Raw genomic sequence first — 144,179 nt, 5'->3', positions numbered from 1 at the left:
TACCCTATCAAGAGATTAGCTGTGCTTTACAAATTCTGACTGATTTATTGACGGAATGCACAACTTTGGATTAGTCATGCACTACATACAAAGGATATTGCTGACCTTAACATCTGATTCAGATCTGCACTGCAAAATGTCTGTTTCACCACATCATGAAGATTGCCAACTCTTAGCAAGTGTTAGTCTTAAAAATACCTTTTCACAGTAGAATCTTGCAAATTCAAACGTTAGGGCCACTTGTAGAGACCCATTTCTGATGTCAGCTTTTATAACTGCAACCAGTCAAATTTTGGCAGTCGGAAAATACTTTCTGACTCGCAAAATGGGTTTGATATCCATTCAGAAGAGCAATTAGGAGAGTACTTAAAAGGGGAGACCACTCATGAAAATGTGCAATGGAATGTATCAATGGCTTCAGTTTGAAACCATTGATCAGTTGTCGACTCCTCAAAGGAGGTGGTAATTGATGTACAAAGGGTCAGGAGGCCTCAAGGGAGCTGGCAGACCTGTTGAACCACTATTTGTTCCTCCTGGCATATTCCCAAATAGGAAACTATTTAACCCTTCAATTGCTAAGGCTTTTTCACCTCAATGCTAAACCATTTTTTGGCTATTTGGGGTACTTCAAGCATAGACCCCCATTACTTTTTTCACACGTAAGTTATCCATGACAAATTTAAGTCCTTTTTCCTAACACCCCTGGGATTCTACGGTTACCCAGGGTTAGTAGATTCCCCTCGTGAGGGCAGAGAAAACAGCCTAAATACAGTTATATTTTTAGTTTTTTGGAAAAAAAGAGGGAAGAGTGCTCCACCAAACAGTGTCCTTTTTCTTACAAATGGCATTGATAAAAGGTTTGCTGTGCTAAAGTCACCATATTTCCAGATTTTAGGAACATCTAGAGCTAAATCAAATAACCTAGTTTTTTAACCACAGCTATTTCAAAGAGAAATACTAATGTTCCTACTCCTACTTTTTGTCTTTACTTCCAGTTTGTGGTGGAAACTGGTGTGAAACCCATGAGTGATCAGCATAAGCTATAGCTTTCTGAATAGTATACACAATTCTGATGTTAACAAGGGGTAATATATGTCGATCCATCAAGGCTTTGCCAAAGAAACTAACTATTGAAATGAGGAAACATTGAAAATGAGTAGGAAAAAACAGCCATTTGTGACAATGTTTTATCATGATGGCTGAATTATAAAAGCAATATCCCATTCTGCCTGCTTGACAATTCTGTTTGTGAGAATATATTGGGTATATAGGTTATTCAAGAACCCGAGGTACCCAAAGCCAACAACTGAGCTGTACCTTACTATGGTGCTTCATTGTGTATCATTTATGAGGCATTTCATATGTTAAAATATATAGTGTGAAAAAGAGGGAGCAAGAAAAGGTACATATTTGAAAGGGGCAACACATATTGAGTTTAGGAGGAGTGAATTTGTGGATAGCAATACTAGCATGTGATTCAAAAAGCATTTTCCAAAAAAGTCTTCTTTCTTACACTCTCGCTCATATTTGAAGGTACAAATGTTCTACTATTCTATGCTACCACATGTCTTCCCATTAAAATGATACCTCACTTGTGTGGATAGCCCTAGAGTCCGAGACAGGAAATATCCCAAAACACAAGATGAACCTATCACATTTTTCCACTGAAAATTGACTTTTTTTTGCAGTGTGTGTAGCTGTGGATTTTGGGCCCTAATTCACTCGGCACCTACAGAAACCAAGAAAACTATACATTACTAAAGACTAGACACCTAGAGGACTTCTGGGTGGGGTGACCTGCATGACTCTCACCGAGTTTCCTTACCCATAAGTGTCTGTACACCTTTGGCTAACAACCTATATTTTCCTCACAGTTGGGTGAGGAAAACGTTTGGAATCTCTGGAGACCCAATATTTTCTATTGCCTAGCATTCTATCATGTCTTCTGATAAAATGGTACCTCACTTGTGTGGCTCGGCCTACTGCCTGTTAAGGAAACTGACTAAACCGCAACATGGATGCATCACATTTTTCCACAGAAAACTGACCCTTTTTTTACAGTGACAGAAGCTGTGAACTTTGGGTCACAGCTCAGGAGACACCTACGAAAAACTAGCAACCTGCATGTTTTTGACAACTAGACAACTGGGGGAATCCAGGGTGGCTTTCAAAAAGTAGTTTTACCCTGAAGCCCTTGCAAACCTCAATCTTTGGGAACAATACACATTTTCCTCATATTTTTGTGACAGAAAGTTCTGGAATTTGTGGGGAGCCACAAAGTTCCTACCAGCCTGAGTTCCTAAATCCCTCCCAATGAGATTGGTACCCTTTGTGTGGGGATGGTTCAAGAGACTTCCACACAACAGGCCCAGCACTCCATTCAGAGATAAACAATAGGGGTAGCTGCATTATTTTGGGCCTGTGCTGTTATACTACCTATGCAAACCTACCAACCAAATACATTTTTGAAAACTAGACAACTAAAGGAATCCAGGGTAATATGCCTTGTGTGGATACCACATGTTTTCTTACCCGCAATACTCTGAAACCACAAACTTTGACTAAAATCATTAATTTTTCTTAATATTCTTTGACGGAAACATCCAAAATCAGCAAGAATCCACAGAATTCCTACCACCCAAGGTTATCTCACTTGTGCTGAAAAAAATGCTACCCCGCCTGTGCGGATGGGGTCACTGGTGCCTGCAACAGGAACAGATCAAACCAAGGTCAATCAGAGTCCTATCACTTGACTGTCTAAAACTTTCCTCCTAAAACACTGCCCTACATAGAAGGTAGAAGGATGGCTGTAAATTAGTTGGTATGTGTGTGTATCTGTGAGATGCTTGCAGCAGTAAATAAACAAAAAAAGCACTTTGCTTATTCGATGCAGCTGCAGGCTCTCCAAAGACAATGAAAATGGCAAAAAAGACAGAGTATTTCTTCACTCTGCCACATACCCAATACCTCAGCATACTTTTGTCATGGCTTATGCAAAACACTATGGTTGGGGAGCTGCTCCAGCATTGCCATTATAAAAGTATTTCTCTGAAGTAAAAATTCTACGTTTGATCACAAAAAGCCCACATTTACATAGTAACCTCTGAACCTTTGTGCAAAGGTGTGCTATGTATAGAAAACCACAGTGATATTACCAGGGACACTGGAATTGTGTGGCAAAAGAGCACCAAATTATGCAAGAGGGTTGACTAAATTATGTGGTAAGAAAAGGCAACTTACGTGGACTAATACAGCACTTTTGTGCTATTACTTCATTATTTTGTGATTTTTAAACATAGTAATATTGTCTGGGCAAAGATTTTACCTCATTATTACAAGTTTAGTAACTAAATACAGAAATAAGCAACCGAATGGTGACCAGTCAACCTTTACGCAGGGGCATCCACTGCGTGAAAATATGTTGCTACGTTTTCAGTAACTTTTCATCTGTTTAAGCTAGAAACATTTTTTTTGTTAAACTCTGTAGATTATGTAGCAGATGATGGATTATCCAGTGGGCCTGGCTATCACTCAAAGTAATGTTAGCCAACAACAGAAGAAGACACACCTATTGACCCATGCTGCACTGCGTGGAAAAATAAAGCGATTGACAGAGCAGATCAATACATGAAGAGGGCTCTGCACAAACCCTCTAGTTATATACTTTTTAAATGTGTGTTTCTCCTAGGGTGGGCACAATTGGCTCCTGTAGGAAGTCGGATTCTGGTTGCAGTGGTACCTCTAGTACCTAGGGCCTAAGTGCTACAGAGGATTCCTAAGCACTACAAGACCACTTGGCCCACTCTGAGGGACCCAGCAACAAACGCATGCTGACTGCCATTGCAGCCTGCATAACAAGGTGCTCCCTAAAAGGGAACACATGACATGTCACACAGTCTGTGTACCATGTTCCCTAAACACTACATGTAATATTTATAGGTCATCCTCACATCAGGCCTTATAGCTTTAAGGCAGGGTGCATTATATTCCATGTGTGGGCATATCTGCCAGAGCAGGTATGCCCCTGCTACATCTTTGTCGATTCTTGGACATGGTAAGTGCACAGGGAAGTGATTCTAAGTACAAGTGCTGGATACTGGTCAATGCAAGTTCCTCAGCTTCATGATGGCCTCACAGAAAATAGGGATATTTGGTTTCAAACATCTTGTATTAAAAAAAACCTTACTGATTCCAGTGATGAGTTTATCCCTTAGGTCACCTTAGAGGTTCCCCTGATAACCTATGAACTGCTAGTGAGCTCATGGACTACTTCTAACCAGTCTGCTACCAACAGATGAGAATCTGACCCCCAAGGGAGATAGCCTTTGCTCTCCTGGGGTCAGAAATAGAGCCTGCTCGGGCAGGGGGGCTACACATCCCTCCCCACAGGATGACCTGTGATCCAAGGAAGAAGCTTCAAAGAAGCTCATCACCTTTGGTATGCAGAACTGGCCTTCCTCAGAGGGAGATGCTGAACCCCCTGCCCCAGGACTCATTTGCCACCTGGGCATGAAGGAAAATGAGCTATGCAGAAGGCATGTCACATTTATAGATTGGACACACCCCTAGGGTGACCGGCCTGAAGTGGACACAGTCTAGAAATTTCCACCATCTTATGTGTGGTGAAATTTAGGACCTTTGGACAGGGTGATTCACACTCCCCACAGGATGTGGTCATCTAGGGGGTGTAGTGACCCCAAGGATAAGTAGTCTACTACTCTTCACTCCCCTTAATGCCCCCTATTTAGGGGGCCCCTGATACCAGATCATCATATCTTCACTGGACACAAAGGAAGGAGTGGGCAAGAAGCCTGTTGAACCAGATAATGGTGAGGCATGATCAACTTGGAACTAACCTTGCTAGCCTGCCTGCTGCACCTGACCTTAAAGGGGCAACTGACCTACAGGCATCCAAGAAAGAACTGTGAGAACTGGGACTGCCAAAAATCTGATGCTGAACATCACCACTGCACTTTAGCTGCCTAGCCTGACCTGAAGTGGGCCACTAGTGTCAGAATGGTCCCCAGGCCCTCCAGAGACAAAGCCTCCCCTTAAGTTCACCAACTGGGGACTTCACAACGGCATCTGCAGCCTGTTTCTGCAGACTCCCTAGCCATCCCAAGTGACCTAAAGACAAAGACACAATGCCTCAGGACACCTCTGCATCTGTCCGCCTCGGACTGAGGAGAGGAGGACCCAAGGTGTCCCCAAATCTCCCCGCCTCATGAGACCTGAGCACACTTGTTGGCTTTGTCAGACTGGAGCCCCACTCTACGCCTACAGACTGTTTCTGCAACCCCCTGCACCCTTGAGGAACTACAGCACTGGACTTGATGCCAGAAAACACCACTGCCCCACACCCCACAGCCCAAGGTGAAGTGGACTGACAGTGTCCCCATGTGCCCAAGGACCTCAAGGGTCGAGTCCCCCCACCCCGGTAGGTTCTTCTGGAGTGATGTTCCAGTCTATCCCTGTAGTAACTTTGCAACCAGACCAATCCCATTAAACTCACACAGGGCACTCAATGCTAAACTGCACACCTGCACCCAGCTGCCCCATTGTTGATCAAGCTGACCTGCTTATGGGGCCTTGTACCTTGCCCCATACTTCCCCCAAGTCCAGGAGATTGGTCCCATAAGTCACTGTACTATACCTGGAAGCAGTACTTGTTCTGCCTCCATAGTTTAACATTACTGCATCTATAAAATGCACTTTCAACTTTTCCAAACTCTAAAAATCCATAACTTGAAAAGTACTTACCTGATGCCGGTGATCTTGGTATCAAAGTTTATCTAAAAGTATGTGGTTTTTATAAATTGGTACCCGATTTCATTATTGAGGATGTATCTCACTTAGGGCCAGATGTAGGTACAAAGCAAATTGTGACTTGCAATTTGCGAGTCCGAGCGACTCGCAAATTGCAAATCGCAATTTGCTATGCAGAACTGTGTCTCAGACACCGTCTGCGAGTCACTATGGGGTCGCAAAGACCCACCTCATTAATATTAATGAGGTGGGTCGCAAATTGTGGCCCCATAGCAACTAGGGGCATTTACTGACATGGAGGCCTGCTGTAGTCAGCAGACCTTCATGTCCGTGACTGCTTGCTAATAAAGAAGTTTTTTTTTTTCAAGTGTAGCCCGTTTTCCTTAAAGGAAAACGAGCTGCACTTAAAAAAAAAATCCGAACCCTTTTGTTTCGGTATTTTTTCAGGGCAGGTAGTGGTCCCTTGGACCACTACCTGCCCTGAAAAAATATTTTGGGGTCCATTCACAAAGGGGAAGGGGTCCCATGGGGACCCCTTCCAATTTGCGAGTGGGTTACCATCCACTTCAAGTGGATGGTAACTGCGACTCCATTTGCGACCGCATACGCGGTCGCAAATGGAATTGCATACCACTGCGAGTCGCAAATAGGAAGGGAACACCCCTTCCTATTTGCGAGTCGGAAATGCATTTTGCGAGTCGTTCCCGACTCGCCCCCAAAAAATTTCTGCATAGGAAACTCGGGTTTGCGACTCGCAAACGGCAACTTTTGCTGTTTGCGAGTTGCAAACTGGTTCCTACATCTGGCCCTAACTGTATAAGTGTGTTCCTTACATGCGTAGCACTACCCTGCGATATGTCTAACTGCTCGATCACACTTCCAAAAATGACAGCATTTGGGATGTAATTTGTGTCTCTTTGATACCTCTGAGGATTGCTTGGACACTTTGCACAGTGTACCTCATGTTGGACCAATATATAAAGGGCCAGCTTCCTACAGCCCTCTCATGGGAAAACACATTTCTAAAGCAATATAACTGGCCCCCAACGGGGGTCGACACATGTGGTAAGAGGGCAAAACCCAATACTGACATTTGTTTTACTTGTTTGTTGAATGTGTGTTTCCACTGGGGTCTGTGATTGTCCCCCCCGCCGGAAACACACATTTTAAACAAAATTTGGGGCCAAAGGGGATCAGCCCATATACTAGGAGGTACGACCACCTGACTATTTCTTCAATTTTTTTTTAAATAAATATTTTTCAAAGTCCCATAGGAGTGCAATCACAACCCCAGGGAAGAAAATACTTACCATTTTTTACATTTTTGCCTCACAGGGGTGAGACCTTCCACCACAGGAACATACACCCCAAATACACTAATGCCTGGTGGCCTAGTGGCTTCTTTTAAATGTGCATCACAGCACAAAAGCAATCCACAATCAGGAAAACCTTTCAGGGAGGCATTATTGGAATAGGGAGATGCTACTGTTTCCAACAATGCCTTCCTGAAATGTGTGAAGGAAGCAGGAATATAAAATATCCCAATAGAGTGGAAGAGGGCTCTCACCTCCTTGCTTCATCACCTCTGGTGGTGAAACTGTGAAGTCAAAGTGCCTTGAGGTGCGCTGATGTCACTGATGGACGGGGGCTGAAGGGGAAGTGGTTCAACTTCACATCCACTCCTTTTTTTAAAAAAATGAATCCTCTGGTGCTTGTCTCTCCAATGTTGACCAATAGCCAACTGACGCACTTGGGGAGGTAGTGCGGTGTCGACTATTGGCCAATGCCAGTACTTACAGGGTTAACAGCAACACCTGTTTCTTTAGAGAAAACAGCAGTTTTGAACACAGGCATGGTGATCTCTTCTTTCTTAAAGACCACTATCTCTAGTTTTGTAACTGAATAAAAGGGGTCACAAATAGCAAACTCCCTAATTTATCTTCATTAGGCAGGTTGGTAAGTGATTCCTTGCAACTGCTTAATTTGCGTTGTGATTATCAGTACATCGTTGGCATTGCAAAATCTGAGAAAGGTCGCAAAAAGTGACTGCACAATTTGCAACCACGTTTTGCAACCTGCCTCTTAATACATTGGCCCCTTAATGCAAAACAGGTATAAAAGTATAAAACAGTTTTTGCTTTATTTTTTTGTCAGATATTGCCACGCATGTTTAGATTCACTGTTTTCAGCAATTATCTAAGAGTTGGTAGGCACAAATTGAAATATGAATTATTAACATTTGTCAGAAAGCAACTGTCATGTAACCCATGTCTTCTTCTGCATGTACATGGAATCTTACTCAACCAGGTACAGCATGCCCTAAACCCAATATTCGGCAGTGCATGATAGACACCCCTGGCCCCCTGCAATCAATAGCCAAAGTGATAATAAGAAAATGATTAACTAAAATATTTCTAAGCCTGTTTGCCATCTGTATGATTCCTGAGGTATTCGTTATTAAAGTTTTGTTTTTGTATTTTCAACAAAAAATCTCCGTCACCAGTCCAAGTCATAAATCACCTAAACACAAGTCCTCATGAAATCATTTTAAAACATTACAAACATATTCTCCTATAGATTCTTAAAAAAATAGTCGTTGCTATTCATCAGATTAAATATTCTCTTACAATGACTCATTTAAAATGCTACCAAATGCTCCCACAAGGTTTAGACGCAATTATGTGAATTCCAATAACTTAAAATGTTTCATTTTATAATATGTAGCTGTTTACAAACATAATCATGTCTATGTTATTATCCCTGCGAAAACTTAAATCCAATTTAAACTGCAAAATCGTTTGAAGTCGCTTAGAGAATGTTTTTTTTTACTTCAGTGCAAAGAGATTTTGAAGTAGAATTAGAGAAAAAAAGAAACAAATTCTATCTTAATTTATACATAATACACAACATCTGAATCAGCTTCAAGATGCGGTATTCGTATAAGCTTCATGATCAAAGTTATAACCTTCAGGGAACTCTATTGTCATTATTTCCCCTTACAAAGCAATGCATCGCCCCAAAGAAAGAAATCACACCGAAATGTTCCCTTTAGAAAAACGAAAATCGAATATGAATTTGTAAAATATCTTTCACTGAAATAAAATCATTGTTGTGCCAATGTGCATAAATTCACGATAAGCATGACATGTCATCAATATGAAGACTGGGATTTATAGCATAACTGTGAGGCATCGCTGCTGTGGCGGCAGCATCAATCCCGCAGAACAGCATTACTCTCTTACTGCCAGCTTGGTTGTGCAACGGACAAAAGACTTACATGAAAGGGGGAGACAGATATGCCACTTAAATTAAACAGGAAATGAATTGGTGAACAAGCTGGCATGTCTACTGAGACAAATCATGGGCAACATGTCTCTCAACAACAGGGGCTTATTTGTTTTCTTTTGCCAACAGATTCATCACTGCCCAGGCAAAACAGGCAAAATACATTAGTGTCATGGTAAACTGATAAAGAGAAGTGGCTCCATCCACCATCCTCAATAGCTAAAGTCTCAGGGCCATATTGATCGGTGTTGTATAAATCTTGTTTTCTGTCTGCAGAAGTGAATCAACAGTGACCTCGAAGGTTAACAAACATTTTAATGTCTTTCAGCTGGAGCAGAAGCTTGTGAGCTCTGTTCAATATATTTGGCTGAGTCCCATGCCGTTGCGTTACCGCCAAGAAGCTTAACTAATTGCTGGCAATCATAAAACAGTTTGTCGGAGGACTGGAATTTCTTCAGGGTGTCTATGCTTTTTTGAGGTTTTAACGAGCTCTCAACTCCATGTAGCTTGCAAACAATCGACACCGAATTAGTCAGCGGCAGTCCTTGGCTGAGTTGCTGTAACTTTTTGTAGTTGTCATGGCATGCCCTTGCAAAAAGCACTGAATGGGATTAATCAATGTGATATCCTTCACAACACGTTTATTAAGGGGTTTGGCCCTTCACATGCTGTAAATATTGTTATTTAACAGGATTATGCTCATGGAGCTAAAATGAGGCTTCAAAAGTGAATATGATTTTCTGCAAACAGGCTGGAAGTTATAAATTCTATCATGAAGAGAAACATGTTTGGTGTAAACGAGAACTGTTTAAAAGATCTGACAGAAAAATATTTTTGGTCAGCTTCTCAACAGTTAGATCACCCTCTGGGAAGTAGCCTCCATGACAGAATAACAGAAACGCTTTTGTCTTTAACATTGTGTTTTCCATGATTCAGTGGTTGCTCCATAGTGCATGGCGGACTTTCTGCTTCACCATCTAACTCTGCCTTTCTGTTTGGCACAGTTAGCCCGAGGGAAAGTGTCATGGACTTTCACAGTATGTTCAGTACTCTGGCCCAGATTTACAAGAAAATGATGGTGGGGGATGCTGCGCCAACTTTAGCATCGCTGCGTTCCGTCATTTTCAAAACTCAGGGATGTGCCGTATTTAATAGAATACGGTGCACCCCTGTGTTGCCCCCTGCACCAGCACTAAATTTGCTGCTGAGTGCCAACTCAGCCATCCTTGCGCCATGGTGCAAGGATGGCTGTGCTGCAGGCGAGATTGTTTTTGTGTAGGAAGGGACACCTTCTTGCAAAAAAACAATCTCCAATGTCCTTTTGCTCTTTTATATGTGCTGCCAAATGCAGCACACATAGAAAGAGCAGAAAACGAGGAGAAATTGAAGAATTTCTCCTTGTTACATCATGCTAACAGCACCCCTAGGGTGGCGCTAGATTTTGGCGCTGCCTCAGGTTAACGAAAACTCGTAAATCTAGGGCAGCCTCAGAAAGCAATGGGTGTTGCTGTGGAATGCCAGAGCAACACACATTGCGTGCCCCTAACACGCAAAGTGCTATGTGGGAAGGGGCCATATTTAAAAGGTTGCGTTAAGCCACAAAAAGTAGCTTAACACCACTTTGTAAATACATCATAATGCAAAGCGCCGCCGGACCGTCACTAAAAATGATGCTCTGGTGGCAATATGACCACGTAAATCTGTCCCTCTGTTCTTGACATGCTGAGAATCATGCACACAGCATGTAAGGGTGACAAGATCTGTGGGTGTTGATAATGCACGTTCTCTGTAGGGGTAGAGCTCCAGGGCTCAGTTTCGTGTGGGCAATTGCCTTTTTAACTAGGATGGTGTGACCACCTTACTTCAGGTCAGTACAGAGGCTGTCTCCACTCCTGAATGTTTCACCTACCAATTATTGATTTTTATGTGTTAGTCTAATTCGTTCAAGAAAAAAGGACAAGACTACTATACCCAGAATACAATAGGATATCTATTAAAAGTCTGTGACTGCAAAGAGTTATTGTAAGGACCAGGCAGGAGGTGGTCACCCTCCATTTATCAAATTTATTGTCAGAATTCCTGCCAGAAGTTTAGCTCCTCAAAATAGTTCTCCCATGGCAGAGAAAGCCACTTTCAAACAGAAGCCTCCACATCAACTTAAAATGTGGCGGAATTTCCATCGCTTATATGGCTGACATAATACATCCACCACATTCATGGATGGCTATTCACTTACAAATCCTGTAAATCAGGCGAAATATGGCAATGCTCAATTCAGTTAAAGTCACAGAATAGTCAAAATGTACGTTTATTACATGTGTAAATACTGCTTATATTCATACCATATAATATCTAGACATTCAAGCACAGGTTAGGTTAACTTCCTGAATGATGCTTTTGTGCATTAAAGTGCTATTTAATGCCATGTTACAAATGTAATATTTTCCAGGTGTACTGCACTGCTCGATTTACTCTTACTGAGGCAAGGACCTTGTGTAGTTAACAAAATCCATATGCATATTTTATCTATGGTATAGCACACCTTGGATCCATATAGAAGTCATTGGGTCAGTGTCAGCTCCACTGACAGTGCTTTGAGTTCTGTGAGCTCAGCAAAATCTTCAACAATTCTCATTGGTTTAATCTTTCAGTGTCACTTGTATTTTAATGTTTTTGTCGTCTTACCATTCGTGAACTAAGGAATATCACATAAACCCCTCATTTTGAGTTCCCCTTTTAATTTCAGCTTGTATGGTAATTCTTACTACTGCACATACTGGAATTCTGAGTCTTTGGGCAAACACTGCAGTTAGCTCCAGAATATTCTGCAGATAAATGTCAGTAGGTGAAACATGTTGAAGTTTACCACAGGAAAATTGACCGTCAATACCATAGAACGTCAATTTTGCTGGGGAAATTACCAAAATTTGCAAGTTATGGCACATTTGTGAGGGCAAAACTTGTGACAGACAATAATCAGCGATTCTGATTTCTATCATCTGAGTGTCAGATATTATTGTTCCGTAAAGTTCACATCTGATAATGAGCCACTGTTAATGAGAGCCTCAAAAAACTATAAGCTCAAAAGTAGATTATATAAATAAATCACATTACAGGAATAAGACAAGCATTTGGTATGAAGAATACAATTGAACAAGAAATGTGAATATTTCATACACTTGCTAATGATCCTGAGCAACTAGAAAGATCAGGTGAACAAGACTTATATGTCATAAGTCACAGCGTGCATTTATGACTCCTTGTGTTGGATAAGTGACAATGTATTCCTGACTTTCCTTTAAGAAGACCACCCAAACAAGAGGGCAAAGTCATTTTTATGACCATGTCTAGCACTTGTATTGACAAAAGTCTGCCTGTGTTAGATGGAATAGGCTAGTGTTTCCTTTTTGCAGCTTTATATAGTGCAAACATCGCCTATGGGTTTTGGTGCGCTTCACATGAGCACAAGATACTTTCATGTCTTGTAGCAGCACACAATAAGGGGTCATGTTTCAATTTCTTCCCAAAAGGAAAGCCTCAAATATCTCATCAAAAAAGAGCTGTTGGAGTCTAAACACATTTGTTTCCAAAAGCTTCAACTTTGATATCATAAGAAAGACTCCTACCTACATTTTTATGCAATCATGATTCTTTTACTGACAACTGTCTTCGTCCTAGTACTCCCTTCCTAACAGGAGTTCCTAGCTCTTTTGTCTGTGATTGTCCTTCCTTAATTAGAAATCTATATTTCCTCTATAAAAAATCACCCTTATCTCAATAGATAGAGTGTATTTTTGAATTTTTGTTTTCCAAATACCATTATTTTGGACTTCTCATTTTTTAACATAGCTTATTTTTTTAAAAACATTTCCATAGCATTAAGCCTTATTGGTAATGTATTGTGTGCAAATGTAATCAGAGTGTTTAGCCACCTATAATAATAGTGTGGCAGTAGTTGTTGAATCTTTGGACAATCTCTTGGCACATTCCTTATTTCATGAGCTCTTTGCTGAAACAGTGTCTCATCTTCTTGCCAACACCTCACAATTAGCATTTCACTAAGAGGGATGTCCCATTGGATTGGACTCATCCTCTGCTGGTACAGGAAGCTTCAATGGAAGGCAACCCTGGGACACTCATTTGTACCTAGCCACTTCTGTCAGACTGTCCTCTTCAAAATGTGTGGATAGTTACAGCACCTTGATGTGTAGGTAAGAGACAGAGGATGCTAATGCTAATAAGGCACTATCGTGCGGTTGGATAGGTGTTTAAATTCAGTATGGTCTTTGTGGGAAGTGTTTTAGTTTTGTTCATGAGTGACAGAGGTTGCTCGTTGTTGGAAATTGGGTTAATGGCTGATAACTTGAAACTCTACTCAAGCAGCAACCACAATCCATGTCAGTGTGCAACACAAGCAAACCTCAAATTAACCTGTGCTTAACACTGTGATAGCTTCACACAAAAGCAGTCAGGCTTAACTTAGAGGCCATGTGTAAAGTATTTATGCAGTGTGTCAAGCAGTAATAAAGTGAAAGCCACACCAAGTTAGAAAAATTGAGTAAAATGTAATATATTTTACAAAAAAATACAAAAATCCAATCAGTAGAAAGAAAGATATGCAAGTTTAAAGATTTCAGGTACATGAAGCTCGTAAAAGCACAGAGCCCCCTCAAGGCAATCTGGTAGTGCATGACCATATAAAAGTCACAAGTTCAGGCCGACTGTGCTGGAGTAGGAGCTGGATTCTGGGATCTGGTTAGTTCCATTGAAAGGATTACCTTCTAAGTCCAGTGCAAAGAGTTCCGTTCACGGTGAAAGGAGCTGCAAGGAGCAGGAAAAGAAGTGTGGATGGTTGTCAATGTAGCACAAAGGTAAAATGAGGCATCGGGATGGTCATGCTGGAGCTTTGCTTTGGTGGTCACTGTGAGCTGTTGATGCTGTAGCGCAAAGTGCAGATCTTGCACTGTTGTGCGTCACCTGTGGTGCGAAGAGTTACATTTTCCTGGAGATTTGCATTGGTAGGTGATGCAGGCACTGATGGCCGGAACATTTTGGCATGAATGGGTCCATTCACAAAGAGCCTAAAACTTCAGGAGAGCTCAACTACGGCCACACCAGAGGCCCATGACTTGAGAGGCACCACTTGTGGGGCAGGGTCTTACTCCATTAGAGTCTAGTAGGGCTGAGGCAGGACCAGGCAACAGGCCATCCGGGCAGTTGCAGGGAATCTCTAGAGCTTGTTATGTCCCTTTAGCTTAAAACAGGTGGTCAGCTGGCTGACCTTTAGTGTTACTTCAGCCTGAAATGAAAGGTGGTGTTCCTACTTTCCTTCTTCACAAGAAGGTTAGCGGGCAGCAGAACAGCAGAGTAGCAGTACATCTAGCAGCAAAGCAGCACCGGAGCCCTTCTTCTGCTTTATCCATAGCTCCAGGAGTATAATGAAGAATTGGGCCTGGAGGTCCATGTAACCCAAGAGCAGGTTGCAGACACCAAATAGAGCAGGAAAATGCCAACTTTCTAAAAGCTGCATTTGTGAAATTGTAACTTAAAATTGGACTTCACCATTAAAGAGGAGTTTTTATTACAATTTCTCAGACACCAAACATGAAATGTTTAAATGTTTCCAGTCACAATCTAGCACCTAAAAAATGTGATAAGGCAATCCAATGTTATCCTATGGAAGAGGTAGGCCTCACAGTAGTAGAAAACACATTTAGGGGTTTTTCACTACCAGGACATGTGAAACGTACAAGTGCATGTGCAACTATTTGACCAAACTACACCCTACCCTCTGCATTTTCTAGGACCTACCCTAGAGGTGAGAAATGCAGTAAACTTGAGGTTTAGGTGAGGCAAAGGTTTTTTTGCCAGGTCGAAATGGCAGTTTAAAACTGAACACACAGGCTGAAATGGCAGGCCTGAGACAAAGGCTATTTAAGTGGGTGGCACAATCATTGCTGCAGGCCAATTATAGCATTAATTTTACATGTGGTGCCACCTTCTAGGGACTTACAAATAAATTAAATGAGACAAATGGGTGTATGCTAATTTTACCATGTTTAAAGGAGAGAGCACTAGCACCTTAGCTCTGGTTAGCAGTGGTGAAGTGCACAGAGCCCTAAGGCCAACAAAAACAAGATTAGCAAAAATAGGGAAGGAAGGTAAAATGATCACATAAGGCTGACAGGTCTAGTACCTATATTGTGTCATTGCGAATGAGTATGTGCAATTGGGCACCGAGTGACTTGAAAAAAGTGAGAGAAAGCTGTGGATGTGTGTGTGCCTACCTTTCTTGGTGACAATTTGATCCATTTTTGTGTCAGTATGATTATGAGATCTCTGTCCCCGTGCCCTTCTTTGGATAATAAGTGGTTCTATGTGCTGGTTCTGTAGCACTTTATTAGTTGTTTAGGAAAAGCAAATATTACATGCCTTCTTAAATTCCAGGTGGTCTTGGATGCTTCTTGTCTTTGCCGAGAAAGTGTGTACATGTTATGCTGCCTATTCGGAGACTGAGGTTTGGCCGATGTGTGTTTTATTTGTAGGGAGGTCTGAGCAGAAGAAGAGACATGCAAGTACATGTTTATTTTAGGTTATATCCATATCAAATGGCCTTTGGAAAAGGAATACAATGATGATTCGGAAACCAGGTCTCAACTGTAAAGACACGTTCCTTGTCAGAAGTGCTCTAATAAATGCTAACTATAAAAGGAAATGATCATTTAAATGGCCCAACTCAATTGTGATTATATTTTCTTGATACATTTTTTATCAAAATTTTTAAAGCTTATTATAGCAATTGAATTCTTCAATGAAACAATGTCAGATGTATTGCTCAGTTGTGATCACTGACAGTCATGGCAACCAGATAATTTTAATTTCAGAAGATAACCTCTGTTTTTAAAAATTGGTGAGTTTTAAACCACAAATTGACAAACAGGTATTACGCAACAGATAGACTATGCAGTGAAGTATTGATAGAAAGTGTACCTTTTCTTAGTTATAAATATTTCTTTTACATTGAAGGTGATCTTAATCCTGAAAATCTAACTCCTTGGAATAATTCCACTTTACAGCTAATGGATATGTATATGGTGCTATGACAGTGAGAGTAAGTGAAAGATTTGCTAGACAGTTGTTCTCACTTTGCTTTGTATAGAAACAACGTAGTTGTGGCTAGCAATACTGTCCCTGATATTTATACTTGATTTTATTTGTAGAGTGCATTACATATATTAGAGAATGTCTATTATACTTCAATTGTGACACATTAACAAAATTCAAGTAATGGGGGTCATTAGGAGTTTGATCTGTGGTCTGAAATCAGTGGAGGCCCTGCCTATTTCCACTCAGGGCAACTCAGCTTTCCCAATTAGGACATCAGCCTGATGGATAATTGTTGATAGTGATCCCATGGATGATGAGATCTGGGAAAACGTAAATTATATTGGTGTAATACCTGTAATTTCAGGAATTTTGCCGGATGCCATTACTCTGCTTTATGCAATTACCCACCATTCATGGTAAAAATGTACTGAGCAATTTATCATTTGCTGTAATAATTTACTGAAAATTCATGATAACAACAGAAAATGAGTTGCTCTTATTCGTGGTTGCAGGAAATGACTATCTTTTTGTGTGATGGGTGCCCACATTTTTGCCATATCTGTGTTTGCTGGCTGTAGAACTCTGTACACTGAACACCTCCTGGCCTGTACTAAAGTGCCTGTGCTCCCCCTTCAAACATAGTTAAATTGGAATAACCCTAATTGGCATGTTCAACGTACTTATAAGTTCCAAGTGCATTGTACAAGGTGTAGCCAGTACCGTTACGATAAATGCCACCAGTGGACTTCAGGACCTATTGTGCATAAAAGAGGCTATTTTTAAACTGGAACCCAACCTGTAAAAATACACCTTTTTGACTAGTCTAAATTTTCCTTTTGGGTGCATGGAATTTTATTGGACCCTGAATTGGACAGAGAACCCTCTGAAAACGGAGAACATATCATTGTGTTAGTCATCAACATTAATCCTTCAGATCAAATGATCAATAATTTAACTAAAGGTGATAGGCAAGGTGCCATGCCAGCCAAGGCACTGGTTCAGTCAACAATATGGAAACTGGCCCAAAACTAAATTTTGTATTTGGATACAACTGCTCATAATAAAGGTAGGATTCCCAATCCTCATTGAGAAGGACAGTAAAACCTAACAAAGAACAGAGAGTATTTGCAGCAGATGGAAAAACAGCAACACACAAATAAAAGTTGCACAAGATACTGCTATAAAATCCAGCAAAAATATGGATCAATTCTGTTGACTTGAAGTGCTATTGAAAACAGCACTAGAACTGCAATATGAACAATTACTGCATTAAGAGACATAGCTATATGACTAGGAATACATCAAAACGGTATGCCCAGAAAATCACTACAAATGATGTGCTGTGTAATGCAAGTGAAGTACAATTATATTTAACTGAAATTATTAACAAGATATGGTCATGCATACACAGAAAAACATTGTTCAGGTACTAACCTACCATCCAATTGAATACATAATGGTAAACAATGGCATATATAATGTGATCATGCATAGTGTAATCATTGACCTAACATACAACACAAAGACAAATAGCACTGGTTTGACCATAGTTACACATTCTCTATCAATTATCAGAAGAAAAGGCAATGAGAGTAGGTCATGGAGCTCCAGTGAGTAGCTCAGGAGCTACTGATAGCTCCCCTCACCCTTCAAGTAGCCCTCCATTGTAAATCCAAACCTATTACATCATTTAGAGGGTTTATGCACATTGAAGAAAATTGCTAATCTCAAGTCCCTTTGAGTGATAGCCAGCCAAACCAATAACAGGGCCTCATACTAACAAATAAACATCACTGTGATGACCTGCAAGGCCTGCAATGTGACTATTTGTATCCACACTGAATCTAGCAAAGTCACAACAAGATTGAACGGGGTGTAGGCCCTACTCTATCAGTAGCACTGTGTGTGTAAGCACTGGGCTAGAAAGAAGAGTGCCAGCAGTAGCCTGAGCAGGAACCCGAGCAAAGTCACCTAAGTGTGGGCTGGCAGGAGCCAGAGATAAATGTGTGAGTTGGTTGCATGCTCATTCCAGGAGCTGAAGAGATAAGGAGCCTGGATACCAAGTTGAAATCCACTTTCTCACAGTCCATGCATGTTGGTGTGAGTATACATGTGTGCACATTTAAGCACACATCTTTGTGTATGTGTTTTGGGACTGAGTGTCTCCCTGATAAACATGGTTGATCCCTGGAAGCTATGCCTGGTGCCAAGGAGTAGCAAAACAATATATGGCTCCGCATCACAATGGGTTCACCTCTGGCACAATTGTGTCCATTTCTTGCATTGTAGTGGCTTAATAATTGCCATCATTAATATATTGTGGAGATTCTTGGTTTAGTTGTGCATGGTGCCAGCCAGTATTGACATATTGTGAATGTGACTAAACCAATTTTGGCCATAACTGATGTTGATAGTATCCTGGCTATTCTGATGGCCAGCCTTTGCCCAGTGGTTATTCTGTACAATGGTTGCATTATTGCAATATTGGAGACATACTTGACCTAAGATGGACAGCCCCTTTTAATGCCTTTCCTATCAGAGTATGTGTTGAGTAATGTCTAGAGGTCCGTATGTACTTAAAACACCTAGATAAAATAAAAAAGACTAAGGCCCTCATTCTGACCTTGGCGGGCGGCGGAGGCCGCCCGCCAAAGTCCCGCCGTCAGGTTACCGTTCCGCGGTCGAAAGACCGCGGCGGTAATTCTGACTTTCCCGCTGGGCTGGCGGGCGGTCTCCTTCAGACCGCCAGCCAGCCCAGCGGGAAAGAGGCTTCCACGATGAAGCCGGCTCGGAATCGAGCCGGCGGAGTGGAAGCTGTGCGACGGGTGCAGTTGCACCCGTCGCGTATTTCACTGTCTGCGCAGCAGACAGTGAAATACATGTAGGGGCCCTCTTACGGGGGCCCCTGCAATGCCCATGCCAGTGGCATGGGCACTGCAGGGGCCCCCAGGGGCCCCGCGACCCCCCCTACCGCCATCCGGATCTCGGCGGTCCGACCGCCGGGATCTGGATGGCGGTAGGGGGGGTCAGAATCCCCGCGGCGGTGCAGCAAGCTGCGCCGCCGCGGAGGATTCAATGGGGCCGCGGTACACTGGCGGGACCCCGCCAGTGGTGCCGGTCCGACCGCGGCTTTACCGCCGCGGTCGGAATCCCCATTGGAGCACCGCCGGCTTGTCGGCGGTGCTCCCGCGGTCCTCCGCCCTGGCGGTCAAAGACCGCCAGGGTCAGAATGAGGGCCTAAATCTTTCTGAGACAAAGGGGCTGATTTATTTATCAATGGGAAACATGTTCCTCCACCAGGGTGATGGAGTAAATTACTCTGTAGCCCTGAGAGAGGTGCCGCCCACCCAATTTATAAATGACCTCCAAACTGGAGATAATTTCTTAAGCATTGCCAGGAACTGCTGTAATTTCTGTTCCTGTCAATTCGTTTTACAGTTTGGTGCAGGGCTCTGTCAACATGATGGAAGTTTGCAGCAAACTGGTCTTATTTATTTTCAAAAATGAAAATCTCAACTTAGGAGTTTCTTTTTGAAAATAAAAAAGATAATGCCCTCTACACCATGGGAGTCATCTCTCATGGGGAGGGGGTAATTTTTGTTTTTTTACAGTCCCTTACTGCGGGGGATTGACCAGCGGGGATGGACAGTAAAAATTACTATGGTGTGTCATTATGAACACGGTGGTAACAACCGCCGTGTTCATGCTGGCGTTCAAAACACTGACCGCCAGCGACCCCGGAACCCCACCGGCCAAATAATGAACATTTCTGTGGGGCGGCTCGCAGAAAGGCCCAGCCGGGACATTGACGGCATGCCTCTGTACGGCAGGTGCAGTTGCACCCGTCGCACAGATCACTGCCTGAAAATCAGGCAGTGACCTGCACGACGGGGCACCGCACCGGGGCCCCTGCACTGCCCATGCAGGCTGCATGGGCAGTGCAGGGGCACCCCCTCCGCCAGCCTTTCCCTGGCGGGATAACCCACCAGGGAAAGGCTTGTGGAAATGGAAACATTATCCGAAGGGTAGCACAGCTACCCTGTCGGATTGTGTTTCCACTCACTGCCAGGCTGCTGGACGGCTGAAGCCTAGCGGTGAGTGAGGCACCCTGTTCAGTATGTGGCAGGTTGGCCCGCCATACTGGCTGGCGGTTACAGCCGCCAATGCCGGCATGGCAGGCCAACCCACCATGTTCGTACTGAGGGCCTATATGTTCACCCATCCAAATTGTGCGGATGGACATATAGCCATTTCTCTGAAGGCCCTTACTCTGCCGGGCCATCAGAGAAGTTTGGCTATGGAAGTGATTAAGTAGTCAACACCATAGCCAAACCTATGTTCCACTTGCATATAAATCAGGTGGCTGGAAAACTGTGTTTTTAGAGAGGGAACTCCGTCACTGTTGGGATGCAGTTCCCTCTCTACTAACAATTATATCAGTCCCAAAGTTTTCACTGTAGTAGCTCCCATAGAATGGGAAATGCTCCCCCATTGAATCCAGTGGCTCCTTCATTATTACCCTTTCACAAGTTTTTAAAAACTTAACTGTTGAGCCTATAACTTTTTCTCCTTTTTTTGTTTTTTTAGCACCATGATGCTTCAGCTTATGTGTGCCGTACAAATGATAATATGCGTGTCTTGAAAATAATAAATGCAATGAAACAATGTATAAATGAATAAAAGCAGTGGTACAGTTTCAGTAAATTAAAGAAACATAAATCTAGATAGAGGAGTCTAATAGAGAATTGCAACTATTTTTCTGTACCTTGGGCACTAGTTTTGGTTAAGCTGATTAGGCTTCAAGTGGAAAATTCTGATCTGTATTTCAAGGAAAATGCCATCCCTTAATAAATGTATCACCTATATCATCTGGTGAAAAAGAGGAACATATGCAGGGCTCCAGGTTTTAAGGTATTAAGTTATTTCAACACTTCCGTCTGTATTTATCCATATTTATTTTTTGCTTCTTATTTCTGTATTTATCCATTTGTATTTTTTGTTCACTGTATAAAGGAAGCTGCAGGTATTTTTTCCACATTTATTTAACTGATAAATGTATACTCACATTTAAATATCCAAAAGGTTTCAGCAGTATACAGTGCAGTAGGGGTATCTGAAAACACTTGTATTTAAAATAGCATAGATAACTGTAGACCTGCACTTACTTAAGCTCAATTAGAAAATCTGCTGTCCTTTTTTTATCTCCCAACTCTCAATCTGTACACCTACAGACCTGGCACTTGTGATTGACAGTAGAAAAAAATCATTAAACGAAGGCCTATTTTCCATATTTTTTTGTATGTAAAAATAAATACATACAGGAACAGAAATATTTTTCTGTCTGTATCTGTAAACATCAGTAGAAACTGAAAACTGGGAGCCCTAATCATATGCTACACATGATATGTGCCACTGAATTCTTTGTCTGCTATAATACTACATGGAATTATTTGACCATCAAAACGTCATGCTATGTTGTTTTGTTCTTATGCAAACAGGTTGTACATTTTGACACATAATAAACATGTATCATCTTCTGCTTAGAGACCGAATTCACACCCTTATTTGCATCCACTAATTCAAATTTAAAACAAAATCCTAAATTCGCACTGCTGCAGATCCATTGCTTTACGGTTTGTGCAAATTAAGCACATATCTATTGGCAAAATGATCTTTGCTATCAACTGACAGTCGGTTGCAAAAATCATCACACTTCTGGGATAAATATTCGGCATGCATGATTTCTGCCAGTTTTAGAGTAGCAAAGCTAGTTATATACATCATAACGTTTCCAAGAGCACTGCCAGGGTACTATTATGGTTAAAGATAGGCGAAGAATAGAACAAGGTGTAGTAATTATGTAACCTTATGTGAACAATAGCTAAATTGCTCTGTAGACTAGTGGTTATCAACCTGTGGTCTGGGGACCCCTAGGGGTCCATCAAGCCTCCTCAGGCGTGTTCGCAAATGCTTAGAAAATGTAATATTTTAAAAGATTAGTCCCTAGCTTTGAGTAATGACTCAGTGGGGGAGGTCCCAGATTCTAATAATGATTCAGTGGGGGTTCAGGGGTTCCAGTATTGATAAAGTGAGATCCACTGAAGACAAAAGATTGGGAACCACTTCTGTAGACCATATTTCACAATGCAATGACATTTGAGGTTTTGCAAAACATCCAGGAGGAAAGGAAAACATCTATGGAATTTACAAAATAAAAATAAACATTTTATTGTTCAACATTATTGCTTCAGAAAGAAATCCTATTTTTTTAATAAGAAAAATGCTTAAATGTGAGAGCATAATCAGTGAATCTTGATCCGAATTCTAGCAAACAAAAAGGCAGGCCCATATTTCTCAAGGTGTTGTATTGCCCTTGTGACACAAAAAGGGGATGCAAGGGTGACACAAATCCTAAATGAGAATTATCAAGCCATGCATGATCACCTTGCATTGTCCTGAGTGGCTTGATAAATCTAGAGTAATGCAAGGCAGTGCAAATCACTGTCTTGTGTTACTCTATGACAGGTGTTGAGACCTGGCTGGCTGGGAAAACCTGGCCTCAGTTCAGGCCTAACCCCCTATACATATGTATGCTCACAGTAAAATAATACACAGCCAGGCGCAGTGATGTAAAAACATTGGGTCCAGGCCTCGCCTCTATTTATTATCCTCCCCCTGCATCTGACGGTCCAAACCATGACCATGTCCATGCTGAGGGGTTTATAGATAAGCACCGCCTATGCTAATAAAGGAATGGGACCAACCTGAGCCCAACATAACTTTCCTTCGTAACCGGACGAAACAAAACACCAACACCAACGAAACACACATCCCAAATAATACAAATATAGAACACAACAAACATAACAGGAATGCCAGTCCTGTCAGAATGGCAAAACACAGTCAGAGGATCTTAACTCAGCTAGGGAGGCTGATCAGCGAGATGCTGCTCAGGATCAGTTCAGTACAGCATTTTTGAATCTGGATGCGATCTAAGCTGATGTCTAGCTACCCCGTTTCAGCAAACCAATGGACTGTTCTCACTACACTAAGCTCTACCTGTAGTCACATGTCTCCTCCACTTGCAACCTCATTTACATCAACTCCAGTGCTATTCTCCAGAAGGCCAGGTGATCCTATTCAAGCATAACATCCCAGGGCTTACTCTTCTTGGGGCATGTGGTAAGAGTCTATACTTTTGGAGGAACAAGTACAGGGCATTCCAGTTTCTGGTTGTCAGTTAATGCAATCGTTCTCACCTTGTTTAGTGTCCTCATGAATTGCTCAGCCTTTCCATTTGCCTGAGGCCACCTGGGAATGACATTCTGATTGGAATGCCTCTTGACTTCAAATAATCTGGGATGTTCACTCTGCAATCCATGAGTAGCCATGACTCAAGTCATGGTAGGGTGGTGGTCAGAGAATCAAGGATTTCCACCCCGGGATATTTTAAAAGGGCATTGATTACAACCAGCATGTGCCATCTGTCAGGTAAACTTGCAAAATCAGCACTTGGTGCCAGGGAAAAGGAGCAATGTCTTCTGTAATAACGGGTGGAGGTAGATCTGCGGGCCTTGTTGCCTGGCACAGCGGGCAGTGGCACACAATCTGCTCAACTCAAACATCGAGTCGAGGGAACTAAACTTTGCACGTCAGTTGGGATTTTGTTTCAACAATCCATTGGGGAGCAGTATGAGCTAGATCCACCACCTATGATCATTCAGGAATCACCAACCTTGGCCCTCTCAACAGACAGCCTTCAGGAGAGGTTGCTAATTTATGGTGGACATGATGCAGTGACAGCAAAGTCTGCCATGCTTCAGCAGTTCTGTGGGACAAATCCTGCATCAAGGTCTGCCAACTCCCTGCTGCCACAGTTGACAAGGCCAACTGGAGATATTCATTCAGGATCTCCTCTAGGGAAATTGGTAACAGATGGGACCATTCTACTATGTTTTTTACGTATTCTTTGATTTCTTCAGCTTCCTGCTCCTCACCACTTGTGGCTGGCCTCACATGTCTGGATAAATAGTCCATCCAGTCTGTGTCCCTAGTCAATATTCCATGGCAAAACTGCATTCTCGCAACTTGAGAATACTGTTTTTGATTCTTGAAGGTGGCTTGAAAGAAGATCCGGAGAGCAGGGGAATAAAGGATTGTAGTCAGTGTGAACTAAGAATGGGTGGCCACAAAGATATCTATTAAAATGGCAGTACCCCCCATAGATATCTGTGGCCTCCTTTTCAAGGTGTGAATAGTGCTGCTCTGTGCTTGTCAAGGCACGCTGGCATAGACTATGGTGGCCGATTCTCCTTTATCTTCTTATTGCGACAGCACTGCCACAAGTCCAATGGGGCTGGCATCCACTGACAGTTCAGATTTGTGGCAAGGATCAAAATAGGCCAAAGCTGTGTGTTCTGAAAGTTACTTGAAAAGCCCTTTCTTGGTAAGTGCCCCCTACCCAGATGGCATTTGCCTTGGTCAACTCCCTAAGCGGGCCAGTGAGGGTGATGAGATTCTGAATAAAACAACCACAGTAGGTCACCCTCTTGGAAAACTGTGTATTTTCACGACACTGGTGTGAGCAGGGGCTGACTGGATGTCTTTGATCAGGCATGACCCCATTCTCAGAGGAACAGTATCCAACAAAAAGATTTCTCTCCGAAGGTATACATACCTCTTGTGATTGAGAGTGAGGACATTCTCTGACAGCTGCTGAAACGCTGCCTTCATCCTGTTGAGGTGTCCTGCTAGCACTCTCTGGATTGTGTTCTGGAATACTTCAGCAGCACTAGACACCCCAAAACTGAGGGGGAGCTGACATTCACAAGATTGCGAGTACAATTGTGGTAGCTAGCCCAACCTTCACGTACAATACCCGGAAACAATCCCTAACAGAACATTTTGGATCTCTCACGAATTCTGAGTACGAGCATTTTCTCTTACACCAGGCAAGGCAACAGTGGGAGGAGTCAGTGGTCTCAATTTAAGCATGGTTAAAAGACTTGGCTAGCACGTGCACCCTGGTAAACACAGATAAGATCAGGGCTCAATTCATTCAGGGCTGTTTGTCCACTAAACTATGGGAGCACATCCTCCAAGTTCCAGGAATGATCATGGCCAACATGTTCAGGCTGGGACGCTCTAAATAACTCTAATAAACATGTGCCACACACATGGAGGCTGCACGGGGCCCACTACAAAAAGCAAAAGGCACTCTGCAGTGGATGCTTGGAGTCACAGTGTGTCACTGCAACATGGCAAAAAAGCAAGCAACTACTCGAGGCAGGAAGGTTGAGACAAGCAGATGAGAGAAGCTTGCAGTGCTCAAACACACACCCTAATTGTCAATATGTTGTGACTTAGCTGGCCTCAGTGGTGGACTAACCGCTCTATGCAGATGTGTAGGCTTGGTAAAATAAGACACAGGACATAGGCAAATGTAGTGATGAACTGAAAAATGAGGTCCGGTCCTCACCACTATTTATTATATGCCCCCTGCACATGACTGTTCAAACAATGGCTTTGTCCATTCTGAGGGGTTTATAGGCATAATCCCCCTATACTAAAAGGAATGGGACCAACCCGGTCCCAACAAAATAGGAGGAAGCCATGCCATGGGTGGGGCGTGGGTGTTCTCATGCATCCACCCTTGCATTCTGACTAATTCCAAGATTTACCAACACTGGCAGACCAGTGAATGCATCAGAATTGTATGGCTCCCCACCAGAGGTTCAACAAAGAGAAATATCTTGATTTCTCCACTTGTTAATCTTTCAAAGTGTTCTGCATTCTTCACATTTAGAAAGAGGAAAATGCCGCTGTGGACTGTTTTTGAGCAGGAAGGTGCCACTTTCTGCATAAAGCAATCCTGACTACAATGCAAGCACCCTTGCACCATGGTGCAAGGGTACCTGCGTTGCTGTTCGGCAGCGGTTTGTTTGCCAGTGCAGGCAGACAGCAGGAATGCATCATATAATGTTAAGTACAGTGCATTCCTGCCCTTTCACACATTGAAGTGCATCAAGGTGACTGGCTGCCTTGCATTGAGTAAAACATTATAAATATGGATCACAATTTGTAGCTGCGAACTTACTCTCATTTTTTGAAGGACAACATTAAAAGTATGAATTCCAACAAGTCAACCAAGCAATATGTATTTTGCTCAAGTTTTCGGTTGAGACAGGTATGGCAATCTAAGTATGATCGGAATTGCATATGTAATGGTTCTCTGTGTCTAGAAACACGATTATACTAAATTATCACACAGACTTCCCCACACCGATGAACCAGTGATTACATGAATTCAGTAGCCCATAAGGACGCATAGATAAATGATTAGATGGTCCCTAAACTTTGCTAAACAAAAATTGAGTACATCCACATTTTGGATCGTATAGCTTTTGGAAAAATGAATTGTTACACTGATAATTATTTCTCCCTTGCTTCCACCTATATAAATCTATGTTGGTTCCAATTTTGGTCACTATGACAGCTCGGTCATCATACACTTAGGGGCATATTTATACTCTGTTTGCGCCGAATTTGCGTCGTTTTTTTCGACGCAAATTCGACGCAAAACTAACTCCATATTTATACTTTGGCGTTAGACGCGTCTAGCGCCAAAGTTCATGGAGTTAGCGTCATTTTTTTGCGTGAACACCTTCCTTGCGTTAATGATATGCAAGGTAGGCGTTCCCGTCTTAAAAAATGACTCCGATGCATATGCGTCGGATTTATACTCCCGGGCAAAAATGATGCCCGGGAGTGGGCGGGTCTAAAAAACCCGTATTAGCGCCGGATTTTAGCGCCTGGGTCAGGGCAGGCGTTAAGGGACCTGTGGGCTCAGGCGTTAAGGGACCTGTGGGCTCAGAATGAGCCCAGAGGTGCCCTCCCCTGCCCCCCTTGCCCACCCCAGGAGGACACCCAAGGATGGAGGGACCCACCCCAGGGACATTAAGGTAAGTCCAGGTAGGTATTTTTTTAAATTTTTTTTTGTGGCATAGGGGGGCCTGATTTGTGCCCCCCTACATGCCACTATGCCCAATGACCATGCCCAGGGGACAGAAGTCCCCTGGGCATGGCCATAGGGCAAGGGGGCATGACTCCTGTCTTTGCTAAGACAGGAGTCATTTCAATGGGGAATGGGCGTCGTAAAAAAATGGCGCAAATCGGGTGGTGTCGATTTCTTTGCCTCAGCCTGACTTGCACCATTTGTGGACGCCCATACGCCATTTTCCCCCTACGCCGGCGCTGCCTGTTGTACGTCGTTTTTTTTAACGCACACCAGACAGCGCCGGCGGCTAACGCCGGCTAACGTCATTCAATAAATACGGCGCCCGCATGGCGCTTCAGAATGGCGTTAGCCGGCGCTAATTTTTTGGACGCAAAACTGCGTTGGCGCAGTTTTGCGTCAAAAAGTATAAATATGGGCCTTAATGTTGCACGGGCTCGCATAATACAATGCAATTTAGCCCTGCACTCCGCCTTTAAAATGGTTAGTAAATTAATGCTGCCTTTTGCGTCACATTTTTTCATATAAGCGCCTGCAGGAAATCTGTAGTAAATAAGGGCTTTAATCTCTGACATGAGGTAAATTCAAACATGATCAAGAGGATGTAGTTATCATCCACTCTATAGCAGTTTGTGGTTTTATCTCTTCTGAATTGCCTTTGCTGCATACAATATGCCCAATATTTCAAACATCAGCTGTAACAGAGAACACTAAAAGGCATTATTTAACAATAAAGGCAGACCCTGTCAATTCATGACTGAAAATTATTTTTTTCCACTGGTGTCCCTCTTGTCATAACCTTAAATCAAGTAATAGGGTTGAATTTGCCATAGATTAGTAGAGCTAAAAGACTACAGCTGCTCAGGGATTACTCTTTGCTTCCCTTACGTCACATTTGACAACATAAAGACATGATTGCAGCGACTAATGGAACTTTTTCCTCTTTTGTCGTAAAAAGGTCAGCCTTGTGTTCAGTATTTGATATGGATGCCATTCTCAATCGAGCTGCAGCATAGCTTATATGAAACAATGTAAGGAAATGTCTTAAGATGCCACTAGTTACCTGATCAGAAGACAGTGTTGAAAAACACCTCTAATGACTGTCTCTTATGCATCAGTGCTCCTACTAATGAGCTGCCGAAAAAAACTCCGCACTGCTTTGCAAGACAGAGAAGGAATATGAGAAGCCCCCGATGCTACTTCCCTGCTGTGATCCCTGCCTTTCTACCAACGGAGCTTGGACTTTTAGCTGCTAATGAGCAGGTTGGATAGAATGTCCAAACTATTGCTGGCTGTATACAATCCACCTGTCTACCATTAGATATTGAAAGAACCCCTGTGGTTTCTTATCATGAATAAGAAAATAATGCGCACAAAGACACATTCACACGCACAAAAACACATACAGAAATACACACACACACATATATGTATGCTATTTATTACAATTGTGGAGGGTACCATAATTTACGAGTGGCAAAGCCTCGAGTGAGTCATGATTCCCGCCCCTTCCCCTCGCTCAACAATGGTAAGAAATAGTATATTATATTCTGCATATTTGCCTGCGAATACAGTTTATGCCACAGTACCACTTCATGTGTACTTGTTTAAAAATTTTTTTTTTTTACCAAAAACACGATGCATGAGGCTAAATTTTTGCAGTATGGTAAAATCATACCCAAGAGATAGCGTGATTGTAAGGAGAGTTGTTCCTGTGTAAAGTAATTGTTACATGCTATCTCTGAGGGAGATTAGCGTGTTTTTCTGGTGAATTTGTGTGTACTGGGATAACAAACTCCAATTCGAGCATTGCACAGTAGTAATAAATGTATGAATGTGTGTTGATTGGTATAGCTCTGAACAACGTTATATTATTTTCCCACAATTACTTTCCCAGATACATATATGTATATATAATAATATATATATATATATATATATATACACACACACACACACACAAATGTGGAGATGCCTAACTAGATAGTTGAACCCAACCATACAGATATACAAATATTTTTTCACCTTAATTTCTCAAAAACTAATGAACAGATTTTTACCAAATCACAAAAGAACAATCTGAGGAACAAGTTCTAGCTTCCTGCAAAATGTGGTGTAATTCCATTCTACAGCTGTAACCATACAGATACACAAATATTTTTTCATCTTAATTTCTCAAAAACTAATGAACAGATTTATACCAAATCGCATTCTACAGCTGTATTGCAGTTCAATTTTCCTATTGAGACATGAATAGGGAAAACTTTTTGGAACTCCCATTTTTTTCTCACCCCCTGCTTTACTGTTCATCCTGAAACATTCCAGGAAGAAGCTGAGGTTGATGAAACTTACTTTTGGAAAATTTCATAAAGATTCACCAAGTGCCGCTAATGATATAAGCAAACCAAAAAAAAAATGCTTTTCCTTTGTGGAAACGATCATAAGCATAGCTACCTTTGTTTTTTAAGTGACTATATATATATATATATATATATACATAGTTAGACATATACATAGATAGATACATAGATGTGAATCCGTTCAGTAGATTTTGAATAATGACAAGCTTGTGCAGGGAAGTGCAGAGATCTGATGGTCTGCCAACATTTCAACCAGAAAGTGTTGGCAGCCATCTTGGGGCTAAGCTTCAGTTGAATCCCACCAAACAAAAACAAAAAGGAAAAGGGGCCAGCGTAGAGTCACCCTGACACCATAGCTCTGGTACACGGGTCCGAAAGGGACCCCGCCAAAGCAAAAAAAAACACTTAAAAAATATATTTTTAATAATATATTATCTTTTTTTTAAAGGGCAGACTTCTGTGCTTATTTTTGAATAAGCCTCTGGGTGGCCAGGTCCTGGGAGCATGATAAATATAAGGAAGTGGGCACACTGGCCCCACTTCAGGGCTTATATTTGCCCCAGGGACCGCGTCTTCCCCAGGGCTTTGTACATATTGTATGCGGAGGAACAGCACGTCATCCCCATGACCCTGGGACCACCACCTCCCAGAGCAATATGTCTTAACTATCTAACTGCCATTGCCCTGGGGATTTACATAAATACAGTGCTGGAGGCCAGATTACTGCAAGAGGTATCTCAAATATCTATAACTCATGCCTGAAAGTCACTATAACTCACCGTTGCCGTGCACTGCTAATTACCCCACAAGTTACTGCACTAATGACATCTTTGATAACACCTTTGATAATATCAATTTAGTATTTGCAGTAAAATGTTTGACTAAAAAGCTGTGCATGCAGGGGTGCGAGCTATAGTTACCTCAGGGCATCAGTTATAGTTACTTTAGATATAGTTACTTTAGATAACTATAACTATAATAGGTACATTTCTATGGTTTTGTACATTTAAAATGTGAGTCTTACTATAACCTCCCTATAATTTTTTGTGTTTTAAGTGAATTTCTATGCTTTTTTATGGGCAAGCGCAAAGTGGTCCGTCCATAAAGTAATCTCTCTTTGGGCTTCAAACCACGGCCAGGTCACGTCAGACTCTTTCATTGGTTCCTGGGCTTACTTAAAAATCTGCTTGCTTTCAGTTGTGAAAGGCATGCATACGTCCTGCCTTTTCCAGTGTTTAGCCCACCTACACAGCACCGGTAAACTACTAGAAACATATGAGGCTCGATGTTTTGAGCCTGGTTTCTGGACTAATTTATCTGTTAATTTTCCCCGCAGCGAGATTGCGCTGGGGTTTACATAGCACAATCGCGCTCCGTTTTTTCATTTTCAATTTCAGCGCTGCATTTTACATAGTGCGATCGCGCTGTGTTTTTTTTCTTTTAATTTGTGCGGCAAGAAAAGTTAGGTTAGGAGTTTACAACGCAAATAGCTCCAACTCGAGCAAATGCGAGCCCCAGTGCATTGAAAATGCTTGTTTTATTTCTATTTCCTAACTATGATGTCCCTGTAACCTTTGTTTTTTCAGTGTATATATATATATATATATATATATATATATATATACATATATATATATATATATATATATATATATATATATATATATATATATATATATGTAGATAGATAGATAGATAGATAGATAGATAGATAGATAGATAAAAATAGTGTGTTTCACATTATAATTCCCATATGGATTTTAGACATGACTACAGCCCGAACCACTAGACGGAATTGCACCAAATTTGGCAGAATGGTAGCTCTTGCTCCAGAAAGAGTGTTTTTTGGTATTTGATGTTCTTTTTGAGATATTAAAGGAAAAATAAATATAGCTATCTAGAGGCGTGAAGAGTTTGAAAATAATAACAAGCTTGTGCAGGGAATTGCAGAGCTCTAAATTGCTCCCAACACTTTAACCAGGATGTTTTGGCAGTCATCTAGGTACTCTGCTTCAGCCGAGTCCCACAAATAAAGATTAAAAAAAAAGAAAAAGGGCTAGGGTGGGGACTCCCTGACCAATTAGCTCTGGTGCAGGGTCCCACCAGAGAAAAACAATCATTTAAAAAAAATAATTGTAGCAAATCTACAGTGGATCAGTGAATCCGCAGCAAAAATTAAAAATGACTTCTGCGCTTATTTTTCTAAAGCCCCTGGGTGGGCCCAGTCCTGGAGGCAGGTAAAAATGTAGGAGGGGGAATGGAGCCCCCTCTTAGGGTATTTTTATGGCCCCCTCAGCCCAGGGGACCACCTCCTCCTCAGGGCTGACATAAAGGAATGAAGAGGGTCCCTAGCAAACCCTTGGCCCCTCGGTGACCACCACCTTCCTAGGGCTACATGAAATGTTGAAGGGGGGATGTGTGACCCCTCTAGGAGCCAATAATAGCCCTCAGGACCACCACCCTCCAGTGCCAGGTCCTACTATGTCCCAGGGTGCCTACCCATGGGACATAACTGTTTACTGTGACTTGGTAGGAACTTTGACAGTTCCTGCCAACTCACAGCAAACTCTCTGTGATGGAAAGTGTGCTATAGATAAGGGCAGGTAAATACCTACACTTAGAAAATTGCTACTAACCCCCACTAGGTCCAGTTAGGTCTTGTGGAAGAATTCTACCTTCAGACTTAGACAATTTTTAATGACGGAAATCTTCGTCCGAGGCCAGAGCTGAATGTTGACCTAACGTCCCTGGAGTACTCCTTGAATACGATGTGCGGGAAGTCCCTGTCAACTTTTTACTTTCAGAGCTTTTTCCTTCTGACAGTGGCAGACCCTCCACAGCAAGCTGATTTCGATCCGAGGTCTCCGGATCACCTTTCCAGGAGCCCCTGGTGAAATTCTGGAAGTCTGGGACTACAGAGCTTTTTAGTGGGGGGAACCTGCAAGTCAGGTCAGGTTGAGGTTGAGTTAAACTCGCTTGACTCACCAGGGAGGGTCGGTCCCTTTATGGAGCTTTTTTCCCAAAAGTTCTCCATACTTCTCCAAACTTCTGGATCTTCTTCCAGAAGGTCTTAAAAGGTTCTTTAGGAGTCCATGACTCAACCCAAGTTTCCAGAAGCTTTGAGTTGCTCTTTGAGTATTAGGACTCCAACTCCCAGAATGCATCTTGTTCAAATCCAAAAATGACGACTAGCCACAGGTCAGCTGGTCAGTTCCTTCAGATTTTGATGCAGGGGACTCTGGTTAGCTACTTTTTACCTGGAGCTTACAGGAAGTCCCTTCTTGAACCACTTAAAGACACACAGGGCCATATTTATACTTTTCGACGCACAACTGCGCCAACGCAGTTGTGCGTCAAAATATCTAACGCCGGCTAACGCCATTCTGAAGCGCCATGCGGGCGCCGTATTTATTCAATGATGTTAGCCGGCGTTAGCCGGCGGCGCTGCCTGGTGTGCGTCAAAAAAAATGACGTACACCAGGCAGCGCCGGCGTAGGGGAATATGGATCTTGGGCGCCAAAAATGGGGCAAGTCAGGCTGAGGCAAAATTATCGCCTCAACCCGATTTGCGCCATTTTTTTCGACTCCCAACCCCCATTGAAATGACTCCTGTCTTAGCAAAGACAGGAGTCATGCCCCCTTGCCCAATGGCCATGCCCAGGGGACTTCTGTCCCCTGGGCATGGTCATTGGGCATAGTGGCATGTAGGGGGGCACAAATCAGGCCCCCCTATGCCACAAAAAATAATAATAATAATACTTACCTGAACTTACCTTATGTTCCCTGGGATGGGTCCCTCCATCCTTAGGCGTCCTCCTGGGGTGGGCAAGGGTGACAGGGGGGGGTCCCTGGGGGAATGGGAGGGCACCTCTGGGCTCCTTCCGAGCCCACAGGTCCCTTAACGCCTGCCCTGACCAGGCGCTAAAAAACGACGCAAAAGCGGCTGGAGATCTTTTTTTTTGACCCGCCCACTCCTGGGCGACATTTTTGCCCGGGATTGTAAATACGGCGCACATGCCTCGGAGTCACTTTTTTAGACGGGAACCCCTACCTTGCATATCATTAACGCAAAGTAGGTGTCCACGCAAAAAAATGACGCAAACTCCATGGACTTTGGCGCTAGACGCGTCTAACGCCAAAGTATAAATATGGAGTTAGTTTTGCGTCGGAATTGCGTAAAAAAAAACTACGCAATTACGGCACAAACATAGTATAAATATGCCCCACAGAGTCCATTTAGTTGTGAAGCCCAAATGTGCAGCTGGTGCAGTCCTCTAGAGTGCAGTGTCCAGGTGCAGGTCAGGGGTCCAGCAGGGCTGTCCTTCTTCTTCTGATGTTGCTCCTTGTAGGGATCTGAGGTGTAGGTGCATCTCTGCCAAATTTATCCTTGCTCCTGGGTTGAAAAGCTGGGGGGGGGCAACTGTCCAATTACAGGCAGGCCACCACCCTCTTGGATGGCAGCTTCCTAGGAAGAGTGGTAAAAATCAAACCCAGGGAGCAACATTCCTTGAAAATCCAAAATGTCAGAAACTGAATTTTGGAGGTTAGGCCTGGCCAAGTCTACCCACTCGTGTGGATAAACATTCTTAACACACCCCTATCCTGCCCTCTCCTAATCTAATCAAGAGGGCACCTGGTTGTCTGGGTTTGCAGGAAATGAGGGAGCTTCCCCAAATGCCCTTCACTACTTTGAAGACCAGTTTGGCTGCACTCCCCCATCCTGTTTCACCATCTGCAGAGGCAGATATTATCTCCCAGGCACTTCCTTTGTCCTCAGCCCAGGCCACTTCACACCTCATCAAGGCAGCCTGGCCAGGCTGCCAGAGTCTGGCCAATCAGAGAAGGTCACTACAGTGCTGAAGTTGTCAACTTTCAGGTAGAGTTCTACAACTCTTTCCCTGAGCTACTTATATTAAATTCAAGAATGGCAAATTGCTGGATTCATTATAACAATAAATTTGATACCCAATGTGACATATCTAGCTCCTTTGGAGACTTTATTAATTAAAATAAAGTACCCCCAGTTTAGCCTATGGAGCCTATTCACTATAGTGAGAGTAAAACAAATTTGGCTATTTTACCTCACCAGAGTTTATAAAACAATGTTATAAGGTCCCTGCTTAAAGTTACATAGCACCAATCCCTAGGGCCAGTTAGGGCACCCCTTAGTGGTAACGTATATGTAAAAATAAGGTAGTTTAATACTTTGGAAGTACTTCTGATTCCAAAGTCGAATTTGGATATAACTTTACTTTAAAAGCAGCCAGCAACGCAGGCCTGCCTTTAAAATGACACTGGGCACCTCAGCAGTGCACCTATGGGTGCATCACCGATGCTGGGGTCTCTAAACCTACATGCCTTACCATATACTAGGAACTTGTAGGTAGGTTGACATAGCCAATTATAATTAGCCTAATTTGCATACTCATTTTACACAGAGCACAGGCCCTGGCACGCAGTGCCTAGGGCACCATAAGAGTCAGGTAAACACCAGCAAAAAGTGAAAAATGTGGGCAAACTGTTAGAGAGCTTCAGCAATCAGTTTTGTCACACTCCGGTTCCAGCTAGTGAGAGCTGTCAAACGTCTCTCGCTTGCTGGAAGCAGAGGTTTCCTCTGTTTCCCTGCCCGCGGGTGGAGAAACAGAGGAAACAATGCTGGCTCCTGTAGGAGACGGGTATCTGTTTATGACTGAGGGGCTTTGAGGCTTTCCCAGCGGTCCCAAACAAACACTTGCTACCCTGCAGGGCACCCAGTATTGATGGCCTATCCCTGGAGGATGGGGTCCCCATGGTCAAAATCAGCTGGGGGCAGTGCAGCCCCCCCAAAAATAGGTAATGGTGAGTCATGGGGATGGGGTCCTTGGGTCAAAAAATTGACCGGGTGAGGGGGACCTTGCAGCCCCCTCCCCAAGAGATTAAATACATTATAAAAGGCAAGGCCTTGGGGATGGGGACCCTGGGGCAAAAACTAGCCAGGTGTCGCCCCCTCTCTCAAATAAAGTAAGATAATGGTGAGTCTGGGCCCCGGGAGATGTAGTCTTTGGGGCTGAAATTGGCAGGGGGAGGGGAGCTGCACCCCCCTCATGGAATTGCAGTGGGCCTTGGGGGATGGGCCCCCTTGGCCAAAATGAACAGGGGAAGTTGGGCCACACAGACCCCCTACCATAAAATGCACATTGAACCAATGAGGTAGCACTTACTACCTAACCAGTAGAAAGTGCTCCAGTTGGGTAGGCATTTGTGCAAAATTGTGGACTCTTGCTGGATAAAGGAGCAGGTGAGCTTCTGTTCTGGCCACGATGCTCAATTCACATAAATTAAACCTCAAAAGGAAGCACTTACAAATATAAATGTAGCATGTGCAACAGTTGAAGCTCCAGTTCCGGAAAGGACAAATTATGCTAACTCTTGGGCTTGGCAAAGGCAAAGCAAGTGAGCTCACTCAGTGTACCCGTATTGAAAATTGATATGAAATTCTTTGTTTAGGTGAATGCATCTTTCATCTATTGGAATACATCAGACACACCCACTCCCACCCACATAGACCCTCTCACACCCACTCTCACACCCAGACACTTTGACAGCCACTCTTACACCTAGAGACACCCTCTCACACCCATAGAGACAGGCCCTGTGACCAACTCCCTCTGAGCATTGGCAAAGGAGGTATGCAGCATGGGGTTCAGTGGTTACGGGGGTTGGCCACAGGGAGTGGCCACAGACCAGGCCCTGTGGCCAACCCCTGCCATGCCCGGCCGAAGGCCATGCGTGTGGTAATTTGATTGATGTATAGTAAAGAGAATGACTTAACATTAAAAAAAATATAGAAATTCACTGAAAAAACAAAAGGTTACAGGGACGTTATGGTTAGGAAATAGATTAAATAAAACATAGAAATTCACTTAAAAAAACCCAAAGGTTAAAAGTATGTTATACTCATACAAGACCTTAGAAATATAGGTTTTTCAAGTAACTATAACTCGGTCCTTAAGGTAACTACAACTCGCGCCCTCGCCATGCGATGCTGATTACCCCAGATATTACAGCAGTCATGACCTCTTTCATAACATCATTGATAATATCACTGTAACATTTGTTGTAAGCTTATTCATAAAAAACTGTGCATGGTGGAGCAAGAGTTATAGTTCACCGAATTTCTACTTTTTTTTAAGGTAAAGGTATTTTCACAACTTTTGGGGTAATCAAACCACTGCTGCGCCACAAATACCTATAACTGATGAATTTCTATGGCTTTATATATATATATGTTGGGAAGTGGATTATTGGTAATGGCAGGTAGGTACCTACACTTAGCAATAGGCCACAAATCCCCACAAGGTCCAGTGAAGGTCTCAGTAAATGAATGCTTGGTCAGCCCTTGGTAGCTCGGCCATGAGCAGTTAGGCTTAACTTAGGAGAGAGATGTGTAAAGCATTTAATATCAACAAAACAGTAAATAAGTAAAACAAAAAACACAGTAAAAATACAACACCTATGTATAAAAAGAGACTATATTTTTGTCTTTAAAAGTATACCAAACAGGAGATATGAATTTTTAAAGATTAAATATTTTTTGCGCTTAGAAACAAAAAGCGTCACTTGGGACATCTGGTCAGACTCGACCAGAGGAGAGTCAAAATATGAGGCTGATTGTGATAGAGCCCTGCTTAGCTACACTGAGCAGGAGGCCTGAGTTAAAGTTTTACCTTCACACTTAGAAAAATTCTTGAAAATATCTCACTGACCCGGACAAAGTCACAAGTTCAGGCCAACTTCGCTGGAGCCCTCTTTGGATACACTGTGCGGGAGGTCAAAACTTCTACTTTCAGACTTAAAAACTTTTTCAAGAAGAACTCCTCCACCCGGGGAAAAGTCAAAAATTGAGGTTGAACACAATGGAGCCCTACTCATTTTCAATTCCCGAGAGGCCTTGGTCAAACATTTACCTTCGAACTTTGAAACGTTTCTGGAGCTTTTCTTCCCTGACTTCGGATGGTCCTCCTCAGCAAGCCAATTTTGATGCAACATCATCGGATTGCCTTCCCATGAGTCTGGGCCCTGGAGCTTTTCAGCAGGATGAACCTGCAAGTTAGGCTGGTTTGCAGTTGTCGGTGGCTGGCTAAACTCTTGCCGTCAGGTTGGTCCACTTATGGAGCTTTTTTTTCAAAGTTGCTCCAAACTTCTCCAAACATCTGGATCATCTTCCAGACATACGTTTAAGGTCCTTCAAGTGTCCACAACTCACCCCAAGGTTCTCAAAGCTCTGAGTTTCTCCTTGGGGTTTAGGACTTCAACTCCCAGAATGGACCTGGTTCAAATACTTAAACGGCCACTGGTCAGCTGGGCTATTTTTGTAGGACTTGATGCAGGGGACTCTGGTTAGCTCCTTTCTACCTGTAGCTTATAGGAAGTCCCTTCCTGAAATTGTAGCAGTAAGGAAAAGTCCAAAGTGTGCAGCTGGTGCAGTCCTTCGAGTGCAGTGTCCAGGTGCAGGTCACGGGTCCAGCAGGGCAGTCTTTCTTCTTCTTGCCCTTTTCCAGCAGGGATCCTAAGTGTGGGGAAGCTCTGCCATATTTATCCTTACTCTTGGAGTGACAAGCAGGGGGGTGCTCCTGTACAATCACATGCAGGCTACCACCCTCTTGAGTGACTACTTCCTGAGAAGTGTGGTAAAAATCAATCCCACCAAAATCCAAGATGGCAACAATTAAATCTTAGAGTTTAGATCTGGCTGAATCCACCCACTGGTGTGGCTAAGTTTCCCCTAACACACCAGTTTCCAGCCCTCTACTAATCTTATCAGGGGACACATGGTTGTCTGGGGCTGCAGGAAGTGGGAGAGGTCCAGTTGTTGTCCCAAATGTCCGTCCCTCCTTTGAAGTCCTGTTCTATCATCTGCTGAGGCAGATCTCGTTTAACCAGATGCTTCCTTTGTTTCAGCCCGGGCCACTTCACACCTCATCAATGCAGCTTGGCTCAGGGTGAACAATCAGAGAAGGGCACTGCAGGGCTGAAGTTGGTAACTTTTAGTAAGAGTTCTAAAACACTTTCCCTGTCCAAGTTATATTACATTCAACAGTGGCAAGTTGTTGGATTTATTAAAAATTTAATTTTGGGACCAAACGTGCTATATTTAGCTCCTTCCTATGAAAAATAAGACTTAGGGCCAGATGTACGAAGCCTTTTGCATGTCGCAAACTGCGAAAAACGCAGTTTGCGGCATGCAAAAGGCTGAACGCGATGCTCATCCCCAAATTGCGAGTCGGCACCGACTCGCAATTTGGGGATGCGACTCGCAAATAGGAAGTGGTGTTCCCTTCCTATTTGCGACCGCATCGCCATGAAGAGTTGCTTTGTGACTGCGAATGCGGTCACAAACCAACTCGCAGTTACCACCAGTGTCACACTGGTGGCAACTCATTCGCAAAAGGGAAGGGGACCCCATGGGATCCCTCCCCCTTTGTGAATGCCGAAAAAAACGAAACCAAATGGTTTCGGTTTAGTTTTCATTTTGCAGCTCGTTTTCCTTTAAGGAAAACGGGCTGCAAAATGAAAAAAAAAACACTGCTTTATTTACAAAGCAGTCACAGACGTGGAGGTCTGCTGACTACAGCAGGCCACCATCCCTGTGAGTGCAGGGACGTGCTATGGGGTCGCAATCTGCGACCCACCTCATGAATATTGATGAGGTGGGTCTTTGCGACCCCACAGCGAGTCGCAGAAGGTGTCTGAGTCACCTTTCTGCTTACAATTTCGCGAGTAGCAAATTGCAAGTCGGTCAGACTAGCAATTTGCAAGTAGCAAAATTGTAGTTTCCTACATCTGGCCCTTAGTTCTTTTAAAATAAAGTCTTTCCATGTTAGCCTATAGAGCACATTCACTACAATGGAAAATAAATGTGGCTATTTTTCCCTCACCAGGGCTTATAAAACATAGTTTATAAAGTCCCTGCTTATAGTTACACTGCACCTAACCCTGGGGGCATATAGGGCACACATTAGGGGTGACTTATGTGTAAAAATAAAGGTAGCTTTGGACTTTGGATGTAATTAAAATTCCAAAGTCGAATTTGGAGTTAACTTTAACTTTAACATAAAAGCAGCCAGCAAGATAGTCTGACACTGGGCACCACAGCAATGCACCAATGGGTGTGCTACCTATGCTGGGGTCCCTAAACCTACATACTTTACCATATACTAGGGACTTATAGGTAGGCTGGTACAGCCAGTTACAAAAACCTAAGTTGCATTAACCATTTTAATCAGATCACAGGCCCTGGTACTGTTTAGCAGTGTCCAGGGCACCATCAAAGTCAGGAAAACACCAATTTGAGTGAAAAATGTGGAACAAAAAGTGACGGGGCTTCCGCAATCAGTCCTGTTTTATATATCTATATATTTATATACATATATATGTATATATATATATATATATATATATATATATATATATATATGAAACCTACTGGCGATAGCCAATAAGTAGTTATAAGTAGTTATTAAGACCAACTTTTCCTGTAGATGAAGTGTTTTTTGTTTTGCTAATAACTGTGGCGTCATTGACTAATCTTCTTCACATTTTTTTTAAAAAGTACCCTTCTTTGCCTAGTTGTGCATGTAAAAAATTGCCGTCATCTGCCAAAAAAAGGCATGGCCCAAAAACACTTTTTTATCAATCTATGGGGGTCATTACGACCCTGGCGGTCAGAGACCGCCAGGGGTAATGTGGCATCCGTACCGCCAACAGGCTGGCGGTACGGAGACCCGTATTACGACGCCGCGGTCGCACCGCCGGGGCCGGCGGTTTCCCGCCGTTTTAGCCCCGGCGTGATTATGACCCCCCTACCGCCAGCCTGTTTCTGGCATTTTGCACCACCAGGAAGAGGCTGGCTGTAAGGGGTGTCCTGGGGCCCCTGGCATGGGCAGTGCAGGGGCCCCCTAACAGGCATAGCAGACAGTGAAAAGCGCGACGGGTGCTGCTGCACCCGTCGCACGGCCGCAACACCGCCGGCTCCATTAGGTGCCAGCTCCTATGTTGCGGCCTCATCCCCGCTGGGCCGGCGGGCCTAAACTTGGTTTGCGCCCGCCGGCCCAGCAGGGATGTCGTAATGGGGTCCGCAGGAGTGTGGCCGCATTGGCTGCCGCACAGCGGTTACCGCGCCCACCATGCTTGTAATGACCCCCTATGTCTTTTGGGATTTTGCAATCTTTAGACTCGGCTACAGCCCAGACAGAATTACAAGAAATTTGGCAGGATGTTAGACCTTGATCAGCAGACCGCGCTTTTTGTGATTGGGTGAAAATATTTTCAGTAGCTTCAGAGTTATTAAAGAAAAAAAATATAGATATTGAGACACAAATTATTCGTTTTTCCCGGGTTCTGAATTTACCCGCACAAAACCAGAGAAAATTCATCAGTTATAGTTATTTTAAGTAACTATAACTCTTGAACTAAGGTAATGATAACTCATGCTCCCACTTTGCACAGTTTTTACTTCAATATTTTGACTTTTAACGTTTTATTGATATTTTTATTGACGCTATAAAAGTTGTCATGAGTGCTGTATAATCTGGGCACTTAGCCATGCATGGCAAGGGCACAAGTTAGAGTTACGTTAGCCTGCGAGTTATAGTTACTTGAAATAACTCTAACTAGCACTGCTGAATTTCTCTGGTTTTGTGTTAGTAAATTTAAAACCTAACTTTAACATCCCTGTAGCCTTTGTTTTCTTTAGTGAATTTCTATGTTTTTTTAAACGTATAGTAATTTTAATTACTGTACGTTAATCCAGCCACCATAACCTTCCGCCGTGTGTGGCAAATGCTGGCTGAGGGCTTGGGCTGCCTCCAGGCCTTGCTGCCAACCCCCTATAACCACCCATTTCCGCACCCCTTACAATCAGAATCCGACAAATGTTTTAAAAATATATTAGACAAACAGAAAGAGTGAGATCACCTTTCAGAATGTACTTTAAATAGTTGAAGTTGAAAAGAATTTAAAGCAGAGAAATGACAACTAACACACCTAGACTAGAGCCCTCAACCTTCTGTTTGAGGGTCTGATACCTTAGCCACAAGGCCACCCTAAGATTTTGATGGCAAAATGATGTAAATGTTCCATCATTAGCAATGTTTTACATTAAAAACATGAGTAAATAAACAAACATACCGCATTATAGGATGGAAGAGAGAGAGACAGTGACAGGACCGGAAGGGTGAGTCTCAAGGCTCGTGATCCTAACAACTCCCTGCATCCTGTGTGAGCTGGCATTGCTCCCGTACGTAGGGAGCTGTGGGCAAGGAAAGAGATGAAAGTTGCACTGTCAGAAAACGGGACCATTTTGACAGCTCTTGCTTGCTGAAAGCAGAGTGTTTTCTTTTGCTTGACAGGAGCTGTCACAGCTCCCGCCAAGCAAAAGTAAACAGCTACCTCCCAAGGGTGGGCACCTCTGAAGGTAGCAAAAGCCGGTTTTGGACGGTGGCAGTCACCAGGGCCATTAATGTCTCCACAAGGGGAGCCGCTTGGCATCCCTCTTTCTTTGATAGGGCCCCAGGGAGGTGGTGGTCCCCAGGACAGGGGGTTTACAACGGACCCTCTTTATTCCTTTATGTCAGCCCTGGGAAGGTGGCACCCCTCCTTTAACCATTTTGTAGCCCCAGGACGTGGTGGTTCCCGGGGCTTTAGGTCAGGTTTGCAGGACCATCCTTTTATTTTTTATAAATATTGCCCGGGTAGGTGGTGGTCTCCAGGGTGCAGGGGATCTTCACTGCTCCCCACATACCTTGAATAAATACCCCTGGGGATATGGCGGACCGAGGGGCTTAGAAGAGTTGGCAGGACTGCTATTATATTTTAATTAAATTAGCCCCAGGGAGGTGGTGTCCCCAGGGTGCGGGGCCCCCATTTTATCATTATTTAATTTGCCCTAGGGTGGTGGTGGTCTCCAGGGTTTGGGGGGTGGCGCAGCCCCCTCACATATTTATTCAGAATATCTCAGGGTAGATGGCTGTCCCATACTACCCCCAGGCACCTGGCCTATTAGGAGTCCATAGCATTTTTAAACACAGGACACTGCTTTTGAAAAAAAAAAAAATCACAGTGAAATGTGAGAATATTCATGAAGTTCGCCATGAATTTTAAATAAATGCTTTTTTGCTCGGGGATCTACCAGGGATACCACTGAACTAAAGCTAGGGATTTAGGGTAATGGTACCCTGTCCCCTTTTCCTTTTTTGGTCTTTTTTTTGGACATGGTTGAAGTGAATCCCAAAATGTCTGCCAACTATTCCTGGTTGAAGTGTTGGCAGTCAATTAGATCTCTGCACTGGATTGGGAGGATTTGTGAAACCTTTGCACCTGTAGATATACAAACTTGGTTTTCCTTTAATTTCTCCGAAACTACTGAGTGGATTTACACCAAATAACAAACAGCATAATCTGTCTGCCAAGTTTGGTGTAATTCTGTTCAGGTGGTTCAGGTTGTAGTCGTGTTCAAAACTCCTACAGGAATTAACATGGGAAATGCATTTTTTTAAAGATCACCTCAACAAGATTCTTTAGCATACTTTTTTTTTTTTATTTCATGAAAATTTGTCAAACGGTTTCAAAGATATAGGCAAGTCAGGGTAGTTCTCACGTTACAGTAGAGAGCAACTCCAGTATGGAGCACCCTACAACACCAGTGACACTCTAAATTTGTGCACCACAAATGTTTGTATTTCTAGGAAAAGTCTTAAGCATGGGATTAGCACAGTGCCACCCATGCAAAGCTAGAAAGGGACAAAGTATTTTGCCATTTATAAAGCCTAGTCTTTGAGCATAGGATCATATATAGAGAGATATTTATTAATCTTTTGTCAGCTAATCATAACTGCTATTTTAAACATGAGTTAATATCTTACTACCGTCCTCACATATAACTCTAATTTAACCTTTGTGTTGTTTCAGTGCAATTCTACAGTTCTTCAAACATTGAGAAATACCACAATTATGATATGAGAGCGAACTGGCAGATTGGAAAAAGGTCCTCTTAACCAATCAGAACATTATTTTTTTTTATTTGTGTGTATTGGGACTTTCAAGGGTGTCCAGCGTGTTCTGCAGGTCCAACTGTCAATATATCTCTAAACCATTGTTTCTCAAAAACTACTGAAATGATTTATACAAAATCATAGAAAAGCATACTTTCCTGGTAAAAATCTAACAAATAACAGACATTTGCACCTAACTATAACAACTATAACATCCCTTTAACTTTACATTCTTTTCAGTGATTATTAATTATATATATATATTCAATTAAAAAAATAAAGGTTACAGGGACGGTATAGGTAGTGAATAGAATTTAAAAAAACATAGAAATACACTTAAAGAAACAAAAGATACAGGGACGTTATAGTTGGGCTCACATGTTAAATGTGCAAAATCATAGAAATTCACCTGTTAGAGTTACCTCAAGTAACTATAACTTATGTCCTAAGGTAACTATAACTCGTGCCCTCAGCATGCACTCTCGGACACAGCAGGAGCCCGCTAGGGGTTTTTGGCTATCACCAGGGCCATTATTGGCTCCATGAGGGGGCTGAATGTCCCCTTTCCAAAATTTAATTTTGCCCCAGGAAGGTGGTGTTTCCTGGAGCTGTGGGGGGGCAGTGCCCCCCACATTTGATGCTATCTTCGGCCCGGTGTAAGGGTGGTCCCCAGGACTGCAGGGGGGCTGGGCAGCCCCCCATTTAAATCATGATAGCCCTGTAGAGTTGCCAGTCCCTGGGGTTGTGGGGCGCCGGGCAGCCCCCCACATTTGTTTCTATTTATGGCCCCAGGGAGGTGACAGTCACCAGGGGTTAAGGGGGAGGGCTGGTTGCCCCATGCATTTTATTCCATGATATCCCCAGGGAGGAGGCATTCCCCAGGGCTTTGGGGGGACCGGACGTCTCCCCACATTTAATTCCATGATAGCCCCGGGCAGGTGGCAGTTCCCAGGCATTCAAAATGTCAATGCCTACGGGACCTGGCCCAACCAGGGGCTTCATTTAAACAACTGTGCTTCTTTTTTTGTAATTTTCAGTGGATCAGGGGATTTTTTTTTCCGCAGAGTTATAGGGTCAGTGTCCCCATCCTGCCCATTTTCTCCTTTTTTAATCTTTGATGCCGAGTCCCTACATGGCTGCTAAAGCTTCATTTGTTGAAGGGTTGTAAGTCGATCAGATCTCAGCATGAGATCAGGAGGGTTAGTGGAGCCTTCGCATCCCTGTATATACAAATCTGTTTTTCCTTTAATTTCTCAAAAACTGCTGAACGAATTTAGACCAAATAACGAAAAAGGGTGCATTCAGGACCAAGGGATACCTTTCTGCCAAATTTGGTGTAATTTTGTCCAGTGGTTTTGGCGCTATTCCTGTTCAAAATCCCTATAGAAAAATGAATGGGGAAAAAGTGTTTTGGACCCCACCCTTTTCTTGGGCCACGCTTGACGGATCACCCCAAAAATTTACAGATGGCGTTGAAGTGAGAGTTATATTTTTTGGGAGAATTTTGTGAAGATTCATCAAATGGGGCCAAAGTTATTATCAAAACAAAGCAAAAAAAAATCTATAGAAATTAGGTCCTAACTATAACTACCTGGTGGCAACCGCCACAAGGCTTTATAAATATATGTATATATATATATATATATATATATTTTACATCCACATGCTCGAAGTAGAACTTCCTCGGCCTAAGAGGGGTGGTGCGAGAACCGGCACAAGCAAGCCAGTCAGTCATAAATCAAAAAATAAAAAATAATACTCGCACACTCAGGACTCAGGGAAAAACAAAAATAAGTTTAATACAAACACAATGCGTTTCGGCTGACACAGCAGCCTTGGTCACATGATAATTACCACCACTCAGTCTACATTATATACTGTCTCAGCATGAACATAAAAATAAGAATGTGAAAAAATATTGCAAATACAAACCCAATTAAACCCAACATCAAAGCACATACAGATCTTTATATCATATATATGCAGCTTTGATTTATATTATTGCACTATTGCTAAAATCAATATATATTGCCAATATATAAGGAGGAAAATGAAAATTAGTATAATTTAGTGTAATTTGATGAGGTTAATATTCTCCCGGGCCATCAAATTAAATAATAAAATACTATCAATTAAGGTCCTAATACGAATAGAAACACATAATACATCATCAAACACTAAAAATAATTATTCCTACCTAAATGGCTACAAAAATAAATCATCACTGTATTTCTATCAAAAATATATATTCTTATCTGAAACTCTGCAAAGAAGATCACCCAATAATATCGTGACTACTAGAGAGAATGAAGACTCCATCCGACCCATCACATCTGAAAAGAGAATTACATGTAATTATAAATACAATATCTATGTATACATATAAATAGGTAAATAAGTAACTCAATAAATACACTAATCCATAAATACTCAGTACCCACACTAAGGCGGTCATTACAACATTGGTGGTAAAAGCCGCTTACCACCGTGTAGAAGACTGCCAACACACCGCCGCAGCCGCGGATTTCCGCCACAGCTATTATGACCCACATTTCGGAATCCGCCAAAATTCAGACACCCACACAAGTCCGCCACACCAAAGGTCAGTGATAAACTGTCGAAAACAAAACCTCCACCGTCACGCCAACAGAAATACGCCCACACTATCACGACACACGAATCCACGCAGCTGTCTTTCAACCGTGGTATTCCATTGGCGGTACACACCGCTGCGCTCAAAATACACACACTCCTACAAAACACTACCACATTGGAAAATTCCAAATACACACACCTGATACACATACACACACCACTCCCACACACCCACACCACTATAAAACACACACCCACATCACCCACAAACCCCCACGACAAAAAATTCCGAAAGAAGGCCAGCGAGAGAGCACCAGAAAGAACAATAGCAACCACAGGCACACAACACCATCACCCACAGAACTTCCACGCACCTCACATAACACACCACTACATATCAGCACACATATCACCACACACTCCACCCCACACATCACCTGCACCACTCCATGGCACGGCAAAGACACCCCAGGTTCTCGGAGGAGGAGCTCAGGGTCATGGTTGAGGAAATCGTCCGGGTAGAGCCACAGCTATTCGGATCACAGGTGCAGCACACCTCCATTGCCAGGAAGATGGAGCAATGGCGAAGAATAGTGGACATGGTCAACGCAGTGGGACAGCACCCAAGAAATCGGGAGGACATCAGGAAGAGGTGGAACGACCTACGGGGGAAGGTGCGTTCCGTGGTCTCAAGACACCACCTGGCGGTACAGCGGACTGGCGGCGGACCCCCACCTCCTCCCCCACAACTAACAACATGGGAGGAGCAGGTCTTGGCGATTCTGCATCCTGATGGCCTCACAGGAGTAGGTGGAGGAATGGACTCTGGTAAGTCAAATCTTAACTATTACAACCCCCACCCTACCTGCATGCTATCACATAACCCCACCCTCACCCTCACCCCCAGCACCCCAACTCCTCACATATGTCCCAATATCACAAACCACCCATCCCAACACCAAGCCCTGCAAGCAACAACAAAGCATGGACACCCATCACTAAAGCATGGCCACTGCACATACCCATACAACCCCCTAAACCATCCTCACACAAGGTCTCACACAGGAATGCAAGCGCTGGGGTACACAGTCACTCACCCTTTGCACACCATGACACACACAGATGTAATAACCATCCTTTTATACCCCTGCAGGACCCCTACACAACGTCATCGGACAGGAGGGTCCACACATGTCCACACCACCAACAGAAGAGGCCCACAAGATCTAGATGACCAGCCCGGCCCATCGGGGACCTCGGGACAGTCGGTTCCCATCACCCAGTCACAGGCCACTACAGACCTTCCACCCTCTGGAAACACCAGCACAGCACCCACGCAGCGGGCCCACACCTCCGTCCCCAGGACACGTCAATCAGCTGTGTGTCCACCCCTTCAGGGAACCCAGGATAACCCACCACCCCAACAACAACAGGGACCTGGGGGCAGTGGTAGTGGGCACACGGTCCAGGGGACGGAGGCCCAGGAACACAGGGGAACTGGGAGGGCGCTGTGCGACAGGGGGCGGACAGGCCAAGGGAACCCACTCTCCACGAGGCCCTCTCCTCCATCATGGGAGCCTACCACCACTCCCAGGAGACGATGGCAACGGTACTGGCCAAGTTTCAGGAGACCCAGCGCCTGCAGGAGGAACAGTATATGGGCTTCAGGGAGGAACTCAGAACCATCAGCTCCACCCTGGCCACCATCGTAGGGGTCCTGAAGGAAGTACTCAACACCAGGAGGGACACTGTGGCACTACAAGGGGCCCCTGACACTAGCATGGACGATGAACTGCCCACCACCTCTGCCGGCGCTAGTGGACAGGACGCCCCGCCACAGGACCACCACACCAGCACCCCACCCCCTGCAGAGGGAGAACCACCACGCAAACAGTCTCTGAGATCCAGGACAAAGACAGAGAACGATGCCAAGACCCCCGGCAAGAAATGAGACCACCCTGATTGTCATCCTACTGTCCCACTTTGTCACCCTGTCCATACTGAAACTGCCCCAGCTCCACTTCCTATGCCCATATGGGCAATGCACCTGTGAGACTAATAGACTGGACTCTGCCATGGACATTCCTCCGCCATCACCCCTCACCATTTCACTACCCCCTCCAATATTGAGCACTTAAATAAACACACTTAAAGCACAAAACTATCTGGAGTCTGTCTGTGATTTCGAAATAGTGTATTAGCAATTACAGTGACAAAATGCTCTTTCAAGATTAATGTCAACATACCTATGTCACACAGCTCTAGTCAATGAGGAATCTAAGCAGATCTCACACAGTGGGACCCACATCTGTGAAATCGTAAGGGAAAGTGACTACTCTGTGACCATACACTGGGTGAAAATGACACACAGTAGAGAGGTAGTAGTGTTAAAGTCCATGTAGTAGGCAGGTTTGTATTCTTACCTGTTTCTCACTGGAAATATTGCTGGATCACTGAGTCCCTGTTGTGCATGTCTTCTTTCCCTGCTTCCTCGTCTTCACTGTCCACAGGCTCCACAGCTGCAACAACACCGCCATCTGGACCATCCTCCTGCAGAAAAGGCACCTGTCGTACCAAAGCCAAGTTATGAAGCATACAGCAGGCCACGATGATCTGGCACACCTTCTTTGGTGAGTAGAATAGGGATCCACCTGGCATATGGAGGCACCTGAACCTGGCCTTCAGGAGGCCGAAGGTCCGCTCGATCACCCTCGCCCATGGGCCTCATTGTAGTGTTCCTCAGCCCTTGTCCTGGGATTCCTCACCGGGGTCAGTAGCCATGACAGGTTGGCGTAACCAGAGTCACATGCAAATGGTGAGGGACAACTGTTAGACACGCACTAACCTGGAGGGATATCCCCAGACTCAGACAACCATTCCCACTGACTTGCTTCCAGGTGTTCACCTAATAGCCACACACGGTGCCTCTGGAGTTGACCCATCACATAAGGGATGCTGCTATTCCGTAGGATGTAGGCGTCATGCACTGAGCCAGAGAACTTGGCATTCACATGGGAGATGTACTGGTCTGCCAAACATACCATCTGTACATTCATAGAATGATAACTCTTCCGGTTTCTGTACACCTGTTCACTCCTGTGGGGGGGTACCAAAGCCACATGTGTCCCATCAATGGCACCTATGATGTTGGGGATGTGTCCCAGGGCATAGAAATCCCCTTCCACTGTAGGCAAATCCTCCACCTGAGGGAAAACAATGTAGCTCTGCATGTGTTTCAGAAGGGCAGACAACACTCTGGACAATACGTTGGAAAACACAGGTTGGGACAACCCTGATGCCATGGCCAGTGTTGTCTGAAAGGAACCACTTGCAAGGAAATGGAGCACTGGCAGCACCTGCACTTGAGGGGGGATTCCTGTGGGATGGCGGATTGCTGACATCAGGTCTGGCTCCAACTGGGTACACAGTTCCTGGATTGTGGCACGGTCAAGCCTGTATGTGATAATCAAATGTCGCTCCTCCATTGTCGACAGGTCCACCAATGGTCGGTACACCGGAGGATGCCGCCATCTCCTCACATGTCCCAGCGGACGGTGCCTATGAAGGACAACAGCGAGCATAGAGTCAAACAACTCAGAGGTACATACCCACAGTTTACACAGAACACCTATCATACACAAAAGGTGGCCTGTATGTGTGTTGAGTCTAGGCCTAGGTATGAGTGACGCAGTTGGAAATGAAGCCATGTGGGCCCCTGAAATGGCGGCTGCCTGACCTGTAAAGTGGGACAATGGGATGTGAGGTAACTGCGCTGGCGTTGTACACGGTCGCGGTAGGCGGTCGAAGACCGCAGCGCAATGTTGCATTGGTTAACATTGGACCCTATGGGTACCAGGAGCCAATGGCGATGTATGCCGGCGCTGACGGTACGCACTGCCGCAGACGTGACCACCATTTTCTATCTGTTCAATCACTCGATACCTGATCTTCGACAGGAGAGGACCTACACTGCAAGTGCTGCTGTGACCTCGGTCTGGAAGAGACAATGGCTCGAGTGTCTGGGGAAAGGGCCCCTGCCTTCATCACGGAGGAGTTGGAGAAACTCGTGGGTGGGGTCCTCCCCCAGTACACGCTACTCTACAGTCCTCCAGACAAACAGGTAAGTACACTGGGAGCATGCTGTATGGGCTATGCCAGTGTGGAGAGGGCTGGATGTAAGAAGGAAGGGGGGAGAGTGCTGCATGCATGAAAGACGGTGAATGCATCTGCCACATGGCAAGGGTAGGGATGGGGGCCAATCACTTTGACGGTGCAGTTGGTAATAACTTCTCTTTTTCCCCTGTACATTTCATGTAGGTCAGCGCCCACCAGAAGAAAGATATTTGGCGTGCCATCGCCAAGGACATCTGGACCCTGGGGGTCTACCACAGACGGAGCACCCACTGCAGGAAAAGATGGGAGGACATTCGCCACTGGAGCAAGAAGACGGCGGAGGCTCAGCTGGGGATGGCCTCCCAACGTGGGAGGGGTGCCCGTCGCACCATGACCCCCCTGAAGCTCAGGATCCTGGCGGTGGCCTACCCGGAGTTGGATGGGCGCTTGAGGGCATCACAGCAGCCACAAGGGGGTGAGTACACTCTCATTCTGCTGACTTTGCGTGCAGTGGAGGTGTCTGGGTGGGGGAGGAGGGCTGTGGGTTTCCCTAGGCCAGGGCGAGTTCCGTAGGCAAGGCCCCTCCGTATGTCAGGCCATGTAGCACCCCAGCCCACCTCTGTAGAGTGCCAAGTACAGCTAGTCATGCCCCTGTGTCATCTCTGTGTGCAGATGTCGTCCATTGCCTTGTAGGCCATTTCCCATAAATTGAACAGTGGAGCCCAAGAGCGCGACGTAGTGCAGGGGGCTTCTGTGTCTGTCGTGTCCGCCAATGGTAGCGGTAATGCATGCACTCAACATGTCTTTCTTCTGTCGTTCCCCCCCTTTTTGTGGTCTCCCTGTTCTTGTGTGCATTAGCATCATCAGGCGAAGGAGCAGTGGCAACGGAGCACGAGGGAGCTGCATCCCACATGGCCCTGGAGGGCGACACTACAGAGTCTGAATTCACCATTGGGATGGAGGGCGAGGGGAGCTCCACAGCGGGGACAGGAGCTGACACCAGCGACACAGACTCGTCCTCTGGTGGGAGCTCCCTTGTGGTGGCGGCAACATCTATGCCCCCCGCATCTACAGGCACAGCCGCCACCCCCCCCTACCAGCACCGCCCTCCCAGCAGCCCCTCAGCCTTTGCCCCGTGCCTGCTCACCCAGGAGGGTGGGCATCACCTTTGCCCCAGGCACCTCAGCCCCTGCCCCAGTCACCCCTGCTGCCCTCAGTGAGGAGGCCATTGACCTCCTCAGGTCCCTCACTGTTGGGCAGTCTACCATTTTGAATGCCATCCAGGGTGTAGAGAGGCAGTTGCAACAAACAAATGCATTCCTGGAGGGCATTCATTCTGGTCAGGCTGCCCTTCAGCGAGATTTTCAGACTCTGGCCTCAGCACTGATGGCAGCCATTGTCCCCATCTCTAGCCTGCCCCTTCAGCTTCCTCCACCCGACCCAATCCCCTGTACCTCAGCCTATCCCAAGCACACCTACAGACCAACATGCACACACGTCAACACCCAAGGGAAGCTCAGGCAAACATAAGCACCACACATCCCACAGGCACTCACGCAAGCATCACACACATGCAGACACACCAACATCCACTGCCTCCACTGTGTCCCCCTCCTCCTCGTCTCCCTCCTCCCTCCCAGTCTCGTCTACACTCAAACCTGCATGCACTAACTCTACAGCCACTACGTCCCTCTCTATCACACCCACCACCACACCCCGCTCACGTGCAGTCACCACCCCCACTACCATTCACACTTCCATTGTGTCTGTGACGCCCCCTCCCAAGATACACAAACGCAGGCACACACCCACCCAACAGTCATCCACCTCACGACAGCTTCCAGTGCATGCACCTTCACCCAAAGTCACCAAACGTACACCTCCTACAACCACCACCTCTTCCTCCACTCCCGAAAACCCCTCCAGCTACCCGTCCCAGTGTGTCCCAAAAACTTTTCCTGTCCAACCTTGACCTCTTTCCCACACCTCCCCCACACCGTCCGTCTCATTGGTCCCGAACTAGCACCTCAGCCACACCCCCTCCGGTGGTGCCTTTAGTCACCGGAATCTGGAGTGCACCGGCCACCAGGGCAGCCAGTGTGGCACAGAGCCACAGCACAGACAGACACCCACCTGTGAAGCATCAGAAGTTGGCCAGTGCCCGGCGGGAGAGGGTGAAGACTCAAGCCACCAAAGCCCCTCCCAGGGGTCCCGTTGGGAGTGTGGAGTCATCTGTGACACCTTCCAAGATGGGGAAGGGCCACAAGAAACCCGGCAAGTCTGGGAAGAGCTGCACGGCGGAGAAGACCGCCATCATCCCAGCTGCCCAGGAGGCCAGCACAAGCCCAGCTGCCCAGGAGGCCACCGCCAGCACAAGCCCAGCTGGGCCATGAAGGACCGCCAGCAAAAGGCCCGCTGGGCCATGAAGGACCGCCAGCAAAAGGCCCGTTGGGCCATGAAGGACAGCCAGCAGCTGAGACCCTGCAATGGAGACCGCCATCTGAAGCACCGCTGAACAGGGCACCGCCATCTGAAGCACCGCTGAACAGGGCACCGCCAGCTGAAGCACTGCTGAACAGGGCACCGCCATCTGAAGCACCGCTAGCCCATGAGTGGCAGGGGCACTGACGCAACTGAGTCCATCACGGGGTGAATGATACACTCTGGGCACCATGCCCCCTCCAGAACCAGTGGAGACTGTCATCCACTACCTCTGTCCTTAACAGGATGAAGCACTCTGGGCACCATGCCCCCTCCAGAACCAGTGGAGACTGACATCCACTACCTCTGTCCTTAACAGGAAGAAGCACTCTGGGCACCATGCCCCCTCCAGAACCAGTGGAGACTGACATCCACTACCTCTGTCTTTAACAGGAAGAAGCACTCTGAGCACCATGCCCCCTCCAGAACCAGTCGAGACTGACATCCACTACCTCTGTCCTTAACAGGATGAAGCACTCTGGGCACCATGCCCCCTCCAGAACCAGTCGAGACTGACATCCACTTGAGAGACTGTGGCTTTGCACTCCCCAGGATTGAACAGTGGGCAGACCACCAACTGTAGAGACTTGAGAGACTGTGGCTTTGCACTCCCCAGGATTGAACAGTGGGCAGACCGCCCACTGTAGAGACTTGTGAGACTGTGGCTTTGCACTCCCCAGGATTGAACAGTGGGCAGACCACCCACTGTAGAGACTTGAGAGACTATGGCTTTGCACTCCCCAGGATTGAACAGTGGGCAGACCACCCACTGTAGAGACTTGAGAGACTGTGGCTTTGCACTCCCCAAGATGGAACAGTGGGCATGTGGCCCCCTCGTGGATTTGGCGTTGTGCACTCATCCGGCTGAGGTGCCCCCCCTTCCCTCCCCCTGAGGTGCCTGTTTAGTTGCTCTCTGATGCCCCTGCAGTGTTGTCTCCGTCATGGTCGGGGATCTTGTGTGGGCCTCACCCATAATGTGTGGTCCCAGTGTTCCACGGACTATCTTAGTGCACTATCTGGACTACTATGCTTGGTATTTATTTTGTACATGGTGTATATATATATTTCTGCCTACTTGTTTTTAATATATTACAATGGTTACACTAATTTTCTATTGTCTTTGCATTCTTCCGGGGGGTTTGGGGGGTGTTACTGTGATGTATTGATATGCATTTGTGTGTGTTGTAGTGGGTGAGGGTGGGGGTGTTGCGTGTGTGTGTCCCTGTTTTTTACTTCCCCCCTCCCCTGTGTCGTGGGTGCAGTACTCACTGTGGTCTTCGCCGCCGGCGTTCGTGCTCCTGGTAGAGGAGCAGGAAGACTATCGCAGGGAGAATTTGGAGTTCCGTGTCCATGGTGTCCTCGTTCCTCGTGGAGTGTGTAGAGGTGAAAGTTTTCCCTTCGAAATTCCTGTTTCCGCCAAGTTTTTATCTGCGGTGAATCCGCCCCGGAAAAGGTGGCGGATTGGCCTGTCATAATAGCGTGGGCGGTACATTGTCTCCCGCCTGTTTGTTGGCGGTGACCGCCGCGCTGTTTGTTTGTACCGTCGTGGCGGTTGGAGTGTTAAAGTGGCTGTCTTTGTTGGCGGTTTCCGCCACGGTTGTAATTGCAATTTTTTTACCGCCGGCCTGTTGCCGGTTTTACTGCCGCTTTAACACCGTCCGCCAGGGTTGTAATGACCACCTAAATCTCCAAACAATCAAAAAAATAGAAAAGACTCATTTATCAAATCCAAGTATGTTATATATTCAAAAAATTCTAACCGTTAGATAAAAAAAAAAAATTCTCACCATTGGCTAAAAAACAGAACAGTTTATACCAATTCATAATGGCCTGTCAGAGAACTCTACATCCTACTAATTATCATAAAGATGGGTATTTAATTCCTCCCCCATATTCAATCCATTCACGGGTCTTAGTCTCCAATTCTATAATTTATTTGGATTCTTTTTTCCTCAGTATCAATTCTCTATTGCCTCCCCTATGGCATGGGGAAACATGTTCAATACCAAAATAGGATGACTTGGTAAAATCAGAATTGTGTCTTTCCTTGAAGTGCCTTGCTACCGGATAATGCTCATCATTAGTTGTAATCGCACGCATATGTTCTAAAATTATTTTCTTAACATTGTGTTTGGGACTGCCAACATGCCATCTTAGACAAGGACATTCCAATATATAGATCACAAATGAAGTACTGCACGTTATAAATTGGCTAATGTGTCGCACTTTCCCAGGTTGGCACATAGCATATTGTTTCCACATGAAGCTATGCCGACAGGCCTTGCAATCTCCACAAGGAAAAAAACCCTGTAGGTTATGTTGTCTCAATTGTGGAATTGTAGTTATATCATTGGATTTTAACATATCTTGTAAACTACGCCCTCTCCTATATGTAATCTGCAGTCTTTGTTGTACTGTATCTCCAATGACAGGATCACTTTTTAAGATTTTCCAATTTTTTGAAATAATATTATTGATCTGTCTCGTATCCTCATTGTATGTCATAATAAGTCTAGTCCCATCCTCATCATCCTTTTCTGTTTTAATAGTGTTATCAAATAGAGTATCAGATCTTTTTATCCCCTTTGTCTTATCAATTGCTTTTTTGATTACCCATTCAGGATAACCTCGCTGTTTAAATCATCTCTACCTGTTCCACTTCAAAAGCTTCATCAGTACTACTGATTCTTTTAGCTCGTAATAATTCACCAAAAGGGATACTCCATTTTAGATTGTCTGGATGACCACTAGAAGTGTGTAATAAGCTATTACCTGCAGTACTTTTACTAAATAGTTCAGTGGTGATCTTATCTTCTCTGACCTTTATCAAAACATCTAAAAATTCAATTGAAGCTTTGCTTATATTATAGGTCAGACCAATGTTCAAATCATTATTACTTAATTCACCAATGAACTGTATGGTCTCTTCTTCCGTCCCTTTCCAAATAATGAAAAGGTCATCAATATACCTCAACCACAAAATTGCCAGGCTAGCTCCTGGGTAACGTTCCTCATCCTTAAAAATAGTCTCTTCCTACCAGCCTAAAAAGAGGCAAGCGAAACTAGGAGCGAAACATGTACCCATCGCTGTCCCAAGGGTCTGGTGGTATAGGGTTCCATTAAATAAGAAGAAATTGTTAGTCAGACAGTACCTTATCATCTCCATTATCATCTCTGTGTGGGCTAGATATTTCAAAGATCTAGTACGTAGAAAATGTCTACATGCAGCAATGCCCTTATCATGATCAATGATAATGTATAGGGAGTTAACATCTAGTGTCAGAAGTAGAAAATCCTCTTCCCATACAATACCTTTCAATTTACCCAGGAAGTCTTTAGTATCCCGGACATATGATGGTAAATTAACAACAAATTCTCTCAGAAAATGATCTACATATTTGGAATCATTTTCCAATACACTGCCACAGGATGATACAATCGGTCTACCTGGGGGATTGGTTTCACTTTTATGAATTTTTGGGAGAGTATAAAACACTGGTACTTTAGGAAAATCTCTTTTAAGGAAGCAATATTCTTCCCATAACAACAGGCCTTTGTCTTTCCATTCCGACAATAATTGCCAAATTCCTGTAACACTATTAGTATATGCCTCTTTAATAGTAACCTTATAGAACTGTGTAGTATTAAGTTGACGCATAGCCTCCTCAATATATTTCTGTTTGTCCATAAGTACTATATTCCCACCCTTATCAGCGGGACAGACAACTGTTTCTTTATCATCAGCCAGTTTCTTAATCAAATTCCTCTGAGATTGTGTTAGGTTTTGATTACACCTGGGTTTAAACCATGATTTATGATTTATCTTTAACCACCACATCATGAAATGTATCGATATTGTCATGGTTCATAACAGGAAAAAATGTTGACTTAGGTTTAAAACCAGAGGGAACGGACAAATCCTTTGTAATATTTAACTCATCAAGAATTTTATACACGTTATTAGTTACATTGGGGTCAATTTCATTCCTCACCAATTCATAAAGTGCTACCAACGAATCTTCATCACTAATACTTAGGACATCCTGAGAATCAACCCCCGGGAACCAACAGCCCCTGTAACAGACGAATTCCTTTGTTTAAACCATTTTGTAGTTTCAGTTCCCAAATAAATTTAAAAAGGTCAATCCTTGTATCAGCATAATTAAACTTCAGTAGGGCAAAATGAGAGGCCTAGACATAACGTTAATTTATCACTCTCCGATAGAACTATATTGGATACATTTACAATTGTTTTATTCACCATATTGGTATCCATTAGGTCTGTAAATTGGAGCTTCTTATTGTTTTTCCCACTTGCCCCAAAGTGAAATCTGTTCTTGTTGTGATTTCTGAGTCTTTCTCGCCTCTTCTGGCTCTGCCCCGTTTTCCTCTTCGGCCTGCTGTTCTGCCTTTGTAGTTTGAGGTTTGTCCCTGCTGATTCTTAGAGATTTGCCTGCCATGTCGTAGCAGGCGATATTCGTCTAAAAAAGTAACTTGTTTGTTAATAACATCTTCAGCAGATTTATCGCTCTCCATAGAACTTGGAGTATCTGACTCCCTTGTACTTTCTACATCACTTTCAGAGATAGATTGTCCTTCCTGTGGTGGATTACTGACAGAGGATGTTTTATAAAGATTATCATATTTCCTTCTAAATGTCAAAATCCTACCACTTTCATAGTCCCCTATATCTCTGTGTAGTTTCTGTTGTTTTTTGATCTTAATATCCTCTTCATATTTCTTCAGGCTCAAATTAATTGTTTAAATAAACTTAGAAATAATTTCCTTTTCTTTTTCAGATCTTAAATCAAGGTCATCTCTTACTCTCTTAATGTCCCCTAATAGGACTTGTCGATCTTGCCACGCATACTTAATAAGAATCTCCAGCATATGTTTAGAACTCAAGGCGGAATTCTCTGCCCATTCTTTTAGCATCTCTGGATTAGGTGTCTCATAGGAAGGGGTAATAAAAATACATAAACCCCTTGGTACCATTTGTTGGTCAATATAATTCTGCAGAGATGTGGCTTCCCACCATTTAGATAATTCAGCTCGATACACTTCCTCCAGTTTATGTAACAACGTCTTTAATTCATTAGTACTCTCCTGACAGTAACTCTGAGGGGTCCTCCTAACCATATCTGTAGAAAATAGCGTTTGTGCTGCCAGTTGTCTTTCATTCTCTATATCATCATTCATAGTGAGACAGTATTAAACCAATATGTATCAAACAAACTTCATAAATACCATGAGTCCCCCAGGAAAAATATATATTTATTCCTGGTTCCCCTTGCCTAATTACTTAGATATAACACTGCCTGCCACAACCGTGGTGCTAAATTCGCACTGTGCTTCTTACTTTACTGGTCTTCACAACAGGGATTACTCAAAAAATTCTCAAAAAAGAGAAAAGGGGAAAAGAAAAGAAAACCCCCAAAAATATCCAAATTCAATCAAAAGGGAATCACACATCACCAGAGTACACTGTTGAACACCAGCATCAGTTGCATATATTTGAGTCTCCTCCACATACGATTCTCTGCTGTGTAAATAGTTACATATGTAGCAGAAAGGATAACTTCTCCGTTTATATTGCTTGCCCTTTCCACACACCGCTCCACAACAGCCGAATAAAAAGTTTTATTTTATTCTGATCCGATTAACTGTAACAAATTATTTTTGGTCCAATTTCTTACCCTGAGTGCTGGATCAATATCCCGGGCATCGAGGAAACACACAGTAGGGAGCGGCAGTATAGCGCAGCGTCATCAAACTGCTGCGATACCAAATACATAAACACTTAGATCTTCTTCACACGTGTATCTAGCAGCTCATTGTACAGAACAACAATAGATACAAATGCCTATATGTATCGCCCCACACAAATCCCTGCCTGCTTGGTGTATTTACGCAGCTGAAATTGAGCGTAGAAACATCACTCCCAGCAGGAATCACTTTGAAAACGGCATCCGATGCGTAAAGGCTGACGCGTACACCCAAAAGGTGAAAGTTCAACAGTTAAACACAGCGGTTTTGTGCAATACAGCCCAGCATCTTCAGAGCTAATTGCTGCAGCGTTTCCCGTGTGAAGCTAGATGGAATCCAAACAAAAGTAACCGCTCTAAGAAGACATCTGAAGTAGGCATGCAGTATTTAATAATATCGGCCAGCTGCAAAGTTGTTTAAGGAAAATTACATCCACATGCTCGAAGTAGAACTTGCTCGGCCCAAGAGGGGTGGTGCGAGAACCGGCACGAGCAAGCCGGTCAGTCATAAATCAAAAAATAAAAAATAATACTCGCACACTCAGGACTCAGGGAAAAACAAAAATAAGTTTAATACAAACACAACGCGTTTCGGCTGACACAGCAGCCTTGGTCATGTGATAACTACCACCACTCAGTCTCCATTATATACTGTCTCAGCATTAACATAAAAATAAGACTGTGAACAAATATTGCAAATACAAACCCAATTCAACCCAACATCCTAGCACATACAGATCTTTATATCATATATAAGCAGCTTTGATTTATATTATTGCACTATTGCTAAAATCAATTTATATTGCCACTATAAAAGGAGGAAAATGAAAATTAGTATAATTTGTGTAATTTGATGAGGTTAATATTCTCCCGGGCCATCAAATTAAATAATAAAATACTATCAATTCAGGTCCTACTACGAATAGAAACACATAATACATCATCAAACACTATAAATCATTATTCCTACCTAAATGGGTAAAAAAATAAATCATCACTGTATTGCTATAAAAAATATATATTCTCATCTGAAGCTCTGCAAGGAGGATCACCCAATAATATTGTGACTACTAGAGAGAATGAAGACAATAGATTTCCATCCGACCCATCATATCTGAAAAGAGAATTACATGTAATTATAAATACAATATCTATGTATACATATAAATAGGTAAATAAATAACTCAATAAATACACTAATCCATAAATACCCAGTACCCTCACTAAATCTCCAAACAATCAAAAAAATAGAAAAGACTAATTTATCAAATCCAAATATGTTATATATTCAAAAAATTCTAACCGTTAGATTAAAAAAAAAAAAAAAAGCTTTCTCACCATTGGCTAAAAAACAGAACAGTTTATACCAATTCATAATGGCCTGTCAGAGAACTCTACATCCTACTAATTATCATATAGGTGAGTATTTAATTCCTCCCCCTTATTCAATCCATTCGAGGCCTTAGTCTCCAATTCTACAATGTATTTGGATTCTTTTTTCCTCAATATCAATTCTCTATTGCCTCCCCTATGGCATGGGGAAACATGTTCAATACCAAAATAGGATAACTTGGTGCAATCAGAATTGTGTCTTTCCTTGAAGTGCTTTGCTACCGGATAATGCTCATCATTAGTTGTAATCGCACGCATATGTTCTAAAATTAGTTTCTTAACATTGTGTTTGGTACTGCCAACATACCATCTTATAGAAATTAGGTCCTAACTATAAATACCTGGTGGCAACAAGGTTTTATAAATATATGTGTATATATATATATATATATATATATATATATATATATATATATATATACATATATATATATTTCCAACTCGACCAGGTCCACAGAAAAGGCGTGCTCAAACTGTTGGTGCCGGCATCAAGGAAGGACCTATTCCAATAAATCTTTTCTGCCAATTTAACATTCACGTTAAAGACGCCGCACTCACAGGATTGTGATTAGTCCTCTTTTATTGAATGAGAAAAGAACCCCCACCAACTCACACCAACGCGTTTTGACCTTCCCGATCTTGATCACGGTACATCATTAATCCAATCCAAGTGCTATTTATACTCTTCCACTAAGCTATGCCTTTAGGTGGCCTTCTGGGATATGTAGTTCTTTACAAAATGTATTATACTCAACAAACCACCCATAACCTAAAAATTCCCAAAAGTGCTACAAATGTAACCAAAAAAAGAATTTTTTTTATACATCAGAAATATAAATGCATCCATATGACATCTTAGTGCAATCAAACATAAACAAATAACAAGATCATAACTCCTATAATACCTATTATATTTAACATTATTCTTCATAATGAATATTTCACTGTCAGTTACCTTTTCTGCTTACAAATTTACAATTGCTGTAAGTCGAGATCATGACATATACGTCCTCATTTTATCATAGGGATACCAATCCCTATTTTGACCAACCTCCGAATATTACAAATTGGTATGATTGTAAATTAATACAACGACAGTGAAATCCTGTTGTCATTTAACATTCAAAATCATAGATGACAATACAGCTCCTCATCGTAGTTAATCCCATATGGCATCTTGGTTTTTAATTTGATGATGTATTTGGACTCCAAACGTCTTAGTCTCTGAACCCTATCACCACCTCCTTCATGTTTATGTATTGTTGGAATACCATAATATTTCATGGACATCCAATTCAGATCTGAGTGAGTTTTCAAATGTTTCGTTATAGCATATGTGGTATCCTCATTTTGTACCGCCCTTAGATGTTCTAGAATGCGCTTTTTTAAGGGGCATATGGTACTGCCCACATATTTTAGACCATATCGACATTCCAAGATATATATAACAAAGGGTGTTTCACATGTAATTTTCTCTTTTATCATTACTTCTCTGCCTCTGAAATCTGTTACAGATTTTTTATCACAGCCAATTTTGCATGCTTTGCACTTTTTACAGGAGAAGAAACCCTTATTAGCACCTGATAACCAATTGAAAGTTTTAGGCACCGGAAAAGGGCTTTTTACTAACATATCTTTTAAAGATGATACTTTCCGATATGTAATTGAGGGGCAAGTACCAACCCGATGTCCAATATCATTATCTTTTTGAATCAGGTGCCAGTATTTTCTCAATAGTTTCACAATTTGTTGATTTTCTTTGCTATAATCTAAGATTAGTCTAATCTCATTATTTTCCCATTCTGACTGATCCGAAATATTTCTTTTCTTAGCCAACACCTGATCACGGGTTTTTTGCCTTGCCATCATTTCTCCCTGATTGATAGATTTTAATGTGTATCCCCTACTTATGAACCTTTGTCTAATCTCACTGAATTTCTCATTCATATCCTGTTCATTCGAACAATTTCTTTTGATCCAAATAAATTCACCATAAGGGATACTTCTAATCAAAGACCTGGGGTGAAAACTAGCACCATGTAAAATACTGTTAGTTGCTGTGGGTTTCCTGTATAATGTAGTTTGTAATGCTCCTGCTGCACTATACACTTGTACATCTAAAAATTCAATCATGCTCTCACTTATTTCATATGTAAACTGTAGTCCTACATCATTGTTGTTCAGTATGCTAAAGAACTCCTCAAATTCTTTCACAGTTCCGTGCCAAATCAAAAACAAATCATCTATGTAACGAAGCCACATGATCACTTTGTTCATGTATCTATCATTTTCATGGCCCCAAGCTATGCAGCTCTCCCACCACCCCATCGTGAGATTCAATAGCTTGGGGAAAAGGTCATACCCATCGCTGTCCCACAGATTTGTTTGTAGATCTGATGATTGAACAGAAAAATATTATTACTGAGACATATTTCTGTCATCTCTAATAACATCTCAGAATGTTTCAGAAAGTGAATGCTTTTTTGCCACTGACTGCATTTATCCCCACCTGATGTTTAATGACACAACATCTATTGTAACCAACAGATAATCAGATTGCCATACTATACCATCTAGTGCTCTTAGAAAATCTCCAGCATCTTGTATGTATGAGTTTAAACCTTTTACCATTAGGGCCAGATGATGATCTATATAATTTGAAATACCTTCATATAATGAACCACAACTTGATATAATAGGCCTGCCGGAAGGTTTATCTAAGGTTTTATGAATTTTTGGCAAGAAGTATATTGTTGGCATAATTGGATTATTATTCATCATATACAGTTTTTCATCATAACTGATTAATCCTTCTGAGTATCATTTTTCAAATCTTTCATTCAGATCCCATATTAGGTCATTGATGGGATTTTGCATCAATTTGCAATAATTTTTATGTATATTCAATTGTCTAAGTGCTTCCTCTACATAGTCATCCTTATTCAAAATTACAGTGTTCCCCCCCTTGTCTGCAGGTTTGATCACTATTGTCTGGTTGTCCATCAGACTTTTCAATGCTTGTCTTTGTTCTTTTGTCAAATTTTCCTTATCTTGTTTCTGAGAAGATTGTAATTTCTCTAGATCAGTCACTACCAAATCATGAAATGCATCAATTTTGTTGCCTGGAGAGAGAGATGGGCAAAATTTAGATTTAGGTTTAAATTTCGTTCTGGCACTAAGGGCCAGATGTAGGTAGGTTTCCTTTTGCGAGTTGCAAATTGCGAGTCCCAGCGACTCGCAATTTGCAACTTGCAAAAGGAAATGCAGAAAGGTGTCTCAGACACCTTCTGCGACTCGCTATGGGGTCGCAAAGACCCACCTCATAAATATTTATGAGGTGGGTCGCATTTTGCGACCCCTTAGCGAGACTAGGCACTCACGGGGATGGTGGCCTGCTGGAGACAGCAGACCACCATGTCCGTAACTGCTTTTAAATAAAGCAGTTTTTTTTCTCTTTGCAGCCCGTTTTCCGTAAAGGAAAACGAGCTGCAAATAGAAAAAATACCGGAACCTTTTTGTTTCGTTTTTTTTCAGAGTAGGCAGTGGTCCATAGGACCACTGCCTGCTCTGAAAAAATATTTTTGTGAGCATTCACAAAGGGGAAGGGGTCCCATTCCCTTTTGCCAATGAGTTACCATCCACTTCAAGTGGATGGTAACTGCGAGTTGGTTTGCGACCGCTTTCGCGGTCACAAAGCAACTCTACATCTTGATGCGGTCGCAAATAGGAAGGGAACACCCCTTCCTATTTGCGAGTCGGAATCACATTTTGCGAGTCGGTACCGACTCGCAAAAGGTGATTCTGCATCGCGAAAGGTCTTTTGCGCCTCGCAAACGGCGTTTTTCACCGTTTGCGAGTCGCAAAGGGCTTACTACATCTGGCCCTAAGATCTGTCTCAATGCCCAAAGTAGCCAGTATTTCAGTTTCAGTTAACTGCTCATCTCTTAAATTGTGGGACAAGTCACACATTGTTTTTAAATCAGTACTTTGTTCAATGTTTAAATTTAGATTGCCAATATTGGAACCTCCTTCTGATGTTCCAGTAGGGTCTAATTTAGAAAAGTATTTCGCCAGTTTTAATTTCCTTACAAACTTATAAAGGTCAATTCTTGTTTGGACAAAATCCTGATGTTTCTCCGGACAGAAACTTAACCCCTTTGATAACACTGCTGTTTCCACTATGTTTAGTTCATAATTTGAAAGATTGACAGTAACATTTTCAGATTGCCCAACTGCCGACTGCGGAAACTGTAGGTTCATTGTTCTTTTCGGCTGCGTAACATGGAATCCTTTCCTTTTGCTCCTCCTCGTCTTCCTCCTCCTGCAGGGTCTCACCACCCCTGGCCTCTTCCTCTCCCTCACCTTCCTCTGTTCCTCTGTGTTGTTTGATCCAGGTATACCAATTTTATTTCATCAAAAAAAGTAATTTTTCTTATGTTTTTACTTGTGCCTTCACCTTCACTCAGATCTGTTTCCGATCCACTTGTTTCTGTGTTTTTAGTTTGATCCAAATCTATTTGTCCCGCATGCAGCTGTTGTTTCAACATATCGAATCTTTTTGCAAAAGTTAGGATCCGTCCTGATTCATAGTCTTGAGCATCTCTCAGGAACTTACTTTTCTTCTGTTCCTCTATTTGATTTTCATATTTATCAAGGATGGTATTCATGTTTTTTTTACATTTTTCCTTTTCTTCTTCTTGGTCTAACATCGCTATTTGTTGTTCAAGTTCCTTAATATTCTGTCTTAGTTTTTCAATGTCATGTTTGGCATATTTGATTAGAATCTCCATCATGAGATTTTCAGGTGCCTAAAACTTTCAATTGGTTATCAGGTGGTAATAAGGGTTTCTTCTCCTGTAAAAAGTGCAAAGCATGCAAAATTGGCTGTGATAAAAAATCTGTAACAGGTTTCAGAGGCATGGAAGTAATGATAAAAGAGAAAATTACATGTGAAACACCCTTTGTTATATATATCTTGGAATGTCGATGTGGTCTAAATTATGTGGGCAGTACCATATGCCCCTTAAACAAGCGCATTCTAGAACATATAAGGGCGGTACAAAATGAGGATACCACATATGCTATAACAAAACATTTGAAAACTCACTCAGATCTGAATTGGATGTCCATGAAATATTATGGTATTCCAACAATACATAAACATGAAGGAGGTGGTGATAGGGTTCAGAGACTAAGACGTTTGGAGTCCAAATACATCATAAAATTAAAAACCAAGATGCCATATGGGATTAACTACGATGAGGAGCTGTATTGTCATCTATGATTTTGAATGTTAAATAACAACAGGATTTCACTGTTGTTGTATTAATTTACAATCATACCAATTTGTAATATTCGGAGGTTGGTCAAAATAGGGATTGGTATCCCTATGATGAAATGAGGATGTATAAGTCGTGATCTCGACTTACAGCAATTGTAAATTTGTAAGCAGAAAAGGTAACTGACAGTGAAATATTCATTATGAAGAATAATGTTAAATATAGTAGGTATTATAGGGGTTATGATCTTGTTTATTGTTTATGTTTGATTGCACTAAGATGTCGTATGGATGCATTTATATTTCTGATGTATAAAAAAAAATCTTTTTTTTGGTTACAATTGTAGCACTTTTAGGAATTTTTAGGTTATGGGTGGTTTGTTGACTATAATACATTTTGTAAAGAACTACATATACCAGAATGCCACCTAAAGGCATAGTTTAGTGGAAGAGTATAAATAGCACTTGGATTGGATTAATGATGTACCATGATCAAGACCGGGAAGGTCGAAACGCCTTGGTGTGATTTGGTGGGGGTACTTTTCTCATTCAATAAAAGAGGACTAATCACAATCCTGTGAGTGCGGCATCTTTAACGTGAATGTTAAATTGGCAGAAAAAAATAATATATATATATATGTATATATATATATATATATATATATGTTATTTAGAATCTAAAGCATCAGGAGATTTTTTTTTTTTTTTTTTTTAAATGAGCAAACAATATATTGGGCAAATTGTACAAGTTTCATTAAAGCATCTGCTTCAAGATCTACAAATTGTATATGGCAAAGTAAAGTGTTTCTTTCAAGGACTTCTTACTAAACGTCTGCATTTGTAGAAAGAAATCAGCAGGAGACTGACAAAATCCTCTTCTATTCTCACTCAGCAGAATTTCAGTCCTATAAATGAAATACTTACTGCAGGGCGTCTTTCAGCTAGAACTCCAAGCCGTTCACATTCCAAATTGGATGGCACCTTGTCTCCTTCGGGTTTTCTGAAGAATACCACACAGGTGATAATTCTTTGAAACTTTGAAAGTATTATGAAAAGAATAGGGAACCCCAGTGAACTTTGTCTGTTAGCAATTGCTAGATATTATGTAGGATTTATTTTATGTACCGTGACAAATGGAAATTGTAAATTTTAACAATTCCGATTGCAGCAACCTGATCACCCCTGCACACACACAGTGCAGTGCACATAGGTTAGAAATGTCAAGGAAGCCGGCTGTCGCTCTATATGGGCTCAATATGGGCAATACACTTCTTTTAAACAAGGCACACATAAAACTCTCATTTTACTTTTTTTCTGCTTTCAAAATAAGAAGGCAAGTGAGTTCTAGTACATTTTGACATGTTGAATTATGGTAGAAAACGTTTCCGTGACAAAACAAAACCCACAGACATAAAAATGGTTGAACATATCAAAAGTGTATTTGAAAGTTATGTGTCATTCCCTTTTTTGTTTCACAGTTTATCAGTGTTAATGCCAAGTGTCTATTTCTTGTATGTACAACCATGAAACCTCGGGTAAAATTATCAATCCCTGCCACGAGTAGTACATCATTAGGAACCCTGTTTTTAATTCATTACAGTTAAGGAATAAAAGGGTTTAATTTTGTAACCTTGTGACATGTTTGTAACATGTCACTAAATACCTAATAATAAAATATCCAAACAGAAATCCAATCATATTGAATAAATGCACCACACTCTTTCCACTCGTTGAGGGTGTTGTGCTATTTACACTGTTTTCCCACCACTAGACAACAGGTCATAGGTATCAAGAGCAGTAGTTTTTTACCAAATCGCAATTTGGAAATCACAGTGCTTGATATATGAAAGTTTTAATTTTAAAGTATGAAAGTTTTAATTTTAAAGAAGTGACATTACCTTCTCATTTGACAAGCTGAATTGAAAGTCCATGATATTGCTAGATCTGGGACTGAAGACCAGGCAATTATTGTGCAGAACTGTGTCATGAGGAGGGTTATAACCCCTTCCTGGATCTGCAGTTGGGATTCAATCTTATAATCTAAAGGGGTTATATACAGTGTTGTTGTTTATGAGATGGCCATTCGTTAGAATTGTTGTGCATTTTTTTGAACTTCCTGAATCCTATTGAGTAATATATTGAATTGTAACAGTACGGATTTGTCTTATTCATTAATTGAAGACTGGATCATATGTACGCATACTATATCTAAATAATTACTATAGGAGCATTGTTAAGTGAAACACTGTCTGTACCCAGTTCCTAGGGGAATTGTGGGTTGCCCCTAAGTGTGTTCATTTACAGGAGCAGAGGTATCTCTGCGAGGGCCCCTTTAACATTAAGTGACTGTATTAGTCTTTCGGGAACTATAATACATGCAGGTGAACCCTTCATTAAGTTTATTTTTGATATCTATGTTGAATTTGTGTAAACATTTATGTTAAGTGCACCTTGTGAATTGATAACTGGATAAATGTCTGAGCAAGAAACATTATTTTACACTGATGATCACATTGCTAGAATAGCCAGCGGCCCATCTCTTTTGGGACAACACAGGGCATAAATTTTACATACACAACAGGATTCCACTTTGGTCCAACTAAAAAAATTGCCTAGGAAATTGGTAAGGACAGATTGTTTAAATGCAAATATAATCCGGGTTGGATTACAAGTACGGAATATTCTGATTATTTGTGTTGATGATGAGGAATTTAAAATTAGGTTCGGTTTCGTTTCATATAAATGCTCAAGAAGGTTGGTGGTCCTTAGCATAGAAGCAGCTCTAAAACATATAGAAAGGATTAACAAAGAGATTAAAGAGCTAGCAAAAAGTTTTGGGAGGATCAAACTATAACCAATTCTAAGGAAACTATAAAAAGTTAAAAGCTGCCATTTCTGATTTTGAAAGAACTAATATCTTGTAGAAAACAGAGAAGTTGCAAAAAGACATCAGGAGATATAGTAAGGAGTGCACATATCCATATTTAAACAAAGATTTTTACCAACATGGTACAGTAAATACTGGTGGCACTCGGAAACATATTGTTACTTTCTCAGCTACTTCTAGTAATTTTCTGACAGTGACAACTTTTTCTAATTCGGGCCTCCCTAATACTGAACCCTCCACCTCTAGACAAACTTTTTTAGAAAGGGGCCAGAGACCAGCACGTGGAAGGGTAAGGAACTTCAGCGAGGGGTGGTTCAGGAACCAACACACCCCAGAGTTCAGACAACCCAGGAATCAATATTACGAGTGGTAGACAATATGACACAGAATTCTGGTTTAGAGGAGGTACCGATCTTCAACTTGTCCTCAAACGAGTTAAGTTCTAAAGAAACGGAAGTTCTGAGTACCGGTCTATCCTTTGTGCCAACTCATAGAAATTACCCATTTTTACTCAAATAGAGTTAGATACATTTTTTACACCTTGAGACTTAAATTTTGGTTTACCGAAAATCCACATGTGAGTCCAGAAAGTGTCACAGGCTTGAGATGTGCCTGTACATTTTTTCCACAGACTAACTTGATGCCAACGGAAATCATAACGTTTGAGAATGCTGTTCTGCTTGAGGTAGAGAAAGTATTCAAGGAACATAAATATGTGCAGTCCAACTTTACTGAAGCTCAAAATGAAGCTTTATCCTCCCTAGCCAGCAATAAAAGTATAGTTATCAAACCTGCTGATAATGGAGGAAGCATCATTATTCAAGATAGAACAGTTTATGAACAGGATGTTTTAAGACAACTACATAATCCTTCACATTACAACAAATTAAAGAAAGATCCTACACCATCCATCAGAAGTGAAATTCGTGAAGTGGCCAATAAGGTTCTGCATGGTGGGTGGTTAAGCAAAATGGAATATGACTACCTTAATAAGGATGATTTTGCCATACCAGCCTTCTATGTTTTTCCCAAAAAGCACAAAGATGCAAAGAAGCCACTAGAAAGACTCATTATGGCTGGCTGTCAGTCTGTTTTACAACCACTTGCAGAATATGTTGATTTTTTCATCAAACCGTTTGTACCACTAACCAAGTCATACACAAGAGATAGTCTGTCTGTGATCACTCAAATAGAAGGGGCTCCGTTTAATCCTGAGGTTCATATCTTGCTTATAATGGATATGAAAAACCTGTACCCCAATATTCCACAAGGTGAGGCACTTGAGGTAAGTACCCCCATTCTTAACTCTAGACCAAGACCTCATAGGGTCCCCACTGATTTTATCACAAGTTGTGCTCAGATTGCATTGAAACACAATTGCTTCCTATTCAATGATGAGTTCTTTGCCCAAATAAAGGGAGTAGCAGTGGGAGCTATTTTTGCTCCTGATATTGCAAATCTATATGTGGCCACTTTTGAAGAATATACCATCTATATGGAGGATAATCCTTGTGGCAGTTACATCACAAAATGGCTCCGGTATACAGATGACTTCTTCTTTAGTTGGCATGGTCCAATAAGTGACATACTACAATTTCACAAATGGATTAATAATCAGAATACCAACTTAAAATGTACCCTGGAGTATGATACCCATTCCAGTAATTTGTTAGATTTAAAAATTCAGTTGATGAGGGTGAGCTGTATGTAGGCCAATATACTAAACCCACTTTCAGAAATACTCTTCTGAGCTATAATAGCCATCATCTCATGAATTTAAGGGACAATTTACTGTTTGAGCAATTCTTAAGCATTAAACGTAATTGCACCAAGAAAGACAACAATTTTTTGGAAGCCAAGATTCTAAGGTCCAGATTGATCAAAAGTGGCTATCCATATAGACTGGTTAAAAGATCCCTGAAACGTGCCTGGTGTTCCGCTCGACAAGCCTTACTTCAGGTCAAAGAGAAAGCTGTTCGCTCGTGTATGACTTGTGTTACAACTTTTGGTTCAGAGTCGAATGGAATTAAAAAGATTGTTTTAAAAAAAATGCCATTTAGTATACTCGCTTGATATTCCACTTGAGAAACCATTATTTGCTTTTAAAAGCAGAAAAAAATTGAGAGACGGTCTAGTCAGGGCCTACATTGAACCAGAACCATGCACACTGAGTAACATCTGGGGGCTAACACCAAGGGTTGGACATTACCTGTGTGGAATTTGCAGTGCATGTGCTTCTACTAAAATTGTCAAAACATGTTATCTAAATGAGAGAACTTGGCAGCTGAAACGTTTTTCTAATTGTGGCTCTAAAGCTGGTATTTATTGTAATCAATGCCCATGTTCTTTGTTTTATATTGGTAAAACAACTCAGGAGGTCAGAAAACAGATTATTGAACATCAATCACGAATACGGTGTAATATGAATGCTCCTATGGTTGAACATTATAATCTTATGAAACATTCCCCCAATGATATGCACTGGTTTCTACTTGATGTTATAAACCCTCAAAAAGACTTGTAAAGTGGACTGCCTGTTGACCACTAAAGAGAACCGATGGATTTGGCTTCCAGATCTGTTAAAAAGGGTCTGAATCAACAGGTGGAACGGCAAATACTGGCAACGTTGTAGGTAGACTATCTTGAACGGAACAGTTGTGATGTATTCCACATAGACGGTTATGGACCTGAACCACCTTTCATAGTTCTGTGCCTGCAATTGCGGCCACTGTATCGATATCTAGAAGTTCTACGAGAGAGGGTATGGTCCCTTTCAGGATTTCCTATTGTGTCCTTTTCTTTCTTATGGTTGGTATGAGGGCTGTGAATACCTTTATCTGTACTGTTGTTTCTGACATTTAGTTGTATTGGTTGTTATCTAATAATGCCCTGAGAAAAATTGGTTGGGTCTTTTCTATTTGTTCTATGGATATGTTAGACTCTGGGGCTACCTCTATCAGGGTTGTGAAAGTATATTTAGTATTAGAGAGAATTTAGATGGGCCATTACTACATTTAAACATGGCTGCCACAGTTATTGCATTGCTCATGTGCCATGTGACTACCTGAATGCTCTGCAATAGGGAGACAGACAGAATGTGTATCTTACTAACATGGACTGAGCTGATAGCCCAGATAGCTATTTTATTTATTAACTTACTGAGGTCCACAACAGTATACTTACCGTAATTGCAACAGTTCCCAAACTCTGGGTATTAGTTAGGCATTTTTACCAGTTTCCCATAGTCACTGGAATGGTCACATGACCTTTCAATTCCTTATTTAAACTCACTGGGAAGGCCTGCAATGTTTGATTCTGACTCGCATGTGTTGAGTGGGTGTGGATGGAGACATACGCTAGCAGTCCCATATTTAAAAGGTATGAGTACGCTGCAATGAAGGCAGAGTTTTTCTAGAGTTTATGCTGTAAGTCGGTTAAGCAATTCTAATATTTTAATCTTTGTGGATTTGTTTACTTGGGCTTGTAGGTTGAAGTCCCCTGGTGTGTTGCTACAGAGCCTATTTTTGCAACCTGTGGGCAAGGCGGGGGTGCCATTAGAAGGTACTGATGCTTGATCATTTGCAGATAAACATAGAAGGATGCTCACACATGTTGGACAGACAGGAGCTGGAATACCATTTAGTCAGTCAATTTCGTCCAAATGAGACATCTCTGTTCTTGTTGGATTAGTTACCTTCCCATGGTCTGACACAGTCGCTCAACCCACGTACTAGTGGAATATATTTAATTTACATTATATTAAGTTATATCTTTAAATATTTAATATTTACTACTCTTAGTTCTTTTTATATTAGAAAATCAATATTGTTGTCTGTTTTTGGACAATGTTAATGTCAGCAATATGTTTTCTGATATGTTTGTACTTTCCATTATAAGTATAGGAGCACCAGAATGTGGTAAACAATATTTGTGACACAATATTTTTGACAACTATATTGTTTACCATGAAATTGTGTCAGTAATCCTAATATGAACAAAACATTCTTGGAAGTATGCATAAGGGCAGAGGCAGGAGGTCTATACACAAATACACACCACAAACCTACAGACAAGATTACTCTTCTGAGGTTTCATAGGTTCTACCTAATACTGTTGAGAGACAATTTACCATATAGCCAACATTTATGTCTAAGGAGAAACTGTACTAAGGCGGAAGACTACAAAATATAATCAGAATACCTTGCAAAAAACTACATGCAAGGAATTACCCAGAGGGGATAATAAGGAAGACACAAAAACATGAGATACCAGCATAGAGATAACCTTCTCGAGATAATAGCTGAGGACTGGCAGGGAGACTGATGTGTATAGCAACATACACTACAGCTTTAAACAAAGTGTCACACATCATTTTAAAGCATTGGGACCACCTGAATACAGGATCCCTATCCTTAGACAAACCCCTGTGCGTTCATAGGAGAAGTAGGAACCTAAAGGACATCTTGGTACGTGCCACGTACAGAGCAAGGACAGCTAGTCAAAGTAGCACACACATTCTTTGGGGACTCCTGAGAGTAACAGGACACTTCCCTTGTGGATAGTGCAGTGTTTGCTCTCTAACTGCACATAGTACATCTTTAGACCTTGGACCAAATAAACCATGGGTTCTGAAATGACACACAATGCGATATGACACACATTATCTACATAGAAACATGGCCCTATGATTTGAGATACATAAACAACACTCATAGAAAGGTAAAAATTTGAATAGGGGACCTGAAGAGCCACTTAAGATGGAAAAAGTACAGTTAAAATCATGGACCAGTACATGATGAGAGGCCACTCTGTGACTGACTTGAAGTGGGTGGACTGGAAAAATAGAAGGAAGGCACCAGAAACCCGGAAAGTACTTTTTGAAAAAGAAAAACAACATTGGGTCTTCAGCCTTCGAACACCCTTTAAAGGACTTAACGATGATATACCTTGGGGGTTAGTGTTTTAATTAATCTCTCAAAAACACTACTCAGAGAAGGGACAATAGAGGCACACAGACCCATAGAATACTTTGGGGGTCATTACGGGTTTGGTGGGTGGAAAAGGCTGCCTGCCAAACTCCTGCTGTCAGGTTGCTGCCAGTGCAGATGCCTTCCAGCAGGCCCCATTACAAGTTCCTCACTGGGTCAGTGGGCTGAAACGGTGTTTCCACCCATTGGCCCAGCAAGGAACAGCCCACAACATTGACGCTGGCTCATAATTGAGCCGGCGGCAATGTTGCTGTCCGTAGGATTCAACAGCGGAATGGAGACAGTGAAAAGCGTGACAGGGCTGTTCATGGGGGCCCCTGCACCCTGGTTCCACCAGCTTTTACTGCCATGTAAAAGATGTTGGAAAAGGGGAGTCTAATCCCCAGGTCAGCGCTGCATGCAGCACTGCCCTGGAGATTAGGTCCCCAGCACTGTCAATCCCCCCTGTCAGTCCCCCCTGTGGAGGGAAACTGGCAGTTCTTGCGGTCCAGCCGTGACCCAACCGCACGGTCATAATGTGGTGGTCTGACTGCCGCCAAAGCAGTCGGATCACCGCCAAAGCAGTTGGACCACCGATTTGGCGGCAGCCAGACCATCACTGCGGCCTTGGCAGTCTGAAAACCACCAGGGTCAAAATCAGGGGTTTGTCCTATTCTGACAGCCTAGAAACCTTTTTTGACATCGTAAGATTGATGACAGATAAAATACAGTAGATTTTTGGGTATATAAAGGTATGTTGGGATGTCAAGTAGTCCTTTTGTATTAAAACACCCACTGACCAGCCTTAACGTAGGAAGAAAGAAGTGGATGTTTCTGAAACTAGGCCAACGGGGCTCAGTATAATCACTTGGGCCTTCAGTAACACAATAGACCGACTCAACATCATGCTAAACGTGAACATAGGTCACATGACCATGGTCACGCGACAAGGAAACGGATGACCGCAATGTTATACGATGTGGCCCCGATCTTACCCCCATGATGCAGGTGCCAGGGACAAAAATGGGTAAACCACTGTTCAAGCCCTCTCTTGAAAGAAGTGATTTGTTTTTTGTGAGGTTAGAGTCAACATGTACCAACTTGAACTTTTGTGTTCCAGTGATATTACCTTAAGAGTGTGACAACAATGCTGATCACCCTTGCACTACCCTTTGGGTGCATAACAGACATTAAGGGGCCTATTTAGGAGCTGGATTGTGTTGCTCTTGCACCACACAACATGGTGAAAGAGTGACACAAACCTTAATTCAGATTCATGAAGCCACGCAAGGCCACTTTGAATGGCCCTGGGTGGCTCCTTAAATCTGGAGTAAGGCTATGCAGCACAAATTGCTGCATTTATCTACTCTGCCTTAGGAAGTAATTCCATGAGCATGGTGTGGTGGTTTGTACACAACTCCTATAATTTTTTACACATTCTGAGATTTACCAGGACTGATAATCCTGGGAATGCGCCAAAAAGATATGCCTTCCTAAGAGAGGTGTAAAGTGGAGAAATATCATGTTACTCTGGTAAATTGTTGGGTGTACAACATTTTAGGCATATTTATGAGAGGCTTGAGCCACCGGAGCATCACTTTCTTTGATGCTCTAATAGCCAGGCTTCGCTACCATTTCTATGAGGTCACGCAAGTCATTTTGCACAGCTTTTAATGGCCTCATTGCTATGGAGTAAGACGAAGCAGCACAAGTGACTGTGTTGCCTTCCTCTGCACCAGGGGTGCTTTTCATAGATGTTGCGGTGGGCTTTCCTACGGAACGCACATGGATATGATGCTGCCTCAGACTTACTTAATCATGTAATCCTTAAGCAGGCATAACGAGGAGAAATATTTTCATTTCTTCTTGTTTTTTCCTCTTTCCATGTGTGCTGCAGTCTGTAGCACACATAGAAAGAGGAACATGCCTCTCAGGATTGTTTTTGTCCAGGAAGGTGTCCCTTCTTGTGCAAAAACAATCCTGCATGCAACACCATGGTTCAAGTGTGCCTGTGTTGGAGCTAGGCTTCCAAAAGGGCACCAGTGTAGAGTTAAAGGAAGAATGAGCCATAGTGTCTAAAATACATCACATTCCTATATATCTCTGAGAAGAATGACAGAGTAATTGTACAATTGAGCTTGCCTTACCAACTGAACAAAGCTACAAGTCACGAAGTCTAATTTTGACAATTGCCACTTGTGAATGACATTTATACAATGTAGTCATACCAGATAGTGAATTTCCATTGTGTGTTACAATGCATGGAGGAATGTCCACAGTTCCCTCTTCATTGGGAATGAATCACATAGGTGGAATGCACTTACAAATGGCATTGAAGTAGATGAAGAGTAGTAGCTACAAATAACATAGACTGACAGAAATATGCCTTTCTCTTATCCACACAAGCCAGACTAGGGAAAGGCCTCAGATCAGTGGTTCCCATTCTGTGGTCCCGGGACTCCTAGGGGTCGACAAAGCCTCTTCAGGGGGTCCAGAACTAATTAGAAAATTAAATAATTTTAACAGATTAATAAAGTGTATGTAAATAAAGTGGCTAAATGTACAATTGAAAATTTTAGAACGTACTGTAAATGTCAAGGAAATTGAAACTGCAGGCAAATATTAAACTAGTATCATGAGATTGATGTGTTGGAGCAGTGTAGATGCATCAATTGAAATACAGTATGGACAATGTGTGGCTACAATTGAATTTAGAAAACTCCAACCTTGCTATTAAAATTAACATTTTTACTTTTTATTAATATTTGTTTGCAAATTAAACAATGTGCTATCACTTGTATATGCTTTTGATGTATGATTGTTTCTGTATTTTTTTGTGTATTGTTTTGTGGTTCCAATTATCAACAATGTTAAGGTCAAGGTATCCAGCTTCCAGCAATGACTCAGTGGGTCATCCCTGGATTCCAATAATGATTCAGTGGGGGTTCCGGGATCCCAGTATTGATAAGGTGGGGATCCACAGAAGTAAAATGTTTGAGAACCACTGCCTCAGATGGTTGAATAAGTGTGTTGCATGCAATGATGACTCTATGAATGTGAAATCAACATAGACAGGATTCTTTTGATTACAAATCAAATTTAACAAGTTGTAGTGTTCTGAATATTGGTGGTAGCTTCCTTGAATGTCCCAAGGTAGAGCCCATCCAGCCATGATCAGAATATCTGTGGTGAGGACTCAATGATAAAGTATGATACTGGAGTGAAAACACAATTGGAGAGAGCCTTTACAATAAACCAATAGGGTTGCCGGGGGGAACGTACTAGGTGAAGTCGTGGTCAACTCATTACGATTCAGAAAAGTGGTTCCTAACCTTTTGACTTTTGTGGACCCCCACATAATCTTACCTCTTCCGTCAAACTGCTCCAGGAGGGAACGGGCTCCCTGAATGCTCCTCTGCCACCACTGCCACCTCGCCATACACTGCCACGCCTATAACTGCTTCATTATAGGCATCTCAGTGTATGGTCTGACGTGGCGGTAAGTGTGGAGCAGCATCCACCCCCAGCACCGTCCGCCAGCATGGCACATGGCGGCCCTTACCACCATCAATGGTGGTGAGGCTCCATGCATCATAATTTGGCGGGATGCCAGCTGCCGCCACTGGCAGTCTTCCATTGACCGCCATCACGGTTGGCGGCGGAGCATCTCGCCCAGTTCATAATGAGGGCTTAAGATTATTAAATATCCCACTCTAGTTTATGAAATGGGTGGGAAAGTGTTGGATTTTGCAGGGGTAAAATGTACTATTCCCACCCCAGTCTGTGTGACAGTATAGAAAGTGTTGGATTTTAGAGGAGTGAAATTTACTATTCCCACTCCAAACAGGGTAAAAGTAGGGAATAATTTGGATTTCAGAGAGGTAAACTATACTATTGCCACTACAAACAACAATTTAGTAGGGAAAGTTCTGGGCTTTGGAAAGGTAAAATGTACTATTCCCACTCCAGTCAGTGCAACAGTAGGAAAAATGTTGGACTTTGAAGAGGTAAAATGTACTATTTCCTCTCTAGTCTGTGCAGCAGTGTGCAAGACATTGGATTCTGTAGGGGTGAAATGTATTATTCTCACTCTAGACAGCATTACAGTAGGGAAAATTGTTGGACTTCAGGTGGGTTTGATTTAATATTCCCACTACAATTTATGCAACAGCAAAGAAATAGTTCAAAGAGGCTTAATTTACTATTCAGAATCCAATCTAGGCAACTGTAGGGAAAGTTTTAAAGTTTATACGGGTTGCATTTACTATTCCCACTCCAGTCAGAGTAACAGTAGGGAAAGTGTTGGACTTTGCAAGGCTTAAGTTTAATATTTCCACTCCAATCAGCTGAAGAGTAGGTAAAATGTAGGACTTCAAAGGGGTTACATTTACTATTCCATCTCCAAACAGAGCAATAGTGGGGAAAGTGTTTGGGCTTTGGAGGAGTACAAAATACTCTTCTCTCATCAGTCTATGATATAGTAGGGAAAACATAGAATTTCAGAGGGGTAAGATTTACTCTTCCCACAACAATCTCTGCAACAGTAGGGAAAGTGTTGAACTTCGGAGGTGTTAACTTTACTATTCCGGCTCCAGTCTAAGCAACAGTAGGGAAAGTCCTTCGTTTGAAACACATTTCATATTTGAATAACCCTATGAATCTAGAAAATTACTACACTCTTAATAGAAACATATAAATTAACATTAATAAAATATATATATTTATTTAATAAAGCAATTAAACAATTTACACCATTAATATTAAATGGAATAAATAATAATCAATTAAAATAATTATTTGCTCTTTTAATTACAGTTTTACTACTTCAAAAAAATATTTTAATCAGTTTTTGCTATTTTGCATTTAAAATTATCATTAAAATAATTTGCCAACTATTATTAAATTAACGTCCCACCCTATAGCCTACAAACCGAGCAACCCACACCTTGAAAACAAAAATGAACAAGTATAGCACAAACTACATAATTGTAATCAATTAAATAACTGATTCATTAATAATGTTTAATTGTTAATCACGTGTTACTTAAGTAAACTTTCCACCCGACACCCCTACAAACCCAGCTGCCGGCACTTAAAATATTACTTAATTACATAAGTATTATACAATTTACATAATTACTTATCAATTAAATAAGTTATTAACAATTTACACTTAATTAATAATTACTTATTACTTAATTAACCTCCCACCTGGGACCTCTAAAAACCTAGCGACACACATCGAAACTATAACAAAAATGTGTAATTATTTCACAATTTATACAATTAATAATCAATTGAACAATTAATTATAAGTTAATTCTTAAGTGTTAATTAGTTATTATTACTTAAATAATTCCCCACCCTAAACCCCTACAAACCTATAAATAATTAATTCATAACAATGATATCTTTATTAACTTCACACCCTTTACCCCTACAATGCTAGCAACCCTCACCTAAAATATGACTAAAATAAGTCAGTATTTCTTAAGTTAGATAATTAATACAAACCACATAACTAATTGAACATTATTAATTAATAATCAATTAGTACTTAATTAACTTTCCACCCTATCCCTCTACAAAACCCACTACAATACTATAAATTAATATTAAAAATTAAATCAAAAATTCTAAATCACTTAAAATTATAAACAATATTTCCAATTATTAATAACATTATACACACACAACACTAACTAAATAAAATTAATATATTATCTAACACATAATAACATAATTAAAAACAACCTTCTTACAGCTATATAACTGAAAACAATATTAAACCAACACGTTTAAAACAGTTTACATATCTGAAAAATATTTACTTTTGCATACCAATATTTTTGTATAACGATATTCCATTTTCAATATTTCCATCTACAATATTTATAACTTGATATTTTGTCCAAACACCCCATGTTGGTAAACTTCCAGAATTGGTCTGTGCTATTCAGCCATAGAAAGAAGGGCTTTATACAGTCTCAGTCCCTCATTTTGACTCTGGCGGTCTTTTGCCAAGGCCCGCATCAAAGCGGGTGCTAAAAGACTGACAGTGTTGCCATAAACAGGCAGAAATCCGATACTGTCAGCATGACCGACGGCGGGTGAAAGGCAGGTCCACCGCCAGCACCGCTATGCCGGATGTACTCCGCCCCCTATATTACGAGCAATAATATGGCATGGTGGTCCTTGCATAGTGGTATGGAATTAGCGGTGGAACCACCGACATCCACCCCCTCCCGGAAGACCACCTTGACGTGGAGTGCTGTGCGGCCCAGACAGGTAAGGGAACCAACCGGAAGGGGTGTGTGTGTGTGGTAGGTGCATGTGTGTGGTGAGTGCTTGTATGTGTGCAAACATATATGTGTGTGCCTGTCAGAATGGGTGTGTGTGCATGTGTGTGTGACTGTATGTGTATGTGGTTGTGTGTATGTGAATGTATGCAGAGTATGGTGGTGGGGGTGTGTATGAATGCAGAGGGTTTGTGTGTGTGTGAAAGTATGCAGGGGACAAGGGGTGTATGAATGCAGAGGGTGTGTGTGTGTCTGTGAGTGAATGTATGACAAGGGTAAGGGTGTGTGTGAATGCGGAGGGGGGTGCGTATGTGTGCGAACGAGTGGGGGTGCATTTCTGTTTGTGTTCGGTTGGGTGGGGGTGCGTGTCTGTTTGTGTTTGGTTGGGCGGTGGTGCCTGTCTGTGTGCAAGCGAGTGGGGATGTATGTATGTATGCGTACAGTTGGGTGAGGGTGTCAGTATGTATGCATGCGGCTTGTTGGGGTGTCTGGATGTATGCATGCAGTTTGGTGGGGGTGTCAGTATGTATGCATGTGGTTGGGTGGGTGTGTCAGTATGTATGCATGCGGTTGGCTGGGGGTGTCAGTATGTATGCGTGCGGTTGGGTGGGGTGTCTGGATGTATGCTTGTGGTTGGCTGAGGGTGTCTGGATGTTTGTGTGCAGTTTGGTGGGGATGTATGTGTGTGGTTGAGGGGGTGTCTGCAAGTGTGGGGGTGTGTGTCTGCAAGTATGTGGATGTGTGGGGATGCATGTGCCAGCGATAGGAATGGGGATTCCTGTCACTGGATGCATTACTGCCAGGATTTTCACTTGGCAGTTTGCTCCCTCTTAATACGGCCAGCGGTTTTAGAAATTCTGTCGGCCCGGAGGAGCTTACTGCCAGCCACGCTGGTCTGACCGCACCGGCAGGGCTTGCGGAATTGTGACGCTTTGGCTTTGGCCAAACAGTTGGACTCATAATACGCCCTCTTAATCACCGCGACCATGGCAGTAAGACTGCCACCGCAAGTGTGGGGGTCATAAGACCACCATACTCGGAATGAGGGCCTTAGTCTCCATTCCAAACCATGAGAATATCATCAATGTATCTCTTCCAAACTCTGATCTTTTCATGGAAGTGATTAGTTTCACTCAAAATAAATTCCTTTAAAAATTAGACACATACAGACCTGACACTCTAAGTGCAAAGACTGATGCAGCTTGGTTTCAATGGCACATTGAGCACAGGACCACAGTCCCTGTGGTCAACAAGTGCTGCACACAGCCAAAAGCTGTGCACAGCTTTGGTTGGAATAATATATAGTAGTGAAAATGACTATACATTAAAAAACATAGAAATTCACTGAAAAAACAAAGGACACAGGAACATTATATCTAGGAAATAGGATTATAAAAACCATAGAAATTCACTGAAAAAACAAAGGTTAGAGGAACATTATAGTTAGGCTCATATTTTAAACGTACAAACCATAGAAATTCACCTGTTATTGTTAGAATTATCTAAAGCAAATATAACTTGTGCCCTAAGGTAACTATAACTTGAGTCCTTGCCATGCATTGCTAATTATCACCCAAATTACAGCACTCATAACATCTTTGATAACATGACTGATAATATCAATGTAATATTTGCAGTAAAAAAAATTGCGATAAGACTGTGCATGGCGGAGTGCGAGTTCTAGTTACCATAGGGCACGAGTTATAGTTACTTGAGATAACTATAACTGTAACAGGTGAATTTCCATGGGTTTGTACACACATATATATATATATATATATATATATATATATATATATATATATACAATTAACAAACCTAAGGTTACAGGGACATTATAGTTAGGTTCTGAATTTACTCGTTCAAAACCAGAAAAATCAGAGAAAGTCAGCAGTTGTAGTTTGAGTTATTTCAAGTAACTATAACTCATGGACTAAGGTACCTAACCATCCATCCCCATGCTGCACACGGCCTTTTGCTATGCACAGTGGGAGCTGGCCACAGGCCCTGTCTCTCTGAATGTGAGAATAGGTGTGAGAGGGTATCTCCAGGTGTGAGAGTGACTGTGAGAGTGTCTGTCTGGCTGTGAGAGTGGGTGTGAGAGTGTCTGATTGTGCTCCATTAGATGAAAGATGCATTCACCTCCACAAAGAATTTCAGATTGTTTTTCAATATGGAATCGCCAAGTAAGCACATATGTTTTGCCATCGCCAAGCCCAGGAGTTAGGAACATTTGTCCTTTCCAGAAGTAGAGCGTCAACTGGGGCACCTACTACGTTTATATATGTAAGTGCTTCCTTTTCAGGTTTAATTCCTGGGAAATGAGCATCATGGCCAGAATAGAAGCTCACCTGTTCGTTTATCTGACAAGAGTCCACAGTTTGCACAAAATGTATATCGAATTGGAGAACTTTCTACTGGTTACTTAGTAAGTACTGCCTTGTTGAGTAAGTGTCCAGTGTGGGGGAGAAGGTTCACGCAACCCTGCTTGCCCAGGTGATTTTGGCCCCAGGGATACCATCCACTGTGGCCCACCATAATTCTATGGGGCGTTGCCTGTCTCATCTCCCCGGGCCAATTTCTGCCCCAGTAACCCAACCCTAGGGCTGGGCCATCTATCCTGTGTGCCCAGCAGGGCACCCAGTTTGAAATGGGACCAGGTGGGGATCCTTAAGCCCATCCAAACTAGGCCCCATGTACCAAAACTAGTGCTTTAAACAAGATTATTTTCCTGCTGGGGAGCCAATAAGAAGACATCTGCATTCTATTTCAAAAGTTCCAAAGTAAGCGAGCTGCAGGATTTTGGACTGCTTGAAGTCTACAACAGTTGCTGGAACTGTTCTGGTAGTCCAAAATATAAGGCATTGCTATTGCCCAATTTTGAGGTTATCAAGGCCTGAATCATGTCTTCTTTGCTGAGAAAGACAAAAAGTGCAAGAAGTTTCTCAGAGAGCATAGAACCCTAATACAAGTGCCAACCCATGACCTGATTTGAGACTTAAAAGGCAGCTAGCCATCAAATTTGACCCCTAGGTTCTTGACTAAGCCCTATTGCAAGCCTGGGAGGCCGCATCTTCAGGCCAAAAAGTCTGCCAGCATTCAGGCGCAATGTTACCAAAAAGAAAATATCATTTTTTTCTGTGTTGCACTTGAGTTGGTGGTCAGCCAGCCACTGAAAGACTGTAGTCAGGCAGGTTTTAATCTGTACTTCAGAAATTCCTCACCCTTACCATATGAAAACGGCAACTGCATATCATCAGCATATGTAATAATTTTCACTTCAAGGCCTTCAGCAATCAGTGCTAAGGGAGTCAGATACAGATTGAATAAAGTTGGACTTAATGGTGAGTCCTGAGGGACTCCCACTGTCAGCTCACGTGATTCCAAGGAAAAAGAAGGGATCCAGATTTGAAGGCATCTATCTGCCAGAAAAGAGGCAAACCAGTCCAAGACTAGTCCTGTTACACCTATAGCCTGAAGATTTGTGAGAAGTCTTGGGTGGGGCATCATATCAAGTCTCTTCAGTTGAGCAGTAACAATTATATATATCGAGCAGTATATTTATTGAGCAGTAATAGTTATATTTATCTCAAGAAACTATAACTTGTGCCCTAACGTAACTATAATTCATGCCCAGGTCATGCACTCTTTGTTCTTCAATTATTTTATTGCAAATGTTGCAGTGAAATTATCAGTGATGTCATAGAAGATGTCATTACTGATGTAATATGTGGGGTGATTAGCTGTGCATGGCAAGGCGACAAGTGAATTTTTAAGATTTTTTAAATTCTATTTCCTAACTATCAGGTTTCTGTAACCTTTCCTTTTTTAGTGAATTTCTAGGGTTTCTTAATGTGAGTGGATGTGTGAGTGGCTGTGTGGGTCTGTGACTGGGTGTGGTAGTTGTTTTGCGGGTGTATAAGTGTGTGTGTGAGTGTGTGAGCCAGTGTCTGAGGGCATGTATGGGTGCCCTTGTGGTTCTGTGAATAGATGTGTGAGTGGATTTGTGGGTCTTTTAGTGGGTGTGTGGCTGTCTGTATCAGTGGGTGAGTGGTTGTGTGGGTGTGTGAATGGTTGTGTAAGTTGCTGCATGGGTCTATGACTGGGTATGGTAGCGGTTTTGTGGGTCTGTGAGTGAGTGTGTATGGGTGCATAAGTGAATGTGTGACTGGTTCTGTAACTGAGTGTATTTTTCTTTAATTGGGTCTGGATCTGCGGATCCATCACAGATTCACACAGGGCTGCACAGAGCATCACAGGTGATCCACAGATGCTATTGTGCCTCAAACAAACATTTTTGGTCAATTTCTTGCCCAAGAGGGTGTCAAATGGCAAACATTCATCCCCAGTCACATATCTTGGCCTAAGTTCATTGTTTGTTTGCTCGCCAGGCCATTTCATTTTGGACCAAGCCATATCCAAATCAGTTTTGACCCTGCTCTCCATTGGAACAGTGGGACCAGGGCTCCCAGATTCATGCTAGCTTGGCTGATGAGGGGTGATACCCCATAACCAGGCTTAGGGTGGCCTGGCAGATCAGGTTGGACTGTTCCCATGTGGAGCAGGGTCAAGACTGATTTGCATATGGCTGGGTCACAACAGAGGTGTCATGATGTGCAAAAAAATCTGTGAATTGGGATATGGCCCAAATGACTGCCAGTGGCAGAGATTAATTCAGCATTCCATTCATCACCTTGTTGTTTTTACATTTGCTGTCCTAAGTGCGCTGGGTATGACCAGACTTGGATCCTGGGATCACTGTGCCACTTGATTCAAGCTAGCTGGCTGACGAGGGGTGATCCTCTGAATCTGGTCCCAGGATGCTTATTTCCAGTCTAGAAAAGACCTGGCCTGGCAATGCAGTCTGGACTGTTCCAGTGGGGAGCAGGGTCAAGGCTGATTTGTGTATGGCTGAGTCCAAATTGGGGTGGCATGGTGGACAAAGAAATAATGGACTGGGATGCTGCATGAGTGATTGCCAGTGTCTGAGATTAATTGAAGCATTCCATCTATCACCTTGTTGTTTTTGCATTTGCCACCCTAGGTGTGCCGGGTGTGACCAAAAGTGGGTCCTGTGCTCACTGTGCCACTGGATTCAAGCTAGCCTGGATGATTAAGGGTGATACCCAAAAACCTGTCCCAGCATGCTTGTTTCTAGCCTAAGGAAGGTCTGGCCTGGCAGTTTGGGCTAGACTGTTCCCATGGAGAGCAGGGTCAGGACTGATGGGCAAATAGCCTGGTCCAAATTGTGGTGTCATGGTGAAAAAGATGGATTGGGATGCAGCCTGAACGATTGCCAGTGGCTGAGATTAATTTAAGCATTCCATCCATCGCCTTGTTGTTTTTGCATTTGCCACCCTAAGTGCTCCAGTTATGCGTAGACTTGGGAGCTGTGCTCACTGTGCCAATGGATTTAATCTAGCATGGCTGATATGGAGTGATACCCCAAAATTGGTCCCATGATATATGTTTCCGGTTCGGGGAGAACCTTGCCTGGCAGTACGGATGGACTGTTCCCATGGAAAGCAGGGTCAAGATTGATTTACATATGGCTGGGTCCAAACGGGTGGCATGGTGGGCCAAAAAGGATGGATTGGGATGCATCCAGAGTGATTGCTAGTGGCTGAGATTAGTTCAAGCATTCCATTCATCACCTTGTTGTTTTTGCACTTGCCATGGATGTATGATGGAACATCGCATGCGAGAACCACGCATGCCTGAACAACGCAGTTGGGGCAACGATTGCGTTGTTACCACAAATGCCTTTACCACGCATGCCTTTACAACTATTTTTTTGTAAAAGCATGCCTAGTAAATGCATGTGTGGGTACTGCATGTGTGGTTCTAGCATGCCATCTCGCACCCACCCTAAAGCCCAAAAGTACCCCACTTCTAATACTAAAACTACCCAGAGCCCCCACCCCACCCCTAAAAACAAAAGTACCCCACCAACACACCCCACCCACCCTGAGATTTAAAACCTTCCCAGATCCCCCACCTGCTCTAGAAACAACTGAACCCCCCACCTCCACCCCTAAAAACCAAACTAACCTGACCTCCCACCCCGCCCATAAAAACCAAACTACCCCATCCCCCAACTCTGCCACTAAAAAGAAAACTAACCCAAACCCCACCCGCCCTTAAAAACAAAACTACCCCAACCCCACACCCTGCACCTAAAAACAAAACTACCCCAACACCCCCACCCACCGTGAGCCCTAAAACCTTCCCCACCCCACCCCTAAAACCAAACTACCCCATTCTCCCACCTTCACCCCTAAAAACCAAACTACCCTGATCCCCCACCCCTGTCCCTAAAAACTAGACAACCCCGACCCCCTCACCCCGCCCCAAGCCCTTAATCCACGCCACCCCTGCAAACTATCCCCCAAGCCTGCCCCAACCCCACTTACCTGACCAAACTACCCCGATCCCCCACCCTGCCCCTAAAAAACAAATTACCCTGATCCCCCACCCCTGCCCCTAAAAACAAACTACCTGAACCCCACCCCCCACCCCAAGCACTTAAACCACCCCTACCCTTATAATCTACCCCTACCCTGTTCCAACCCCACTTATCTGACCAAACTACCCCGTCCCCTCACCCCTACCCATAAAACCAATCTACCCTAACCCTCTTACCCTGCCCCTAAAAAACAAAATACCCCAATTACCCTACCCTGTCCCTAAAACCAAACTACCCTGACCTCTGTCCCTGCCTCTAGCCCTCAATCCACCCCAACCCTAAAAACTACCCCAACCCTGCCTCATCCCACTTACCTGACCAAGCTACCCTGATCCCCCACCCCGCCCCTAAAACCAAACCGAACTGGCCTGGCAATTCAGGCTAGACTGTTACCATAGGGAGCAGCATCAAGGCTGATTTTCATATGGCTGGGTCCAAACTGGGCTGGCTTGGTGGGCAAAAAATTGATGGATTGGGGTGCAGCTCGATCGATTGCCAGTGGTTGAGATTAAATCAAGCATTCCATCTATCACCTTGTTGTTGATGCAAAAAATGGCGACAGCAACTTTCCTCTCAAGTTGAGGCCACCCAAACCTGGCATTGCTTTTCGCATGTGGAATCGCAGATGTACAGCAGGTGGATCTGTGGTGGATCAGCGTCTCTAGATATGCATAAAGTTTTTTTGTTTAATAACTCTTGAACTACTGAACAGATTTACACCAAGTTACAAAAAGCACCCTTTTTGTACCAAGATCTAGCTCCCTGTTAAATTTCGTATAATTCCGTCCAACGGTTCAGGCTGTAGTCATGTCTAAAATGCCTATGGAAAATTGCGTAGAGAAAATGCGTTTTGGGACGCTCTTTTAGTTTGCCCTCACTTGACGAATTACCCTGAAACTTTTCAGGCAGAAGATGAAAAATGTTTTTCATGTGTGTGTGTGTCTGTGTGTGGGTGTGTGGGTGTGTGTATATATTTTGCCACTGGGTAGTTGTAGTTAGGTCATCATATTTGCATAGGAAGACGATTTGAAATGTTTGACAAATATTCACAAAACTTTTCAAATAAAATGTTCATCCACCTCAGCTGCTTCCTGGAACGTTTTCTAGACATCAGTGAAGCTAGGGCTGTGGAAAAATTCCTTTTGGAATGCAATACTGCAAAACCTGCTTCATGGAACTACGCCACATTTTGCAGAAAGCTTGATCTTGGTCCAGAAAATGAGCTTCTTGTGATTTGGTATAAATTTGTTCAGTGGTTTTTGAGAAATTAAGGTTCAAAAATATTTGTCCAGACAGTTGGGTTTGTGAGTGCTCACAGTCACAAATTAAAAATAAAGCCATCTGATTAGTTCGGAAGGTTTTTTTCCGCATTGGCCTTCATGCTCCTACAAGAGGGAGTGGCTCCCACGAGTCCTGCAGGAGCTTGTGCTCCGATTGGATGACAATTAAAAGGAATGTTGCAGCTACCATTTCAGGATACAGGGACTCAGTCCCTGTATCCTGAAAACTAAATGAAGCAATATGGAAAAAATAGGGCAGGGTAGAGGTACCATGAGCTCTTGGACCATGTGGGGGATGCCAGAGAGCTCTGCACCTAACCTATTAGCAAAGCCCCTCACCAGGTCACTTTGGACCCTGGATATCCGATCCCCAAATGTTTTGTTTTTTTAAAGGGGATGTGGTGTGAGGTTTCCATCCCGAGCTGCTTCGGTCAGGGTTTCCCATACCCAGGGCCCACACATGTTATAAAGGAGAGGGAGCATGTGCCTCCCCAAGCCAGAAAAGGCCACTCCTTGGCCTTTAGAAGAAAGGGCTGGGGGCTTCTCCCCGAGCCAACAGTGTCTCCCAGGGGAATGACATGTGTGCCACCTCCTCGGGCCCTGCTCTACCCTTGTAATATTTTTTTGTATATTTTATCACTGCAGATTTGTGGATCCTCTGCAAATGTGCAGCCCAATTTAATAATTCTCTCATTTTTAGGGGGCTCTAGACTGAATCATGAGTTCTAAGATGTCTGCTGTCACATTGTTAATGATGTGGCAGCAGGCAATAATTTCTCTCCAAAACATCTGTCAGGTCCATGGATCCTCCAGGGCATGATATATACAAGGTATTAGAGCATTAGTTGCTCAAAACTACTTCACCAATTTATACCATATCACAAAATGAACTCTTTTTGGAAAAAGATCTAGCTTTATGCCAAATATATTGTTAATCTGTTCAGCGATTTGGGCTGTAGTTGTGTCTAAAATTCCTGTGAAAACTGTCTAGGGAAAATGCATTTTAGAACCCCCTCTTTTTCTCTGCCACCTGTTAACGGATCACCCCAAAATTTTCTTGGGAGGAGCTGTGGGGATTTGTTTTTCGAAATTTCATAAGATAAGATTCATAAAATGGCCCCAAAGCTGTTAGCAAACCCAAAAACAATTTTTATGGAAACATGATCCTTCTTATAACTACCCGGTAGTGACTGCCCCTGGGTAACATATTTTCAGTGGCAAAACCAAAGACTAAAGGGATGTTATAGTTAGGTCAAAATATCAGCTACAACATACCATTTTAAATGAACAAAATCACTAGCATTTATCAGTTATAGTTAACTCAAGTAGCTCAGACTCTAAAGTAATTATAACTAGCTAAATAGTTAACTCGGGCTCCAAAGTAACTATAACTCACACCCCAGTGCACAGTGTTGTCATCCCTTATGTCATTTCAGATATTGCAGTGATGTTATCAGTGATGTCCTAGAACATGTCATGAGTAATGTAATATCTAAGGTCATAAGCAGTGCATGACGAAGGCATGCATTATAGTTACTTTAGAGCCTGAATGTTTCCTGTATTTATGCAAGTCTGTAATATGTGCTGGTAAATGTATTTTTTTATTATTATTTTTTTTTAAACATATTGTAAATTGTTTAACAATATTTTGGAACAAGAGTTTTTGTAAAGAGGAGCATCTGTTTTTGATTGAAATTTCTCCATTATTTTACTGTCTTCTTTGAAAGATAAATGATTAAATATTATGAAATACACATGACTCTAACTGTTTTTTACATCACATCACACAAAAATATGTGACACTTTTCAAACATTGATCTAGCCATACTGACATAGCTAGACACACACAATAATCATTGTAATGCCCTGTACATGCAATGTACTAATAAACCTATTTTTCATCACATGCTCAGAAAATAGCCTTCCAATTGATATTGGTACTGAAATTTAAGCTGAACCTTTGCCCTCAGCTAGGCAATTGCTTAATTTCAGGATTTTTATTTGACATTTGTTACTTGAATGTTTCAAAATATGCCATTTTGTCACTTCAGCTAATTACAAGTCATTTGGGTAAACATTTACCACAATTGCACAGGAACAACAGAATTGAGTGACTGTTGCTTGCAGCGCTTTTGTTTTTTAAACTTGTTTTTAGAGAAAATGGCTTCTTCTGTAAAAAAAAATCCCATGTGGACACATTTTGTACTAAAATATAGTGCTAAATGATGGATTTACATTTTGTGTAATTATGTCTAAAATTGCCTGCAGTTTTTGTAATTACATAAATAAAAAATGTCCACACCTCTACCATCAACTTAAAATTGCACCTCTGATACCTTTCTTCAGGCGAACTGACTTCAGATTTCTGTTTGATTTTGGACCTCAACATTTCTTTGGGGCTTTTGGGGCTATGACTTTCAATATTTCTGTTGGACATTTTGGACATTTTTAGACTTGTTCTATAATGTTTCTACCGTGTTTTTGCTTATTGTCCACCACATTTCAAGCTTTTTATTCCTTCCTTTTTAACCGCTATGATGCCCCAGGCAAGCTGGTCTCATCCAGGCACACGGTTGCCGGGTGCCTGGGACGGGACCAGCTTGTCCTGCACCCAACTCATTGGGATAGCACTCCCCCTGTGGGCCTCCCTCACACCCCCCCCCCTCAGTTGGGGATGGAAGGGGAATCGCTTCCCCTTCCACCACCGCCACCCACCCCCCAGTGACGTCTGATGACGTCAGCGCGCAAATCGTGCACTGACCTCATCAGAGGTCACCTCGGATTGCGCTTTTGCATTTCTGTTCTGACCGGGAGGTGAGGCTGGAGAGACAAGAAAGGAAAGAAAAGACCTTTCCTTTACTTGCATTTCTCTCACAGCATTTCTGCTGTCCAATCCCTATGTGATCGGAGAGCAGAAATGCCCACTAGACACCAAAGACTTTTTATGTTTTTGGTACATTTCAATAAGGGGAGCGGCCCCTTGAGCAAGGGCCGCTCCCCAGGGGGCCAAATGATTTTTAGGCCAATTCTGCTCCCCCTGGTGGCAGATTGGCCTGATATAATTAGGCCGATCTGCCCCCAGGAGGCGCAGAAGACCACTAGACACCAGGGCTATTTTTTTTTGTTCATTTTTATTTTTTTATGTGTGGGGAGCGACCCCTTAGGCAAGGGTCGCTCCCTGGGGCCCAAATTATTTTTAGGCAATTTCTGCCCCCCAGGGGCAGATTGGCCTAATTATCTGTCCCCAGGGGGGCAGTAACCGCTAGACACCAGGGATATTTTTTTATCATACTTGCACATAAGGGGAGGGGCCCCTTGGGCAAGGGCTGCTCCCCAGGTGGCCAAATTATTTTTAGGCCATATCTGCCCCCAGGCTGGGACAGAAACCTCTAGACACCAGAGATATATATATATTTTAATTTACTTTATGTTTTTATGTATGGGGAGCGACCGCTTAGGCAAGGGTCGCTCCCCTGGGGGGAAAATTGTATTTACACCATTTCTGCGGCCCTTGGGGGCAGATCGGCCTATTTTTGTCAGGCCAATCTGCCCCCAAGGTGGGGCAGAAACCACTAGTATACCAGGGATTGGTGTGTGTGTGTGTTTTGTTTGGGGGGCAGCCCCTTGGGCAAGGGTCGCTCCCCATGGGGGCACCTTACTGTTGGCCATATCTTCCCCCCCTTGGTGGCCGATTGGCCTATTTTTGGAAGGTCCATCTGCCCCCAAGGGGGCAAAAAGCCCACCAGAGACCGAGGAAGACTTTATTTTCAAAATAAGAGGGTGGGGATATGGCCATAACCCCACCCCAAATAAATGGGGCCAAAGTTGTTCTGCCCAGCAGTAGGCAGATTGGGCAGTCATCCCAATCCACACCCTGTCTACTAGATGCCAGGGAATAAAAAATAAAATAGTGGAGTGGTGGCTACCAACCAGTGTGGGCCTGGTTATGCCCCCACCCCAACTGAAGGGGGTAACAGTCTTTAAGCTCTCCCCTGCACACTAAGACATCTTACCACATGGCAAGCAAGAGGACATTTGATTATTTTGGGTTTTGGTTTCACATTTGGGCCATGAGAGCCTGGTAACTCTCAAAATTGTCCCACTTGGATTGGTGAGGGCTGCACTTTTTTGATTTTGGGACACTGCCATGTAGAAAAATCCACAAGAAGTAGACACATCTGAAAACTAAACATCTGGTTGATTCCAGGGCGGTGTGCTTCACCTGCACCCCGCACCATTTTCTTACCCACAATGCCCTGCAAACCTCCAACTTTGATGGAAATCACACATTTCCCCTGCATTTTTGTGATGGAACCTTCCGGAATCTGCAGGAATCCAAAAAATTTCTACCACCCAATATTGTCTCACCTATACCGATAAAAAATCTGCTGCACTAGTCAGCCTAAAAATGCTTTTTTCCAAACTGCCCTTTTGGTTCCCCCTCAATTTTGACATGTTTTTGGCTCTTTCCTGTCACAGGCACTTGGCCCACCTAGACAAGTGAGGTATCATTTTTACCCGGAGCCTGAGGGGAACGTTGGGTGGTAGGAACTTTGTCCCGGTGTGGTGATCCCACACAGAAATGTGGAAAAAAATAGATTTTCTTAGCCAAATTGGAGGTTTGCTAAGGATTCTGGGTAAGAAACCATTGAGGATCCACGCAGGTTACACCTCCACGGACTCCCTCTGGTGTCTAGTTTTTAGAAATGCCTGGGTTTGGTAGGTTTCCCTTGATGGCTGCTGAGTCCAGGACCAAAAATGCAGGTGCCCTCCTCCGCAAAAACAGGTAATTTTTATGTTAGATAATTTTGATAGTGTTTTGGGGCATTTCCTGTCACGAGCACTAGGCCTACCCACACAAGTGGAAGGATACTTGTGGCTCATCTCACATTCCAGAACTTTCTGTCACTGAAATGTGAGGAAAAGGTGTTTTTTGGTCAACTTTTGAGGTTTGCAAAGGATTCTGGGTAACAGATTCTGGTGAGAACCCCACAAGTCACCCCATCTTGGATTCCCCTAGGTGTCTAGTTTTCAAAAATGTGCAGGTTTGGTAGGATTCCCTAGGCGCCGGCTGAGCTAGAAGCCAAAATCCACAGTTAGGCACTTTGAAAAAACAGCTCTGTTTTCTTTGGGAAAATGTGATTTGTCCACATTGTGTTTTGGGGCATTTCCTGTTGCGGGCGCTAGGCCTACCCACACAAGTGAGGTACCATTTTTATTGGGAGACTTGGGGGAACGCTGGGTGGAAGGAAATTTGTGGCTCCTCTCAGATTCCAGAACTTTCTGTCACCAAAATGAGAGGAAAAGGTGTTTTTTTGCCAAATGTTGAGGTTTGCAAAGGATTCTGGGTAACAGAACCTGGTGAGACCCCCACAAGTCAACTAGGTGTTTAGTTTTCAAAAATGTGCAGCTTTGTTAGGTTTCCCTAGGTGCTGGCTGAGCTAAAGGCCAAAGTCTACAGCTGGGCACTTTCTAAAAAACACAACAGAGTTCAAAGTAAAAATGGGATGTGTCCATGTTGCGTTTCCTGTCACGAGCATTAGGCCTACCCACGCAAGTGAAGTACCATTTTTATCGGGAAACTTGGGGAAACATAGAATAGCAAAACAAGTGTTATTGCCCCTTGTCTTTCTCAACATTTTTTCCTTCCAAATATAAGACAGTGTGTAAAAAAGACATCTATTTGAGAAATGCCCTGTAATACACATGCTAGTATGGGCACCCAAGAATTCAGAGATGTGCAAATAACCACTGCTCCTCAACACCTTATCTTGTGCCCATTTTGGAAATACAAAGGTTTTCTTGATACCTATTTTTGACTCTTTATATTTCAGCAAATGAATTGCTGTATACCCGGTATAGAATGAAAACCCACTGCAAGGTGCAGCTCATTTATTGGCACTGGGTGCCTAGGGTTCTTGATGAACCTACAAGCCCTATATATCCCCGCAACCAGAAGAGTCCAGCGGACGTAACAGTATATTGCTTTCAGAAATCTGACATTGAAGGAAAAAGTTACAGAGTAAAACGTAGAGAAAAATGTCTGTTTTTTTACTTCTCTTCAATATTTTTTTATTTCAGTTGTTATTTTCTGCAGGAAACCCTTGTAGGATCTACGCAAATTATCCATTGTTGAATTCAGAATTTTGTCTACTTTTCAGAAATGTTTAGGTTTCTGAGATCCAGCATTGGTTTCACACCCATTTCTGTCACTGACTGGAAGGAGACTGAAAGCAAAAAAAATCGTAAAAATGGGGTATGTCCCAGTAAAATGCCAAAATTGGTTTACAAAAAAATTGAGTTTTCTGAATCAAGTCTGCCTTTTCCTGAAAGATGGGAAGCTGCTGATTTTAGCACCACAAACCCTTTGTTGATGCCATTTTCAGGGGAAAAAACACAAGCCTTCTTCTTCAGCCCTTTTTCCCCTTTTTTTCAAAAAAACAAAATGTTCACTATATTTTGGCTAATTTCTTGGCCTCCTTCAGGGGAACCCACAAAGTCTGGGTACCTCTACAATCCCTAGGATGTTGGGAAAAAAGGACGCAAATTTGGCGTGGGTAGCTTATGTGGACAAAAAGTTATGAGGGCCTAAGCGAGAACTATTCCAAATAGGCAAAAAAAGGCCTGGCACAGGAGAGGGAAAAGGCCTGGCAGCGATGGGGTTAATGTCTGTCGAAATGCCAATGAGCCTATCAGCGAAAATAAATGAAGACATCATGATAACACTTAGGGGGTTATTCTAACTTTGGAGGAGTGTTAATCTGTCCCAAAAGTGACGGTAAAGTGACGGATATACCACCAGCCGTATTACGAGTTCCATAGGATATAATGGACTCGTAATACGTCTGGTGGTAAATCCGTCACTTTTCCGTCACTTTTGGGACGGATTAACACCTCCTCCAAAGTTAGAATAACCCCCTTAATACTCTGAGTACCAGAATAGGTTTGATATTACTGGATTATTAAACAAAATGGGTTAAAGTTAAATGTGTTGCCAATGTTACCATTCAAAGAATTATTAAGTATCTTCTAGGCATTTTCTTGAGGGTAAGTTAACCTTGGTTTCAGAGAATTGTGTTACCTTTTGTCCAGAAGAAACAGACATTATCTAAAGAAAAGAAATATTATAAACAAAACAGCATGGTACAAAGGGTAAATTCATTATTGAGAAAATAAACATAGGCCCTCATTCTGACCCTGGCGGTCGGCGGAGAGGCGGCGGTCGGACCGCGAACAGACCGGCGGTATTAAAAATGGCATTCTGACCCTGGCGGGAACCGCCAACACAGCCCGCCAACTTAACACTCCGACCGCCACAGCGGTACAAACAAACAGCGCGGCGGTTCCCGCCAACAGCCCGGCGGCAGACAAAGTACCGCCCACCCTATTACGACCCACCAATCTGCCACCTTTTCCGGGGCGGGAGCACCGCCGATAAGAACACGGCGGAAACAGACTACGAACGGGAAAACGCTCACCTCTACGCACTCCACGGGAGATTCCGGCAGTATGGAGCCAGAGTTACAGGTCATCCCCGCACTCCTATTCCTCCTCATATACCAGGAGCACGCCCGGCGGCGCGGAAGACATCGGTGAGTACTGCACCTACGACACAGGGGAGGGAAAAGATTACCGGCACACACCCACCCACCCACACCCACTACAACACACACATCAATGCATTCCCACAGATCACTGTCACAACCCACAAACCACCCCCCTCCGAAATAATGCAAAGACCAAAAGAAGAGATCATAAACGGCCAGATATATTGAAATAAACTATGTACAAAATATATACAGCTACTAAATGTAGTCCAACCACTGTCCGTGGATCACAGGGGTCCTGTGCAAAGGGGCAAGGCCCAGTCCCACGACAAGAACTCCACGGAGAGAACACTGCAGGGGCATCAGAAAGAAAATAGGACAGGCACCTCAGGGGGAAGGGAAGGGGGGGCACCTCAGCCACTTGAGTACACGACGCCAGATCCACGAGGGGACTCCATGACCACTGGGCCATCCTGGGGAGAGCAAAGCCACAGTCCATACAGTCCATACAGTGGGTGGCCTGCCCACTGGGCCATCCTGGGGAGAGCAAAGCCACAGTCCAAACAGTCCATACAGTGGGTGGCCTGCCCACTGGGCCATCCTGGGGAGAGCAAAGCCACAGTCCATACAGTCCATACAGTGGGTGGCCTGCCCACTGGGCCATCCTGGGGAGAGCAAAGCCACAGTCCATACAGTCCATACAGTGGGTGGCCTGCCCACTGGGCCATCCTGGGGAGAGCAAAGCCACAGTCCAAACAGTCCATAACAGACCCCACTGCCACTGGAGGAGGCAAGTTGGCCAGAGGACATCCTGCAGCCCTGCCCGAGATAGATCCTGCCCTGCCACGTCTGCCAAAGGGCCAGCGGTTCTTGCCTTGAAGGGCCCAGTTCAGCGGTTCTTGAGACGGCGGGGCCCAGTTCAGCGGTTCTTGCCTTGAAGGGCCCAGTTCAGCGGTTCTTGAGACGGCGGGGCCCAGTTCAGCGGTTCTTGCCTTGAAGGGCCCAGTTCAGCGGTTCTTGCCTTGAAGGGCCCAGTTCAGCGGTTCTTGAGACGGCGGGGCCCAGTTCAGCGGTTCTTGCCTTGAAGGGCCCAGTTCAGCGGTTCTTGAGACGGCGGGGCCCAGTTCAGCGGTTCTTGCCTTGAAGGGCCCAGTTCAGCGGTTCTTGAGACGGCGGGCCCAGTTCAGCGGTTCTTGCCTTGAAGGGCCCAGTCCAGCGGTTCTTGAGACGGCGGGGCCCAGTTCAGCGGTTCTTGCCTTGAAGGGCCCAGTTCAGCGGTTCTTGCCTTGAAGGGCCCAGTTCAGCGGTTCTTGAGACGGCGGGGCCCAGTTCAGCGGTTCTTGAGACGGCGGGGCCCAGTTCAGCGGTTCTTGAGACGGCGGGGCCCAGTTCAGCGGTTCTTGAGACGGCGGGGCCCAGTTCAGCGGTTCTTGCCTTGAAGGGCCCAGTTCAGCGGTTCTTGAGACGGCGGGGCCCAGTTCAGCGGTTCTTGAGACGGCGGGGCCCAGTTCAGTGGTTCTTGAGACGGCGGGGCCCAGTTCAGCGGTTCTTGCCTTGAAGGGCCCAGTCCAGCGGTTCTTGAGACGGCGGGGCCCAGTTCAGCGGTTCTTGCCTTGAAGGGCCCAGTTCAGCGGTTCTTGAGACGGCGGGGCCCAGTTCAGCGGTTCTTGAGACGGCGGGGCCCAGTTCAGCGGTTCTTGAGACGGCGGGGCCCAGTTCAGCGGTTCTTGAGACGGCGGGGCCCAGTTCAGCGGTTCTTGCCTTGAAGGGCCCAGTTCAGCGGTTCTTGAGACGGCGGGGCCCAGTTCAGCGGTTCTTGCCTTGAAGGGCCCAGTTCAGCGGTTCTTGCCTTGAAGGGCCCAGTTCAGCGGTTCTTGAGACGGCGGGGCCCAGTTCAGCGGTTCTTGCCTTGAAGGGCCCAGTTCAGCGGTTCTTGAGACGGCGGGGCCCAGTTCAGCGGTTCTTGCCTTGAAGGGCCCAGTTCAGCGGTTCTTGAGACGGCGGGCCCAGTTCAGCGGTTCTTGCCTTGAAGGGCCCAGTCCAGCGGTTCTTGAGACGGCGGGGCCCAGTTCAGCGGTTCTTGCCTTGAAGGGCCCAGTTCAGCGGTTCTTGAGACGGCGGGGCCCAGTTCAGCGGTTCTTGCCTTGAAGGGCCCAGTTCAGCGGTTCTTGAGACGGCGGGGCCCAGTTCAGCGGTTCTTGCCTTGAAGGGCCCAGTTCAGCGGTTCTTGAGACGGCGGGGCCCAGTTCAGCGGTTCTTGCCTTGAAGGGCCCAGTTCAGCGGTTCTTGCCTTGAAGGGCCCAGTTCAGCGGTTCTTGAGACGGCGGGGCCCAGTTCAGCGGTTCTTGCCTTGAAGGGCCCAGTTCAGCGGTTCTTGAGACGGCGGGGCCCAGTTCAGCGGTTCTTGCCTTGAAGGGCCCAGTTCAGCGGTTCTTGAGACGGCGGGGCCCAGTTCAGCGGTTCTTGCCTTGAAGGGCCCAGTCCAGCGGTTCTTGAGACGGCGGGGCCCAGTTCAGCGGTTCTTGCCTTGAAGGGCCCAGTTCAGCGGTTCTTGAGACGGCGGGGCCCAGTTCAGCGGTTCTTGCCTTGAAGGGCCCAGTTCAGCGGTTCTTGCCTTGAAGGGCCCAGTTCAGCGGTTCTTGAGACGGCGGGGCCCAGTTCAGCGGTTCTTGCCTTGAAGGGCCCAGTTCAGCGGTTCTTGAGACGGCGGGGCCCAGTTCAGCGGTTCTTGCCTTGAAGGGCCCAGTTCAGCGGTTCTTGAGACGGCGGGGCCCAGTTCAGCGGTTCTTGCCTTGAAGGGCCCAGTTCAGCGGTTCTTGAGACGGCGGGGCCCAGTTCAGCGGTTCTTGCCTTGAAGGGCCCAGTTCAGCGGTTCTTGAGACGGCGGGGCCCAGTTCAGCGGTTCTTGCCTTGAAGGGCCCAGTCCAGCGGTTCTTGAGACGGCGGGGCCCAGTTCAGCGGTTCTTGCCTTGAAGGGCCCAGTTCAGCGGTTCTTGAGACGGCGGGGCCCAGTTCAGCGGTTCTTGAGACGGCGGGGCCCAGTTCAGCGGTTCTTGAGACGGCGGGGCCCAGTTCAGCGGTTCTTGAGACGGCGGGGCCCAGTTCAGCGGTTCTTGAGACGGCGGGGCCCAGTTCAGCGGTTCTTGAGACGGCGGGGCCCAGTTCAGCGGTTCTTGAGACGGCGGGGCCCAGTTCAGCGGTTCTTGAGACGGCGGACGGTCTATGGCCAACTGCTAATTGCCTGGTGGTGCCCTCCTGGGCAGCGGGGATGGTGCTCCTTCACTGCCCACCTGGGCTGTGGGTGGTGGGGCCCTCCTGGCCAGCTGGGCTGGGTCCTCCCTGGGCAGCGGCTATGGGGGTGGTGGGCTCTCCCGGGGCAGCGGCTATGGGGGTTGTGGGCTCCTCCTGGGCAGCAGGCCTGCTGCCTGACCTCTCCAACTTGCTGCCCTTGCCCTCCTTAGTCGTCGGCCTGTGGCCCTTGCCTCCCTTTGGAGCTGTGGCTGGTGACTGTCTCTGGGTGGTGTCCGGGGGGGATGTAGAAGGCGGGCTCCTGCGGCGCCCCTTCCGCCTTCTGCTCCTCTTCCCAGGGGGTGGGCTGGCTGTCCCCTTGCTGCTGGTGAAGATCCAGAACTGCGGGCTGGCGGGCTCCAATACCCCTGCACCCTTGTCAAGGGGGCTGCAGGGCTGGTGGTGGCTGAGGTGCTCTTCTTACCCCGACGAGAAGGAGGGGGGGGCTCAGGGTCAGGAAAGAAGTTAGTAGTGGCGAGGAAGAGCTTCTTGGGACAATGGAGAGTGGTAGGTACAGTGGGAATGGGAGTGGAGGGAGAGGATGTGGTTGTAGGTGAGTCACGTTTGCTGTCTTTGGGTGCAGGTGCAGGAGGGATAGGCTGTCGTGAGGTGGATGGCTGTTGGGTGGGTGGGTGGCTGCGTTTGTGTGGTGTGGAAGAGGGGGTGACAGACACAGTGGGAGAGGACACAGGGGACGTGTAAATGGCAGTGGGGATGGTGACTGCACGTGTGCGGACTGGAGTGGAGGGTGTGCTGGTGATGGAAACACTGGCTGATGGTGAGGTGAATGGAGGTGTGAGTGTAGACGTCACAGGGAGGGAGGAGGGAGACGAGGAGGTGGGGGTCACAGAGGTGGTAGTGACTGTTGGCATGTCTGCATCGGAATGTTGCGTGTGTGAATGTCTGGGTGATCTGTGGTGCTTATGTTTGGATGAGCTTCTCTTGGGTGTTGAGGTGTGTGCAGGCTGGTCTGATGGTGTGGGTGGGACAGGCAGAGGAACAGGAGACTGGGAGGAGGGAGTTAGTAGAGGCAGGCAGGAGACAGGGACAATGGCTGCCGTCAGTGCTGAGGCCAGAGCCTGGAACGATCGCTGATGGGCAGCCTGACCCGAATGAATGCCCTCCAGGTACGCATTGCTGCGATGAACCTCCCTCTCCACCCCCTGGATGGCATTCAAAAGGGTAGTCTGCCCAACAATGAGCGTTCGGAGGAGGTCAATGACCTCCTCACTGAGGGCAGCGGGGGTAACAGGGGCAGGGCCTGAGGTGCCTGGGGCGAAGGAGATGCCCGGCTTCCTGGCAGAGCGGGCACGGGGCGAACGCGGAGGGGCTGCTGGGAGGGCGGAGATGGTGCGCTGGGTGGCGGCTGTACCTGTAATGGCGGGGGGCACGGATGGTGCCACCCCCGCAAGGGAGCCCCCTTCCGAGGACGTGTCCGTGTCGCTGCAGGCTCCAGTCGTCGCCGTCGTGGAGCTCCCCTCGCCCTCCGTCTCACTGGTCCAGTCTGACTCTGTGGCATGGCCCTCCTGGGCCATGTGAGATGCAGCTCCCTCCTGCCCCGATGCCACTTCTCCTCCGCCTGATGATGCTGATGCACACAAGCACAGAAAGACAAACAAAAAGGGGGGGGGAGAGAGAAATAAAGGGATATTGAGTACATGGATCTCCGGTACAGTTAGCGGACATGACAGACACAGATGCCCCCTGCACTAAGTTGCGCACTTGGGGTCCGCTACGCATTCCGTGGAACATGCCCTACACGCCTAGAGTTGTCAACTGCACCCATGGATGACACGGCCCAGGGATGGCTGTACTGACACACTACTGAGGGTGGTGGCTGGGGACACAGGGGCTTACGGGGGTGCCCAGCCTACAGATATCGCCCTGGCCTAGGGGGACCCACAGCCCTCCTCCCCCACCCAGACACCTCCACTGCACGACAACAGAGTAGATGATGCTTCTACTCACCCCCTTGTGTCTGCTGTGCTGCCCTCACGCGCCCATCCAAATCAGGGTAGGCCACCGCCAGGATCCGGAACATCAGGGGGCTCAGTTGACGGCAGGCACCCCGCCTACGTTGGGAGGCCATCCCCAGCAGAGACTCGGCGGTCTTCTTGGTCCCGCGGCGGATGTCCTCCCACCTCTTGCGGCAGTGGGTGCCCCGTCGATGGTGGACCCCCAGGCCCCGGACTTCCTTGGCGATGGCACGCCAAATCCCAATCTTCTCATGGGCGCGGACCTATGTGACACGTACAGGGAGGGAGAAATACCACGTTCAAGTTACTCAGCATTTTCCTTTCCAGTGGCCCAACGCCCCCCATCCCCGCCAGGCCCCCCGCCAGGCCCCCCGCCATGCCCAACATGCCCCCCATCCCCGCCAGGCCCCCCGCCAGGCCCCCCGCCATGCCCAACATGCCCCCCATCCCCGCCAGGCCCCCCGCCAGGCCCCCCGCCATGCCCAACATGCCCCCCATCCCCGCCAGGCCCCCCGCCATGCCCAACATGCCCCCCATCCCCGCCAGGCCCCCCGCCATGCCCAACATGCCCCCCATCCCCGCCAGGCCCCCGCCAGGCCCCCCGCCATGCCCAACATGCCCCCCATCCCCGCCAGGCCCCCGCCAGGCCCCCCGCCATGCCCAACATGCACCCCATCCCCGCCAGGCCCCCCGCCAGGCCCCCCGCCATGCCCAACATGCCCCCCATCCCCGCCAGGCCCCCCGCCAGGCCCCCCGCCAGCCCCAACATGCACCCCATCCCCGCCAGGCCCCCCTCCAGCCCCAACATGCACCCCATCCCCGCCAGGCCCCCCGCCAGCCCCAACATGCACCCCATCCCCGCCAGGCCCCCAAGCCAGCCAGTGGCCCCAAATCCAGATAGAATTAAACTCACTTGTTGGTCTGGAGGACCGTAGAGTTGCGCATACTGGGGGAGGACCCCATCCACAAGTTTCTCCAACTCCTCTCCAGTGAAGGCAGGGGCCCTTTCCCCAGTCGCAGCAGCCATTGTCCCTTCCAGACCGAGGTCACAGCAACACTTGCAGTATAGGTCCTCTCCTGTGAAAGTTCAAGTCGCAAGTGGATAAGTAGATAGAAAATGGCGGTCACGTCCGCGGCGGTGCGTACCGCGGCGGTGCGTCCCGCCACCGCCGGCGCCCTTCGCCATTGGCTCCTGAAACCCATAGGCTTCAATGTTAACCAATGCGGCTTCGCGCCGCGGTCTTGGCCCGCCGCCCGCCGCGGTGTGCCACGCCAGCGCATTGACCTCACATCCCATTGTCACACTTCACAGGTCAGGCAGCCGCCATTTCCAGGGCCCACATGGCTCAATTTCAACTGCGTCACACAGGCCTAGGCCTTGCATAGCCACTCATACACGCCATTCACTGCATAGAGAATCGTATACTGTGCTAGCTGTGAGTACGTACCTGTGGGTTGCCTGACTGTGTGCTCCATGTTGTCCTTCCTAGGCACCGTCCGCTGGGTTGGGCGAGGAGACGGATGAATCCTCCCGTGTACCGACCGCTGGTGGACCTGTCGACAATGGAAGAACGCCACATTATCCTGACCTACCGTCTTAACCGTGCCACTATCCATGAACTGTGTGCCCGGCTGGAGCCCGACCTGATGTCCCCCATCCGCCAACCCACAGGGATTCCCCCTCTGGTGCAGGTCATGTCAGTACTCCATTTCTTGGCAAGTGGGTCATTTCAGACAACCGTGGGAATTGCTTCTGGGATGTCTCAGCCCATGTTTTCAAAGGTGTTATCCAGAGTGTTGTCTGCCCTGATGAAATCCGTGAGGAACTACATCATTTTCCCTGAGGTGGGCGAACTGGCTACAGTGAAGGGTGATTTCTACGCCCTTGGACATATTCCCAACGTAATTGGTGCCATTGATGGGACCCATGTGGCTTTGGTTCCCCCAAGAGACAGGGAGCAGGTGTACAGGAACAGAAAAAGTTACCATTCAATGAACATCCAGGTGGTCTGTTTGGCTGACCAGTACATCTCGCATGTAAATGCCAAATTCCCAGGGTCAGTGCATGACGCCTACATCATGCGGAATAGCAGCATCCCTTACGTGATGGAACAGCTACAGAGACACCGTGTATGGCTAGTGGGGGACTCTGGGTACCCCAACCTGTCGTGGCTACTGACCCCAGTAAGGAATCCCCGGACCAGGGCAGAGGAACGGTACAATGAGGCCCATGGGCGTACTAGGAGGGTGATCGAACGCACCTTTGGCCTCCTAAAGGCCAGGTTTCGCTGCCTGCATATGACCGGTGGATCCCTAATGTACTCACCTAAGAAGGTGTGTCACATCATCGTGGCCTGCTGCATGCTTCACAACCTGGCTTTGCGCCGCCAGGTGCCTTTCCTGCAGGAGGATGGTCGAGACGGTGGTGTTGTGGCAGCGGTGGAACCTGAGGAGAGTGACGAGGAGGAAGACGACGGGGCTGAAACAGACAACAGGGACAGAATCATTGAACAGTACTTCCAATAGGACACAGGTAACATTTCAAAGATAATTTAGTAAAAGTTAACTACTCTGCAGCATCTCTGCTGCCTGTCTATTTGCCCCAGTGTATGATGACTGAGTTTTGGCTTTTCCCTCCCTATTTCAGATCTGGGGTCCCCACTACGAGTCCTGTGCTTCGTTTCCCCATGGACTACAGCTTTGTGGCAGCTGTTTGTTGACTTCACCATGTACAAGGACATATTTGCACTGTCATGTCAATTACAATCTATTGAAATCACAGCCAGACTCCTGATATTTTGGTGCAAAATAGGTGTTTATTGAAGTGCTCAAAATGGGATGGGTGGTTTCAAGTGGGTGGGGGCTATGGTGAAGGAATGTCCATGGCAGAGTCCAGAGTAACAGTCACACAGGTGCATTGTCCAGAGGCCTGTGGAGAGATGGAGCATGGGCAGTTCGAGGATGGACAGGGTGACAATGTGGGACAGTGGGATGACATCAGGTGGTATCCATTGCTGGCGGGGGTCTTGACATCCTACTCTGTCTTGCGAGATCTCAGGGCCCTCTTGCGGGGTGGTTCTTCTCCTGCAGGAGGTGGGGGTCTGGTGGGCTGCTGCTGTGCGGGGGCCTCCTGTCCACTAGCGCCGGCGGAGGTGGATGGCTGTTCTTGGTCCCGGCTAGTGGCAGGGGCCCTTGGGTGTTGTTCAGTGTCCGCCCTGCTGTTTACGAGGTCCTGCAGCAGCCCTACCATGGTAACCAGGGTGGTGTTGATGGCTCGGATGTCCTCCCTGTACCCCCGATAGTGTTCCTCCTGCAGCACCTGGATCTCCTGGAACCGGGCCAGTACCGTCGCCATCGTCTCCTGGGAGCGGTTGTATGCTCCCATGATGGTGGTGAGGACCTCGTGGAGAGTGGGTTCCCTGGGCATCTCCTCCCCCCCCTGTCGCACAGCTGCCTGCCGAGTTGCCCTGTTTCCCTGGGCCTCTGCCCCCTGGCCGGTGTGCCCACTACCACTGCCCCCAGGTCCCTGTTGTTGTTGGGGTGGTGGGTTATCCTGGGTGCCCTGTAGTGGTAGACACACCGCAGATTGACGCGCCCTGGAGACAGAGGCATGGGCCCGCTGGGTGGGAGCTGTGCTGGTGTTCCCAGAGGGGTTAGGGTCTATAGTGGCCTGTGCCTGTGTGAGGGGAACCGACTGTCCAGAGGTCCCCGATGGTCCGGGCTGGTCATCGTTGTCCAGATCGACAGAGCTGCTGTCATCGCTGACGGCCTCTTGGGTGGGGGGTGTGGATAATTCTGGCCCCTCCGCCGCGGTGTGTTGACGGTCGGGTCCTGCAGGGGTATAGAGGTATGGTTATAGTTTCAATGTGTGGCATATGGGTGTATCTGTGGGTTCCCGTGTCCCCAAGTGCTGGCATTCGTGTGTGGGGGCTTTGGTGAGGGTGGCTTGTGGGGGGGATGTGTATATGCATTGGGCATGCTTTGGTGATGGGTGTCCATGCTTAGTGGACGCATGCAGGCCTAGGTTTTGGGATGTGTGGGTTGTGATGGTGAGACATTGGCGGGGAATAGGTGTGCTGGGGGTGGGGGTGAGGATGGTGGTGGGGGTGAGGATGGTGGTGGGGGTGAGGGTGGGGGTGAGGATGGTGGTGGGGGTGAGGGTGGGGGTGAGGATGGGGGTGGGGGTGAGGGTGGGGTTCGAGGATGGGGGTGAGGGTTGGGGTCTGATTTGGCATGCAGGTGGGGGGGAAGCAGTATTGAAGCTTCAACTTACCAGTATCCATTCCTCCGCCGACTCCTGCGAGGCCGTCAGGATGCAGGATGTTCAAGACTTCCTCCTCCCATGATGTGAATTGTGGGGGATGAGGTGGGGGTCCTCCGCCAGTCTTCTGCACGGCGATGTTGTGCCTGGATACCATGGAACGCACCTTCCCCCGTAGGTCGTTCCATCGCTTCCTGATGTCTTCCCGATTTCTGGGGTGCTGTCCCACTGCGTTCACCCTGTCGACAATCCTCTGCCATAGCTCCGTCCTCCGGGCAATGCTGGTGTATTGGACCTGTGTGCCGAACAGCTGGGGCTCTACACGAACGATTTCCTCCACCATAACCCTGAGTTCTTCGTCTGTGAAGCGGGGTTGTCTTTGGGGTGCCATGGGGTGGTGTGTATGATGTGTGGGGTGGAGTATGTGTATTTAAGTGAGTTGAGTGTGGTGGTGTGTGTTGTTTTGTGTGTGGATAGTGTGTGGGTGATGGTGTTGAGTGGCTGTGGCTGTTATGTTTTGGATGCTGGTGTCTCTCTCTTGCCTTCTTTACGATTTTGTAAGCGTAGGGGTTTGTGGGTGATGTGGGTGGGTGTTTTATATTGTATTGTGTGTGTGGGAGTGGTGTGTGTATGTGTATCAGGTGTGTGGGATTCAAATCGTCCAATGTGGGTGAGTTTTGTTCGTTGGTGGGTATTCTGACCGCGCCGGTGTGTCCCGCCAATGGAATACCGCGTTTGAATGACCGCCGCGTGGATTCGTGGGTCGTAATGGGATGGGCGTATTTCTGTTGGCGTGGCGGTGGAGGTTTGGTCACCTCCACCTTTCCGCCGACCGCTGGTCTGGCGGTCTGCTGTGGCGGTCGGATTTTCGGAGGTTTGCCTTCTGCGGGTCAGAATGACCGTGGCGGGTTTCCGCGACCGCGGCGGGATTATGGAGGATTTCTGACCGGCGGTAGGCGCCTTTTACCGCCGAGGTCAGAATGACCCCCATAGTGTATAACAGGATTCAGACAGCTCCATTGAATGAACATAGTAAGTGGGATGATGTGGTCAAACAAAGCAAATGAACATTTGCCCAATGGGCATAATTTGTATGAGCCCTAAAGAGGTTGGAAACCAAAATGAGAATACCATTTGATGATGGTGGCATGACAAGTAATGTTGTGATACAAAAAGTAATAGAACAAATCATGAAGAAGTGGGATGAGTACAAAGTGATGTATGACATTAAGTGGAATGCTAATAGATTGAATGTGGAAGTCGTCATGTTGTCTTAATTAAAAAAAGGTTCAAATCAGCTTTCAAGCTAATGTCATATTATTCGGGACCAGTAAAGGTCATGAGGAGGGAAGAAACTCTGTAACTCTAGAAGCTAAATCAGTAGGGGTGGAAAATAGACTAGTTGTATATGAGGTAGTTGGACTGAAAATAGGCAAGGTTAAAACTGTAACATATGAAAGTACAAATATGAAGCTAGTGAAAATAGGAATGAGTAGGTGTTCTGCAAGGATGGATATTTAACCTAAGTTGATTGTGTATACTAACCTGTAAACCTAGTATATTGTTGCGACATCAGCATAAATAAAATCAATTTTTTTTTAATGCAACATTTTGCATTAGTTAGTTTACCTTTTGATATGTTGTGATCATAGTAATAGTAATAGCTTAAATGTTTCTTGGTAAGGTGATGCGCTTAATACTGATGATCCTATGTCAACAGTTATTGTTCATGTCAAGAATTACGATGCATTTGCATGGATCATGTTCCAAAGATATATTTACCTTAATTGTCTACTCTTAGCTGCTTCGGGCATAAAGTAAAAGTGAGGTCAATAGTTTTTTGCCAGCTGGAATGGAAAAAGAATTCAACATTTTGGATTCTGGTGGTGATTTGGAAACCTCTGTGTGAATAACTCCCAGTTTCTTCATGTCATTCTTTCTGTGGATTCCTGTTCTCCTCACCTTCATGTCCAAAAGTCATTGAAAAGGATCAAAACATTTTCCCCAAAACAAGAAAAGCACAACAAACAAAATAAAGTTGTCACTGCTGCAGATCTCTTCTATGTAAGGATTGTAATGATGATCTCTGTAAGAAAGTAAGGAACAGTTTGAATGCGGAGCAATACAGTCTCAGCAAACACTTAACTCCTCCAACGGTCTGTAAGAATTTGCAGATCCTTCACGATGGCAGGAAAATGGGTATAAGTAGAGATGTCACACCCTGGTTCCCAGTAAGGCTACTAAAAAACTCTTTAAATTTGAAGAAAGTTTTTCAATATTCCAGTAGTCGTGTGAGTTTTTGGTTCATTTTAGTAAACCCCTTTCTTTAAACAATAAAAATAATTTTTTTATTCTCAAATGCAACTTTTAGAAAAATATGGGTTTTTGGTACTCATTTTTGGATTTAAAACACCTGGAAAGGAGGTTCAGGCTCGTTGATCCTGTGAGAGTTGCTAACCTAGACAAAGAGTAGGGGTGCCAAAGTATTCTTTGTATTGAAGCCACATGGGTTTTTCAAACCTGGTAATTGAAAAAAAGAAAAAGAGCACCTTATTGGATAAAAACTCCACACTGTCTGAAAAAAAACATTTTACAGCCGTATGGGGAGCACATCTCACCCCTTGAAGGAGTCCATTTTGACTTTCACCCAGGAGACTAAAAGGGGCAAGCTTATTCAGTCCCTAAATTGAATGGACAACAACAAGGGTACAGCTATCAAGCAGGAGGATCACATCAAGTTCATTCATCTTCTGCATTACATAAAGAAGATTATGTGCTTGAAAGTGACAAAAACTTGAAGGTCTGCTGGTGCTGTTCATTCTGAACATGAATTGGTAGTATGGTAATTATTCACACTCCCCTAAGGGGAACGAATGTTAATTCCTGAAAGGAAAGATACTTTTTATGTAACCAAAATCCTCCACCTTAGACGTCCTAGGATTTACTGACTTGGTATAAGTGATATGATCAATTGGAATTCCAAAACAAAAACAGTGACAGAAGTAAAGTAAGGAAGAATTAATACCACCAGAAGTCCTCCAAGCTGCAAAGGAGGAAAAGATTGCTTCTGTCACATAGATGTCATTTTTGGTGCTATGAATCAGAACCTCAAAAATATCATAATTACTTTAAAGGAGTAAACAAACATCACATAAAAAGGTTCACAAAGTAGTTTGAAACCGTGTTTTGCATAAAAGCTCAAAGATAAACACAAAAAGAAAGAAAAAAAGGTGTTCATTATAAGAAACATTAACAAATATAAAAAACAATAAAAAGCACAGTTGGGTTCTCTACTCCGACCAGGCCCATGGCCAAAACTCAGTTGTATACAGCTGTAGCCGATAGATCGTTGAGGTTGGGTGTTGCTGGGTATGCACAGTAAAAGGCTTTGCTGAGAGGTGAATGGGCAGAATCAGATGGTGCAGTGCAATGCCTTACTACAGGTTGGATTTTGGCCATGTCCTGTAGGCAAGCTCTTCTTCACATTACTAAAATACATATGCCTGTAATCAATAAAGAAGAACAAGAGCAGTGGGCTATCCAAGAAATATGTCCTTCCTTCAAGACCAGAATGGGCAATCCAGTCATGAGGTTACTCAAAGGACATCATAACGTTTTGAAAGGATATTTTTCAATTAAGAGGGGTGAGTTTCATAAAAAAATGGACAAAAACCCTCACCCACCAACCTATCTCACATTCATCCAACATTCTTAGGTAGATGGATCCCAAATGTTAGAGAGTACTTGGGGTGGATATGTGAATATCTCCTTCTAGTGGCATTGCGAGCCAACACAAGCTGGTAAAAATCCCTATTGACAGTCCATATTGATTTTTATTGTTTGATTTCATGGGGTTATTAAAAGACATTAACAGTGAGGGTATTCATCCTGCATCCTACTAATAAACATGTTTCAGACATTTTGGTTCCTCATATGAGGTCCAGAGCTTTCTTCAGAACTGGATCTCAATATTAGATTCAGCTCAATCAGCCTTTTCTCTATAACCAACTTATTTGGGGGTGATGCTTTTAAATGTATATACATACACATACATTCATGTGCATCATTTTTATACTTAAGTCGGAGATCAAGTAATCTCTGTTTAGGAATCTGTAAAAATATAAATCACAAAACATGACACACACACAAAAATAGTTGATTAAGGAACACAGAGGATCATAAGTACTCAAATGCTGCTGCTGTGCCAGAGATTATGTGCTCCAAAGACAATCATACCCATCATTGCAATTCAACACTGCAAATAGATGTGATATAGTAATTCATAAATAATTGAGCACCTACAATGTGCCACTCAAGTGAGGTGATATCAAAGTCATGTTCACTTCTAATCTTACCCTATTGAGAGTTTAAAATGGGCCCAATGGAGGAATGTATAAAGGGAGCCTTCTGCAGCCACCACACTGAAAGTCAAGAGGCATACCTGTTGATGGTAGCGATGGCCCTAAAAGGAGACTGATGGTTATACGTAGTTTTGTTGGAAGGACAGAAAGATTATAACTTATGTCCTCAATTTATGTGCCCTTTCTTTTGCAACAAAGAATGTGGACACACATGTGCCCATTGGTGCAAAACATAGATTCAATTATGTGAGTGGAAATGTCTTTTTAGTGAGCAGGGCTCATTTTAGAGCTGTAACATAGATACCACTCAGATTAATAAATGCACATTTGGCACCACAGTCCTTGCACTCACTGTCTTTGTTTCAAAGCAGAAGGTATGTAATATGTTAGGGCTTCTTTATACACTTTGAGTAGTATGTATGCTATCCAGCGAGCAGTGACGCATGTTGGTAGCCTGACAGGGAAGGTGCAGGGCTGAAATATTGGAAAGGAAGCAGATTGGACATCAAGGGAACCATGCTGACTGGATTGTGCCCCACTGTGGGTCAAATATGCTTAGGCTGATAAGCGGGATGTCAGGAGAATAGTCTGATATCAAAGGTGTTGGCATTCCTCTATGACTTCTGTGACTCTGTCATTAGCACAGTCTCTGTGAGATACAGTACAGGAAGGGAGACTGACTTTGACCATCACTTTCAGAGTGGAGGAGCAATATAATTTGTAAGAAACTATTATATTTTCAAAATGCACATGAAGTGAGGAAAATGATTGGTTGGTCAGGCAAAAGATTTGCTTGCCTGTGAAATGTCCTTTTCATAGAGAGTACTACAAAGTTCTAATCAGTTTCCTATGTATCATTCCTCCTTTCATGAAAAGGAGAAACAAAAGGGGAAGAAGATCTCCATGTACCAGGGTGACTATGACATAATAGCCTCAATGCCAGTCATTCCTGCCAGTGCTGGTATGTCATGTTTGTTATTTTTTACTTTTAATAACTAGTGTGCAATATGACCTGCTGTAGTTTCCATTTTTTCCTGTAGGAAAGTGTCATTTTTATATGGCCTCCTCAACACTTGTTGCCCCAATGCTGATGGTTGGCTCTGAAAATGCACTGGAACCTGATAACCAGGCCCCTGCACCAGTGCTTTCTCTCAAAATATGATATGTATGAATTGTTATCCCCAATTTGCAAGGACATTAACACCCTTATATGTCCCTAATAAAAGGTACCTCTGGCACCTGGGGCATGGGAGTTCAAGGGGTCTCCAGGGCCTGAATCACTGATTGTGCTACCCTGAGTGACCCAAGTAAACAGATCACAGCAGGCCTGTCATTGCAGACTGCAGGAGCAGTGCAAACTGGTCCAACTCGGCTTTGCCCTCACCATGTAGGCAAGGTCAAAGCACTATCATTACTATATGTCAATCACCCCTAAGGCAGGAACCCTGAGCCTAGAAAGCAGGGTGCATTATATTAAAAGTGTGGACATATAGGTGTAAACTTTTATGTCCCTATAGTAACTTCTTTCCTTTACGGGCTACTAGAAGTGACCTGGGTCTTTAGGCTATCATGAGCTGGCACCTGGGGATCCTGAGGTCACCAACTCCATTATGACCATCATGAAGTATGTCATGTTTGGTATCAAGTGCCTTGTCTCATTAATACAAAGTCACATTTAATGTGACTTGCACCCAGCTGGCTGCCTTAGAGGTTGCCCACCTGGTTGCCCCAGCCTTTCCAGTGCCCTAGCTTGCAGCCTGCAGCTGCCTCCACAAAGAGAGGAATTGGACCACCTGCCAAGAGCTGTGAACACTCCCAGGAGTCAGAAACAAAGGGTGTAATTTCCCTTCTTGTCAGGGTAGCTAGTGAAGTGCTGCATCAAAGTGGTGAACTTCAAAACACAAACCACTTCTGATATGCAAGCAGGCTGGCCCCCAAAAAAAGGACACAGCCACCCTGTTCCAAAAGCAAGGGGAACTTCTCTGGACACCCAAGGTAACTCCAGAACACCCTGGCACTAAAGGTAATAGTCCCCTGCAGCCCGCAGGCAAAGCACTCCTCCAGAACCAAGAATCACTTTTAATCCGGCCAGCCAAGGGAATGGCCCAAAAGTAAATTATCTAGTGCACTGTGGGAAACGTAGTCCTGATATCCATCAGGTTTCAGGTGGCTACTGTTTTTCCTCAGTCACCAAGATGAACAAAGTAACTGTACACTGTGTTTTCCGTTGCCAAGGCTTGTTGGTAGCCAGTCCAGGTACCACTAACTTTTTTTGATGCGACACCTCAAGGGAACCCCACAGCCCCTTCAACCATCCTCCTCAGCGGCTTCATTGTTAAGTTTTGCATCCATTTCCTCACCAGCACTGTCTAAGTGAAAAAGCAGTATCCCTGCAGCTCCTGTTGCAGCAGCAAGGACAGCCAGAACAACTCTGCACCCACACTGTTCAAGCCAGGTAATAGTCAACTGACTGTTGTGGCCTAGTCCTGGGACCCGCATCACCTTAAAACCCAGTGGTTTCCACTAGACTTGATCAGCAAGTGACCGACTGTTTTCTCCATTTACTATATCTCTAAAGTTTGACAGTAGTGAATTGCACTGATTTATTTTTTCTTATAAAATCCATGTCTGGTTATACTGATCCAATTGTGTTAATTTTGGTATCTAAATTAATATATAATTCTGCACTATTTTTATAAATTGGTGTTCAATTTTTTTTGAGTAGTGTCTTTACTTATCATCCATGTTGGTGCTCTGAAATGGTTAAAACATGTCCTAGTAAAGCCTGACTGCTCTGTGCCACACTACCAGGGCTGAGCTAGCGATGTATCAGTGTGAATCCAAAGTCCCAGTTTGGGGTATAGTGAGAAAATTGCATAGTGAAGCTTAACCAACCTAACTGCATAATACTCCCCTTTCCTAACACACCACTCTCCTACATTCCCATTATCGATTTTATTGTCAGCATGAATCCACATACTTCTGTGTGTTTTATTTTATATTCTTTCTGTTTCGAAAGCTTATTTTCTCCTGTCTGTAGCAACCTTTCTCGATTTTTTTTATTGTGGCATTAACCTTTCCCTCATCCCTTTTTTACATATCTTCTATCAATGGAAAATTGTTGGCAAAATGATCAGCAAGGACTGCAGGCACACTACATGTATATTGGCAAGAGGGTTTTTTGAACAAGCAGTCAATAGTTGTGAAATTTAAGTGGTCATGGATGCTTTACATGGATCATTTCAGAGCTAACCCTCATAATGCTGACTTTGAGAAGCCTTGCTCTCATGCAAGGTCTCATGATGTTATGAAAGAGCAGCTTGGCACAATACCAAAACCACCTGTCTTTTCCTTTCCCGTCCCCTCCTTGAAGCATCAGTTTTCAAATTATTTTTTAGCCATTACACTCCATTATTATTTTTATAACATTCAATTGTTTACTTTTTCATTTTTTAAATGTCAAGGAAACCTTTCAGAGTGATATTTTGCATAGTTATAACTTCATGTTAGTATTTTAAGTTTTGTTTTTTAATGTGTAAAAAATACTGTGGTTGATACTGAATTTCTAAATAAACATTTTATATTTTTGTTTTGGTCCTCAAGTACTTCAAGCTGCTGCTGCTGCTGATAAGAGTGCGGACCATCCTGTTGGGGGGATAGAAGTGGCTGCTGGGACAAGCGGTAAACATTTTTTTCAATGATAATTGCTGCCATTAGGATATTGCTTACTTACTTCCTAAGATACCATCACTTTTATAACTTATCCAGACTCCTATGTTTGGTTCTCAGCCTCTCTAGCATTGACACTAATTGATAGAAGAAGAAGTGCATTGCTCAGTGGTCATTCATACCCTTCCATCTTCTCCATACTGTTCTATCCAGCCCACAAATTACAATCCCATCTTGGCTCATGCCACTTTTCTCCCACAGTTTCTGACTAAGGCCCTCATTACAATCCTGGCGGTCGGTGTTAAAGCGGCAGTAATACCGCCAACAGACCGGTGGTAACAAAAATGGAATCATGACCACGGCGGAAACTGCCAACACATAGAGCCACTTTAACACTCCGACTGCCACGGCGGTTACAACAAACACCGCAGCGGTAACTGCAACAGCCAGGCAGAAGACAATGTACAGCCCACCCCATTAAAACCCGCCCATCCGCCAGCTTTTCCGGGGCGGTACTAACGTCATCAAATCATGGCGGAAACAGTACTTTGAAGGGAAACCACTCACCTCTCGACACTCAAGGAAGAACCAGGACTACATGGAGCTTGAGCTGCAGGTCTTCCCCATGTTGGTGTTTCTTCTCATATACCAGGAGTACCAACGGCGGCGACGACGACCACGTTGAGTACTGAACCTAGCACATAGGGGAGGAAAAAGAAAGTGACACACACACGCAGCACTCAACACGCAACACCCCCACCCTCACCCCAACACCATACACACAAACACATGCAACAACATTACATATACACCCCGTAACCCTCTGGAATAACTCAAGGACAAAAGTAATGGAGTCAAATGAGTGTTACATTAGAAATAGTTAAAAATACATTAATAATTCAAAAACAGTATTTACAAAATAAACCATATGTACAAAACGTGAGACCATGTCCATTAAAAATGTCCGTGGCCCACTGGGCCAAAACACATAGGCCAAGCCCACACTTGACTCCTGCCTCAATATGGAGAGAAAACTGCTGGGGCATAAGGTCGAAAACACAATGGCACCTCAGGGGGGTGGGGAAGAGGGGGGGCACCTCAGCTGGAAGATGGTACAACGCCACTGCTCCTGGAGGGGGCTCCATGCCCACAGCGATCTCCTGGGGAGTTTAAAGCCACAGTCTCCCAAGTCTCTCAAGTGGGTGGTTTGCCCACTGCTTGGTCCTGGTGAGTGCAAAGCCACAGTCTCTCAAGTCTCTCAAGTGGGTGGCTTGCTCACTGCTTGGTCCTGGGGAGTGCAAAGCCACAGCCTCTCAAGTCTCTCAAGTGGGTGGTTTGCCCACTGCTTGGTCCTGGGGAGTGCAAGGCCACAGTCTCTCAAGTGGGTGGTTTGCCCACTGCTTGGTCCTTGGGAGTGCAAAGCCACAGTCTCTCAAGTGGGTGGTTTGCCCACTGCTTGGTCGTTGGGAGTGCAAGGCCACAGTATCTCAAGTGGGTGGTTTTCCCACTGCTTAGTCCTAGGGAGTGCAAAGCCTCAGTCTCTCAAGTCTCTCAAGTGGGTGGTTTGCCCACTGCTTGGTTCTGGGGAGTGCAAAGCCACAGTCTCTCTAGTGTGTGCCGGTTTTCCACTGGTTCTGAAGGGGGCTTTGTGTCCAGTGTTCTTCATCCTGCAAACGATAGGGTGGGTGGATGCCTTCTTCCACTGGCTCTGGAGAGGGCTTGGTGCCCAGTGTGCTTCATCCTGCCAAGGATAGGGTGAGTGGATGCCTTCTTCCACTGGTTCTGGAGAGGGCTTGGTGCCCAGTGTGCATCAACCTGCCAAGGATAGGGTGAGTGGATGCCTTCTTCCACTGGTTCTGGAGGGGGCTTGGTGCCCAGTGATGCAGCACATGGGGTGTGCAAGGTCACAGTCACTCACCTGGGTGTCAGATCCACTTGATTTTCTGTGGGCAGGATGCATGACACACCATGGATGCATGACTAAAGTCCATCCTCCAACAGGGACGGATGTACAGTGGTTGCAGTGCTGGTGCAGGACGCAGTGCAGCCAGTGGTGGGGGGAGGCTCCAGCCCTTCCCCTGCAGCCTCAGACGGCTTCCCACTAGGGCTGCTGCTGCTGGTGGCTGTGCTGCTTGCGGCAGTGCAGGTGGCGGTGCTGGCCACGGGGCAGCTGGCGGTGGTTGCCATGGTGCAGCAGGTGGTGCTGCCACTGGAGGGGGGAGGCTCCAGCCCTTCCCCTGCAGCCTCGGATGGCTGCCTTCTGGGGCTGCTGGTGATGGTGCTGCTGTCCACGGTGCAGGTGGTGATGCTGGCCCAGGGCAGCTGGCGGTGGTGGCCGCGGTGCAGGTGGCAGTGCTGGCCGTGGTGCAGGTGGTGGTGCTACCAGTGGAGAGGGGAGGCTCCAGCCCTTCCCCTGCAGCCTCGGAAGGCTGAAGTGCCCTGCCTGGTGTTCTGTGCCCTTGGCAGATGGTGGGGCCTCCTTGCTTCTGCCAGCTGGAGTCTTTGCCTTGGCCTTGCTGGCTGGTGGTTTGGGTGTGGAGGAGGACGGAGTGGTTGTAGGAGGTGTCAGTCTGCTATGTTTGGGTGCAGGTGCATGAGCTGGATGCTGTTGTGAGGTGGATGGCTGTTGGGTGGGCGTGTGTTTGCGTTTGTGTACTTTGGGAGGAGGGGTCACAGACACAGTGGGAGAGGACACAGGTGACGTGTGCATGGATGGGGGGTGACTGCCAGTGAGGGGCGTGTAGTGATAGGCGTGCTGGTGATGGAGGTAGTGGATGAGGATTTAGTGCATGCAGGTGTGAGTGCAGACGCTACTGGGAGGGGGATGGACGAGGAGGAGGAGGGGGACACAGTGGGGGCAGTGGATATTGAAGTGTCTGCTTCTGGATGGTGCTTGTGTGAGTGCCTGTGGGATGATGTGTGGTTCTTGTGTTTGCCTGAGCCACTTCTGTGTGTTGATTTGGGTGAATGATGGTCTGAAGGTGTGCTTGGGATAGGTTGGGGTTGAGGGGATTGGAACTGGGTAGAGGAAGTTGGAGGAGGGAGGCTGGAGACAGGGACAATGGCTGCCATCAGTGCAGAGGCCAGAGCCTGAAATGCTCTCTGTTGGGCTGCCACGCCAGAGTGAATGCCCTCCAGGTATACATTTGTTTGTTGCAAATGCCTTTCGACACCCTGGATGGCATTCAGAATGGTTGACTGCCCAACAGTGAGGTCAATGGCCTCCTCACTGAGGGCAGCAGGGCTGACTGGGGCAGGGTCTGAAGTGCCTTGGGCGAAGGAGATGCCCACCCTCCTGGGTGAGCAGGCACAGGAAAAACGCTGAGGAGCTGCTGGGGGGGTGGTGCTGGTAGGGGGGGTGGCAGCTGTACCTGTTGTTGGGGTGGGCACAGAAGTGTCTGCCACCGCCAGGGAGCTTCCATCGGAGGAGGAGTCGCTGTATCAAGTGTCCTCTCCTGTTCCCATTGTAGTGCTCCCCTCGCCCTCCGTCCTACTGGTGCCCTCATCGACAGTGGATTCCTCCTCCAGGCCCATGTGGGATGCAGCTCCCTCCGTCGCCAGTGCCTCTGCTCTTCCGTCAGATGATACTAATGCACACAATGACAGGGTGACAAAACAAAAAGGGGGGGCGAGACAGAAGATACACTTGGTCAGTGCCAGCAACACCACTACCGTTGGCGTACACAACACACAGGGAGCTGCCCTATGCACTAAGCCATGCACTACCAGTTACACAGCTAGTCTCCAGCCCATGGGGTACAATGCCTAACGCCATGAGCTGCACACCTAAAGCTCACAGGACCCTGCCCAGTAGTAGATGCCCACTAACACTATTGGGGTTGGAGTGCTTCAGAGCCTGCCCAACAAGGGACCTACCCTGCCAGTTCGCCCTGGCCTAGGGGCACCCACAGCCCACATCCCCCACCCAGGTAAAACCTTAACATGCGCAAAGTCATGATTATGAATCTGTACTCACCCCCTTGTGGCTGCTGTGATGCCCTCAAGCACCCATTGAACTCCGGTTAGGCCACCGCCAGGATGAGGAACATCAGGAGGGTCAGGGTACGATGGGCACCACCTTCCCAGCTGGGCCTCCGTCGTCTTCCTTGCCCAGCGGCGCAGGTCCTCCCACTGTTTGCTTCAGTGGGTGCTCTGCCTGTCAAAGACCTCCAGGGTCCGCACCTCCTTGGTGATGGCACGCCAAATACCCTTTTTCTGATGGGCGCTGACCTGCAGGGAAATATGCATAGAAAAAAGGGATTAGTCATACCGTTCAGACTGTTACACTCAAGTCCCACAATATCCCTCCCATCCCCTTATGCACAGACATTGACCACCAGACATGCAGCACTCTACCCAGGACCCCTTAGCCCCTCCACCTACACAAGGCATACACACAGCACTCAATACATTCATGGCCCACGCATCATGCTCACAGTGTACTTACCTGTTTGTCTGGAGGACCATAGAGTAAAGTATACTGGGGTAGGACCCCATCCACCAGTCTCTCCAACTCCTCCAAAGTGAAGGTGGGGGCTCTTTCCCCAGACACGCGATCAATTGTCGCTTCCAGACACAGGTCACAGCAGCACTTGCAGTATAGGTCCTCTCCTGGTGAAGGTCAGGTAGCAAGTGATTAAACAGTTAGAAAATGGCAGTCACGTCCGCGGCAGTGCGTACCGTCACCGCCGGCATACATCGTCATTTGCTCTGGAATCCATAGGGCTCAATGATAACCAATGCGGAGTTTTGCGGTGGTCATGGACCGTCGACCGCAACGGCGCACAACACCAGCGGAATTACCTCATTTCCACTTGTCTCTCCTCAGAGGTCAGGCAGCCACCATTTCAGGGGGGCACAGGCCATGGCACCTAACTTCGTCACAGCATATATTGGCACATCAACTGATTTTCAAATTCACATACTGTTTCTGTAAAGGAAGAAATGCATTTTTATTAAAACATATGTGTGATTATGACCCTCTGCTCACCGTTTTCCACCCTAGAGTTCAACCGCTAAGGATAATAGGAGATGGAGACATCCCCCTGTGTACAGAGCCCTTGTGGACCTGGCGACTATGGAGGACAGACACATTATCCTTACCTACAGACTTGATCAGGCCACAATCCAAGAATTGTGTGCCCAATTGGAGCCAGACCTGATTTCAGCACCCCACAGGTATCCCCCCTGTAGTGCAGGTCCTAAAGTGCCTCATTTCCTGGCAAGTGGTTCCTTCCAAACAACAGTGGCCATGGCATCAGGGATGTCTCAGCCAATGTTCTCCAATGTGTTGACCAGAGTGTTGTCTGCCCTGCTGAAACACATGCCCAGCTACATCTTATTCCCCCAGGTGGAGGATTTGGCCACAGTGAAAGCTGACTTTTATGCCCTGGGACATATCCCCAACATCATTGGAGCCATAGATGGTACCCCTGTAGCATTTGTTCCCCCCCCCCCCCGGAGAAATGAACAAGTGTTCAGCAATAGAAAAAGCTATCACTCTCTGAATGTGCGGATGGTGTGTTTGGTAGACCAGTACATCTCCCATGTGAATGCCAATTATCCTGGCTCTGTGCATGATGCCTTTATCTTGAGGAATAGCAGCATCCCATGTGTGATGGCTCAACTCCAGAGGCACTGGGTGTGGCTAATAGGTGATCCCAAGGTCCCCATCCAGTATATGTTGGTGTATGGGTATTGGGTTGTCCCTAAGGGTGAGTGTGTGGCTAACAGGTATCCCTCGATATTTGCAGGTGACTCTGGTTACCCCATCCTCTCATGGCTACTGACCCCAGTGAGGAATGCCAGGACAAGGGCAGAGGAATGTTACAATGAGGCACATGGGCGAACAAGGAGGATAATTGAGAGAACAATCGGCCTCCTGAAGGCCAGGTTCAGGTGCCTCCATCTGACTGGTGGATCCCTGTACACCTCACCCAAGAAGGTGTGCCAGATCATCGTTGCATGTTTCATGTTGCACAACCTGGCCTTGAGACGCCAGGTGCCTTTTTTGCAGGAGGATGAGCCTCAAGATGGTCTTGTGGCAGCGGTGGAGCCTGTGGAGAGTGAGGAAGAGGAGGTAGAGGATGAAGATGTGGACAACAGAAGTTCTCTCATACAGCAGTACTTCCAGTGGCACACAGGTAAGACACTGTAACTTCACTTTACAATGCAGTTTTCTGTTGGACAATGAAAATGGCAGCCTGATTTCCCTATGTCTATGGCCACTTACTGTACCCTTCGGCATCTCTCTTTTCAGATCTCTGTGGAGCCCAGACACTCTGGCTCGGTGTGTTTACTGCTGCCCACTACAGGTCATACCAATGTATATATAACTGTACATATGAATTGCAATGTTTACAGATTGTTGTACTAATACATATTTCATTCAATTGACAGATTCCAGAACTGTATTTGTTCCAAGGGTTTTTATTTAAGTGCTAAGAGGAGGAATGTCCAGATAGAGTCAAGTCTCTTTGTATCACAGGTGCATTGCCCAATGGAGCATAGGAAGAGGAGCAATGGCAGTTCAAGGTGGACAGGGTAACAGAGTGGGACACAAGGGTGACAATCACAAGAGTCTTATTTCCTGGTGGGGGTCTTGGCAATGTTCTCTGGCTTCTGCCTGGATCGCAGGGACCATTTGTGGGGTGATTCTCCTTCTGCAGGGGGTGGGGTGCTGGTGGCCTGTTGTTCCAGTGGTGGGGCCTCCTGTCCACTAGCGCAGCAGAGGTGGAGGGCTGTTCTTCAGTGTGGCTAGTATCAGGGGCCCGTTGGTTTGCCACTGCCTCCCTCATGGTGTTGGCCATGTCAGCCAGCACCCCTGCAATGGTGACCAGGATGGTGTGGATGTGTTTGAGGTCCTCCCTGATCCCCAGGTACTGTCCCTCCTGCAGCCTCTGGGTCTCCTGCAACTTGGCCAGTATCTGGCCCAAGGTCTCCTGGGAATGGTGGTATGCTCCCAGGATCCCTGCAAGTGTCTCATGGAGAGTGGGTTCCCTGGGCCTGTCCTCCCCCTGTCGCACAGCAGTCCTCTCGGCTTCCCTGTTGTACTGTGCCTTTGTCCCCTGAACCGTGTGCCCACTGCCACTGACCTGATTGATTGTCCTGGGTTTGTGGGGTTGCCTGGTGTCCCTGTAGTGGAGGACACACTGCTGATTGATGTGTCCTGGGGACAGTGGTATGGGCCCACTGGGTGGGTGCTATGCTTATGTTTCCTGAGGGGGGAGGGTCTGTGGTGGTATGGGACTGTGGCAGAGTAACTGACTGTCCAGAGGTCCCTGATGGGCCAGTTTGGTCATTGTGATCCAGGCATGCAGAGCTGCCGCCATCACTGTGGGCCTCTTCTGTGGGGAGACTGGATGTTGGTGGCACCTACTCCCCGGTGACATTGAGTGGGAGTCCTGTGGGGATGTAAATGCAGTGTTATTGTATCTGCGTGTGCCATCTTGTGCATGGGTGTGTTTCACTGTATGGTTGTGATAGCCCTATCAGCTTTTGCCTTGTGTGCGTGGTGATTTTGTGGGCTAGGTGATTCTCTCTAATGTCCATGCATTGGTGTTGTATGCAGGGCTTGGTATTGGTATGGGTGGATTGTGATAGTGGGGTATATGTGAGGTGGTGGAGTGATGGGGGTGAAAGTAGGGGTAGGAGTTTGTGATGGCATGCAGGTAGGGTGGGGGGATATAGTGGTAAGGATTTGACTTACCAAAGTCCAGTCCTCCTGCTACTCCTGCGAGGCCCTCAGGATGCATGATCGCCAAGACTTGCTCCTCCCGTGTTGTTAGTTGTGGGGGAGGAGGTGGGGGTCCACCGCCAGTCCTCCCTATGGCTACTTGGTGTCTTGCAACCACGGAACGCACCTTCCCCCGTAGGTTGTTCCACCTCTTACTGATGTCATCCCTTGTTCTTGGGTGCTGTCCCACGACATTATCCCTGTCCAAGATCCTCCGCCATAGCTCCATCTTCCTAGCAATGGACGTCTGCTGAACCTGTGATCCGAAAAGCTGTGGCTCTACCCAGATGATTTCCTCCACCATAACCCTTAGCTCCTCCTCTGAAAACCTGGGGTGTCTTTGGGGTGCCATGGGTGTGCTGTGATGGTATGTGTGAGGATGTGTAGGGTGATGGTGTTCTGTGGCTCAGATTGAGTGGGTGCTCCTGACTTGTCTCTCTCTCTCTGTTAGAAATCTTTTTTTTTGTTGAAAGGGTTGTGGGTAATGTGGGTGTGTGGTGTGTGTAAGTGTGTCAGGTGCGTGTAGTTTGAATTGTCCAATGTGGTGTAGTTTTGTAAGAGTGTGTGTATTTTGAGCGCAGCAGTGTGTACCGCCAATGGTTTACCGCGGTTGAAGGACCGCCGCAGTGATTCGTGGGTCCTGATACTGTGGGCGTATTTCTGTTGGCGTAACAGTGTGGGTTTGGGGACCACCAGTTTATCACTAACCTTTGGCCTGGCAGACTTGTGTGGGTGTCTGTGTAGTGGCAGATTTCTCTGTGTGTGTCATAATACCCGTAGCGGAATACCGCCGCGGTCACGGTATGTTGGCGGGCGTCAGTATGGAGGTAGGCGGCATTTACCTCCAATGTTGTAATGAGGGTCTAAGTATTTACTTTTCATGGCTTCATTACTGTTCGATCTTCTACGTCCCACTAACCACGTGACTAAGCCTTTTACATGATTGATCAACCAGCTTGTCTATAGCTAAAGCTAAACATATCATCAGCACTTAACTTACCCAGTGCTTACTTGCTCCATAGCCTTTCAATAAAATAATTGTTGTATATTTATTTTGGGGTGGAGGTTGGAGGGTGAAGTGTAGGATGGAGGAGTGATAACTTCCACTCCACCAGCAGAGCTGGTGGAATTTTGGCCCATCAACATGTGCACATGTAACACAGAGATCTGGCCATGTTCTGCCAAATGTTGCATGCTGAAGTTTGTTCTCACATGCAGCCCACCAACTGCAGCAAATGCAAGTGAGATTTGGCATCCCCTAGCATGTTTTTTAATCGCTAGGAGGACACTCAGCATGATCTCTGCAATATGAGCGATTGCGGTTCAATTGCAGACATCCATGGTCAGAAAGATGCAATTGAGTGGCAGCAAAATACACTTGAAAAGCTGCATCCTCTGGTGCATTTACGCAAATTTTTCAGTGTGGAACAAGCACCCAGAGCTAAAAATCAGTGCAAGCAATGCAATGTGCCTACTTGTGCCTGTTCATGGAACTCCGTGAAATTCTGCAAAATGAAAATTCATGAGTGCCTCCCACCCCTACGATAGGACTCAGTCTAGATGCAGAGCAAGACTCAGGAGGGAATGGGATAAGAGCAGGAACATTGGAATTCATGACCTGATTAGTTGTTTAAAAAAAACATACTGCCCTGCTAGGTTACCTCCATTAATGTTACACAATACATATCTAATAGTCAAATGAATTGTGCAACATAAATTTAATGCATAATACCCTGTATTGTTCAATAGCAGTATCCATTTATATGTTGCAGCTCAGTCATTATTTAATAACACATTCAGTGTTGCAGTCTGAAACCTGGGCAGCCAGACCTGTGGAGAGGAGTCTGCCACAGAGTTGGCGGTCTCCGCTGGTCCTATTACAAGGTTTCCACCAGTCAGCTCATTGGAAACCATGTGGCAGTATTGGACTCAGCTCTTCATGGAGCCGAGGCCAATGTCATCGCACAGAGGGTGTCCCCTGCACCCCCAGAATGTGCACTGTCTACTGTAGCAGACAGTGTGCATCCTGAGGGTGCTGGGCAGGGGAGCCCTTGCACTTCCCACGACATAGTCATGGGCAGTGCAAGGGCACCCCTGTGGCCCCCAACAATGGGTTTCTGCCAGCCTTTTCATTGTGGGGTCCCTACATGAGAAGGCTGGTGGTACCTGAACTTGTGATCAGTGCAGGGGCACTTAACTCAGCACAGCTGTGGCTCAGCACAGCCCCAACCACCATCAGCCCATCAGGAATTATGTTCCTGGTGGGGACGGCTGTCTCCTGGCAGTCTGAATGCCATGGTGGCAATGTGGTAGTCGGACCGCCTGGAATGTGGTGTTCCATCTGCCACCACCAAGCTGGCGGTCTCAAGACCGCCAGCCTCGAAATGAGACCCTACGTTTTTCATGAAATTGACTGTCATCCCCTAAATTTATTTTATCCGTTTTTTTTAAAAGTCTACTTTTGGGTTTGGAGATGTTCATGAATTAATTTGCACAACTTACTGCATTATATGAACTACGGATGAGAATAAAATGCTAGTGACCCTAGGAGAAGAGCAAAGTTATGGTCTGTCTATATATATAAGCATTTGTATTGAGTACTACAATTTAGTTTCTCTTCTTTCCTTGGATCATCTAGTTTTCCTGCCGGAGGTTATAGCCTGGAGTCCGTTGGGAAGTAGCCACTTGGCCGCACATCCAGTAGATGAAGGCCATTGTTGTGAGGTATCACCAGCTAGTGGACCAGGAGCAGGAAGAGAATGAGGCCTCTGCTGCTGCCTCTGGTCTCCAGATGGAGGAATCCAAGTCATACTATTTCCGCCAGTGTAGACAGCTTAGTCCCAATCCTCCAGCGCCCCCAACCACAAATGCCCTACTCAGGCAACTAATCAAAGGCCTGGAGAAATCCAAGCAGTGCCAGTGCCAACTAGAAGAATACTAGCAGGACATTTTAAGGAGGCTAGAAGGCATGACGGTAATGGGCCTGTTGAGGAAGGGGTGGCTGGGATGAACAGTTGGGGACAGAGTTTGCTAGGGTTTAGGAAAGGGACAAAGACCTGTTTAGGGAGGTGAGAGTGGGACATCAGAGTTTTTTTTTATTAATAAAGTGGTGTTTTTTTCTTTAATATGTGTCTTTTTTAAATGTATTATTAGGCATTACTGGTTGCTGTAGCATCACGTTTAACTAAAGTGGAAGCACCACCAACATAGTGACATGACAACAAAGGCTGGGCCCAGCGTCTGGCCCATGTTAAAGTAATTACCCAACAGGGTGACCATACCCTTCATCCTCTTTTTAAACTCTGCCTTACTAAGCTTTTTGCCACATTAGGTAGTTTACTTATTTTACTTCCTCTGGTCTACCCTACCAGCAATCAGTCTTGGAAACCTGACCATAACCATACCCCATCTTTTCTTTCTGCTTTATTGTTTTGATTAAGCTGAACAGAATTCATCCTCCCATCAGTAATCATTGTATACTTACTGCGCTTGCCCTACTCTCTGTAGCTATTGACCAATAGTATTATTTGATCACAAGGACGTAAAAATCAACAATGCCTCCTTCCCTTCCTTAGAACATCATTTCTTACCTGAATAGAAAAAGTGATGTCTGCTGCCTGTCCTAATTGGCTTATTACTTTAAAGCAGGGTTTTCCACTGGGTCATCATAATGCTGGTTTTCGGTGGTCTGTAGGTAACAAGGAAGATATCACAAGAAAAACTGGGTTCTTCTAATTCTGAATGATGTTTGTGAACCAGCCAAAGGATTCTCTTTCTGCACCACAGACAACTAGGCTAAACAAAATCACAAAGTGAGTGGAAAATGCAAGATAGAGACCACAGTGAGAAAACAGCTAGCAACATAGTTTATATGCTCTTACTAAAGTAAGCATAATGAAGCCCTCATGTCTGTGATCCCCTGACCTGCCTTTAGGCCAGGAGACACTCGACAGGCAGACAGCTCCACCAGCCTGCCTCCTTGCCCCAGACCCCACCCTTGTTGCTGAAGGAAGTTCGAGGCCTCATCCCTGGTGCCTAGTGGTAGGCATATCTAGTGTACATTGTATTTTGTATTCCATTTTTGTATTTCGTTTTCCCTGTACTGTTGCTGAATTTTTGTACCCATTTTCTGCTCCGCTTCGTTTTTCTGCCCATTTGTGCTCGTTTTCGTTTTCCGGCTCTTGCCGGTTTCCCCGTCCCTGCTGCTGCATCCCCTGCGGCCCGACCCCTCACGCCCCCATTGTCCACTCCCTCCTGCCTCCCAGCTGCTCCTCCCTTCCACCTCCCCTTCTTAATGGCGGCCACTGCTCGGTGCCGAGTGTGACCCCTGAACTGCCTTAAGCCCAGGTGACACTCGAGATGGCAGACAGCTCCACCAGCCTGCCTCCGTGCCCCAGACCCTGCCCTTGATGTTGAAGGAAGTTTGAGGCCTCATCCCTGGTGCCTAGTGGTAGGCATATCTAGTGTACATTATATTTTGTATTGTATTTTGTATTCCGTTTTTGTATTTATTGTATTTTGTATTCCGTTTTTGTATTTCATTTTCTCTGTACTGTTGCTGAATTTTTGTACCCATTTTCTGCTCTGCTTACTTTTTCTGCCCATTTGTGCTGGTTTTCACTTTCCGGCTCTTGCCGGTTTCCCCGTCCCTGCTGCTGCGTCCCCTGCGGCCACGCCACCCTCGTGCCCCCATTGGCCACTCCCTCCCACCTCCCAGCTGCTCCTCCCTCCCACCTCCCCTTCCTAATGGTGGCCACTGCGCAGGTAAGCCCGTCTGCGCCCATCCGTGACTGGACCACGCCCAGCGCCCGTCCCCCTGGTCCACACTCCTCTGGCATCCCCAAGCGCCTCTACTCCTCCACAGAGCTCCTTGCTCTCTACTCCAGACGGCACACCGCCTGTGCCCAGGCCGACCCCGGACACACCCATGGACCTTTCACATGTCACTCATGCCACTTCTCCTGCACTCACACCAACAAGCGCCACAACAACACCAAACACCTCAATCACCTCAGCTGCATCCTCAACTGGACTGGCTCACCTCCTTCCTCTCCGAACCAAAAGAGTTTGCCTCCCTCCATTCCGGTCTAAAGCCACCAAGACCATTTGTGGGGTCCCCCAAGGATCCTCCCTCAGCCCCACCCTTTTCAATGTCTCATGGCTCTGCTCGCCAGCATCGTCCGCCCCCACGGCCTCAACATTATTTCATACTCCGATGACACCAAGCTCATCCTCTCCCTCACGAGGAACCCATCTACTGCCAAGAACAACCTACACGCCGGACTCCTCGCCACCGCTACCTGGATGACAGCAAGCCACCTCAAATTGAACTCAATACCGAGATCATCATCTTCGGTCCCAACAAGACAGCATGGAACGACGTTTGGTGACCCACCACCCTAGGACCACCCCTAACACCCACCACCCATGCACGCAATCTCGGCATCAGACTTAAGTCATCTCTCTCCATGACTCAGCAAATCAACGCCATATCATCCTCCTGCTTCAACACCCTCTGCATGCTACGCAAGATCTTCAAGTGGATTCCAATAGAAACCAGAAGAACGGTCACCCATGCCCTCATCAGCAGCAGACTGGACTGTGGCAACGCCCTCTATGCAGGGACCACAGCCACGCTTCAGAGAAAACTCCAGCGCATCCAGAATGCCGCTGCACGTCTCATCCTCAACCTCCCTCGCCACAAGCATATTTCCACCCACCTCAGATCCCTACACTGCCTGCCTATCAACAAAAGGATTGTCTTCAAAATCATAATCCACGCTCACAAAGCCCTCCACGACACCGGACCACCCTACCTCAACGAACAAATCAACTTCCACATCCCGACTCGACAGCTCCGCTCCGCCGACCTCGCCCTCACAACAGTTCCCTGCATCCAAAGCACCACCTCCGGCGACAAATCCTTCTCCCATCTTGCCGCCAAAACCTGGAACTCCCTCCCCACCAACCTGCGCAAGACCCAGGACCTCCTAACTTTCAGAAAGCACCTCAAACATGGCTCTTCGAGCAGTAACTCCCCCCCCCACCTCAGCGCCTTGATACCCTACCGAGTGAGTAGCGTGCTTAAGAAATTTGATTGATTGATTGATTGATTGACCCAGGAGGAGAACGTTACTTCAGTTGAATCAACGGGGAATAGATTGTGGTAATAAAACTAAGGGCACTTTACCTATCCTTGCAAAACCATTGTTGTAATTTATTCTCTGTAGTATGATTTTCCTTCTTGCATAGGTGGGATGTAAGAAGGGAGGTGTTGAAAAATCTGCAATTTTTAGTAATCACTTTCTCCATTAACAATTGGCTTAGCATTAACCACATCAACCAAGTGTGCAATCTGCTGATGGCAGAAATGAACAGCCCAACAGACCGCACAACCTGGGGAAGAAGATTAGTGGTTTTATGAATAGATGAGTAGGGGGAATTAGGGAAAGATGAGAGATAGACAAACATAACATTTATCAAGTCCATTAGCAGCATGTAACATCACATCTGTTGTGGAAAGAACATGACAGTTTAATCAGCAAATTGAAACAGTCATTTTCTTTAGCAGCTCCCAGACGCTCAAGTTTGCTATTCGCTACCTAGGCTGGAAAAATGAAAACTATGAAGCATCTGTATTGTTCAACAAATATTTATAATAAAAGAGAAACAATGTTGAATACAAATTGACATTTTATTTGCATTCTTCAGGTGTTGTCTTTGATGGAAGCTGGCTAGACTGAATCGCTGAGCAGGAGTGTTGGGGCAGTTCCTTGCAGAAGAGAAAGGCTCATAAATGAAAAAAGAAAAAAAAAAATGTTTTGAGTCCAGGTAAGTCAGGTTCACGAGGAGTCACAGGCAAAGGGCGAAGCATACCTAGGGTACTATTGTACCATTAACTAATAGTCAATCTTGGAACAATCCCAGGGCCCAGACAACCAGGTAGACAACTAGTTTCGTCTACTCAGCTGATTAGTCATTACCCAAACAATGAAACATTTAACTGTGGCTATTGTGTAACATGCCCAGAACACAACCACTTCTTTAGAGTTTGCCACTTGAGCCACTTGTCTGCTAGTTTCCTAATCAACACACCTCTCTCCAGTCCACAGGGGTTTACTGCTCTGAAACCTCTTGTTTCCTTCAGAAGTAGATAGGCATTGATCCTTATTCTGACTGGGGTCAATGGTACTTTGAGACTTCATCCAAAAAGAGATCAACCTGTTGAACAAAATAAAGGAAAGAAATTCAGTATTTAATTAGACTAGGGAAAACTGTGTGGTCTCAGGAGAGCATAGAGATGATGGACCTAAGTTACCAAGAGGATAATCAAGTAAAGAAGGATCACCTAAACAATTGAGATCAAGTTTACTTTACCAGAAAACCCCTCCAGGCCATCACTTGAATCATTAACAATTAGTATTCATGTTGCAAATTACCTGTTCCAAGTGTGACCTTTATGTTTATCTTTCCCATTTCAGAACTTTTGAAATGTTCTTTTCATAAAGAAAAAAGTACTCTCTGCTACACAGCTGTATCCTGCCGATGCAACCCTGTAGCAAAGAGCAAAACTGCATTGACAGGAGCCACTAGGACAGCCAAGGGTTTTCTAACTGTCAGTTAGAATTTAGGCATCAATCTCCCCATCAAGGGGATGAAGTATACTCAATCGCCATGATAAACGTTAAACGTCACACCCTAAGTCTTAAAGTACCACTCTTCAAGGAGTCCTACTTTCAGATAAGGCTGAATCCGTTTTCCACTCTCTTGCATGGAGATGGGGCACACACTCCTACTTGACAGGTCAACAAGAAATTTCAGGGGATCTACTAATTGACATTTATGTTTTGTTAGTTCAGATGGGAACAACATATTTTATTATGTTTTCTAATATGTATAATACCTATTAACAGCATATATTGTAGTCATTCTTGTTTTTCAAAAAGTATATAAATATTGTAAGCAAGTTGCAAGAATGGTAGTTTACACCGTTGAAAGCAGTTTACAAGGTGTCATTCTAGATATTAGTTTTATCACAATATTCAAACCATTGTTCATTGTAAAAAAAATATAAAAAGGTACACGTTGTGAGGTAATTACCAAAAAGCACAGTGTTTTTGGAAAAAGTATACCTTTATGAAACTAAAGACATTCACTTAAGTAAACCGTGAAGTGGACATTTTTTTAAAGATTCTGAAATCATATGCTATCAATGAAGTAAAAAAATTGACTTTCCTTTTGGGAAAGTTCAGGTAAATGGGTATTCCAATTATATATGCAACATAACAAGATACATGTCTCTGAAACTGAAAAATCATGCTGAGACACTTAAAGCTTCATGATGGTAAAGTTGGCCCATACAAGAACCACAATGGAAAAAATGAGTATACCTGTTTGGATTTGTGGTAGCGTATCTAGAGAATTCAATGCCTTTTTGGAGCTAAAAAGTCTTAGTGATGACATCTGTAGACTGTTAGTTTAACTACAGACATTCAGACTCAACAGAATATCTAAAGGCATTTGTTTTCTGTCAGTAAAGCGGAAGCATCTTTTCTCTGTTTTGTTTCTATGAGAACATGTATGTGCTGTCTTTGGAATTGCATGATTTTGTTTCCATGTAGTCACAGTGCTGATATAGGGTGGTGCAGAAGGGCTGGGACACCCAGTTCACAATTAGACGTTTATGTGAAAATCTTATGAACTCATCAAGGTGACATGCAAGCCTTTAGGTCGAATGGATCTTTGACGTTAGATGAGGTTAACAAGGAGTTGTATATAAATTAATAGATCGTCACAGTTTTCAATCATATTGTTAGTTAATAATGAGTGTTTAGTGTTGGTGTAAGTTTCAAAGCTTCATCATTAAGTCTTTCTATATGCTCATCTTTATTAAGTCAGTATTCATTTCTTCAATTTAAGTAGACAGTTAATCCACAAGCAAAGTAAGTTGTCAATAATTTGTTAAAAAATGCATAAAGTGTGAGTCATAAAAGAAAATATCCTTATTCCAAGAAAGAAGATGGTTATAAGGATTTCGAGCAACTACAAATATAAAAGGTGTCAGACAGAACCAAAATCAAGAGATCAAAGCTTAAAGTTTTAAATTCAAAAATCATAATCGTTCAGAGCAGAACTTCCCATAAAGTGAGGCTCTACAAAGTCAGTAGACTCTCAGCCAAAGCTGAATAGATTTGGGCTAGGAAAGTGGTAGTGAGTAAGTGTGGGTGCAACAAATCATCTTCTTCTACTCTAGGAACGTGCATTATTATAGATGGTACAGTCTTAAGCTTTTGCAGCATGTTTCTTCTTCAGTCTTCAGTTAGCTAATCAGCTTACAATGTCTTCATGTTAATGGAACACTCCTTCATCTCTTTTCTGGGTACATTTCCACAGATAGTCAAATTAGGTAACCACAGTCATCTCTTATCATCAAGTGTCCTTATTTGCACGTTGTATGATTCAATATTTTAGAGAGAAAAATGCATTTTGCCTATAAGAACACTTATATCTAATCTTCTGAACAACTACTGTTGTCCATTTTATCAACATTTGTTATTGTCTGTTAGGAAGCTACACATTTTGTTCAATACACTGTATAACTTTGAGTCCAATTCTCACCATTTGTTTGCTTTAGGAGTTTGCATTTTATGGTTAAACTTCTAGTTTACCTCACTAATATACAAGGTGTTCATTCATTATTCTACAATACGTATTGTTTAATCAGAAACATTTGCAAGGTTATATGTCAGCGATTTCTTCAAGTTAATACATTTTATGAAACATATACCTATGAGAATGTCAGGAAACATTACATTTCACATTCTTGAATTAGGTCAGTTGTGAGTAAATAATAAAATGCAGCTTTAGCTATTTGAATGAAATATATGTAACTATTGCTGTCTTGTATGTGATTTTTCTTTCTACAGCTTAAAGCACGTGTTTTGTTATGAGGCGTCCATTTTAATTCTGCATGATATTAATATTAAATGCACTGCTTTTGTAATTTATAAAATCTGCTCCCTCAGTGACTTTTAGAGCTATAGCAGCATGTTATTTTGAGCTAATGTGTTTGAAGACATTGGTTAGATTACATTAGAATAAATCCTTTCATAATCTTGCAACACTGTTTTCAAAAGAACTCTAGGGGTATCACTCAGGGAGCCATCACACACCCTAATTTATTTGTGAGATGAGTATTATTGTGTCCAAAACCATTGAAAATTACAGAATACAATATTTCCAGGTCATTACAGCTGCATTCCTGTAGATTCTTATGCCATGTGGCCTGACATACAGACAATATTTCAACACACTGTTTTTCACCTTATTTATTGTTTTTTTTATAATATATGTCTTAATTTTTGACATCGTGGAGTAACACACGTACACTTATTGCATGTGGTGATACTATATGACTCTTGAAACTGGTGGAGGCCACTAATAATGATTGCCTTAAGAAATCTCAGCAAAGAAATCTGTTCACTTAAAGGCCCAGATTTGTACCACATCAGCTTCATTTATTTTACACTAATATGCTCCAACAAGGCCAGAATCACTACGCCACATTTAGAAAGTGGCACAATGCGCGCATTGTGCCATTTTGTAACCCTTTGCTCCACATAATGCCTGCGGCATGCATAATGTATGCAGGGGGGAGAAAAACTGTTTGTTCTGTGAGATAATCCATATTAGCAAAATGATAACGACTAATACTACTAATATAAATACAATTCCCATAATTATGTGACAACTAGCTCTGGCTAGGAAACAAATGTTTGTCTAAAGTCAGATCTTTTCAAATGAAAAAGTGTATCAGCAAAAATGTCAATATCTAATTTTCAGTTGTTCTCACATCAGTTTTACAGTTTGTGTTTTCTTTATCCTTAATGTAGTTGTATTTGTATTTTATTTATTACGCGTTCGGTCAATAAAAACCATTACACGAAGAGAAGAGAAACAAAAGAAAAAAACAAAAAAAAGGAAACCAAGGGATCATAAAATACAGTAATAAAATCAGTTTAAGTTGAAATGTTCCGCTGAATTACCGAGTACTACAAAGTTGCTTGCAGGCTGGCTGTGCGTGCTTGTCTTGCTTGTTCAGTCTCTTGAAGAAGGTGCCCTAAATTACCCAAGAATTTAGCCAGTCTGCAGCTGAGCTGCACGTCATCCCCTTTAAAGCCTGCCAATATCGCCAGTCTGCACCTGTGCAGCCCACTTTGAAGCCAAACTTGTCGTAGGAGCCTTTTACGATCTGTTGTAGTGCTTTTGTATAGGCTTATCTGATGGATCAGCGTTTCCGGAGCCAGTCCACCTAGTCGACAGGTGTCTGCCATATTGACTCTCATCCACCTAGGGAGGTGGGCATATGTTGGACGGCAGCCCATTCGGTATTTCATAAAGGCTGCTTTAATCCATGCTGCTCCCAGATAGAGTTAGAGGGTTAGAAAGCCGTATGATGACAGAACCAGCCAGGCATGGCTTCGTTTTGATAAAGCCTCTTTATCCTGAAGATGTGAGAGAGACTTGATGCTTACTTTTGTTGCACGTTTGACAAGCTGGTGTGAGCTGAGGTGGGGTAGTTGAGCTACCAGGCCCAATGTTGTCAAGGAGGACTCGAGGTAGAGACGGAAGGCGGAGGTTGGGTCCGAAGTAATTTCCACCCAAATAAGAAAGCTTAGGGAGCCTTCTCTTTCACCCTTAAGTTTATGGCTTAGATTGATAAATGCCCCTTTCCTTGCTAGACACTGCCTAACCAGGCCAAATTCTAGGCGGACTTGGGCCTGTGAAACATGATTTGGTAAGCTGAACAAGCTCTTGAAAAGCTTGGTAATTATTTTGTCTAAGTGCTCGTCGCCACAGCCTCTTTGAAATTCGCTGCCATATGTTAATTTAGCTTGGATGACCTTTATTAGCGGCAGATAGGTTGAAGAACCAGTTGCTTTTTTGACACTGTTGAACGTGAATGCAAGCAAGATGGATTTCCGACTTAAGGGACTCCAGATGGGGTTTGAAGGAGCCATTGCTGTCAAGAAGAACCCCTAGGTATTTATATTGGTGCACTGTTTCAACCTTGTTGTTACCCAAGTACCAATGATATCACAGCCGCCCAGTCATCTTAAAGGACATGATTTTTGATTTATCCAAATTAATGAGGAGAACATTTTTTCCAGAGAATTCAGGTGTTGCCTTAAGAAGCCTCTGCAGGGCTATTCTAGTGTGACTGAAAAGGATAAGATCATTGGCGTATGTGAAGCTTGTCATGGCAGTTTGCCCCAACCTTCCGCTGGTAAGTCAGCCAAAAATAGATGAAAAAGAAGGGTGCAAGTACATATCTCTGGCGCAGACCCTGAAAAGGGGGAATTTTCCTGGAGGGGTGCGTCCTTCCACCCAATTTGACCCTCACCCAGGTATCTGTGTGGAGAAGGACTATTGCTTTCAACAACTGGGAGGGAATGCCCCAACTTGCGAGTTTAAACCAGAGTTTCCCTCTTTCTACTCGAACAAATGCAGTTTTGTAGTCTATAAATGAAAGAAAAAGTGAGTTCCTGGCACTTTGGCATTGGTCAAATAATAGTGCGATGACCATAAGATTGGCAGTCATGCCCACCCCTTTTGAGAATCCAGTTTGATTAAACGGGATCAGGTTATTGACATTAGCCCAGGTTTCAAGCTCGTCCAAGAGAATCCCTGCAAAGATTTTTGATTCAACATCTAGAAATGCAATTAATTGGTAGTTTGCTGGGTCGTTAGTCGCACCCCTTTTAAGATAGGGGTGATGGTTGAGCCTCTCTATGCTTGCAGGATGATGCTTTTAGCAAGAATGCAATTGTAGAGTGTAAAGAGATGTTTTGCCCAATAATTTGGGTCCTCTTTGTACAGGGTGGCAGGGATACCATTGGGTTCCGGTGCTCCCTCATTCCAGCACTTAATAATTTTCATCCTCTGTTTCTGAGGGAACCGAAACGCAGCTGCGTTGTTGTTTGGAGAGCCGATGGAGGTACAGGCTGATGCTTTTGTCTGGGGGTGGTCTCCCTCACCTACAGGGCTCTTAGTTGAAAGGCCAAAATGGCATGAGAGATACTGATACCAGATGGGCTCAGAGATATTAATCATGGGTGTGTGTGTGTTGCAGAGCTTAGGCTGTTTATAAGCCTCCAAAACTACGCATGCCGATTTATCTTTGATGCCTGCAGGAGTTTTACTGCTAGCTCGGCTGCCTTGTCTCTTTGATGCGTCCATAGGTGGCCTCTACAGGCCAGTCTGGAGGAATATACCAGTGCTCTCAGGGCCTCATTTCTGGATTCTTTCTGAAGATGGCGAAAGACGGAATTTAAATTCCATTTAAGTGTCTTTGTATAACTTTGGGATGAAGGGCGTTGTAAGCTGTGGGATCTTTTTCCTTGAAACTGCTGCTGGTAGGACATCATAAGCTCTACCACAAACTTGTCCCAGGTTGTTTGTGGTGTTTGCTCAGGGTCTGTGAGGTTCAATTTAAGGGACCATATTCGCTTGGCTGTCTCTGCCAGGGCAGGAGTGGTCTTAATTCACCTCCTGTTAGTTATATATGTGGCTCGCAGCAATGCGTCCGAAGGTTCATGGTGTTCAATTGGGTGAGTAAAATGCAGTTCTGGCGATAAGTGGTCGCTCTCCCCTCTGCTTGTTACCTGAAATTTCAAAATTCGGCCGAACAGGGTTAAGGATAAGATTGTATAGTCTATTATCGATTGTGCCTTTTTATGAAAAAAATGTAAACGAGGGGTTTGATCTGTACTGTAGCAGCTGTTGGCAGATCAGAGTCCCATTGCTTCAAGGTCTTTTATGAGTTGTTTCCCTAGTTTGTCCCCCTTGCAAATTCCAGGTGGAACTTGGCCCGGTATCTGCCAGAGAAAGTTCTGTGCCGAAGTGGCTTCACCAGAAAGCTTAGATCCCAGCAGGTTCATGTTGAAATCAATGCTTAGGATCAGTTGGGGGCATGGAACGTTGTTGACTGGTTCTTCAATATTCTCTTTCAGCAGACATGCAGCTTCTAGTTTGCAAGTTTTTCCTAGTGGGCTATAGACGTTCATTAGGGCTAGATGGAGGGTGGAGGGGCCTTGTGTCACAATAAGAAGAACTGTCAACAGATTTCTGTACGTAACTGGGGACGTGTGGTGGTTCCCCTTCATTGTTGAACTGAGATATGTGATGAGTCCACCACTCAGGCACCCAAAACGAGACATGATAACTCACAAATCCTGCGATTGTAGGTGGGGATTCTGTCCAAGTCTCTTGCAACATTATTATCTGGAATGACGTTAGATAGTTGAGTAGGCAAATGTCCTCCAATTTGTCCAGTAGTCCATTAATATACCAGGAACATATTGCAAAATGAGATTTAAGGATAATGCACCTGAGCGGGGCAGAGGTGCTGTACTAGGCCGTGCTGTGAGAGTTCCTTGAATTCCTTGAGGTCTTGTTGGAAGCACTGGGTGATGGTTGAGACCCTCTACCACCCTGTCAATTTAATAGAGGATGTGGATAAGCAGGATGTATTGCAGGTTTTATATGTATCCCCAAGCTCCTGAGCGTAGTACCTACTCCACGCCACACACTTGCTCTTCTACCTCTGCCAAGGTCCAGGTCACTTTGGTTACTTTTTTTTTTTTAATCTCTTTATTATTTTGAAACTGACACACAGGGTAAAACACCCCTGAGACGACAGTTCAGATACACAAACATAAAGACATTCCTTATATCAAATAAGCAGAGATACAACTGAAACATCAACAATGAACTATTCCACGTATTACGAATAACACTGCCTTGCATTGAGCCAGGGGAAGCGCCAGACTCTGAACCCTAGGGAGAGAGGCAACCCAGGGCACCCAGGTGCGCCATAGTGGCCTATTATGTTTGTGGGATGGCGCCGAGCAATATTAAATGAGGAGTAGGATGGGTTAAGCCGCAGTGGTCAAGATGAAAAGGGTTCTGAGAATTCCCACGCACCACCCCCCTATGTGCGCTGCCTCGTCAGTGAAAGCCATGATAATCACACCAACCGACCGTGGAGGTCGCATAAGACCGGAGGAGCATATACCACTCCAGTGTATCAATGTCTGTGAGAGGTTTAAGGTGGACGTGTGTCATCCTTAGCTTCCATGTTAATGATGAAGGCATCCCAGATATCGGATCTGCCCTGTACTAGCCCTCTACACTGTAAGTTGAGTAGTGTCTGGGCCTCCGCATGGGATTGCTGCAGCAAAACTCGCAACCAACTGTCATAACTGGGCGTATTTGGCGCTTTCCAGTGGGTTGCTATTAATTGTTTAAAAACAATGAAGGCCAGATCTATGAACCTATGGAGTTGCTTGTCCTTACTGGCACAGCAACGCAGACCCAGCAGGCAGGACTCCGGCGTCGCCTGTATGGCATGGGCAGTGATGTCAGTTACTGTAACAGTAATAAGTTGCCAAGCTATGGATAATGGAGGGCAGCGCCACACCATGTGATAAAAATCTACCAAAGGTTCTGCGCAACGGAGGCACACCAGATCCGATGCCGGAAACATGCACTTTATGCTGGAGTGAGACAGGTATGAGTGGTGTAGATAATTAAATTGGGTGTATCGGAGTCTATAATTCCGAGAGACATTCTAAACAGAGGAGAGCTCTGCCGACCATGCTGCCCGAGACAGGGGCGCAAGCAATGCCATGTCCCTGCGAGGTCTTGCGCGTTCCAAGCTCCGGTGCACTCCCGACAACAGGCTGGGATACAATAGCAACACCACTCCCCTTGCGTCACCCACCGAAAGGACCAGTGTGAGGATCTGTGACGTCGGGGGCTCAACATCGCCCATGCCCCATGTGACATGGAGTAGGTGTCGTATGGTGCAATATGCTAAAAAGTTACCGCATGTATCTTCGCGCTCGCCATCAGTTCGCCAAATGTCACTAATGTATTATCCGAGTAAAAGTTCCTAACATTATCAAGGCCTGCTTCCCTCCACAAGGATATGTTGTGATGTGCCAGCAGGGCCCCGGCTTTGAGCAGATGTGTCAAAGGATAGAGAGGGGAATATGGTGTGCGGGGACTCCCACCATGAACATATCGCAGCCAGCATGTCTTTGCGACATTCAATATGACATTGCCACATGGTGTGGGATAGGGTTTATCTGCCAGCCAAGCCAACATTGCCAACGGTGCCAGTGTATCCATTAATACTGCTTTTGCTGCCGTGTGGCGTTGGCTCAGCCAAGCAGCTGGCCATTGTAGTTGGGCAGCTGCGTAGTACATTTCAAAATTGGGCATACCCAAACCTCCCTCAGTCTGCAGGTATTGTGTCGTGGACGAGGCCACGCTGCATCTATCTTTACCCCTTTAGAAATCTGTCACCATGCCCTGTAAGTTCTTAAAGAGTGAGCGTGGTAGGACAACCAGGAGCGCTGCAAAGTAATAAAGTAGACAAGGCAGGATGAGCATCTTTAGCGATGGCTACCCTGCCCATGTGCGACAAGGAGAGTGCCCCCCAAAAGGGCAGAGAGCCCATATGGAGCGGAGAACTCTGCCAATATTGCCCTTCCTGAGCTCTATAAGAGAGTGATATACCTGTATTCCCAGGTACTTAAAGGTGGTATGGCACCATGGTAGGTGGTTTTCTGGCAGTGCCAATTGGAGGTCCGGTGGGACAGGAGTCAGGGGGAAAATGCAAGATTTAGACCTATTTACATGCAAGTCGAATAGATCTGCATAGGAGTCCAATGTCTCCAGAACTCGTCACACAGATACAGTGTGATCACGTAGATAAATCAAAGCATCATCTGCGTGCAAGGAGATAATGTGATGTGTGTGTATCTCTGGAATGCCCCATTGTTGTGCATGCATTCTGAGTCTGATGGCCAATGGCTCCATAGCTATGGTAAACAGCAAAGGAGACAGCGGGCTCCCCTGTCAGGTACCTCTGTGGATGGGGAAGGGGTCAGAGACAATTTGCCCTGTCTTGATGTGGGCCGATGGGCTAGAATATAGGTGGTCATTCCAACCCTGGCGGTCGGTGTTAAAGCGGCGGCAAAACCGCCAACAGGCTGGCGGTAAAAAAAATGGAATTCCGACCGATGCGGTAACCGCCAACAGAGACTGCTACATTAACACACCGCCCGCCACGGCAGTACAAACAAACAGCGTGGCGGTCCCCGCCAACAGACAGGTGGTAGTCAATGTACCGCCCACAGTATCACAACCTACAAATCCACCACCTTTTCCGGGGCGGTAGTCCTGCCGATAAAAACACGGCGGAAACAGCCATTTCGAAGGGAAAATGCTCAACTCCATAAACCCCACGAGGAATCAGGACAGCATGGAACCCGAACTCCACATACTCCCTGCGATAGTCTTCCTGCTCCTCTACCAGGAGCACAAACGCCGGCGCAGAAGACAACGGTGAGTACTGCACCTACGACACAGGGGTGGGGGGAGGGAAAAAATTACCGGGACACACATACGCGACACACCCACCCCCACCCTCACCCACTACAACACACACATCAATGCATAGCAATACATCACAGTTACACCCCCCAAACCCCCCGGAAGAATGCAAAGACAAAAGGAAATGATTCTAAACATTGAAATATATTGCAATACTGCCCAAAAAATATATATACACATTAAAAACTCTTATATACAGAAATGTACAAGTCCGAGCATTGTAGCAGGCATTGTCCGTGGACCACTGGAGCCAAATCACATGGGCAAAGCCCACACAGGGTACCTGACTCTAACGGAGAGAACACTGCAGGGGTATCAGATAGCAAAACTACAGGCACCTCAGGGGGAAGGGAAGGGGGGCACCTCAGCCAGATGAGTGCACGACGCCAGATCCACGAGGGGCCTCCATGCCCACTGTTCAATCCTGGGGAGTGCAAAGCCACAGTCTCACAAGTCTATACAGTGGGTGGGCTGCCCACTGCTCAATCCTGGGGAGTGCAAAGCCACAGCCTCACAAGTCTATACAGTGGGTGGGCTGCCCACTGCTCAATCCTGGGGAGTGCAAAGCCACAGTCTCACAAGTGGATAACAGTCTCCACTGGTTCTGGAGGGGGCCTGGGGCCCAGAGTGCCTCGTGCAGCCCTGCCCGACACAGATGTGGCCCAGCCCCTGCCGCTCATGGGCCAGCGGTGCCTGCGATGGAGTGGCCAGTGCAGCGGTGCTTGAGACGGCGGTGCCCTGTTCAGCGGTGCCTGAGACGGCGGTGCCCAGTGTAGCGGTGCTTGAGATGAAGGGCCCAGTGCAGTGGTGCTTGAGATGAAGGGCCCAGTTCAGCGGTGCTTGAGACGGCTGTGCCCAGTTCAGCGGTGCTTGAGACGGCCGTGCCCAGTGCAGCGGTGCTTGAGACGGTGGTGCCCAGTTCAGCGGTGCTTGAGACGACGGTGCCCAGTGTAGCGGTGCTTGAGATGAAGGGCCCAGTTCAGCGGTGCTTGAGATGAAGGGCCCAGTGCAGCGGTGCTTGAGACGGCGGTGCCCAGTTCAGCGGTGCTTGAGACGGCGGTGCCCAGTGTAGTGGTGCTTGAGATGAAGGGCCCAGTGCAGCGGTGCTTGAGATGAAGGGCCCAGTTCAGCGGTGCTTGAGATGAAGGGCCAAGTTCAGCGGTGCTTGAGATGAACGGCCCAGTGCAGCGGTGCTTGAGATGAAGGGCCCAGTTCAGCGGTGCTTGAGGCGGCGGTGCCCAGTGCAGCGGTGCTTGAGACGGCGGTGCCCAGTTCAGCGGTGCTTGAGACGGCGGTGCCCAGTGTAGAGGTGCTTGAGATGAAGGGCCCAGTGCAGTGATGCTTGAGATGAAGGGCCCAGTGCAGCGGTGCTTGAGATGAAGGGCCCAGTTCAGCGGTGTTTGAGATGACGGGCCCAGTGCAGCGGTGCTTGAGATGAAGGGCCCAGTTCAGTGGTGCTTGAGACGGCGGTGCCCAGTGCAGCAGTGCTTGAAACGGCGGTGCTCTGTTCAGCGGTGCTTGAGACGGTGGTGCCCAGTGTAGCGGTGCTTGAGACGGCGGTGCCCAGTGTAGCGGTGCTTGAGATGAAGGGCCCAGTGCAGCGGTGCTTGAGATGAAGGGCCCAGTGCAGCGGTGCTTGAAATGAAGGGCCCAGTGCAGCGGTGCTTGAGACGGCGGTGCCCAGTTCAGCGGTGCTTCAGACGGCGGTGCCCAGTTCAGCGGTTCTGGCCATGGCGGGGAGGTCATTTGCCTCCTGCCCTGTGGCTGGCGGGGCCCTCCTGCCCATCTGTCCTGTGGGTGGCGGGGCCCTCCTGGGCAGCTGTGCTGGGGCTGTTGGTGGCCTCCTGCCCACCTGGGATGGGGCTGGCGGGGCCCTCCTGGCCAGCTGGGCTGATGGCGGTGTTGTCGGGCGTGCTGCCCTTCCCAGCCTTCCCTGATCGCCTGTGGCCCTTCCCCACCTTGGGCGGTGTGCCAGCTGTCTCCACACTCCCTGCCGGAGCCCTGGTAGGGGTTTTAGTCCCTGGTGTTTTCACCCTCTCCCGCCGGCCACTGCCTATCTTGGGATGTTTCTCTGGGGGTGGGCTGCCCGTGCCTTGGCTTCGCACCAAACTGGCTGCCCTGGTGGGTGGGGCACTCCACTGTCCATGGCAGACTGTGATGACAGGGGCCGGTTTTGTCGTGGCTGAGGTGCTGACTGTAGTCCTATGACATGGACGGGGTGGGGGAGTTGGTGGAAAGAGGTTGAGTTTAGACAGGAAAAACTTTTTTGGAGCAGTGGGACGGGTAGGTGTAGTGGGTATGGGAGTGGAGGAAGAGGTTGTGGTTGTAGGAGTTGTAAGTCTGGTGGCTTTGGGTGCAGGTGCTTGGGATGGAGGCTGTCATGAGGTGGATGGCTGTTGGGTGGGTGGCTGCCTGCATTTGTGTATCTTGGAAGAGGGGGTCACAGGCACACTGGGAGAGGACACAGGGGACGTGTAAATGGCAGTGGGGGTGGTGACTGCACGTGTGCGGGGGGTTCTGGTGTGTGTGCTGCTGAGGGACGTAGTGGCTGAAGATGTTGGGAATGCAGGTGTGAAGGGAGAGGTGACAGGGAGGGAGGAGGGAGACGTGGAGGCAGTGGGTGTTGGTATGTCTGTATGTGGATGTTGCTTGTGTGACTGCCTGTGGGATGTGTGGTGCTTATGTCTGGCTGAGCTTCCCTTGGGTGTTGAGGTGTGTGCAGGCTGGTCTGATGGTGTGTCTGGGATAGGCAGAGGTACAGGTGATAGGGTATGGGTGGAGGAAGTTGGAGGGGGAGGCTAAAGACAGGGACAATGGCTGCCATCAGTGCCGAGGCCAGAGCCTGGAATGATCGTTGAAGGGCCGCCTGACCAGAATGAATGCCCTCCAGGTATGCATTACTCTGGTGCACCTCCCTTTCTACACCCTGGATGGCATTCAAAATTGTAGACTGCCCAACAGTGAGCGTCCTCAGGAGGTCAATGACCTCCTCACTGAGGGCAGCAGGGGTGACTGGGGCAGGGCCTGAGGTGCCTGGGGCGAAGGAGATGCCCACCTTCCTGGGTGAGCGGGCACGGGCCAAACGCTGAGGGGCTGCTGGGAGGGCGGTGCTGGTGCGGTGGGTGGCGGCTGTACCTGTTGTTGCGGGGGGCACAGATGTTGCTGCCACCACAAGGGAGCTCCCTTCAGAGGACGAGTCGGTGTCACTGATGTCTGCCCGAGTCCCTGCTGTGGAGCTCCCCTCGCCCTCCGTCCCACTGGTGAATTCGGAGTCCGTTGCGTGGCCCTCCATGGCCATGTGGGATGCAGCTCCCTCGTGCTCCGATGCCACTTCTCCTCCGCCTGATGATGCTAATGCACACATGAACAGGAAGACCACAAAAAAGGGGGGGGGGAACAGAATATAGACATGTTGAGTGCATGCATTGGCGATACCGTTGGAGGACAGGACAGACACAGAAGCCCCCTGCACTACGCCGCGCACTTGGGGTCGACTACTCAATCCCTGGGACATGGCCTACAAGCCTATGGACGACATCTGCACACATAGATGACACAGGGCCATGAATAGCTGTACTTGGCACCCTACAGAGGTGGGGGGCGGGGGCACAGGGCCATGCCTTACGGAGGGGCCTAGCCTACAGAAATCGCCCTGGCCTAAGGATACTCACAGCCCTCCTCCCCCACCCAGACACCTCCACTGCGCGCAAAGTCAGCAGAATGAGAGTGTACTCACCCCCTTGTGTCTGCTGTGATGCCCTCACGCGCCCATCCAAATCGGGGTAGGCCACCGCCCGGATCCTGAACATCAGGGGGGTCAAAGTCCGACTGGCACCCCTCCCACGTTGGGAGGCCATCCCCAGCTGAGCCTCCGCCGTCTTCCTGCTCCAGCGGCGGATGTCCTCCCATCTCTTCCGGCAGTGGGTGCCCCGTCTGTGGTGGACCCCCAGGGTGCGGACGTCCTTGGCGATGGCACGCCAAATATCGATCTTCTGGTGGGCGCTGACCTATATGAAATGTACAGAGGGAGAAGAATAGTCATTACCTTCTGCACCCTCAATGTGAGTGGCCCCCCATCCCTACCCTTGCCATGTGGCACATGCTCTCACCGTCGTTTGATGCATGCCTCAATCGCTCCCCTCCCCCCCATCTTTCATCCACCCCACTCAATACATGCATTGCCCATAAAGCATGCTCCCAGTGTATTTACCTGTTTGTCTGGAGGACCGTAGAGTAGCGAGTACTGGGGGAGGACCCCACCCACAAGTTTATTCAACTCCTCCGCAGTGATGGCAGGGGCCCTTTCCCCAGTCGCATGAGCCATTGTCTTTTCCAGACCGAGGTCACAGCAGCACTTGCAGTGTAGGTCCTCTCCTGTCGAAGATCAGGTATCGAGTGATTAAGCAGATAGAAAATGGCGGTCACGGCCGCGGGGGTGCGTACCGCGACCGCCGGCGCACATCGTCATTGGCTCCTGAGACCCATAGGGGTCTATGTTAACCAATGCTGCATTGCGCCGCGGTCTTCGACCGCCTACTGCCACGGTGTGCAACGCCAGCGCAGTTACCTCACATCCCATTGTCGCACTTTACAGGTCAGGCAGCTGCCATTTCAGGGGCCCACATGGCTTACTTTTTACTGCGTCACACATACCTAGGCCTTGCATCAACACTCATACAAGCCATTCTATGGATTAAGAATCGTGTTCTGTGCAAGCTGTGGTTACGTACCTGTGGGTTGATTGACTCTGTGCTCGCTGTTGTCCTTCATAGGCACCGTCCGCTGGGACATGCGAGGAGATGGAGGCATCCTCCGGTGTACAGACCGCTGGTGGACCTGTCGACAATGGAGGAGAGACATGTCATACTGACATACAGGCTTGACCGTGCCACTATTCAGGAACTGTGTGCCCAGCTGGAGCCAGACCTGATGTCAGCTATCCGTCAACCCACAGGAATCCCCCCTCAAGTGCAGGTGCTATCAGTGCTCCATTTCCTAGCAAGTAGGAAATTTCAAACAACAGTGGCCATATCATCAGGGATGTCCCAGCCTATGTTTTCCAAGGTGTTGTCCAGAGTGTTGTCTGCCCTGCTGAAACACATGCGGAGCTACATCGTTTTCCCTGAGGTGGGGGATTTGCCTACAGTGAAGGGTGATTTCTATGCCCTTGGACATATCCCCAACATCATAGGTGCCATTGATGGGACCCATGTGGCTTTGGTCCCCCCCCACAGGAGTGAACAGGTGTACAGAAACAGGAAGAGTTATCATTCCATGAATGTCCAGATGGTATGTTTGGCAGACCAGTACATCTCCCATGTTAATGCCAAGTTCCCTGGCTCAGTGCATGACACGTACATCATGCGGAATAGCAGCATCCCTTACGTGATGGGACAACTCCAGAGGCACCTTGTGTGGATAATTGGTGACTCTGGTTACCCCAACCTGTCATGGCTACTGACCCCAGTGAGGAATCCCAGGACAAGAGCAGAGGAACGCTACAATGAGGCCCATGGGCGAACTAGGAGGGTGATCGAGCGGACCTTCGGCCTCCTGAAGGCCAGGTTCAGCTGCCTCCATATGACAGGTGGATCCCTATTCTACTCACCAAAGAAGGTGTGCCAGATCATCGTGGCCTGCTGTAAGCTTCACAACCTGGCTTTGCGACGACAGGTGCCTTTTCTGCAGGAGGATGGTCCAGATGGTGGTGTTGTAGCAGCTGTGGAGCCTGTGGAGAGTGAAGACGAGGAAGCCGAAGAAGACGACATAGACAACAGGAACACAGTAATACAGCAATATTTCCAATGACACACAGGTAAGAATACACACCGGCATACTACATGTACTTAAACACTACTACCTCTCTACTGTCTGTCCTTTTCACCCAGTGTATGGTAACTGAGTTGTGACTTTCCCTTCCGATTTCAGAGATGTGGGCCCCACTGTGTGACATCTGCTTTGTTTCCCCATGGACTACAGCTGTGTGACATTGGTATGTTGGCATCACAATGTAAATAAGCATTTTGGCACGGTAATGTCTAATACATTTGTTCAAAATCACAGCCAGACTCCTGATTGTTTTGTGCAATAACTGTGTTTATTACAGTGCTCTATATTGGTGGGTGGTTGCAAATTGGTGAGGGGTGATGGTGGAGGAATGTCCATGGCAGAGTCCAGACTATTAGTATCACAGGTGCATTGTCCAAATGCCTGTGGAAAGTGAAGCTGGGGCAGTTTAAGGATGGACAGGGTGACAATGTGGGACAGTGGGATGACAATCAGGGAGGTATCCTTTCCTGGCGGGGGTCTTGGCATCTTACTCTGTCTTCTTCCTGGATCTCAGGGACCGCTTGTGGGGTGGTTCTCCTTCTGCAGGGGGTGGGGTGCTGGTGGCCTGTTGGTCCTGTGGCGGGGCCTCCTGTCCACTAGCGTCGGCGGAGGTGGTAGGCAGTTCTTGGTCCATGCTAGTGTCAGGGGCCCTTTGTGGTGCCACAGTGTCCCACAATGTGGTGACTACCAGATTCAGAACCCCTACGATGGTGCCCAGGGCGGAACTGATGGTTCGTAGTTCCTCCCTGAACCCCAAATACTGGTCCTCCTGCAGGAGCTGGGTCTCCTGGGAATGATGGTACGCTCCCATGATGTTGGAGAGGGCCTCATGGAGAGTGGGTTCCCTGGGCCTGCCCCCCCCCTGTCGCACAGCAGCCCTCCCAGTTCCCCTGTTTCCCTGGGCCTCTGTCCCCTGGACCGTGTGCCCACTGCCACTGCCCCCAGGTCCCTGTTGTTGTTGGGTG

This window comes from Pleurodeles waltl, chromosome 3_1 (assembly GCF_031143425.1).
Source record: "Pleurodeles waltl isolate 20211129_DDA chromosome 3_1, aPleWal1.hap1.20221129, whole genome shotgun sequence".
Taxonomy (NCBI): Eukaryota; Metazoa; Chordata; class Amphibia; order Caudata; family Salamandridae; genus Pleurodeles; species Pleurodeles waltl.
This window is presented reverse-complemented; position numbering follows the sequence as displayed.